Genomic DNA, 121896 nt, shown 5'->3' on the forward strand with positions numbered 1-121896 from the left:
CCGTCTGCTCCTCCGTCCTACTGGGCCGGCTCGCTCTGCACTATGGGAGAGACATCATGACGTCTCTCCCATCACCCACTGCGGGAGCCTGAAGATGGAGCTCATGAGCGAGCTCTAGACTGGCTCCAGCAGTGGGCGCAGCAGTCAATGAGAGATTATGTGACTCTCATTGGCTGCCAAAACAAACACAACGCCGCCGGGTGGTACGAGTGTACTAGCCGGCAGCGGTGTTTGTTACTCTGTAGTGCGGACCGCACTCCGTACAGTCCGCACTACACTGATGATGGCCGGCAGCGACCCCCCCCCCCCCCCGCACCACTGGTCCATTGGTGCCTGGGGCACGAGCCCTGCTCGACCCCCCCTAGATATTTCACAGGACAATGCCTGGCAGCACATAGCATTTGAATTGAATTCCCCCTAAACACTCTCTATTAGCTCAAATGTGTTAACATACGGTGAACACTGGTAATAGACAACGTATAAAGAAACACTACTGCAATGCCAATGTGTTTGGGTCATTGGAACCAATGGCCGGCATTAAAAAAACGAAATGTTCTTTTACTCCAGTGGGTAAATAGGGGCAAAGGTGGTTAAAATCTTGATGCCAGGCAGGTAGAATTGTTTTCTAGACAATATAATGCCTCTGTCTAGCAGACAAGCAGCTGTACCACTTACTGAGCTCTGGTTTTTATTATGGGTTATAATGCTGGGGTTCTCTTAATAGGAAATGTATGCCTCTACTTGGGAGCTGGTGGTTCCTCGCTATATTGTGACATTGTACAATTATTTATTTGCACCCAAAGGATGTTTTGCCAACAGTCTCCAGGATGTTTGGCAGATGCCAGATCCTGTTTTGTTACCTCGCACACCCTTTATTTGGAATGTTACAGTGCATATTATATAGTGAAACTGTCAACATACACGTTATAAATCCTTCCTCCATACTGTAGCTTGCTTTTTCTTTTTTTTGTTTGTTGGTTCCTACTTACTTGCCTGCACGCAGTTTCACAACTAATATTAACCCCTTATTGTTGTGTCAGTGCCGAATGAAACTTTTTTAAAAGGCGAACTCTCCTTATCTTATACCCAGTGATGTTACTGTTACACCTTTGGAGTAGAGATGAGTGAAATGTTCAAAACTGTTCAGCTAAATATTTACCTTATTTCACCTTCGGCCGCCTTTCAAGTGTGAGATTTAGGGGTAAATTTACTAAAGTTAGAGTTTTTAGAAGTGTAGATGTTGCCCATAGCAACCAGTCAGATTCTAGCTCTTATCTTCTAGAAGGTGCTAGTTAAATGTTAAGTAGAATCTGATTGGTTGCTATGGGCAATATCTCCACTTCTAAAAACTCTCGCTTTAGTAAATTTACCCCTTAGCCTTAAGTGTTCCCAGTTATACTGCAAGCACAGCCACCAAAGATTTAGGGATTGATGGAGTACATTCGATAAAATGATTGGTAGGAGCTGACTGGTTGCTATGGGCAACTTCTCCACTGGTCCACTTCTCCACACTTTTCACTGCTTGATACATCAAGCCCTTGGTAGATAGCCTTCGCCTTAGTTCAGTTTGTTGACTATTATGTATCTGGAATGTGAATTTTCTAATATAGGGCTCCATTTACTAACGAGTTTCACTTGCAGTGATAAAACACATGCCTGGTGCGAGTGCTATTGCAGAAAGTATTTCTCAGCGCTCGCTATTTTTCTATTGCAAATAACGCAGACGATTTATTTTTATTTTTTTCAAACCAGTTGTCCTGCGCATGCACATTAGAGGATTAGAATCCAGCGCATGTGCGGTGTCACAGATAGAACGCTGAGGAGCTAGTGTGATGTTGGGGAGTCATTTTGGAGGAAGGACATGCTGAAGGGTCTCCTCCTCCGACAGCATAGGTAACTGTTAGCGAGTGGGGGCTTTACTGTGAGTGGGCAACTGGTGCTATGGGCCGGCTCGAAGCAGAGCGGCTGCGCGCTGTGCGGCCGTCCACGGGACCAGCACAGCACCCAGCGCCGGCAGGAGTGTATTGGGGGTCCCGCTTATGCCATGACGTCACGCGGTACTCGCGCTGTGCTCCTCTGGGAGTGCTGTGATCGGGGATTTATTCAGGCAAAGGGGCCCATCCACGGGCCTCTTGGGGCCCGCCGGGCCCTAGGCGAGCGCCTAGGATGGCCAGCGTGAAATCCGGCCCTGACTAGCCGGCAGCGGTGTTTGTTACGCTGTAGTGTGGACCGCACTCCGTACAGTCAGCACTACACTGATCAGTGTCCTGGACAATGGCCGGCAGCGACCCCCCGCACCACTGGTCCATTGTGCGGCCGGGACCAGCACCCAGCGCCGGTAGGAGTGTATTGGGGGTCCCGCTTATGCCTGCACCAGGGGAGGGGGAGTTGTCCGACGGGTACTGGTGACTGCGGGCTCCATTTACTAACGAAATATAATCCCTTTAGCGCTCGCTAAAGGGGTTGTACCATCTTTCTGTATTTAGTAAACAGCGGTAATCTTACCTCTCGTCATATTTTAGAAACTTTAAAAAATGGAAACCCGCCGGTGCCTTTCCGGCTTCAGCGAAGCCTTCCAGGCACTCGCACTCCGGACCGTCGCGCATGCGCATAACACTGGAGCCCCGTTGCTGGCAGCGTTAGGCTGCCAGCAGCCCATTGGAGGACCTCGCCGAGGGCCTGGACTTCGCTGGACCTTGCCGGAGGGGTGAGTATTGCTAAATACCAGTGGATTTTTCGTTTGTATCACAGTGATACTAAACGAAAATTGCCGCTGGTATTTCGTTCATTTGTAAATGGGGCCCTGTCTTCGCTAACCCGTCAGCATGGAGAAGAAATTTGTGACAGGCAGCCTAGCAGAGAATCAGGCTGACTGTCTTTACAGTGCATAAGCCGAGCGGAGCTGTGAGTAGCGATTGTGAGCGCTGGTTAACTGACACCAATTAATTTTACATATACGAAGGGTAAGTAATCGTTACCGTTCATTATTAAATAAAGGGTGCCATCTGATATCATGGATGTTACACTAGGAAATAGCGCTAATCTAAACTAAGCTAAAACATTCATTACTGAATTTAAACAACTCTTATTTTTCATCACTAACGAGTTTAAACAGCTGAAACTCATTAGTAAATGGAGCCCTTAGGGCCTGATTCAGAGATGGACTCAGGTGCTGCGTCTTTGTACTGTGCTAAAATATGCAAAGGCCGCAGGAGTCGTCTTGAGTTAAATAACGCTCACTGACGGCCTCTGTGATCCTCTGCTGCGTCTGAGGATGCAGGATTAGATCATCTGCTTAGCCATCCGAGTATTTCTCAGGTTGCTCAGGATGTCCGGCAAAACTAACACAGCCAGGGTCAGTGAAGCGGCGTGCGAGGATGCAACCATTGGCTCCGACACGCCCAGAAAACAGGGCTGACAGGCCGCTATTTTCTGTAACGTTCCCTGGCGCCGTCCCCAAACGCCAGCAGCATGGCAGTCATGCTGCGGCATTTGGGGCACTGCGTGCGGCATCACAGCCCCAGATCTGGACATGCGCGGTGTGACCTCTGCGCATGTGCAGATCTAAAAGCATTGGAGATTTGCGTAAACATCGGAATTACGTACAGCTGTGAATTAGGTGCAGATTTACAGTAAGCTGCAATGCTCCAGGGACTAGAGAGGTTACTAAGCGTTTGACCCTAACTCCGCCCTGAATACTCCTCTAGACACTACCTGGGCAGGTGATGGCAAACAAATAAGAGACCCTACAGCGCAGGAAGGCAGTCTGCAAGATGGCGAAGCAGAAGTGGGATTTTAAAATAGCATCACTGGAAATTAGCGCCTGTTCCACCCAAATACAAATCTACATGACATTTCACAGCACTTTAGTTAATCCCACTAATGTTAAAGCTCCTGCAAACCCACTCACTAAACTCCAGCTGGTGACATGAAGCTCTTGGTTGCTGATTCTTCATCTCCTTTATGTTAGTGTTATGCTGGTGTCACAGCCAAGTGCCATACCCCCTGTCTGGGGGGCCTAGGATGCAGACAGCACCTCTCTTTCCTTACCTTTCCAAGCTAGCAGGGTATGGGGGAGGGATTGCCATGAAATACCGCCAGACCTATGTCCGGTGGTTCAAATCCCGACGCCTGAAGACTGGCAGCAGTGAAGATCCTGACAGCTCCAAAGCTAAGTATTTACTAACCCTATTCCCCCCTAACCCTCCTTTAGGGGTGCCTAGCCCTAACCTCCCTCCCTAGTGCCTAACCACCCCCTAAGTGCCTAAACCTAACCCCCCTTCCCTGCAGCCTAAACCTAAGTCTCCCTTGGAGGTGCCTAACCCTAACCTCCCCCCTGGGGGTGCCTAACCCTAACCCCCCCAGGGGGGGTGCCTAACCCTAAGTCCCCCTGGGAGCCCTAAAACCTAACCCTCCCCCCCGCGCGGCTGTCCACGCCCGGCTTACCTTCAGTCGGTATGCCAGGCATCGGGCTCCAGGCGTAGGTCTAATGACAGGCATCGGGATTTTGACGCCTGTCATTGGTACCTTGCCGGGATTTGACAGTTGGGAAGCCAGCGGTCGGTATTTCGACCGTCAGCATACTGACTGCATCCCATGGGGGGTGGGGGGAGACCCTTCAGGGTGGAGATGGGGGCACTTACAAGTGAGGTGGGTGCTGTCTAGGGTACCCTAGTGCTTAAATTGTCCCAGTACAGTATATGATGATGTTATGTTCCATTTGGCTAAGCCGGAATGAGATCTTGTAATGCAAAGACTTTTATCTATTACAAAACTGATTGTTGATTTTCTGCACTGACTCACCCACTATCACAAGCCACTGAGATCTTCATTCATGACAGAAAGAGAAAATAGCGGTAGATTATCTAGGAGTAAATTACAGACACATCCAGAAGCGCACATGAGAAATGTCAGGAAATGGTATTGGCAGCGGACGGTTTATACGCACTCCCATTTTTCATCTCGTCTTAAGGAAGTTTACAGACTTCCCTAGCAAATATGACTGAATGGCTTCTGTAATATGTTCTTCTAATATACATGTTACAGACAGATCTTTGATTGGGTTTGCTGAGGCTGCTGAATTCACCCAAAAAAATCCAGTTTTCACTATGCAAACACATCATGGGCCAAATGCATACTTACCTATTCTCCCGATCTGGTCGGGAGCCACCCGAAAATCAGGGTTCCGCTCCCGACACCCCAGGAAAAGAAGGTAAGCCTCCCGGCCAGCTGCCAGCCTCCGGGGGGGGGGGGGGGCAATGACGCGATTTGTGCTAAATCGCGTCATCCTAACCCTGCCCACTACTTTACAATGCTGATGACCTCGGCACTGTGACGTGGGGGCGGGGCCAAAATGACACGATTTCACAGCCATGCCCCCTGCCCCGCCTCCATTGCAGGGTAGTATCCCTGGCCATGCCCCCTCTGTATGCGTCACTCCTTCTTGCTTGCCCAACCCGGCTGCCCTCTCCCGGAGGGCGCTGCCAGAATGTCGGCAAGCCTGGCCAAATGTAATAGGGTGACAGTTTAGAAAATGTGAGTTATTGAATTGACCCCTTTGTATAGTATAGCTCTGTATAATTGTGTTATATGATGAATATATAACATAGGGAAACACGAAAACATACCTATAGCACATCATAACTGTTGTAATCATGAATGTTAGCTATTGTCATTACTCATTACCCTGTGAAACATACATAGAATATAGAATCTTGCAGAATCTTGTTGAAGAACAAATAACTGAAGGTGTCACAATGTTGTCTAGTCATGAGGACCGTAGTGACTACAGGTGGTCTCCAGAGACAATGCTGAGTCCATTAATCACTGGCATATTGTTACAGAGGAAACAACACACAGCGGGGGGTTAATCTAGTCTATTAAGAGGCTGTCAACTTTGTATCTGTAACCAGGAACAGAGAAACACAGATAATAAGAAACATAAATGCTTTAGGGCTTTTCTTCCATGCTCTCTGCAGATGCTTCAGGTTGTGAAGTCAGGACAGCTGGAGCTAGTACAGATCTCACTGAGGGGATCAATATGAATGACCGCCAGACATATGCCCGGCGGTTCAAATCCCGACAGCAGAAGACCGGCAGGCATCCAAATCCTGATCGGTAAGTAGACTGTCTAACTCTAATCTTAACACTAACCTTCCCTTAGGAGTGCCTAACCCTAACTCCCCCCCCCCCCCCCCGTAGTGCCTTACCCTAACTCCCCTCCAAGTGCCTAAAACTAACCCCCCCCGTTCCCGCAGCCTAAACCCAAGTCTCCCGGGGGGGGGGGTGCCTAACCCTAACCTCCCCCGTGGGTGCCTAGCCCTCACCCCCCATTTCTCTAGCCTAATCCTCCCGGGGAGGTGCCTAACCCTAAGTCCCCCCCGGGAGCTCCTAACCCTCCTCCCCCGCAGCTGTCCGTGTCCGCCACCTGGTTTACCTTCGTTCGTTATGCCGGGCGTCGGGCTCCCGGAGTAGGTAAATGACAGGTGTTGGGATTTAGATGCCTGTCATTAAACAGTCGGGAAGCCGGTGGTCGGCATTTCGACCGTCGGCATCCTGACTGCATCCCTCACTGAGGGATAAGAACATTGGGGTATATTTACTAAAGTGAGGGTTTTTTAGAATTGGAGATGTTGCCCATAGCAACCAATCAGATTCTAGTTATCATTTATTTAGCACCTTCCTAGAAGATAATAGCTAAAATCTGATTGGTTGCTATGGGTAACATCTCCGTTTCTAAAAATCCACACTTTAGTAAATATGCTCCATTGAGTCCAAAGCAGAGAGATAGGCTGGAAGACCCTCTGACCCAACCTACTGGAAATCCTAGCATGGGAGTCAGGATGAAAGGTAGAATTTCGGACGCAGGAGCCAGGTCAGATCATACAGGAGCAGGGGTGGGCTGAGGTGACTAGGCCTATGCTGGATCCATATTACTAGTACATACAGTAATAAAAAGTTGAAACCAGTATGCTTTTAAAGTTGCAATCAACTATAAAAATTAGCCATGTCTCTTTAACATAATCACTCGTAATAAACATGTTTACGTTGGAGTTATTATTCAAGCTTCTATTAATGATTATACAGTTTGCTAAGTGTCACACGGTTACTATGGCAATCACCGTCACTTGATATGTTGTAGGGAGCAGAGAGGGTTTGGACTATTCATTGTGCAAGACCCTCCTCTGCCATCGACTGACTGACGATTTTGACAAAACTGAAATGCCCACTAGCAATGTCTTGAGAGAATGCATTTCCATTGGCAATTTATACATTTCTCCCCCCTGTTACCCCCCTGTTTCTCCCCGCTGTTACCAATACTTGCCAACTCTCCCTGAATGTCAGGGAGACTCCCTGAAATAGTAGCAATCTCCCTGTCTCCCTGAAATAGTAGCAATCTCCCTGACTCCCTGAAATAGTAGCAATCTCCCTGACTCCCTGAAATAGTAGCAATCTCCCTGCCTCCCTGAAATAGTAGCAATCTCCCTGACTCCCTGAAATAGTAGCAATCTCCCTGCCTCCCTGAAATAGTAGCAATCTCCCTGTCTCCCTGAAATAGTAGCAATCTCCCTGCCTCCCTGAAATAGTAGCAATCTTCCTGACTCCCTGAAATAGTAGCAATCTCCCTGACTCCCTGAAATAGTAGCAATCTCCCTGCCTCCCTGAAATAGTAGCAATCTCCCTGACTCCCTGAAATAGTAGCAATCTCCCTGCCTCCCTGAAATAGTAGCAATCTCCCTGACTCCCTGAAATAGTAGCAATCTCCCTGACTCCCTGAAATAGTAGCAATCTCCCTGTCTCCCTGAAATAGTAGCAATCTCCCCGACTCCCTGAAATAATAGCAATCTCCCTGACTCCCTGAAATAGTAGCAATCTCCCTGACTCCCTGAAATAGTAGCAATCTCCCTGTCTCCCTGAAATAGTAGCAATCTCCCCGACTCCCTGAAATAGTAGCAATCTCCCCGTCTCCCTGAAATAGTAGCAATCTCCCCGACTCCCTGAAATAATAGCAATCTCCCCGTCTCCCTGAAATAGTAGCAATCTCCGTCTCCCTGAAATAGTAGCAATCTCCGTCTCCCTGAAATAGTAGCAATCTCCCTGTCTCCCTGAAATAGTAGCAATCTCCCTGACTCCCTGAAGAGTCTAGTAATCTCCCTGATTGCACCTATGAATACCTAATGATCTATGGGCCTGATTCAGACCCACTCGCAAGCGGCTGTCCGCTCGCAAGTGGGTCGATGTTGTGCTCTGCGCATGCGCACGACGGCGGGAGCTCCGTCGTGTGCATGCGCCAGACGCGACGAGCGAAGGACTTTCCTTCGCTCATTGTGTCTGATCAAAGGGGGCATGCTGTCGATGTTGATTGACAGCACGCCCCCTTTGGTGGGCGTGCCGGGGGCGTGCCTCCCTGATGGGGGCGTTCCCACGGGAACGCCTCCCGTCAGAAGCCGGCCCACTGACATCACTAGTGATGTCAGTGGGAGTGATTTTGGCTCTGATAGAGCCAAAATCACTCCGGGGCTTGCGGTTGAAAACCTCAACCGCAGGCTCCGGCTCGCAGTTTCGATGGTCGCGATGGTCACGACCATCGCGGCCATCAAACTGCACGCTCGTATAGGCTGTGGGTGGTGACCCACAGCTATACGAGCGTCCAGGAGGACGCTCCATTTTTATGGAGGGCGGCCCTCATTCAGAGCGTGCGCTCTGCTCAGAGTGTACGGCTCTGAATGAGGGCCTATATACCTGAATGTCGCTATTTAGCGTTGCAAGTCGCACAAGAAATAATTGCTTTCCAGACTTTGAGTGTGGTTCCAAAGCACAAAAAGATATTATTCACATAAAAGCATTTAGTTACACGCCTTGATCTAAATACAATTAGCACAAAAAGATTATACAATCACAAGGTACAGTCGATACATACGCAGGCGCTCTGGATCCAGATTTCCAGGCATCAAAGGTGAAGCCTCTGTCAAAAGAGAGAATATGATGACTGACTACTGGAAATAGAGCACCTGAATATATACCCTTACAGAGAGTAGGCAATACAATAGGAACGAGTTGGCATAATCCCATTGGTTCTTCCTTTTGGTTCTTCTGTTACGATGTAGTTCATAGGTCAGTTTGTACAGTGGTAGTTCAGCTCTCCAACGGCTCTTTGTGTATCTTTTCCTGACGAAGAACAAGTCTAAACTGGCTAATAAACATTACATTACAGAGTACATTTCAATACCTAACTCTCTATAATTCATAACTTGCAGACGCATGTTGCGATCTCCTTGCAGATGGAACCGGAGATCTGCAAATAAACAGTGGTTTAGAATGGCACCAAACACGGTCTGCTTATCATGTACTAAACCCTAGATATCAAATACCTGCATTTCACAACATAATTGATAACAAGTAAAACCTCTAATATTAACATTAATGCTAAGGAACCTTACAGTGTAAGTGAGCACTGTGTAAGTGTGGGGATATTGAGTAAAGACGCTAGTATGCGTTGTGCATCTACGTGTTTGTGGAGTACAGTAGGAAATGTGCTTTGTGGGGTTGCTCATTTTATATGTATTAATAAATGCAGTGCTCGAAGTGGGAATTTAGAGGTGGGGGTATGGCGAATGAATCTCTTCCCCCCCTCTCCTTGGGCCCCTGCTTCCATAACACCCCATTGTAAATCTCACCCCCCCCCCCACTCTCCCTGCCTGCTCCCCTCTCTCACACCCTGCCCTTCTCACTAATTCCCTCTCTGTCACCCCCTACAATACTAACTGCCTGCCTCCCTCTGTCTGCCCCTCTCTCTATTCCCTCTCACATCCTCCCCTCTCTCTATTCCCTCTCACTACTTACCTCTGTCCTGCGCTCAGTGCGCTGCTGGAACGGAGCTGCCAGGGCTCAGGAGCACCAGGTCCCACGTTGCTGGTGCAGTTGTGCGAGCCAATGAGAAGCTGCCACTTGGCAGCTTCTCATTGGCTGGCGGCCACGAGCCCTGTGATTGGCTGGCTGCCGCGAGCCCTGTGATTGGCTGGCGGCTGCGAGCCCCGTAATTGGCTTGCAGCCGCGAGCCTTGCGATTGGCTGGCGGCCAGCGTGTGCTGACTGTAGCCGGGACCAGATGCTTTGTCCCGGCTACATGCCAGCATGTCCACTGCCGCCGATCGAGATGTGTCCCCTGCGGGACACATCTCTACACATTTCCGCCGCTGTTCCAGCGCTGGGATGCCATACTGCATCCCAGCACTGGTGCATTCTTTTCTGCGGCTAAAATGAAGTGGGGTCGGGAAGTGGCGGTATGTCATACCGCCCCACTTCGACCACTGAATAAATGTACATATTTTTATAATGAGGACTTTTAAATGGCGTCGTGAAGATATTATTGTTACAATTTAGGTCTCAGCCAACCATCCGGCTTCGACACACCTCACCCCCATTATGTACTTGTTGAATACTTGTCTAAAAAGAAATAATATCTACCGTATATACGAGTATAAGCCGAGTTTTTCAGCACATTTTTTGTGCTGAAAAAGCACCCCCTCGGCTTATACTCGAGTCATGCCCGCATGGTACGCTGCTGAGTAGCGTACCATGCGGGCCGCGGTACAGACTGTGTCACTGTGACACAGCCTGCACCGCGTGTGTATCGCTGACCGGACGGAGTTCGGTCAGCGCTACACACTGCCAAACACACAGCCGCCGGAGCTGGCAGCTATGTGTTTGGTATAATCAGCAGCCGCTGAGAGTCTGTCAGACTCTCAGCGGCTACTGCTGCTCCCACTGCGGGAGCCATCTTCCGGCTCCCGCAGTGGGTAATGGGAGAGACGTCGTTATGACGACGTCTCTCCCATTATGCAAAGCGGCGGAGGAGCCTGTAGCAGCGTCGGGACCAGGAGCGGGGTTACAGGTAAGTGTTTGTTTTTTTAACATTTCTTTCTACTGGGGGGGGTACTACCGGGGGGTACTACCAGGGGGGGGGATATCGCTACTGGGGGCACTACCAGAGGGGGGGGATTAATAATGGGGGAACTACCAGGGGGGGATGTTGCTACTGGAGGCACTACCAGGGAGGGGGGGAATACTGGGGGCACTACCAGGGGGGATGTTGCTACTGGGGGCACTACCAGGGGGGGTTAATACTGGGGGCACTACCAGGGGGGGATATTGCTACTGGGGGCACTACCAGGGGGGGATTAATACTGGGAGCACTACCAGGGGGGGATGTTGCTACTGGGGGCACTACCAGGGGGGGTTAATACTGGGGGCACTACCAGGGGGGGATATTGCTACTGGGGGCACTACCAGGGGGGGGATTAATACTGGGGGCACTACCAGGGGGGGATATTGCTACTGGGGGCACTACCAGGGGGGGGATTAATACTGGGGGCACTACCAGGGGGGGATATTGCTACTGGGGCACTACCAGGGGGGGATATTACTACTGGGGGCACTACCAGGGGGGGATTACTACTGGGGGCACTACCAGGGCGGGATTACTACTGGGGACACTACCAGGGGGGGATATTGCTACTGGGGCACTACCAGGGGGGGATATTACTACTGGGGGCACTACCAGGGGGGGATTACTACTGGGGGCACTACCAGGGGGGGATTACTACTGGGGACAGTACCAGGGGGGGATTACTACCAGTAGCTGCTGCATTTCCCACCCTAGGCTTATACTCGAGTCAATAAGTTTTCCCAGTTTTTCGTGGTAAAATTAGGTACCTCGGCTTATATTCGGGTCGACTTATACTCGAGTATATACGGTATATACATTCAAATGGGATCATCAGTGCCATTTCCATGCTTTGGTTATATAAGGCACAATGATGTATCAGTGTGTTTTCATCAACATTTAGATCTAACTGAGCGACAATTGCTGCTCTCGGGCTCGTTTACATTTGGATGTAAGTCAACTTTATGACCCGCCTCCCAGGCGTAATAGAATAGTACATGTCTATTTTAATGCCGCGCTCATAGGTGTTGCTTTCACAATCTCCCTGAAATGCTGTAAAGGCAAGTATGCTGTTCCCTCCCAGGTGCGCCTACACCGAGTCTGATTCTGTACTGTGGGTCTTAGGAGAAATGCAGGCGTGCCAGTGCGTTTGAACACCGTTACAGGGGCATTGTGATAGCATAGGCAGCTTGAGTGCTCACTGCATACAGGAAAGTTAGCAATTTATAAGTGAGGTCTGACCTGCAGGAGTGGCTCCGATGTAGTTCGATGTTACCGATGTTTTGGATGGATTGCAAGGTATTACGGATGTGTAAGAGGGGAAGTGGACGTCTGCATGTTGTCCGTGCGAGTGCTTTGCAATTGCAGTTATTAGCATACAGCGATCCTTGCTGAATCAGGCTCTGTGTTTCTTCCCTTCTTCCCACTTTGTCATTCTGTCATTGCTCTCGCTCTCCCTTCTCCTCTGTGCTCCGTCTTGTATGACAGCAGAGGGGCTGTTCCGAGAAGAAAGACTGACATTGGCCCTCTCTCATTGTCTCAGCGTTACACTTGTCCTCAGTGGGTTTATCGCTCGCGTGTCTCTTTCCAGTCTGCGAGCCTGTTTCTCCAGCTACATTCTTGGCAGCTATACAGGAGATCAGACATGGATGGATTCTGGCTCAGCTCCAGCGTCTTCAAATGCTGCACGCCTGGATGTTGGCAACGCATACAAAGAAATGTGGACAGTGCTCCCCAGAATTCTCCTTTTACTGTTGTTACTATGCTATATATGTTTTATTTCACAGAACGCTTGTTTGGACAGCTTAAGAGAAAGCAGACTGCAACCACTTGAGGTTATTTCAGCCATTAGTCTTCGTCCCCTATAGAGAGATAGCAAATGCTGTAAACCTGAAATGTCTCTAATCTTGTGTTACTGGAGAGGCATAAAACCTAAAGGGTATATTTACTAAAGTGCAGGTTTTTAGAAGTGGAGATGTTGCCCTTAGCAACCAATCAGACTCTAGCTATTATCTCCTAGAAGGTGCTAAATAAATGTTAAGTAGAGTCTGATTGGTTGCTATGGGTAACATCTCCACTTCTAATAACTCTTACTTTAGTAAATATACCCCAAGATGCAGGTGCATTTCTAGAGAGGAGGGGACCCATGTGCAGTCTCCGACATGGGCCTCCTCCTCTCTGTCCGGTGGCCGGCTGTGCACTGAGCGGTGTGCGGCCAGCACCACACTTATAGACTCTGGGCACTAGAGTGTGGCCAGAGTCTATAGCGCATGCACCGGTCACCGGGAAAATGGCTGCGGTGGCCATTTTCCCTGTACTGCGCATGCGCGAACGACGGGAAAATGGCCGCAGCGGCCTTTTCCAGCCATTTTTACAGGCACAGACACCGGAGCCGACGTGGAACTCTGGAGAGGTAAGATTTATGGGTGCAGGGTGTGTGATGCGGGCCCCCCCTGGAACCGTGTGCCCCGCACACCCTGCACCCATTATAAATACGCCCTTGCCCAGTTGTTAGACAGTCAATAGGTCGCCAGGAAAGGTTGACACAGTAAAGATCATGGGAGAAGATAGGGTAGACAAATGGTCGACATGGTCAAAATGTCAACACTAAAATGGTCGACACACAAATTGTCAACACTTTTTCTTATTTCTTTTTTTTCTTATTTTAAGGGTTAGGGTTAGGCACTTACCGGAGGTTATAATGTTAGGAACTTACCCAACGGTTAGGGTTAGGCACCAAGGGGAGGGTTAGGGTGTAGATTATGAGACTATGAGCAACATCTCCACTTCTAAAAACCTGCACTTTAGTAAATATACCCCTGATTCTGAGTTGGGTGCATGTCCAAATGCAGATATCTGTAAACAACACATGCGGTGCGTAAAGCAATAGCAGACTGCGCCTACACATGCACACAGACGATTGAAAGTGCAGTTGGATTGATCCATCCAATGACGGATCTTTATTTGCGTTTCTGGCAGGCAACCGTCCGGTTACTGTGAGGACAGACGGAGCAGCTTGGACTCGTGGGAGTGTCATGGGAGTGCAGTGGCCGTCTAGGCCGACTTTCGTGCTCTTTTTGAGCAGATCTTTTGCACCCAGCTGCAGTCGGAAAAACAAAGGGCAGCGCGGGCTTCCGTTTGAAGACAATGCGAATAATCGGCATAGACTGTCGGATACTTGTATGTACATATGGTAGTAAGCAGGCTGACGCGGCTAGTAAGCAGTGATGCCGAGAGGGGGGAGGGGACGGGTACTATTTACCCAGGCTAATTGGAGGTTTTTTTAACCAATGGATTTAAGTCTGTAGCAGAAATAAATGCTGGACCAGCCTGGTAATCATTTCTTTCTGTTGCCGCTTTAAATCCATCTGTCAAAGCTGCCGATCAAAGTATACTCTCTTTGTTGGGACACTCTTGTGTTAGTGTATTTGTGTAGTTATCCCACCAACAGACTTACACCCCACACAACATTATAGGGTGTATCCCTTCTCACGAAGAGACACCTTTGATAAACCACAAGTCAGGATATTTTTTGTTTTGTGAAAAATACTCAGAAAAGTGGGCGGAGAGTATTTGCAGGGACAGAGATTTCTCACAAGCTCTGGGCCTGATTCAGAGCTGAACGCTCTGACCAGAGCGGCCAAAAAGATGGTCGCGATGGTCTTGACCATCGCGACCATCGGACTTGCGACGGAGACCCTGCCGTAGGGTCTCCCTGCCACAAGCCCTGGAGTGATTTTGGCTCTATCAGAGCCAAAATCACTCCCACTGACATCACTAGTGATGTCAGTGGGGCCGGCTTCAGACGGTAGACGTTCCCATGGGAACGCCTCCGTCTGGCAGGCACGCCCCCGGCAATCAACATCGACAGCACGCCCTCTTTGGTGCGAGACCTGCAGCGATGGAAAGCCCGTCGCTCCCCGGGTCTCGCGCATGCGCACGATGGAGCTCCCTCCGTCGTGCGCATGCGCAGTGGGGAACATCGACCTGCTTGCGAGCGTACTGCCGCTCGCGAGCGGGTCTGAATGACTCCCTCTGTCCCTACATGTGATATTTGATACATCCTTACAATGTATTCAAATATGGCATCACGAATCCTGGCAAATTTCGCACATCACATCAAGCTTCTGAGATACGGATTGTGATAAATAGGGCCCTAAGAATTAAATCTAGACCGTCAATCCACACTACGGGGCATATTTAACAAATAACATTTTACTAATCATTTTTTAAAACAGGACGTTTACAGGGAGCCCTTTTCAACTAAAGCCATCGTGAGATGGCGTTAGCAGAGGCTTTCTTCTGTTCGTCGGCTGAGAGAGGGGTCTTTGGATACCCCTCCCCCGTTCTCCTCCTCTGTACTGACGAAATCACAGGCACAACTGAGCTGAGCCAATGTCCTTGGTGAGCTGTACTGAGGTCCGTGCAGCTCACCCATCCATCACGCCGATTGGGACTTTCCAGTACGCTTATTTTACTCTCTGAGCAAAATAAACTGATATGTCCTGGGATACTGATGGGACCAGATAGAGAAAAAAAGACAGAGAGATAAATTAAAACGTAACACTTACCTCTGACGGATAGTGTCACAATGCCGCTATTCTGAGCCCGTCCGGTGCCCTGATGCTGGGGATGCACTGAAATTTACTTACTGCACAGACTCATGAAGGCTTTCGCGATTACGAAAGCCGGATGTTACCATGAACGGGTACAGAAACTTGAGTGCTCCTTATTCACTGGGAGAGAACTTTCTTGCAAGCTCTGTCCCGGGAACTGAATTCTGATAAATTCATGCAATCTTTTTAAATACCACAATGCTAATAGGGGCGATTTTATCCGATCAAAAGCGCATTTCAAATGGGCATTGTGATAAGCAGGGGCCTACAGCTATACATGCATTTATATACCTAAAATCAATCAATTAACAATTTATTGTCACATCCACATTACACCTGTATCAGTGAAATTGCGATGCAAGAAAACTAACAAATAAAAGGACATAAAAAATATGATTAAAAATTTAGGATTTAAACTAACAAACGCAGGAGGGAAAAACCTGTTCCGCAACCTGCTAGTCAGGCACCCAATACACCTAAAACGCTTACCAGGGGGCACTAGAGAGAACAGAGAGTGACGTGGGTGGCTAGGAGCAGCAGCAATCTTATTCGCTATTAATACACACCTTTTAGCATAAATGTCTTCAATCTCGGCAAGTATTGGCCAATGGTTCTTTCATTGTAATGATCCACGGTCCGAACACTTGGAGTTCCCATACCATACAGTGATCAGGGCCGGACTGCCCATCTAGCACTTCTGGCAAATGCCAGAAGGGCCGATCCGTCGTTAAACCCTGGCCTCCCAGCTCTGCCTCCCAGCACTCTGCTCGGCTGGGATACTGACAGATGGGGGCGTGCCACGAGGCCAAGCCCAGGGGCGCCGAGAGGGGGGGGAGCGGGTACTAAGCCTGGGCTTGCTGGAGGGGCCCGGTGGGGTCCCAGGTCCGATGCCCACCTCCTCCTCCCTGTCATCTGAACATACCAGCACACGACTCCTCTGCCTGTGGGGTGGAGCGATCATGCTGATCGCAGCCCCCCGGATATGCGCTAGGCTGAGGGATTCACAGCGCCCCCCTCCCCAGCGTGCAGCGACACAAAATGGCGCTGCAACAATGTTTTTTCTTATTTTTTTTCTTAAGGCAGCGCTGCAGTAATGTTTTTAATTTTTTATTAAGGGGGCGCTGCAAAAAAATTTTTTTTCGTTTGTTTTTCCTTAAGGTGGTGCTGGTGCAACAATTGTTTTTTTTCCCTAAGGTGGCACTGCAACAATGTTTTTTTTTTCTTAAGGCGGCGCTGCAACAATGTTTTTTTTTTTCTTAAGGGGGCGTTGCAACAATGTTTTTTTTTTCCTTAAGGGGGAGCTTCAACAATGTTTTTTTTTCTTAAGGCGGCGCTGCAACAATGTTTTTTTTCTTCCTTTTTAAGGGTCGCTGCAACAATGTCTGTTTTTCTTAAAGACATTGGGTGTGTGGTCACGTCTCTCATAATTAGGCCACGCCCCTTCGTCCGGACCCTGTCTGCCTTTTGGCAGCCCTGGCAAGGTCCCTGCGACTTGCGACACGACCCTGTGAGACATAACCACGCCCTTTTTGAGCGAGGCCACACCCCTTTGGAGGGCACATCAGGGCCGCTCAGCAGACCCAGTCCGTCCCCGACAGTAATGGCTGACAGTGATGGAGTATGTTAAAAGTCTCTCAATTACACAACAATAAAAATGTACACGAAACGGCTTAGGTAAACCAATTGCTCTAGGTTTTCTGAGCCTTCCCAACTACCGATGAGATATGTGAAGACCACGAAAGGTCACCAGAAAAGTTTATTCCCAAGAACTTGAATCCACTAACCCTCTCTACCTCTGAACCATTTAAATATAGCAGTCGGGGGGCAAAAATAATAGTTACTGAAATAGTGATTTCCAGTTCCACCAGCATCAGTTATTCTGCATAGATGTAAACATGCAGGGATCTCTGGTTCTGGGCTGGTCCTCACTCCAGGGGGTGTATTTACTAAAGTGCAGGATTATAGTGGACATGTTGCCTATAGTAACCAGATTCTAGCTATTATCTTCTAGAAGGTTCTAGTTAAATGATAAGTAGAATCTGATTGGTTGCTATGGGCAACATCGCCACTTCTATAAACCCGCACTTTAGTAAATAATATACCCCTAGGTCTCTGGTTAATTACTACTTTCATAGTATTGTGCTTTGCAGGTTATGCCAGGTCAGGTTTCATATATTCTGTTTGAAATGTATTTTTCAGTCTGTCATACAGTAATTCCCTCTACATATTTGTCAGCTTAACACCAAGATTAGTTCATTAATCTTTGTGTTTAGCTGGCAAACATGAACTTCTATCTATGTTACATAATATTTACGTATAGCTGTTTTGGGAGATACTATAGTAATCTTATGGTATGTATGCCTCAGGGTCTATCCGAATACGTTCCCACAAAGAGCCTAGATCTAAATATGCTGCATTCTTAATAGTAGCGCCAAGAGGCCTGGCTGTTTTAATCCGGGTGTAATTAGTGACATGAACGTCAGTATATTTTCACCTACGTTCACACAAGTCACCTTGTTTGTTTCATATAGTACTGTACTGTAAGTCAATTTTTCCAGGTTTCGTTCATATTGTTCCTGTGAATGAGGGCGGCCGCATCTAAAAAATGATCCGGCCTCCCACAGCCTTAACGAGCGACCAGAATGATGGTCAAGACCATCGCGGCTTGCGATGAGACCCTTAAGGTAGGGTCTCGTCTGCCACAAGCCCCAGAGAGCTTTCGGCTCTAATAGAGCCGGAAGCTCTTCCACTGACATCACTGGTGATGTCAGTGGGGCCGCCCACAAACGGCAGGCGTTCGCTTGGGAACGCCTCTGTTTGTGAAGCCACCCCCCTGCCACGCCTACAAAACGGGTCGAGCTGTCGATCAACATCGACAGTCGCCCCTTTTGTAGTGAGCCACGGAGCCAGAGAATTTCACTCTCGCTCCGGGGCTTGCGCATGCGCAGTGCGGCCGCTGTGCGTGCGCACAGCCAAACATCGACCTGCTTGCGAGCGCTGAGGCGATTGTGAGCGGGTCTGAATGAGACCCACAGTGTTTCCAACGCAGTATAGTATAGAAGCTGCACAGTTATATCTGTAAGAAGCATAATTACATAAAGGGGTTTATCAATCAGAAATTTATGTCAATCAGGGACGGGCTAGGGCTGCTCAGCAGCCCTAGCAGACCCCCTAATGCGTGCACCGCAGACGTGCGCCCACCCTCAAAGGGGCCATGGCCTCCCCGCAAATAGAGTGTGGACACACCTCATGGGGACGTGAGACGAGTTACGGGCACGTGGCCTCGCTGCACGCCCCTGTCTTTCAGTGTCCCGGCTGAGCAGAGGGCCAGGAAGCGGAGTTGCTCGGCCGGGGTTTGTAGCCGGACCGGCCCATCTGGCATTTGCCCTGATGTCATTCCATAGTAAACGGCCGTCATTCCGTGTCATTCCGAATTGTGCCAACCAATCAGCTCCTAACTGCCATCTCACAGGCTGTGTTTGAAAAATGGGTTAAAAAATCAAGTGCGCAATATAGTTTGTGTGAGAATTTAGTTGTGCTACTAAGCAGCCACACAAAGTGCGATCTGCAACTCATAGAAAAAAGGAACAAAGTGTAGCGCTGGTAGACAACAATAATAAATTTAATTGACACAATTAAACATACGTGCACATAGAATAGTACATAAAAAGAAATTGACCTGATCAATGTCTATTGTAATTAGCCAAGCTGCTGTAATTAAAAGTTGTTGGGGAGGTTCTTGCAATATGTTTCCTGACACAAATCAGTCCAGGATTAGAAACAATAATGATTAGAAATGTCTCACCCAAATGTAGAGGCTCTGAAATGTCTTATCCACAAGGCACAAAGGAGAGAGGCCCTGATTCAGAGCCGGACGCTCTGACAGAGCGCTCGCTCTGAATCAGGGCCGTCCCTGCTCCTTTTTTGGAGCGGCCTCCTGGCCGCTCGCATAGCTGTGGGTGACCACCCACAGCTATAGCGAGCGGACAAAATGATGGTCGCGATGGTCCATCGGGCTTGCGACGAGACCCTGCAGTAGGGTCTCACTGCCGCAAGCCCAGGAGTGCTTTTGGCTCTATCAGAGCCAAAAGCACTCCCACTGACATCACTAGTGATGTCAGTGGGGCCGGACCCAGACGGCAGGCGTTTCCATGGGAACGCCTCCATCTGGGCAGCCACGCCACCGGCACGCCCACCAAAGGGGGCGTGCTGTCAATCACCATCGACAGCACACCCCCTTTGGTGCGAGACCCTTAACGACGGCTTGGCCGCCGTTATTCGGGTCTCGAGCATGCGCATGACGGAGGCGCCTCCGTCATGCGCATGCGCACTTGGGCACAATCGACCCGCTTGCGAGCACTCAGCGCTCGCGAGCGGGTCAGAATCAGGCCCAGAGTTCCCAATGATCTCTACCTGTACAACACAGGAGTGGGGAGGATAAAAATATGGTATCCGTGTGTAGAGGTGCCGTGGTGTAATTCCCTCTGGGGTCCGTGCGGCTCACCTCAACCAGAGATGATGTCTCCGTGACAATCTCCCAAAACTTCTCCTGCGGTGACAGTGAAATTACTGTGGGTGGCCGCCGGGGCCCGAGGTGATGTCCGCTATGTCCACAGTCTCCCTCGAAATGAGCTGACAGCTGGACTATCTCCAAAGTAAGGCTCCGATATATGCACAGCCAGACGGAGCTGGATGAGGGGCAGGAGCTGGCCGCTAGGTAATCTCCGTATGCGGCCGCTGGATGTCACAGCTGAAATGAGCTTTAAAGTGCCGATATGAAGTGGAAAGGATGGTAAATCATAAGCAGAGCGTCTTGGATGTGGCAGCGAGAATTCAGGATATCCCCTGTGTTTGAAAAATGACAGTTGGGAGCTGATTGGCTGGTACCTTATCACTTTTCACTCTGTCTCCTCCTAACATTGCTTAGTAAATAGACCCCATCCTGTTGTACACACCGACCCGACTAGAAGGAACAGCCAGAAGAGGTTAGTAAGCGGGACTGAGTAGAGAGGGCCGTCTGATCTGCGAGTCACTTGCACGAGCTGGGAAATGAGGCTGGAGGAGGTCGTAGTTTTAGAAAAAAATTCCAGACACTGCCTGTCGCACTGCGCATGTGTTGAGGTACATTACCGTAGTCGCACGCTGCAAGTCGTTATTCACAGTGTGACTGACAGACAGGGAGCGTTTTTGGGAGACAACAGGGAGTGTCGGTTAAAGACTCAGACTTGCCTCATCCGTGTGTCAGATTCTGCATCTGCAATCCTGCCTGCAGCGCCTCAGTTACGGGGGCCATTCTGAGTGACCACAGACTCACTCAAAGAGTCGATGTTTTCCAGATCTAAGGGCCCGATTCAGCAGCGCACGCAATTGCAATTACGTACGCTGATCGATCCATTGTTAGCCACTGCGCATGCGCCGCAATGCACATGCGCCATGATTGCACTATGATTGCGGACGGCCTGCGGAATCTATCGTAGAGTGAGTGACAGGCTGTGAGCATTTGGGGGAGGTGACGGCGGAGTGGTTGGAAAAACACAGGCATGTGTCCATTTGAACGTGCATAAATTAGCCAATGTGATTGCATACACAGCATGAGAGCTCTCTGCGTGCGACGAGACTTGCAGTGTCTGCGGCTGGTCAGACCTGGTGTAAATGCTGCGTGACTGGCATTTTCATGGACACTGGTTGAGCCCACAAAATGGCTGCCCCACTTTGTGCAGGGGAAAGGTAATCTTTGAAACGGGTGTTTTAGGTTTATGGCCCTGATTCAGAGCCGGATGCTCTGACCAGAGCGCTCGCTCTGAATCAGGGCCCACCTCCAAAAATATGGAGCGTCCTCCTGGACGCTCGTATAGCTGTGGGTCACCACCCACAGCATATACGAGCGTGCAGGATGATGGTCGCGATGGTCTTGACCATCGCGACCATCACCACTGCGAGTAGAAGCCTGCGGTTGAGTTTCTCAACCGCAAGGCCCGGAGTGATTTTGGCTCTATCAGAGCCAAAATCACTCCCACTGACATCACTAGTGATGTCAGTGGGGCCGGCTTCTGACGGTAGGCGTTCCCTTGGGTACGCCCTCGGCACGCCCACCAAAGGGCGTTCCCAAGGGAACATCGACATCGACAGCCCGCCCCCTTTGATCAGACACTACGAGCGAAGGAAAGTCCTTCGCTCGTCGTGTCTCGCGCATGCGCACGACGGAGCTCCCTCCGTCGTGCGCATGCGCAGTGCAGACCATCGACCCACTTGCGAGCGGACAGCCGCTCGCGAGTGGGTCTGAATCAGGGCCTATGTAGCTTGGGCACACATTAGAAAGCACCTATTACAAGAACTGTTGGACTTTCAGCTCCGAAATTAGCGATTGTTTGAATTCACTGCTATCCAAATCAAATTTTTAAGCAATAAGGACAATTATATTGATTGTCCATAACAATATCCCCAACGGACCGGCCTTCACATGTTAATAAAGAAAACCCACACAAATCTGGGCTTATTAATCAAACGCCACTTTAGATTGAGCGGCAGTTTCACGTTCCATGTGGATTGAATTTGTAGCATCTTAATGTAACATCTTAATGCACCCGGTGGGTACTAGATAATTTATAAGACTAGTATCGACATCTTAATACCCAGTTGTGATTAAAAGACGGACAGTGAAATCACATTAACAGCAAATTTTATCATTTAATATATCTAATCTCGTGAGAACAGCTTGAGAATCGTTGCCAAATTGGGAAATTAACTCCCTTGATTGTGATATTGATTTTCTGGACCGAGATCTGTATTTTTAACCACGAGAAGAGCTGCGTTTGGCAGTCTCCCTTCTTGGCTTCTGCTTTGAGAGTTTTTGAAATTGTTTTTATTTTCTTGATGCGATTGATAACACATTGGTACTGTCTAGCTCTGATATAGCAATATTTGGGCGATGATTCAGAGGTGGATGCAGAGTCGATGCTGTGCGCAAGTGGACATTTTTTTCATGCTGCGCATCGCAGTGCACGTGTCCCAATGGTTACCGATGGGGGACCCAGAGTGAATTTGGACGCAAAGAGGTGGAATTTCAGTGGGCGTTACTGCATATATGCTTACTCTCCCGGGAATTGCAGGAGGCTCCCGATTTTCGGGTAACCCCCCGCACCCACCGGAAGAGTAGGCAGGATGGGGAGATTTTACCTGGAATTTTCGGGTCCGTAGGGAAGGGGTGGGGCTAAATGGTGCAAATCGTGTCATTTAGCCCTGCCCCCTTCTCACGGACCTGTGAATCGTGGGGGTTTTCTGTAAAGGGGACGGCCTAATGCCGTCTACCATCTGGCCCGGCTCCCCGAAAAGGAGAGCAGCAGGTCCCCTCCTGCTGCTCCCGGAAAGCCACCCAGGAATGTCGGGAAGTATGCGTTACTGGGTGGTTACAGGGGGCTGGATAGCCAGACGTGGGCGTGTCAAGCTTAGCAACTGTGACTTGCCGCACTGCTTTTGGCTGCCACATTCGGGTGGACATTCAGTGCTTTTAAAGGGCTGGTGCAATGTTCGATTGTGCGTCCTTTGTGCGACCAATGGCACGTCTCTTTACTCCAAGGATTACCATCGCAGCCGGTGGCCCTATACAGAGTCGCCCACAGAATAAGGCCCTAGATCTGTCCCAATGACCCTGCAGATGCCACCTGTACCCCCACACTATCAAACTACCCTCCTTCCTTGTTGTTATGGCCACACCACTACAACAGTGACTTAGCAAAGAGCTACGATACGAGGAACATGTGATAAAATCTGTAGGAAACCTTTGTGAGCAAAAAGTTAATCAAAAAGCCTGTGGCATCTACATAATCCATCTACAATTATTAAACATTTAGCTTGTGGGAGAAACAAAGACCCTCTATTGTAAGCATTTTTTAGCAATTTCTCTGGCCATGAATTTGATAGGTCTCTGGTGTATTAGAGAGGTTTTCTGGAAGCTACGTAGAGAAATGCAAGCAAAACAAATTGCTAAAAACATGGATGTAAGTATATGTGATGTACTGTATGTCTTCCATAAACATGCTAAATGTCATCAGCACCATGTGCAACTGGTGCCCGGTGCCAGAATAAGGTCTGCTAAAATGTATGGAGGACCTATTGTGTGCCGCCACAGGAAGGGGGTGTGACTAGTGATGTAATTGGGGTGTGTGTCCATGTTGGGGGCGTGGCCTCTGCCATGAGGGGTGGCTAGCATCATGTCAACAGTCACATGTTTTAATACAGTTACTGGGGGTGTGGAGCCAATAGAGACTGGAATAATAAATGCACTAAGGAGTCCAGAACCAAAACATATATAAAATAAGTTTATTGAAGGCACAACAAGCACTCAACATTAGCCTTCTTAAATAAATACCCCGTAAATCCACCAATTATCTAAAAGCCTCACCATGAATTTAAAAGACAAAAAAATAATCATAAAAGAAAAATCCATAACTGCTGTATTATATATTAAATAAACATACCATAATAAGACCCACTTCATGTATTTAGAGGTTGGATACAACCTATCAGACGGCACACAGATCCCAGCATAGACTGGGTGCCACTGGAAGCAAGACAGAGCAGGGGAGGCAGCCTGGACTAGGGGGGAGGTGGGATGGGAATCGATATTAAATACAGCCGGACATGAGCCCGGCGGACCTAATACCGATGCCGGAAGGTAGAAGATGAAGATCCCGATAAGCTAACCTCCCCCTAGTGCTTAACCCTAACCCCCCCCCTCTAAACACCTAAACCTAACCCCCCTGTCCACGCAGCCTAATCCCAAGTCTCCTGGGGGGTGCCTAACCCTATCCTCCCCCCGGGGGTGCCTAACCCTAAACCCCCCATTCCCCTAGCCTAACCCTAACCCTCCCGGGGGGGTGCATAACCCAAGACCCCCCAGGAGACCCTGACCTAACCCCTCCCCCCCACGGCTGTCCGCACCCGGCTTACCTTTGTTCGGTATGCCAGGCGTCGGGCTCCTGGCATAGGTATGACAGGCATCTGGATTTCGACGCCTGTCAGTAGTCCCCTGCTGGGATTTGAGAGTCGGAAGCCGGGGGTCGGCAATTTGACCGTCGTCTTATTGACTGCATTCCATGGGATAGACCAGGGGGGAGGTGAGACGGACCAGGGGAAAGGCAGAACTGGACAGTCCAAAAGAGAGACTGACGGGCCAGGCTGGCCGATGCTGTGTAATTCAATGTGACAAAGACAACGGCTACTATGGAATGTATGATGTGGATCTGGAAACAGCCAGAGATTGCTGTGTACGTATTGACTGATGACTTGCGCAGAAGTCTCCAGCGGATCCTTGTGGCGTGGGCCCATTTTCATGGAGGGCCTGGAAACGCAGCTCCCCCTGTCCTATTGTTAAGCCGGTGTTACATGTGCCGCTGCAGCTCTCTGCCTGATTGGCTCTCAGTTGCTATCCTAGCTACCTGGACTCTGGTTGCTACGTGCAGCTACTCACCTGTTGGTAGTCTCGTTACCTGACCTCAGCCTGATGGACCAATCACAGGAGACCTCTCCCTTTATTAGAGATTCAAGTCAGTTCCTGCCGGCCGGTGATATTACTAAGTTTCTGCATCTAGTGGATGTTCACGTGGTCGCTGCACGCTGTGCAGTTCCTTGCTCCCTTGTTCCCGTGTCCAGTATCCTGCCATTGTATACCTTTGCTCCCAGACTCAGTCCTACTCCTGTGTCCTGCTGGATTCTGCCCTGTTCCTGTGTCCATCCCAGCTCTGTGCCTGTGTCTTGCCAAGACCCTCCAGCTTACCTTCTGTGTCACCTCCGGTTTGTGTCTAGTCCCAGCGTGTACCTGTGGATTCATCCTGCCTGTTCAGCCATTTCAAGTACTGATTCTGTTACAAACTCCCACCTGCATCCTGAGTTGCTGGCCTGCCACTATCAATTCCATATCCAGCATTACAGGTTTAACAGTATTCCCACCTGCATCCGGAGTAGCTGGCCTGCCACTATCAAGTCCATATCCAGCATTGCAGGTTTAACAGTATTCCCACCTGCATCCGAAGTAGCTGGCCTGCCACAATCAAGTCCATATCCAACATTGCAGGCTCAACACTATTCACACCTGCATCCTGAGTAGCTGGCCTGCCACAATCAAGTCCATATCCAACATTGCAGGTTCAACACTATTCACACCTGCATCCTGAGTAGCTGGCCTGCATAACCAATATGGAAAATAGAGCAATCCCTGAAGAGAGCCTGTCTCCTTTTTATTCTTTCATCAAAATTATTTAAACAACTCATGCCAGCTGCCAGAGGGTTGACTCTAAAGTAGAATAAACAACAAATATAGCCCAGGCGCTGAAGGGATGCTCTATTTTCCATATACATGTTTCTGATTAGTAGGAGTGACTATACCCCACACAACCACATTGAACCTGTTCAGCCTTTATCAACCCTTCAGCGTCTGGGCTATATTTGTTGGCCTGCATAACCAAGTCCACATCCAGCGTAGCTGCTTCAGCATTGTTCCAGCCTGCATCTTGAAAAGTTGGCCTGCTGCTCTCCAAATTTGTCATACATGCCTACACTCATGGTTTTCGTGGGAGGCTCACAATTTTTTGGGTAACCCCCCCCGCACCCCTGGAAGGGTAGGCACTTCTCCTGCATTCTGTCCACTTCCTAGTGAAGTGGGGAGAAATTCCGCAGCGATTGCGGGTCCCCGTGTATGGGGCGGGGCTTTATGAATCACGTCATTTAGCCCCTCCCCCTATGTAAATGTGTGGTAACTTCCCGTGAATGGGGGCGGGGCTTAATGACACAAACCGTAGGCCCCGCCGCCGTCGCAACTCACTTGCTTCTCCTCCCCGGACATCTCCCGGGGAGGAGAAATTAAAGGAAGGCAACTATGGATCTGTTTCCTGCTTGTTTCTGTGCCACCTGTGCCAGTTAATTGCCACTCTTCAGTTTCCAGCAGCAGACTCTAGCACACACCTGCATCTGTTTGCCTCAGCTATTAACTCCTACCTTGCCTTCTGCCATCACTCCAGGTATTCATTCTGTGGATTCCTGCTACTTCATGTGCCCGTCAAATAAACTCTAGGGGGTAAATTTACTAAAGTGAGAGTTTTTAGAAGTGAGTTTTAAAAGTGATGTTGCCCATAGCAACCAATCAGATTCTACTTAGCATTTAACTAGCACCTTCTAGAAGACAATAGCTAGAATCTGATTGGTTGCTATGGGCAACACCACTTTTATAACTCACTTCTAAAAACTCTCACTTTAGTAAACTTACCCCCTAGGGGTTTCATGTCAGTAGTGCGGGTACATTCATAACAGCCGGTCCTGCTGGTGGCAATCTTCACAGATATTGCAATAGTTGCAACTATTCGTATGCACTCAATTGGCACTGTTTCAGTGAAAGCATTTACGCCCGCTACTTGGGGCACGGCTGTGGCCAACTCAGCAGCAGCCCTTTAATTGTCTCTTTGTAATTAGGTAAATTTATAAGAATATAGGAATGATATTGACGTCTTTACCTAATGAGTGCAAAATTGCACATTCATTTTCTTCAGTTTTCATGAATGTACAAAATATAGAGACCAACATTATCAGCCGATTAAACTCTATATAAATGATTAGAACATTACACAGTTCATGTAGCTAATGATTACAGTTCACAGTCTAGGTCAGAATTAATTAGACGATGCACTAAAATAGATTTGCAGTACCACTTATTCTGATTTAATTACTTAAAATGATAGTGTAATCGGCACGATTTCAGGAAGAGGAAAGTCTCCTAATGGGTCCTTTTTTAAGTTAATAAATGAAAAAAATAATAATAATATTTTAACCAAAAGTTCAATGTGACAAGTCCTTTATCAGAATCATGTTATGGAAGCCAAAATAGTTGCTGTCCGATTGCCAGGGCTGTGATACATATGGTTCAATTATATTTCTCAATAAGATAAAGTTTCTTACACACGCATCAGAGAGGGACCGAACTCACCGCCAGCTGCGGATATAATGATTCACGGGGGCCTAATTCAGAGATTTACGTAAATTCGATATTAAGTAAATCCACTGGCGTGACGCACCGTGTGTCACCAGCCGAGGGGTGACCCCAAAGTGCTGGCTCCCCCTGTGGCAGGGGATGGGTGTTGCATTCTGTGCAGCACTCGGCTCCTAGCACAGTGAGGGAGCCGGCACGTCAAACAGGCTGGTCCCCGGGGGGCAGCCTGCACCTCCAGCACCCCCGGTGTAACAAAAAACTGGGGTTCGGCCCGTGGAGCCACGGCCCCACCCGCGAGGCCACGCTCCCTTATTTTCCGGCATTGCGTGCAGTGAAGGGTCCCAGTCCCAGCCCGCACCGGGTGTGATGTCAGGTAAAGACCACACTGAGCGAATCTCCAATGTCTGTAGTCTCTGCGCAGGAGCGCACTGCGCATTTGCAGATGTTTCTGTGACATCGGTTGCAGAGCCCCAAAGTCGCAGCATGATTGGGGGTGGTGAAAGGAAGCGTTTCAGAAAACAGGGGGCGTGTCAGCCTTGTTTTCTGGGTGTGCCGCAGCTGGTCACAGCAGCGTGATTTTGCCAGACATCCTGAGTAACCTGAAGGTTACAGAGATGTCTGATGGCTTCTGCGTAGTTTCGCACAACCGCTGCATCCAAAAACGCATCGGCTGTGCTATAGCGTCTATCTTTGAATCAGGGCCATTGTATCACTACTGTAATATTTGTTAAGCCGGGTACACACTGGAGCGTTGTCAGCACAACATGTATTTTCTGGCCAAATATGCGCGCTCCAGCATCCGGTCGGCCGTGCTGCATGTCCAGCCAGACGATATCGCAACTGGTCCCATTGTAGGTAATGAAGGACTGAACGAGGTATCGTTCCGTTGTTCATTATCTCATTCTGATGTGTACCCATGATCCCATATGTCGGCCCGTTTAACAGAGTAGGGGGCTCGTCTGCAGTCTCCCTGTAGGACCCATCTTCTCTCGCCGGCGCATGTCCCAAGTAAACTCTGGCACTGTGTCAAAATCTACTACGCAGACGCCATTTTCCCGGTGACTTCAGTGCTGTGCATGCGCCAAACTTGGGGAAAATTGCCCCATTTTCCCAGTGCTTTATGCGGTGCTGATTGCGAGGTAAGTATTGTGAATGGGTGCAGGGTGTGTGATGCGGGGCCCCCTGGATCCTGGGGCCCATATGCATACCCTGCCACCATTATTAATGCACCAATGAAGCTGTTATTCCTCTTGTTAGTACATACTGTACATTCTCACACAATTAGCTATTTTTTTGTGGATCCTAATCAACTCCACCTGGCACCATAATAGGCAACATCCCTTCTGTGGAAATACATCCGACTGTAGGTACTAAAATATCAGAAACTAAAATTTGTGTGCAATCAGCGATATTTTTCCAAGAGGAGAAGCGATCACATTACCTTGGAGGACAGAATGCAGAGTTGAATGCCAGACGGCTGTAATCGCTCCCACCAACGGCGGGACTAGCGAGCGGTCAGCCGCAAGTTTAGATTCGACCATATTGCGCACAACTCCTGTAGGTGCATGCGTTCGGCTACAGAGAGGAAACCTGCAGAACCGTTTAACTCATCGGACCCAATGATTTTTTTTTTAGAACAAATATACTTTTCATTGTATTAAACCTTTTTACATTTAAACAACATCATTTCCTGCATTTTAAATATAAAAAATACAGAGATACTGTCATTTGTGGGTCAGAAGATTTTATTTTTAGGCCCGTATTCAATTAGGAGCCGCTTATTCAAGTCCGTTGCCGGACTTTTTGACGTTTTTGCCACTTTCCTGCTCGAAAAAGTATCACGCGCGTCCCCGCGTATCCCCGTATTCAATTCCAAATCGGCAAAGACGGGACGCGGTGAAACTCAAACAGGCGAAAAGTCCTGTCGTTTTTGGGGAAATCAGCCTGACACCCCCAAAAGATGCTCTGACATGGGGGTTCACTATGGGTACGCCCGATTAGCCCTGCTGAAGGTATTTGGAGTCTTTGAATGTTCTCAATACTGTAGGTGCTATTTAGCGTCTGTCAGCAAGTGGTGAAGAAGAGCATTTTGCTACTTTTTGGGGGGAAAATAAGTATTCCCATCAAATTTGGGGTACATGAAAATGGCTGCAAACATATTTTAAAGTTGCTAAAGTCAAGCATTAAAAAGCGCCAAAAACGCACCTTCAGCAATTACCTGAAATCCAAAAAACACCTCCCCCCATACTTCCAGAACCCCTCAAAGGCTATCTCACTAGTTTTTGAATGTGTACCCTCACTTTGATTTTTTTTCACCCCTTTTTTCAAAGTGCTTTTTTGGGGTGTCCTTTGTTGGGTTTTTTTTTATGGTTTTTGATGCAGTTAGCGTCAGGGGGGGTGTGAAAAAGGGTGCAGGCTGGTTCCCGCAACGTTGCACCCCAAAACCCCAATTCTGCACTTTTTTCCGTCGGGTGTTCATAGCCAATACTTTTTCGTCTATTACATTGAATTGCGTTATCGCGCCGGCGAAAAGACGCTGAAATTGAATGCGGGGATAAATGAAATCGGCGAAAATTACGTCCATGGTGAAAAAGTTTTGCCGCAAACGGCTTTTCGCTTCTAACTGAATACGGTCCTTAGACTCATTCTATTTGCTATACATTACAAGATAACAGGGAGTAAGTAACAAAGGCCCTCATTCAGAGCCGTTCGCTATTTGCGTTCGTTCGTTCAAAAACAAGGGGTGGCTATTCAAATGATCCGTTCGCACATTGCAGTCTGTTCACACCTCTAAGTCTGAACGAGCGAGCAAAACATACGCTCGTTTATTTGTTAAAAACGCCCCCTGGCCGCTCGCACCATACGTCATGTCCGCTATTTATTAGATTAATCGAGTACATCGAACAGGATATGAACTACTCGCTATTCTTGTGGTTGGTTTTTTCAACCGCTATTTTGCGAGCAGTTCTGAGTTAAAAAAAAACAAGTGACGTGGTGAATGACGCTGCTGTATTAATTATGCACACCCATAAAACGCCCGTTTTGACCTTTAAGCACGCCTGCGTTCTGATCTCCACTCCCCGTTTTCAAGCACCTTCCCCTGTTACCACCCACATACGCCTCATTCTGTCACTCAAAATAGCAGGCACTCGCTATATTGCGTACAAACGATTTTCAGCCGCACTGACTGGTTCGCGCATGCGTACTAAAAACCGTACGCATGCGCAGATGTGCGAACATCGCTCGGAACGAGCGTACTGCCGCTAGCGAGTGGCTCTGAATGAGGGCCAAAGTACTCTGCAGATAAGTTTTTGTTTTCATACATACATACATGTAAATATTTGATTCAGTACACAATACACATAGTGTTATTTATGTGGTAGCAATGTTTTCTGAAGCTGTCAATGTATTACTTTGTATTAGGTGGTTTATCAGCCTGGGGAATATACTTAAATCAATGAAACAGACCACAGCCCTGGCTGTCCGTAAGGGTTGGATTGAATCTCTTTATATGTCAGAAATAAAAGCCAGCCTCTCAATATTTGTGGTTTTAAGGATAAGCAGGAGAACTGCAGAAAATCGTCTCCCGGGATTTACAGTCAGTAGATTTACTAAGGTTTCATTTTGAGGCTCCAATGCATTTAAAATAAATAAATAATGCAAAATTAACAGTATTTAGTTAGACAATTTGTTAAAATTATGTGAAAATACAATAAAAATAACTTTATTGCAATATTCACAAATACATATTTAAAAGCTGAATAAGGTTGGTGATAGTTAAATGAGCAATACCTTTTTTATTATTATTATTATTATTATTATTATTATTTTCTAACCTTATAGATACTTATTGCTTTCGTTAAACAAAAAGTTAAATACATTTTAAAATTGCATTTGATTGACATTTTCTTAGCTCTTCCTCCTATAGATCATTATCTCTTTTCAAAATTTATCTGGAGGGAAAACAAGTATGGCTGCCAGACACAGACCCAGTCAGTCTGTTGTTAATATTATTATTACCATTTATTTATAGGGCAACACAAAGTTTTAAAGGGTCATACAGAGGAATGATACAAACAGGGTAAATAAACATGACATGGAAACCAGGAAACAACCACATAATTACATGTCCAAACATTGGGCCTGATTCAGAGCCAGACGCTATTTGCGGACGGTCGTTCCAAAAAAGGGGCCGGCTATTTAAATTGAGCGCTCGCTCTTTGCGGTTTGTTGACGCCTCTATGTCTGAACGAGCCTCCGAAAAATGCGCTCGCTATTTTGTAAAGACGCCCCTTTGCCGTTCGCAACACACGTCATCTCCGGTATTTATTAGATTAATCGGGTACATCGAAAAGGCATCTGAACTGCTCGCAGTGCTTGTGGTAGGTTTTTCCTACCGCAATCACTGCGAGCAGTTCAGGCTAAAAGACAACCAAGTGACGTGATCGATGACGCTCCTTTACTAATTATGCACTCCCATTAAACGCCCTTTTGACCGTTAGGCACGCCTGCATTCGGATCTCCACTCCCCCGTTTTCAAGCACCTTCCCCTGTTACCACCCACAAACGGTACATTCTGTCAATCAAATTAGCAGCCCCTCGCTGTTTTGCGAGCGCACGATTTCTGACCGCAATAACTGCTTTGCGCATGCGCATTACGACCCATACGCATGCGCAGTTGTGCGAACATCGCTCATAGCGAATGAGCGGCTGCTTACGAGCGGCTCTGAATCAGGCCCATAGTTACATGCATACATATACAGTACTTAAGTACTTATCGGCTTAGTATGTGAGCGAAGCAGTAGGAATGAGTCAATAGGAGGGGGTGCTTTGTTTATTAGAGCTTACATTCTAAAAGGCAGAGGGAGGAGTGGGAGTACTAGAGAGGTAGTAAAGGGGTAAGGAGTAGGAAGATGGGAAGGCATCAGGCAGTGGCCCGGTAGGCAAGAATGAGTTTTGAAGGAGGATTTAAATCGATGGCGGTTGGGGAGAGTCAGATAGAATGAGGTAAGAGTATTCCATAGATTAGGGGTGGCACGGGAGAAAGCTTAAGCTGGGTACACACGGTACAATGTGTACTTAGCGATGCAATCCACGACCCGACGGCCGACATATCGGGCGGTCTCCAAACATGAAGTGATCCGGTGCCTGATATGCCCTCCCCCCCCCGCATAGCCAGCATGGGATCGTATGCTTCTCCGGATTTCTTGTGCATGCATAAAGCTCTGGAGGAGCGACGGACGACACCACGGGAGCGTGCAGCGGACAATATCATGCCCACACACGGAACGATATAGCTGCGATATCATTCCAATTCGTCAGATCAGCCGCTATATCGCTCTGTGTGCTGGGGCCTTTAGAGGCGGGAGTGAGTTGTGGTTAGAATTGGGAAGAGGAGGCGGCTTTGATCCGCTGACTGCAGAGTGCAGGAAAGAGTGTGAAGGGTAATGCGGTTGTCGTTGGTGGGGGAGGCGAGAATAAGAGCTTTGTTGGTAAATTAAAATTCTGTATCTTTGTGGGTACCTTTGTGGGTATTTTGTGGGTTCTCCATATTAGTAATGATGAGAATGCCCTATTGTATTCTGATAGTAGCCATGCACCCACACCTTGCTGCCTGACCATAATTATGTCACCCTCCTCTGCAAAGCTGGAGCCAATAATTACTCAAAAGAGTGACTGATATGTGAGAAGCATGCAAGCCAAGCTATAGGACAACCCTGCTATTTCATTGAAGTTTGTGGTGCTAGCATCGATAGTTATTACATTTGGAGTATTGTGCTGATGACCAGATGGGTAGAGATGGCAAGAGCAGGAGACCGAGCTGACACAGTATTCATATTGGCATCGTACTTGTCTACTGAGGCCCTGATTCAGAGCCGGACACTCCGACAGAGCGCTCGCTCTGAATCAGGGCCGGTCTTTTTTGTTTTAGAACGGCCTCCTCGCCGCTCGCATGGCTGTGGGTGACCACCCACAGCTATAGCGAGTGGCCAGGAAGATGGTCGCGATGGTCAAGACCATCAGGCTTGCGACGAGACCCTTGTGGTAGGATCTCATTGCCACAAGCCCCAGAGAGATTTCGGCTCTAACAGAGCCAGAATCTCTCCACTGACATCACTTGTGATGTCAGTGGGGCCGGCCCCAAACGGTAGGCGTTCACATGGGAACGCCTCCATTTGGGCAGCCACCCTCCCGGCCTGCCCACCAAAGGGGGCGTGCTGTCACTCAACATCGACAGCACGCCCCATTTGGTGCGAGACCCGGAGCGACGGTTTGCCCATCGCTATCCAGGTCTCGCGCATGCGCACAACGGAGCCGGCTCCGTCGTGCGCATGCTCTGTGAGCTACCATCGACCCGGCTGCGAGCGCTCAGCGCTTGCGACCGGGTCTGAATCCCGTCAGACTGAGGTATAAAGGGTATAACAAATAAAAGCAAAAAGAGCGGCACTTAAAGTGTAGCTAATCAAACCCTATAATATAGACAATAATTGTGTATTTTTTGACACTCGGAAACAAATATAAATAGAGCCATGTGATCATATGTAAAAGGTATTCCTAATATTTCATTTTCACATATTAAAATCACATACATTAAACCTTAATATATAAAAAGCATTTGTAGCTTTCGAAACACTTATATCTTAAAATGTATGTGCCTTCCAGATTCTCTGCACTGCCCTGCAGCATTCTAGATCAGAGCCTCCAATCATCTGTTCTCCCCTGTGCATTCTGGTTTATCAAGTTCCTAGTGTACCTGCACTTTACAGTATAATCTGGACATTTCAGTCACCACTTCAATTTATTAGTCAACCAGGACTTTGTGTATCCATATCCTTCATCCAACATTTGTCCTCCTCATCCTAACTTCTGTTAGTAGTCCCTGCATTATCCTGGACTGTATTATCATTGCATGCCAGCTACTCAGAAATGCCTATGTGAGCATTGTTACCAGTTTGCTTATCTGCCTGCTTTAAATATTGCACCACTCTGTATGACAATAAATCTTCTTACTAATTCACCTTTATCAAAGTAATGTTTCCTGCAAGTATGATCACACAGGGAAACCCCACTTGAATCCTGACAGGTACCTCTAAGCATTTTGATGAACTCTGGTTTGGACCTTTTTGCTTGATTTGCAGCAAGACTATAATCACTATTCATACCGCTGTGAGATATACCGGGATCGGACTGTATCAACTGTGGTAATTATACCAACACTCAAACAGTGTAACAACATGCATCTTTGATCTTTCCTCTACTGCTCAATATGAATTATATGGTTTGATTAGCTACACTTTAAGTGCCGCTGTTTTCGCTTTTATTTGTTATACATGTTTCAGCCAGGAGACTATCTGGTTCCTAAGTGACATACATAGTTCTATATGTCAGCATAATTTGTTTTTTATTTGAGAATATTACTTTGTTTTTGAACTTAGAGTTACCCATTACAGTGCCGTTTTCCTCTTTTTTTTTTCTTTTTGAGGTATAAAGAGACCAATTGTATTAGCCCATAAAATAGGGTGCCCTGGTGGGACATAGCCATAGAAATTCATTAGGTGACATTGGCTCTTCGCTACTACAGGACATTGTCATTATAACTTGTATAACGGTGGGTTTCATTCTGATCGAAATTAAATAGTTACACAGCATAACCAATTGAGTGAGTACAAATTAACATACTTTATTTACAAGTAACAAACAAACAATTAACATACAAAGTATACAGTATACTCAACTTTTGTCTATCTATTCAGGTGACACTGGTGATTCATTATCTTCAACATAAGTCATAGTTCATCTTCATCTGGGGAGCTCTCGTTTCACGACTCCCAGGTCTTTCAATTTACATTGTAGGAACCCTACTGCAGTCTCAAGTCCATACACGAGCCGAAAACCCTTTGTCTAGGTCTTGATTTATATACCATAGTCTGGGTGTTGGCTTTCTGGATATTATGCCCATATTAGTTGCATACTGGGGGGTAAATTTACTAAAGGTCGATTTGCAGGTCGATTTGAGCAGTGATTCACCTCTTCTCAAATCGAATGCAGTGAAAACTGTTTTTTTCACTGCATTTACTATTATTGGATTTATTTTGCGATTTGCAAAACAAATTAGATTTGAGTCGGTTTTGAACACTGATTTGCTGTTCAATTTGGCATGTTCATGTCCAAATCGAACGGCAAATCACACTTCAAAACGAACTGCAAATCCCAGACTGCTTTGTGCTTTCACTTTCAGCATAAGCAGTTCGTTCTCACACAGATACATGCAGACATCAGTGAGATGCCTGCATGTATCTGCCTGGAAAAAGTGACTAAAGAGTTCAAATAAAAAATAAAAAGACGTGAGGTCCCCCTTCAAATCTGAACAAACCCCGGACTGCTGAAACCCAGGTCTGGTTGACTAAGTACAGGGAAAAAATTACGTAGGGTGTCCCTGTACTCAGTACAACCAGCACTGGGCTATGGGAAGCAGGGCTGGTTCTGGATTTACAGGGAAAAATTTGCATAGGGTCTCCCTGTAAATCACAGAACCAGCCCTGGACCCTTTCTAACAAGGAACGGATGCCACAGCCAGGGGAGCCCCTATCACCGGGCCCCCCAGCCGCAGCATCAGCCCAGACTGCTAGGCAGCCCAGGCCAGGGATCCCATGGGAGTTGGAGACCCCTTCAAACAAAGGGGTCTCTCTCTCCAGGGCACCCCTAGCCTGGGCTGATAGCCCGGGGCTATCCCCGCCACCCCTGGGCGGTGGGTTGATTGTGAGAGTGATGTGTAAAAATAGAAGTAATAAAAGATTGTCTTTCCAGTAGAACTGCAGGTCCCAACAAGCCTCCCCCGCATGCTGGTACTTGGAGAACCACAAGTACCAGCATGCGGCCCACTGGGACCTGTAGTTCACCTGTAAATTTTTTTTGAAAAAAACGCACACACCTTACACAGTATGAGTTTAATACATACACACTCGAACATACTCACCTATATTACCTCCAGTGGTCCCCTTGTCCAGTAGGCATCCATGGGTTAAAATAAGAAAACGAGAAACCCGACTATCGCATTAAGGAATAATTATTCTAACCAGAATGATTATTCCTTACCGAATGAAGCGCACAGACGCGGCTTCCTCCTTTTGAAGCTCCGTGTCTCTGTGTTCATTGGCTGAGAGAGGTCAGGTCCCGCCTCTCAGCCAATGAACGGCTCCTCCATTGTACTCAATGGTGGGAGCCACAGGATAAACTTTAGTAACCCTGCGGCTCCCAATAAAACACATAGAGGGTGAGGTAATGGAGAGAGAAACAGAGAGAAGAGTGAGAGGCAATGGAGGCAGAGGAAATGGAGAGGTAATGGAGAGAGAAACAGAGCAGGGGTGCGGTATGTTTGTCTACATTCATAATGTTGAACTTGTCATGGTCATAAGGTCGGCATGTTTGGCATGTTGACATTGAACACTGATGAAATGTTGACATGATTAGAATATCGACAAAATGTCCCCGGTGGTCTAGCGGTCACTTACCTGATCCAGTGGCTCCAGCTGTGTCTTCAGGTGATGAAGACTTCCAGCGGATCCTGCACAGATTCCGGCAGTGAGTATATCGCTAATCCTATCCCATAACCCGCCTCCTTCATGACCCTAAAATCCCCCCCCCTGTAGCCTAACCCTTACCATCCACTGGTGGCCTGTGCAAAATGTTGGCATTCTGCAGGTGCCGACATGTTCAATGTTGACATTTCAACAATTTCGACATCATAACTGTCAACATACCAAATATCAACATTATAACTACATCCCAGAGAACGGAGAAGGAGAGGCGATGGAAAGAGAGACAGAGAGCAGGGACAGACGCAGTATTTGATGTATACATGCTAAATGTTTGTTTGTTTTTCGGAAGGGGGCACTGTTTGTCACACATCCCAGATATGGCCAGCCCCCAGTACCCAGGCCCGTCAGAGTTCTTGATGGCCCTGATATTGCATAGAACACATACACGCATGCACATACATACACACACACACTTACTTGGGAGCCAGAGATGCGGCAGGAGGTAATTTATTGCGCAAGGGCGGCTGTGCTACTTGCATCTCTGGGTTCCTCCCCTCAATATAATGGAGTGATTTGTGCCTCTATGGGAGTGGGTGGGACCAAAATGATGCAATTATCATAGAATGGCATCAAATTGGCTCCCCCCCCTTCTACGTGGACCACATCGGGCTATGATTGTGTGCAAAAACAAATTTAGTCCTTCAGGGAGTGTACCCAGAACCCCCCCCCCCGGCCTGTGTGCACCCTGGAGAGGGCGAGAGAAAGTGAGGAAGATGGGAAGAGACAGAAAGATTAAGGGCTCGAGTCAAGAATGGACGCAAAACCCAATGCGACTGTGATTCCGTACGCAACTGACTTGTGACATCCAGTGTCAGGCATCTGCCGCTCATGGAACTTCTGAGTAAGCCTACACTGTCTCAGGCCGAGCAGCACTCCTCATAATATGCTGGCCCTCACTAGGACACGCCCAAAAAATGGTCCTGACGCCTGCATATTTCTAACACCCCCGCATTACCTCCCCAGACGCTGATTACATGTCACTCACTTTGAGAAGAAATCCCCTCTGCGGAGACAGATCGTGGATTCAAGTAAGTGTACTTTATTTTTTTTTAACTTGTGTGCTTGCACTACGGGGGGGGGATACTACTGGGGGCACTATATAAGGGGCTTACTACTAGGGGCACAGGGGAAACTACTACTGGGGACACTATATAAGGGGCTTGCTACTAGGGGACCACTACTGGGGGCACTAAATACGGAGGACCACTACAGGGGGCACTGTATAAGGGGCACTGGTTAGGGGGGACCACTACTGGGGGCACTGCATGGGGGGAGGACTACTGCTGGGGGCACTATGTAAAGGGCACTGCATAGGGGGTACCACTACTGGGGGCACTGCATAGGGAGGACTACTTCTGGGGGCACTATATAAAGGGCATTGCATAAGGGCGTACCACTACTGGGGGTACTGTTACTGGGGGCACTATGTAAGGGGGACTACTACTGGGAAAACTTCATAGGGGAGACCAGTACATGGGGCACTGCATAAGGGAGAACACTACTGGGGGCACTGAATGAGGGGCTGCATAAGGGGGATGCACATAGGGGGGGGGGCTTCAATTTTAAATTTGCCCTGGGCTCCAAATACCCTAGTTACGCCACTGCAAATCATAGGTCATTACATTCATTTATATGTCAGAGTAATAAAAGGGGAGTGGGATATAGGGACTGATAAATAGTGATTGGGGAATAAACATTCCAGACAGCAAAGACTGATATTTGTAAGTAATATCAATCATTTCATATATAGGGGACTATTCATTAACCGATAAATGGCCCGGTAACCATGCCAGAAACACTAGTTTCTGCATATTTAAGTTACCGGGTTATTCATCATCAGGGGTCCCAAATGGACCCCTTGATATTCAGCAGACTCCGAAAACTGAAAATTTTTGGAGTTTGCTGCTGAGAACAAGCGTCATCTTCAGACGGTGCTTGTTCTCAGATCCCTGCTCCTTCCTACGGGAAGGAGTTCCGGGGATACGAAGAGAGATCCGAGCAGATCCCTCCGCTGCTTCCTCACTACCTCCCCGGTGGCTGTGCGCATGCGTGACCTCCGGTCATGCATTCATAGCCGGGACGACGGGGAGGAGGTAAGTAACACAGCTACAGAAGTTTCCCTGCACCGGAGCAATGATGAATTGCTCCGGTATCACGTTTCCCCCGCTGCAAGTTGGATACTTAAGTATACCTCGCAGTGAGTTCAATACTTCATGTTGATGAATAAGCCCCATAATCTCCACAGATTATACTCAACACAGAATTTTAAAGAATATTTTTCATTTTAGGGTTTAGTTGCACCTTACCAAGAACAGCACTCTAGGGGCGGGATGCACTAAATACAAAATGCGATAAAAACCCTGTTTCTGGGGTTTTACCGCATTTTCAATATGCACTAATGCGTGCCCACCGGGGTTCCGATGTGGAGGGTTGTAATCAGTGGATTAAATAGTTAATTTCTACATAGGCATATAAGTAACAAACACATATACCCCTTGCAAGGCCTCTTGAGGTTTGAAATGAGATTGTCTTATTACAGTTGCAGTCTATGGACAGAATGGTTGGATATAACCTTTTGAGGTCAAAGAAGACATAAATTGAGGCCTAGCTCCTACCTGCCACTGCTTTTAGTAGAAGTATAATGAGCCATTCATAGCTTCTATGTTCTTATCAGTTAGCTACATTCCAATGTAAGATGTGTAGAGATGCTAAGCATTATGGGTAATTAGCAGTGATGTCCAGACTCTACATACAAAGGAGCCTTGAAATAGAGTTCATCTCCATACATACTAGGATACGTCATTACTGTATCTCTTTGAGTATATGCTTACGGAGCATGTGCAAGAGAGATAAGTTTGGTCAATGCTACGCTGGACCAATGAGTGCTTGATACCTAGCACTGTATGTAACTGATATGGGCTTAATATCCAGCAAGCCAACACCCTATACTAAGGTATATAAACCAGAGGTACACAAAGGACCCATTAGCTCGTGGTAGACCTGAGTCTGCAGTAGGGTGCTGCCAATGTAAATTGAATAACCTGGGCATTGTGAAACGAGGGCTCCCCAGAGAAGATAAGATGAAGTACATCTTATGCTGAGGATGATGATTTACCGGTGTCATCTGAATACATAGACAAAAGTTGAGTATACTGTATACATTGCATGTTGTTTGTTTATTACTTGTAAATAAAGTGTGTTCATTTGTACTCACTCATATTGGTCACATGTGTGTGCTATTTCATTTCAATCAGAACGAAACCCACCGCTATGCAAGGGTAATGCCAGCTTTTGCTGGTGTTACCCTATAGAAGCCTATGGGCTTCTACCACATTGCACTGGTATGAGGGATCCGATCAGATCCCTCCCAGCATGCCCCGCGGCCGCCGCGTCACTCTGCGCATACGCAGATGGACTCCCGAGTCATTAACCCGTAAGCTCACGGGGCTGCAAGGTTCACAAAGGACAGCCCTTACCGGAAGAGCTGTCCTTTGAGCTACTGATCGCATATGTTAGTGCATATGCGATCAGTAGGGATGCGGTGTGTGGCGGTAAGTACTGCGAGATGTTAGTGCATCCTGCCCTAGGTCAGAGCTTCCTAAACTCGGTCCCCAAGGTACCCTAACATTCAGGTTTTAAGGGTAACTATGCTTGGACCCAGGTGACTGAATTAGTACCTCAGTCAATTTGATTCAACAATCTCTGGTCAACCGTGGATATCCTTAAAACCTGGACTGTTAGGGTGCCTTGAGGACCGGGTTTGGGAACATCTGCTCTAGGTGAGTTGCAGGCAATATTATACACAGATGATGTAAATTGGAGTTGGAAAAAAAGAGTTTTGTTTTTGCTTTCTGGAATGGGATGTTCCTATGGAAACAAGGTGCCTTTGTAATAATATATCATATTAAGATTGCCAGCCTAGTACAGAGCTTTTCCTCAGAGTATTGGGACGGAACATCTGACTGACTGGACATATCCGAATTTAAATGGTCCAACATTCCAGTGACAGTCGGATTTGAAGCTTTTCTTTAGAAGTCCTTGGTATTGGGCCTGATTCACAGAAATATGCAAACCGATGGCTTTCATACCTCTCCAGTGTTTTCTGCACTGTGCAGAACAGGTCCTGCGTTGTCGGACTAGAGCCCCCTAAACTGCAGCCTGATTGACAGGCTGTGGCTGTTTGGGGGCAGGAAGGGGCGGCAACGGGAAGCATTTCCCAAAACGGAGTTGTTTCGCCAGGGCCGTAGGGAGGGCGGTGGGGCCGGTGCCTCCGCACAGGGCGGAATCTTCCAAGGTCACTGGCCGCAAACTGCCCGGTTCAGGAGGTCTGCATAAAGAGACCTCCTACACTGCTGCTCGGCGCTGGCGTAGCAATGCCGATGAAATCCCCACCCTCCACCCAACCCCTGGCGGTAATGGCGAGGGGGAGCGAGAGGGACGGCAGTGCAGTACAGGGCACTGCTGTCCTGATACGGTGTTGCGATTCGCCTCTGTTATGTTGGAAGGCTCAGGTCAGTGTCTGCGTCTTCTGGGGGTTACTCAGGTGGCCGATGTTTAGGCAGAATGATCCGCTGCTGCATCTTCGGACCCAGCAGCGGATCACACAAGAATGCAGGAGGCATCTATTGACACAAGACGCTTCCTGCGGCGTTAGCATATCTTCGCACAGCAGCTGCGTCCAAAGATGCAGCTACTGTTTGCACTGCTTCCATCTCTGAATCAGGCCCATGGTCCCGGCTTTATTTTAATATTGACCACGGGTGTCACGTCTTCCTTTTTGTATACCAGATACAATCAGTGACGAAACTGGGGATGTGGGAGCGGTTCCTGCCGCCCAGGGCACTGGGCCTAAGAAGTGGCACCCAGGAAGCAGCCATGTCGGCTTAGCAGTGGGGCGGGGCCGGCAGTGAATGGCGCAGCCGGGCACATGACACGGCATTTGGGGGCGGAGTTGTGGACATGGCCACGCATTTTGGCCCCGCATTGTGAAGCAGGGGGCGGGGTCATGATGACGAGACTCAGCGCGAATCGCCTCATCAACCCCCCGCTGCGGCTCTTTGTGGCTGCATTGCGGGGGGGACTGGAGGGGCCGGGAGGGTTGCCTACTTTTCCAGGGGGGCCAGGAGCGGCACCCGATTTTCGGGAGGCTTCTGGCCAAATTGGGAGAGTAGGCATGTATGGCGGCACCGTTGCTGCCCCATGGCACCTGTATTAGGTTTGCTGGTGCCTAGAAAAGCCTGTAGAGCTGCCTGACTCTTCTTCTTGGTCCTGGTATAATCTTCTAGATAATAAACCATAGACGGTGGAGGTCCGATTGGTTTTCTGCCATCGATGACAGGGAGTGTGGCAATGTCCCTGCCCCCCTCCAGTACTCTTTACCTGCTTGACCTGCTCCCCACTCAATTAGAGCCCTGCAGTGATCACCATCGATGGTGTAAACCTGTCAATGGTTTCCTGCCATCATTGTAAACCACTGATGGCACCATGGTTGGTTGACCCATCAATGACCATCTCTATATGAATGTGGAGTTCATGTGGGAGGGTCTCTGACAACAGTACTGCCTGTTTGAGTCAGGTAGTGGGTAGGATGAGGGAGGATAAGAGCACTGGAACTTTGGAGTAACCTTTGGTAGCCTGCCAGCTAAGTAGAACCTTATTAACCTAAGACTAATTTCTGTTGCCCCATAAATCATGCTGTCCTCAGCCACTGCAGCCTAGATTACATATTTGTTCATTTAAAATGCGCCCGACGTTCATTAGATTTTATGTGTGGTGAGTTTTCCACGCGCTACCTTCAGTAAGTGGACGAGTATCGTTCTCCATCATTCACTTCCATTGTTTGCAAATACTTTTATCGTTTTACTAACGAGGACAAGGAGAATTTCTCTACTGAATATGCAGAGAGGCAGCATTAATTAGTCTTGGCCCGATTACAAGAGATTTTGACAAGGATACTGAGAAAGTGCCAGGGAGAGATAGATGTGCAGCTTAGCAGAACACAATAAAGATTTTGTCTCATTTTCACACTTAAATTGTTAACACAATAAAACGACAGGTTTTTAAAACATGTAAAAATTGATTGCAGACTAAGAAAACCATTGTCGCATTGTGTCTGATAGTCCCGTAGCGCAGGAGAGCTATGTACAGCGGATGTGAGCTGTAAATTATACTTTATTTGTTTGTATTTTAATTGGAGTACTATATGTATCGTTCTTTACCTCCAGATGACTCTAAGCTACTAGTTACAGGTCTTCATATAAGTGTGGTACAAAGGGCCTGATTCAGAGATAAACGCAACTGCAATTTGCACGCAGATGGAGCGATCATTTGCCATTGCGCATGCATCGCGATGCGCGTGCACGAAGGCAGCAGTAGTGCATCCGCTGTGCCTTCACGCAAACCACGGAGGCCCGTTGCAGAATGAATGACAGGAAGTGACTGTTTGGGGGTGGAGACGGGATGGTTAGCGAAACGCAGGCGTGCCTGGCCATTTGAACGCCATTACGTGGGCGTGCATAAATTAGCCACGACAATTGCATATGCAGCTCTGCGTGGCAGAAGAGCTCCCTGGCCTGCGTCAGGTCAGACCTGCCGCAAGGATAAAATGGCCACGATGTACTTCGATGGTACCGATGTTTAAGTAGGTATGCATAGTTAGACGCAGATGAGAAGGCAGTAGTGGGCGTCTTTATGCTTGGGTGATCTTTTCTAACATTAGCATGTTTTTGCAATTGCGTTGCGTACGGAGACGGAGTTGCGGTCGCATTAGCGCACATCTCTGCATCAGGCCCAAAATGCAGACAGCCAGAATCCTGGACGTGCACAATGTTTACATATTCATAACGTCGACATAACTATTTTCTACTGTAATAGCCCTAACCCCAAACTTGTAATATCGACATTGAGTTGACATTCACAATGTCAATATAATGACCATGTCAACACAGGGTAGGTCGTCATATTTTGTTCATGTCGACATTCAGACCATGTTGACATTCTGGTGTTGATATAATGATACAACATTTACTAGATCACAGGTTCTCAAACTCGGTCCTCAGGACCCCAAACAGTGCATGTTTTCCAGGTCTCCTCACAGAAATACAAGTGAAATAATTACCTGTGGCTCTTTTAAAATGCGTCAGTGAGTAATGCCTACACCTGTGCACCTACTGGGTGAGCTGGAAAACGTGACTTGTATGGGGTCCTGAGGACCGAGTTTGAGAACCACTGTACTAGATACATGTTTTTCAGCCATGTATCTAGTTTTGCTGCCTTCAGAGCCTTCACCTACGGCCCGAAGTTGCTTCCTGCTAGTTTTGTATTATAGCGTGTGACACTTGTTTATCTTGCAATAAACACCTGCTAGTATGTTATTACAGATAGGTGTCTTCTCTTGATTAAATGCATTGCTATACCGTCATACCCTTTTCAGACATAAATTCCTGGCTTCAACCCGGGTCGTAACCTGGGACACAGTGCACTTCTTGAAGCCAGGCTACTCCTTTCACACAAGGGGGACGACCCAGGTTATTCCCGGGTCATCACCCTTTACACTGGACCTGGGTCTTTCGGTATTCAGTGCGAGCTTGGAGATGATCTCATGTCCAAGCGCCACTCTCCCCGGCCAGTCAGTTTATTTAAGGTACGACCCAGGTCTAAAAGACCCAGGTATCACCTTTCACACTAGACTCGGGCCGTCTACCAGGGTTGCAAGTCCGGGGAAAAACCCTGCTAGCTAGCAGGGAAGCGGACCCGGGACTGTCAACCCAGGTTGCACCTTTCAAACTTACGGCAGACCCGGGTTGATGCACATTCACGCGCGAAAACCCGGATATTTGGCATAAGTCTGAAAGGGGTATTACTGACATTAAGCGGTATATTTACTTAAGTGTGGGGTTTTTTTTAGATGTGGAGATGTTGTCCATAGCAATAATGTTGACATTAAAAAGTTGATGGGTATAATGTCGACAGTTAATTTTAGGCATAGGGTTAGGCTGCGGTTAGAAATTTGGGTTATGCAATAAATATGCAAAAACACTATGTCAACATGCCGACTGTCTACATTCATAACACCGACATTCTATCCATTTTGACATACCGAAATTCAGACCATGTCGGCATTCCATACCACACCTCTATGGAAACATCTATTACTGTGGTATACCTTTGCCGTCGTCTAGGCTGCACCTAGTTCCAGGAGCTACATCTGGATGATGTCTCTAAATACTTCTGTACATATATTCATTTGGACACTTATAAATATTGGGTATTTAAGACAGAGGATAATAAACACAGCACAGCACCCAATTCATTCAATAAATGCATTACACAGATGATATCTGACTTCAAAGTCTATAAATTGAGATTCAATATATATAAAATCAGTTTTCCTCTCTCTCCTTGAGGAAGGGGGCGACATTACCCGATTGTGTCGTTTTCTGACAGCGTGTTAGTAATTTATTAACTGCCTTCTACAATCCCGGGAGCCCATTCTTCAAACATGTCGCTTCTAATTAATTAATCTCGGTGGCGGAGGTTGACTTCGTGTCTCCCGCTGAACAGGACAGGGTGGATGGAGCCTTTGGTGACCCAACCTCTTGTATCTACATAATTATGAACAAGGGGAGGAAAAAAAAAAAAAGAGGGTATCGGATTTGAATGTTAATCTTCTTCGCTGATCAGCGTCACAAAACACAGCAGCTTGCGGCAGCCGGTATAACGTATCGGGAAAAACACAAACCACAGAGAAAGACAGAACAAGTGACGTGGAGGGTACAGCCGGCCCTGGCCAGTAGGGGGTTAACTCTGTGACCTTACAAAATTCCACAGTTATGCAGGGTAAACAGTAGATTTAGGAAGATTAATTAAATTTGGGAGGCTCCGTTATAGGATTTCTATGGACCTAGGCCAAGATCACTCCGTCAGCACAGGTGTCTGCAGAATACAAATGAGAGGGTGTAATGAGGGCGCCTATCGCAGTACTGCGTACGCTGAACAGGAAAATAAGGGGTCAGCTGCATCTGCTCATCATCCAGCAATTGTTCATGGCATTAGCAATAGGAGAACCGGCAAGGCCACTGCACATCTGTAACATATTCACCATTTGTTTTCATTAATGAAAACTATAAATCTCGCAATCGGAAAGCTGATCCGTCCTGGGAAAACTCTCAGCTGCTGTGAGGAAATCCTTCAGTCGTTTAGAGCTCAGGCTTCTGTCAAGCGCAATATCTCATGAGTAGGAATAACCGTCTCCCGCAACGTATCTGGGGGCCATCAGCTGCAGAGGCGAGGGAAACCTCTTGGCGAATTTAGGGCCCGATTCAGAGACGCAATGACGGAGTTTTATGCAGTTGAGCGATTATCGGTGTTCTGCGTCAAGTTTATCAATGTAAATATTTATTCGCAAATTGACAGACAGGGACAGTTTGTGGGCGGGGTGGCGGCTAAAACGCAGGCGCATCGCAACCGCTTTTCGGGGCGAGTCTCTGCCTTCTACTGCGATCCCCAACAGCCGTTCTGCAAGACCATATGGCTACTCAGAAGTCTGATAATCAGTTTGATTTGCCTATTCCCGCGGCTGCATCATTTGCATATTTTCGTACGGCTGTCGCGTACAAATTCGCAGAAGCGGCATTAGTGTCCGTCGCAGGCTCTTGGTGCCTGTATAAAATGCAGCATTTTGCATCCTGGAAATCACTGAGCGCTGGATGGAACAAGGATGGAAACTAACAGGACGTTACTACTTCCATGTCTGTCTGGTGTACGCTCTGAATGTGTGTACCGGCTGCACTCTTTTCATAAGGTTTAATTCTATTTGCAGAGCTGTGTTTGCCAAGCGGATGATGCAGCTCAGAAAGGACATTTATGGGAGCAGGGGAAAGGCAACCAGGTGTATAAGCAATGAAATAATATTTTTAAACAACAAATTCTTTAATTAGAAAAATATATATATATATATGTACTAAAAAACTAAATTAAACCCTTCATACAAAACGATGTTTAAAAAAAATAAATGATGAAGTAGGTGTGCCCCGCTGTAGTTCAGGTCAGCGTTTATAAACACGGCCTCATACTCAGTGGTGCCAACAGTGTCAAAAAGTTATAAAATATGTATGACACATGAGAGCACCGTTACTAACGGTCACGTTCCACCTGCCCTCTGGTTTTAGCCCCACCTCTTGTTCTATCCACACGCATATACCACACTCATTGTGGAAGCTACAAATGTTAGTGACAAACTTTATTTCTAACACAGATGATAATTAATAAGTCTGCCCCCATGGCATTTAGCGCTCTGCATCTAGTCCATTGATAAGGTTCACCATGTGCAGATAGTGTAAGTACCAAGCACTTGTCAAACGAGGGCTCACTCTGTACATGATGATTTACACAACTGATTTACACAATACTACACTCATAGAGCCGGATTCGGTTAACCGCGATCTACAGTTAGCACGGATTTCAGTTTGAGCCTTAGGAGGCCCCGAACAGAAATCCGTGTTAAATACCCTGATTGTGGGTGCCGCAAATGTGTTAATCTTTAGCTCTGGGAACTTATCCCGGATCCTATAGGCTAAAACTGGTCATTTACCATGTGAGAAAAGGTGCTGAAATTGAATAACTCGAGGCTACCACTCTTTTCCCGGGGCGCGGTAAATTAACACATCTAATTGAATCCGGCCCACAGCTGAAAAATTCACACTGATGAAATCTTGACAAAACGTCCCTGGTGGTCTCGTGGTGGCTTACCTGGTACCTGGTACAGCGGGTCTGGTAAGGTGATGATGACTTCCAGTAGATTCAGCTGCTCTTCTGGCAGTGAGTATCGCTAATTCTAACCCCAAAGCCTCCCCCTAGTGCCTAACCCTAAACTCCCCTCCCGCAGTCTAACCCTAACCCTCCGTTGATGATCCATGCAGAATGTCATCATTCTGCAGGTGCCAATATGTTCAACGTTGAATTTTTTTTACAATGTCGACATCATAACGGTCGACATTGTGAGTACATGTCAATTAAATGTTTTGGCAAATGACTTCAAATTTCAGTATTTTGCAACTGCCATAATGGTTCATGGAAGTCATGCTTCAGCTTCCCAAATTTTGTAAAAAAAATAAATAAAAAAATACATTCATTAAAAATTAATGTTGCAATGTGTTTTTAAATAACTTTTTGGTTTAAACCATACATAAAAATTCTGTAATTGATTCGTTGAAAATGAAACAACTGCTTGATTATAATTAGGTATCTGTATGCATAGATATCTACAATAAATATGGTTAAATAAAAACACCTGGTTGTGAAATGTAAAACAATGTCCTGTAAATCACAAGTGTGTGAGTCTTAGCGTTTCTTTGGAAAGAAAGATGAAAGAGGTGTTTGCCCTCCTCATTTTACAGAGCTCTTGATTTTCACACCGCAGTACCATAAATCTCCATTACCTCTCAGTTCACATTGGAGACTGTGAAGCGTGACAAAAAAAGAAAAGTAATTTCCCAACTTTAATAATTTGTAATTTATTTGCTTTATTTCACTAGACTCCCAGCAGCTTAAACATTGTTTTTTGGGTTTTTTTTATAGCTTGGAATTTCATTAACTTATTTAGGATGTTGCCTAATTTTAGAAACACTTCCTGTAGCTGTACACATTGCCTGTTTATTTTTATTTTTCCCCTCTAAAAATAGAAACTTAAATTTGGAAAACATGTCTGGGACATCTAAATAAAAAAAAAATAAAAAAAAAAAATTATAGTAAAATCATCACAACTTCAATGTCCAAGTCCCCAGTCATGTACACCATGGGAGCCAACTTTTTAAAATTTTTGGGGGTGCACACATTATTTCCACCATATGAAACAAAAATGCTCTGTATAGAGTTAACTGTGGAAAGCTCAAATATCAAATTGAGGGTTGCTGGACACGGGTAAAAGCCTTTTGTGTCTATTGAGTCAATCTTCACAAACATGCTGTATTGAATTTGACAACAAACTAGAGTCACTGCTGTGGAACAGTATTTGCACTATGATGATCTCACCGTTTGTTAGTGAATTGATAGCCAATGGTGGCATCTAAAGATGTACCAGGCTGTATTGCAGCGTGTACGGACCCTGACAGTGGGCATCTCAGTCCTTGCATACACATGGATGTACACCAGGGAAGCGGCATTTGCATAAAGTCGCATACAGACAACCGTTAAAAGATGAGGCTGTGTCTGCCTCAAGCTCTGAACCAAGCCTAGTATGTGTGTTTTGTGTAACTGAGATGTAGTTTAAATCTGGCACTCAGAATGATGGGCCCAGGAATCCCAACATCAGTCAGAATCTCAGCGTCGGCATCCCGACGGTACGTAGTGGGGTTACGGTACTTGGGGAAGGATTAGGCACCAGGGAGGGGGAGGTTAGGCTTAAGGTGCGGGTAGGGAGGGCTAAGGGTAGGGTTAGGATACTTACAGACAGAATCGGAATGAGTTACTGCCGGACCTAAGTCCAGTGGTTCAAATCCTGACGCCAGAAGACCGGCACTAGAAGATCCCGACAGTATTAGTACTTTCCCCCCCCCTAACCCTCACCCTCCATTAGGGGTGCCTAACCCTAACCTCCCCCCCGTAAGTGCCTAAACCTAACCACCCCCCTTCCCACACCCTACACCTAACCTTCCCGGGGGGGTGCCTGACCCTAACCCTCCCGGGGGGTGCCTAACCTTAAGTCACCCCCAGGAGCCCCTAACCCTCCCCCCCCAGCGGCTGTCCGCACCCACCTCCCGGCTTACCTTCGTTCGGGATGATAGGCGTCGGGATTTCGACGCCCATCATTAGTCCCTTGTCGGGATATGACAGTCGGGAAGCCGGCAGTCAACATTTCGACCGGCAGCTTCCTGACTACATACCCTGACAGGTGTCGGTATCCTAACCCTGTCGGCGCCAGCTTCCCGTACCCAACTCATAACAAGTGCCTTTCATTGATCAGTTCTTTTTTTATTTTAAGTAAAAACATTGGAATAACATTTTGCACAGGTAGTTTACATTCCATGTTACTTCGCCTATCATAAACCATAAAAGAACAGTATAAACCATAAAAGAACAGTGCCCCCTTTTTGAACATTTAACATGACAATACAGAATGTTTGCTTCACACTATTCAAGATGTAACTTGTGGAAGAAGCTTTAGTCAAAAATGAATATTGTGTACATTAAGATTTTACATACAGATCTCTATTTAAGTAAGGGAGTAAATTAGAGCAGATCCATTTTAGGGTTTGTACATAATGGAAATAGAAGTCAGCACAGTAGAAGCTGAAGGCAAGTGTATTAGCACCATCTACAGGGATGGGTTCAGAGAAGATGATATGGCACTAGGCCGCCAGGTCCAAGATTTGGCCAAGATCCAGTATCTATAAGTAAGTGATATTTTACATAAATCAGTTTTTCATAATCAGCCTATTATATTAATGCCTACAACATGCTTAACACAGGTCCCATAGTAACTAAGGAAGGAAACTAAAATGTTAGACATTCCATGTAAGAGCTTTGTACATAGTCGCTTCTCATAAAGCAGTGGCATGTTACATCTGAGCTACATTTAACGTTTAGGGCGGGAGTCGGACATGTCAAGCCTTGGAGAGAGATCAAGTGAAGCAGTTCCCCAAAGCAACCGATCAGCTTTTAACTGTAAAATTCAAAGACTGTGCCAGGAAAAGTGACAGTCACAAGCCGATTGGTTGCTTTGGCAACTCTCTCTCTCCTCTTTAATGAGCACACTTGAAAACTAAGTTTACGGAACTCAACGAAGAACGTGCAATCAGCATTCAGAGCGAACGGTGGAGAGATCAAATATTCAACCTATCCTATCGTCTTGTGCCCTTAAGCTGTCCAGGGTTCACTATGTACGGTCAAATGGGTTTAGAGTGGTTGCTGAGGCATGAGCACTTAGTAAGCTACATTATTAGCGGTATAAAAGCTATATTTTAGGGGCTACAACATGCTTAACACAGGTCCCATAGTAACTAAAGACGGAAACTAAAACATTACACATTCCATCTTAATTTCTTCAAAATTAAGAAACTGAAGGATAAGTTGAAGAATAGCTATTACCCATCTTACTCCTACATTCAAACAAATGAGGGAGGGATCGAAGTGTCCCCCAGATGGAGTCAGAGATGGAGATTTAACTGGTAAGTACCATAAATATTGTTTTCTCTTCCTACATCTGGGGGACACTTTATATATTTATAGACACATAGGGATGTACACAAGCTGTCCCCTATGGGAGGGTGCGTCCAGATTTATCTGAAATTAAAACTTTTCGTCCAAATTCAGACTCACTGGACACAAAATCATAAAAACTGTAAAATGTGGTGAATGTATGGACTGAGGACCATGTGGCTGCCTTATTTAACTGTTCTTGACCATTCCTTGCTGCCCATGAAGACCCAACTGAGCGGGTGGAATGAGCCAGGTGCCTATCTGGAACCGGATTATAAAACTGCTTAATCCTTTCCCGAATCCAGTGGTTCTCAAACTCGGTCCTCAGGACCCCACACAGGTCACGTTTTCCAGGTCACCCAGCAGGTGCACAGGTGTATTCATTACTCACTGACACATTTTAAAAGATCCACAGGTAGAGCTAATAATTTCACTTGTGATTGTGTGAGGAGTTCTGGAAAACATGAACTGTTGGGGGTCCTTAGGACCGAATTTAAGAACCTATGCCCTAATCCATCTAGCTATAACCTGCTTCAAAGCTGGCCAGCCTATCTACTTAGTGGTCATAAAGAATAAGACTACTTGTCTTTCTGATAGATACAGTCCTGTCCAAATATACTTAATACTCTGACTACATCTAGCATTGATAACCTTTCCTTGCTAATAATCTTGTCTGCTTTGCAAAAAGAAGGAATCACCACTATCTGCTGGTTTACATGGAAGTCAGACACTACCTTACAGAGGTGTCCACATACATCTAAACTCCATGCGCTACACGAAACGCCTGAGTGCCGTGTGATTCAGAAGCTCCAAGTGTCTTTTCGTGCGACTTTTTACCTTCAAATGCATCTTATTCACACAGCGAATGGAACACACAAGCAGTTTCTGCTGATTAAAATGATATGCGGCATGCCTATGTTCTGTGCAACTGCGGTTGTATCTGAATGCAAAATGCTACGTCACAGTATCAGCGGCTGTGACACTGTAACGTAGCATTTCGCATGCAGCTATACCCGCAGTCGCGCACAGAACATTGGCATGCCGCATATCAGTTTAATCAGTGGAAGCTGCTTGTGCGCCCTATTTGCACCGCTGTGCAAATAACACGCATATGAAGGTAAAAAGTCGCATGAAAAGATGTTCCGCGCTACCGAGCGCGACTAGAAGGGCTGTTCAACGCGCAAGAAGGCTAGATGTATGTGGACACATCTGTAGGTAAAAATGAGCAATGAGTACAAAAAAACTGCCCTATCTTTATGGAAAACTCCCAATTCTGCCACTCTCCTAAAGGCTAGGAGAAAAAACTATTTCCAGGTTATCCATTTAAGATCTACTTCCTCCACCGGTTCAAATGGGAGAGCCTGAATTGCTGTCAAAATCAGGGTTAAATCCCAAGGTTCTTTGGAATGTCTGTATGGTGGTTGTATATGTAAAAACCCCTGTAAAATGTTTTTAACCTCCGGAATTACAGCTTCTGAAAGTAAACTGCACGTTTAGCGATCCTAATCTGAGACCTAAGGAAAAACCATCCTTTAAAAATTAAAGGCATTTAGGTAAGGAGAATGAAGAACGAGAAACCTTCTCCTTTAGGCACCAATCTATTTTTTCTAGACCCTATGATCATTTTCTGCCAAAACCCTTTTCCTGGTCCTAATCATAGTCTGAATAACGGAATCTGAAAACCCTCATACCGTCAAATGTAATTTCTGAATGACCTGATATATAATCAGTCTACGCGAGAGTTGCTCCTGATAAAGTGGGAGTCTGTCCCTGGCCCTATAGCCATCATTACTATGTCTGCGTACCACACTCTTTGACCAGTTTGGTGCTACCAGAATCACTGGACTTAATTTCTTATTTTTCTTAATACTGCTGGAAGCATAAAAATTGGTGGAAATATGTACGCCAGTTGAATCCTCCAAGGTATTACCATAAGCATCTATCTGAAATATTAACGGATCCCTGATTCTGCCACAAAATTCGTCAGTCTTTTTTTTTTTTTAGGAGCCTGGATGCCATCAAATCGATCTCTGGATGCCCCCATATCTCCACCACACCCCAAAATACTTCTGGGTGTAGGGACCATTCTCCAGGCAGAATTGTATGATGACTTAGGGAGTTATCAATTCCCGGAATGAAAACTGCTGGTATGGCTGGAACTTTGATTTCTGCCCAAGACAGGATCTGAAAAATTTCCCTCATGGCTAAGGAACTTCTTGTCCCACCTTGGTGATTCAAGTCTGCCACTGCTGTAGCATTATCAACTGAATCATTATTGGTTTTCTCAGCAGTAACTCATCTGCCTCCCTCAATGCATTTAGAACCACTCTTGATTCCAACACATTGATAGGAAGCTTCCATTCCCTCTGGGACCATAGTCCCTGAAAATGGTAATTTACCATTATTGCTCCCCAACCTCTGAGACTGGCATCCGTGATAAACACTATCCAGTCCAGAGAAAGAGGACTTTTGCCCTTGTTTATGTTTTCCACCTGAGTTCACCATCTGAGAGACTATTGTCTCTGTTGAGAGTAATGAATGGATTTGCCAACTGTTGGCTGGAACCTGACCAATCTTTTAATATATTTGACTGGAACATCCTTGAATGAATCCTTGCATACAGAATAGTCTTGAACGAAAACACCATCATACCTAGCAGTTTCATACAAACTAGAACTGACGGACTCCAGAGTCCTAAAATCCTTTTGACTAGCCTCTGTATGTACCTGATCTTTTCCTCTGTCAGGAACACACTGGCCCATTCTGTGTCAAATCTTAGACCCAAAAATTCTATCTGGTGACTAGGCATCAACTTGGATTTTCTCCAATTGATAATTCAGCCATGGAATTATAGTACTTCCAGTACCCTACCGAGAGCTTTCTGAAGTAGCTCTTCTGACTATGCTTTGAAGAGCAGATCGGCTAAGTATGGAAATTATCTTCCCTGATGGGAAATTTTAAAATCTTTTGATGGCCCTCCCAAATGGGTATATGGAGATGGGCATCCTTGATATCTATGCATGCCAATACCTCATCTGTCTCCATCCCATTTATGACTGACCTTATAGACTCCATCCTGAATTTGTCTATCTTTAACTTAAAACTTTTCAAATTTAGGATTGGTCTGCGACTCCAGTCTGGTTTCTGAGCCAGAAAAAGATTGGAATAAAATCCCCTCTTTCTTTGACAACTGAGTACAGGGACAATTACTCCCAAATCCAGAAGACCCTTTATGGCCTGATCTAGGTTAATACATCTGTCTGTCTACTGGCCATCCTTATGTGAAAAACCTTTCTGGAGTAACCCCTAAAATGTTGATGACATACCCTCTTTGTACAATGTTTTTAACATACTTGTCTGTGGAAGATTTTCTCCACCGGTCTCTGAATGACATTAACCGGGCACCTACTCAAGGGATCTCCGGGTGTATGCCTTCCCCATCAAACAGACTTATTTTGAACTCTGAGAAGTATATTTAGTAAAGTGCAGGTTTTTAGAATTGGAGATGTTGTCCATAGCAACCAGATTCTAGCTATTATCTTCTAGAAGGTACTAGATCAGGGGTTCCCAACCACGGTCCTCAAGGCACACTAACAGTCCAGGTTTTAAGGATAGCCATACTTGAGCACAGGCAACTTAATTAGTACCTCAGTTATTTTGATTAAACCATCTGTGCTTTAGCATGGATATCACTAAAACCAGGACTGTTAGTGTGCCTTGAGGACAGAGGTTGGGAATCACTGCACTAGATAAATGACAAGTAGAATCAGATTGGTTGCTATGGGCAACATCTCCACTTCTAAAAACTCTCACTTTAGTAAATATACCCATTGGAGTCTTTTTAGCTTGTTCCTTTTTAACAGAGCCAGTTTGATGAAACATCTGGTTGAGGAAAACTGTCTCTTCCCTCTAAAAGGACTGATTATTCTGTTGTTTGAATGATGGGCGAAAAAATCTATCCTTGGTCTTAAATGATCGTTTCACTGGTAAAAAGGAACTTTTCCACCCGTGGCTTCCGAAATTATTTTATCTATAATAAAAAATGTCATCAATAGGCAAATGCTCCAGAAATCTCTTAGTTTCTGGATCTGCCTCCCATGTTTTTAACCACATTACTCGCCTTGCCACCACTGCGAGTCCTGATATATTTGACTGCATAACTACGGTATCTAAAGCAGCCTCTCTGAAATAGCCATAGATAGTAACTGAGACCCAGATGAATCAGATTGGATCCACCAAGATCTCAATCCACTTCTCAATAGCCTTTGCCACACAAGCAGAAGCCAGAGAAGGCCTGAGGGCCGCACCTGCTGCTGTATAGATTTGAGTTTACTCTCACAGTTACGATCCCCCTGATGTCTAAGAGAAGCACCATCCAGTATAGGGAGAGCAGTGATCTTAGATAATCTAGATATAGGAACATCCACCTTCTGATGTGGTTCTATAAGCCCAATATCCTTAGCCGGGATGGGATACAGAAACTGAAACCTGGAATTTTGTTTATTCATGATTCTGCAATAAATTTCACTCAATTATACGGACGTAGGAAAACACACTGAATTTTTTCTTGGCCTTTTTAGGTCTAAACAATTTTTTAAGCCAACACCATGCTGACCGACTCCATCAGCACTTAATGAAAAACTGGGGGGGTTAGAGGGGAGGAGCTATTATACCGCTAAAAATTTCACTCATTAACGGCTGATGCCTCAACACCACTCTATCCCCATGTGTAATTAAGTGTCCCCCAGATGTATGACGAGAATGCAAGTTAATCTTAGTGATCAAAGTTCATTATTGTAGTGAAATAACCAATGGGGTCTAGCCTTTAAGGCTCATTTAGAATAGCAACCCCCCTCCTCACACACAAAAACATCATTGCAACACATAGCAATGTATTATGGCACGATGCCAGCTGATATGCTTCTCTTTGACTAAAAGAGATCCTACAGTCACCAGAATGGCTGCCTGCTGTGATAAGCTCATACTGCACTGCAGCTAAGTGTATTGATTAAAGGGATTCCCAGCTGTTGCCAGGAGGTTTTGCAAAAGTTATTGAATTAAATGTCTGGTAAGCCTTACCGCATTTGTTCTAAATTTTGGGTGTACAAGAGCTATCGTATTTCACAGCTTGGCACATTAGAGGTGAGATGTAACCAGAGAACACAGTGAAACGACAGCTCTGATCTACAGATTGCCAGGTATAAAATTTCACCCTCATTTCTGTTGTGCTAAAATTACATCACATACATTGGTTACAACCATTATTTATAGTGTGTACCTATTGCCCCACAGAGTGGTAGTTAATATTTAATGGAATGAACCCAATATTCAGAATCTTTCCTAGGAACTGGGGCATGAGATATAAGTGGCACAGTACTCAGCAGTGAAAGAAAAAAATCAGCCCATTCAATTCATCTAGCATACGTGTCATATCAATATATACAATTTTGTGCTAGGTTGCCCTTCAACTGTGGCACCTTGGAACTGCCCGCGCTGTATGGCGCTTTATGGTGCTGTGATCTATGGTCAGCATTTTACTAGTTGCAATGTAATGCAGCGCTATCTACTGGTTGAACTGAATTGTCATAAGACAGCATGATAATACAAGGTCTCTAAACATTGGTAGATAGAAAACACTGCCTAATATTTGCTTACTGTTTTTATAACGTTATACTGTCCTATGCCACTTTATGACACCAGTACGACTTATATGTTAATACAAGGTAAAAGATAAAGCAATTATAAGTGCATTTGTCTTTGGTAAATATAAAAAGTTAATTTAGCCTGTTGCATCGCTACATAATTTACACAAATATACGCATACAGGAAATAATAATGCTACTGTCCTGATCACTGTAGATGGGTTTCACATTAAATATATAAAAAAAAAAAAATACATTTCAAGAAGAGCTTAGATATTAAGTTAATTTTTACTATTTTATTTGTGAAAAAAAACTACAAGCAAGAGGTTCATAAATAGACATTTCTAATTAAAGCAGGAAATAAAAACAAATTAAAAAAAAGAAAAGAAAAAAAAAAAAAAAGAAAGTGGCTTCTAGGACAGCCGTGCACATGCTAGCAACAGGAATATATTAACATCTTTATTTTTGCTAGACAAAAAGCAGTGTTTAATAAAAATTTCCCGAAAACATTTAGAGACCTGTGAATTTCTGACCATTTCACGAAAACCACCAATTCGACACTTTTAGCATGAAAAGAAAAAAAAAAAAAAGAAAATCTTTAACAAAAAAAATTCCTAAAATGCTTCTTAGACTGTACAGCAATAACTGTTAAAAGCAGAGTACAAGCCATTTCTCGGAAATAGGAAAGAAAAAATATTACACAAACAGAAAAAAAATCACAAAGATAATGTTCTGACATGAACAAGCATTCTATAGATGATGTTGGAAAAACAAAATAACTAGACTACAAAACAAAAACTAAAAGACAGAATGTAACCAGCTTTACACAGTAAATAAAGGTTACAAGTCATACGTAACAACAGAATCGATTGTGCATTGAAAACTTCTATGTTTCAATGTCTCTCTCTAAATGTTGCCTCTCAAAAACCATGTTTGGTTATATACACGCAAAAAAAAAATAATATATTTTTATATAGTCAGCAATTATTAAAATTTTCAATAATTTAAGATACAATAAGCTTAAAAAAAAGGGGGGGGGAAGCGTGGGGGCGGATATATAATAAATGGTTGTAAGGCAGGTGATAAGGTTTCTAGAGGTGCTGCCTATAATTTATTGTGTACTTATTTGCCATCGACGCACTGTGGCTGCAGCCATTTTGTGGGCACAAGTATTCAAGAGAACGGCTATCCATTCCCCAGGAACTAGTTACAGGTCAATGACCCTCAGTGTCTGCTATAGTTCTTACCGAGTTGATAGGGTATATAGATATGTTAAACGCATATGTTCAATCAACAAAATGGCTGCCTGCTTAGTAGACGACTGGTACATTAATACACTTCTTCCTAACAAAATATTGACAGGGGTGGGGTGGATCCTTATTTTGAATGTTCTACTTTTGCATGATGCAACTGTTCCAAATTGCACACAATAAGCTTGCTATCTGTGAAACTTGAAAGAGCTAACATGTTTCAGCCCTGTGCAGTGGATGCCTAAAAAACACAATCTGCTACACGCACCTACTAAAGAAGAGTCGTTCTGTGGCTTACCAGCCCTTTGTTGGTAGCGGGACAAAAGAAAAAAAAATTGAAAAGTTTACAAAAAGAATCAAAACGGGTCACTTGGGAAAAACGAATTTTGTATGTTCTACAGCTACAGAATTTACCACACAAGAAACAATTTAGGATATAAATGCATTATTGAATTGTGCACATCAAATATACTGAACATTACATATAAATCACCCTGCTTCAAGGCAATTTTGTTTTTAATCTAATAAGGTTTTCCACCTTTAGATGACTAGTTGGTTTGTACGTTTCCAATTGAAATTTCAAAGATATACATCATATAATTAAAAAAAAAAGTTCTAAAAACGTAAAGGCGAAATATTGCAGTGTATCGTGTTGCCCTAGATTACGAAAACATCTCTCTGCAGAGACCAGAGTAAAACAGTGTCTTATTCTTTGACAAGAAAACCACTCTAAAAATATATAAATAACTTGGCTGAAATACTGTATACAGCAGGCAGCAAACTAGAAGCCAAACAATGGATTTAGTAAGTGGAGAAAGTCATATAAGGTTTGAAACACCATTTTAACTGCCTCAAGCCTTATTTTCATCCGCAAATGTTTACATTTTAGCATTTTTTTGTACCCTTTTGAATCTCAAAATTTCAATGACCTATTCAATTGTAATTCCAATTTTTTTAAACAAACAAAAAGTGGTTGCTCTGAAAAGTCAGCAAAGTAATCAGAATAGAGATAAGAAAATACACGTTTGTGTAATTTCTGAAAGTGCCAAATCGATTTCCTCCTGAATCTTTTTTTTTTTTTTTTAAACAGTCACTTACTTGTAACTTTTAGTGTTCTTTTTTTTTTTTTTTTAATTACTATAATAATGGCTTCCATGACACCTACTATTTTTCTTACTAAAACCACCGTTCTGTTTTCATTTATGTATTTACGTCATTTGTCAGTCAAGTTATAAAAACAGACAAAAAAAACCCAAAATAATTTATTTAGAAAAGAAATTGTCAGGGGGCATGTAAAACGCATTAAATCGCCAGGGGGCATGTAAAACGCAATAAATCAACGTTACCCAAAGGTGAAAAAACGATTTAGGTTTATAAACTGCAGAGAAACTACTTCACCCAATCAAACTAAAAGAAACGAACTTCACCAATCAAAACACCAGAAATAATACTGACTCTGGAAATTTGCTTTTATAGGGAGCAGCACAGTAAATAAAAAAAAATTAATAAAAAAGGCACAGCTATAATCTCAGATAATAATTTGCAGCTTGCACACTGTGGGGGATAAAATGCACTGTGCAGATTGTGCTAAACCAACATGTATTGCCAATAAAAAGTTGTAATAAGACCTTGACACGCAGAAATAGCCAAATTCATTCTAGAGAAACAAGTGAGGGCTTAATACGTAAAGCTATGTAAATGATCGCGCTTACTCCTCTAAGTCACAAATCTGCCTATAAACTTAACTGTGGTTACTTGTACTTTTGCAGTACGGAGACACACCGAGGGCTTTGAGCATAAAATACATGATGTTTGGAGAAGAAAAGGCATCGTGTAACATTCACTAATGCATATGTTAAATCTCCAAAGCACTGGTTTTATGGTTTCTGTTTGTACCTTTACCAGCACAAACAGGCATATGGCATTCATGATGAAGCCTATCTCATATGCAGCAATATCACCAGTGTCCCCAAAACCATCAGCATGCCACACAACTCCTTCCCACCCGCCAAAAAAAAAAAAAAAAAAAAAAACACAAAATGGATTGGATGATTTTTGGACTAACAAGGCCACAGATCATATAATTCCTCTGTTTGAGCTCATTGGATCTGTACAATTTGGAAACTGACAACTGTGGGTAAATTGGAAGCTGGAAAAATGGATGCAGCTAAACATTATGGGATCAATTCAATTAATGGGCGCAATCTGGGAGTACACGTATATATTTGCCTTAGGAAGTACCCCAGGCATCGCGGAAAAATCAGATGTTTGTGCGCACTGCTATGAGGATGAAAGGTTGCATTGTAGGTGCAAAGTGGAAACTCATACTCGAACTGAATCAACCACTGTGATTTGGTCGTCCAGCACCACACGGCTCAATGTTAGTTGATGACATCACGCCAAAGTAGATCACAAACATTGGCTGCTTGTTTTTTTTCATCAGCATTACCAAATGAACTGGGGATTGCAATGCTCAAATTGAGATACGTCTGGACGATTTGTTTGCAAACGGCTGGGTTACAATCTGCACAATTTAATCACTGCAGATCTAGCCGTATTGCTTAGTTTACAGACAGATCTGCATTCACGTGAGGAATGATAAGTATGGCTACACAATGACCGTACACGTGTGCTCACATAGCATTTTTTGAAGAACACTGCTCATATGCTTTCTTTAGAATCCCACTCAAGTGAATATGGAGGTGATTTCAGTCATCTGGAGTGCTGTCCAGCTCCAATTACGCTTGAAAAGAGATCTTTTATTGTTGTCAGACATCATCTGAAGCTTCGCTATTCTGCAACAATTCAGTCTTAACAACCTGAAGCAGGGGTATTCAACACGAGTCCCTCCAGCTGCTGCAGACCTAGATGTTCCAGCATGACCTGCCACGGTTTTGCTATTAGGGCATGCTGGGACATGTAGTTCCACAGCAGCTGGAGGGCCACAGGTTGAATACCCCTGACCTAGAGGGATCAGCAAGTGTGTGGTTGGTTACCACCACGGAAAGCTATCATGGGCATGTGTATGTATGTATATATATATATATATATATACACATACAGTTTGCATACACACTCCCGTATATACATTTTTGAATGTTACAAGAATCCTCTCCCAGATTCACTTCTGTTTTGGCCTGTATAACTCATGCACAAAGTCGAGACAGTAATATTGTGGGCTGAGCCAAAATACATGAGGATACAACTAGTGAATTTATTATAAGCTCATGACATTACCGAAGCATGAGGCACTCTGCACTTCCTGCCTCAATGCCGCCACTGATTTCTACTCAATTCCTATGTTGAAAGATGCAGCTCCCAAAATGGCTTCCGCACCTGTGTGTAGATGGGTTCAGTTGAAAGTCTCGGTTCACAATAATTGCTTAACTTCCATCGCACAGGCAAAAATTTAGGCTATGTGAATAGGTTTAGATGTGTTCCAAATAAAGCAAACTCAAATGAAGGCTAAAGCCTTGTAACACAGGAGCTTATTTCATAACACGGTAACTATGAGAACAAGTGTCCTGTCGCATAGCAACCAATCAGATCATTATTCTAGTGCAGTTTAAAAAAAAAAAAAATGAAAGCCAACGTCTGATTGGTAGGTACAGATTGGAGCACATGTGCATATAAATCCTTGATATTCACTAAGTTCTAAATTAGACCTAAAGGAACATCTGACAAATTGTCCCGATTCAAACGCTAAACAGCATTGTCAATTAGGTTACTTTGGGTTACAATGCTCTTGCAGTTAATAGGGCCGTTAAATGTGCAAGCTGGTCTTATATAAAAAAGGCATTTTGCAATATTCACAAACATATGTAAATGTGTCTATAAAATGACAGGATTTGAAGCGATGCTACACTGCAGTCCAGGTTGTAAGTATATCCATGTTTGAGCACAGATGGTTAAATCAAAAGAACTGTGGTACTAATTAAGTCACCTGTGCTCAAGTATGGTTAGCCTTAAAACCTGGACTGTTAGCGTGCCTTGAGGACCGAGGTTCGGAAACACTGGATTAATGTATTGGAGCAATGTCCCGGCTGAGTTTAAGGCTCCCCGTTACAGCCAGGAAGTCTAATGTGCATAGTTACAGCCTATAGCAGTTATTTTCATTTTAAAGTAAATTTGTGAAACTCTGACATATATATTTGTGAATATTTCTAGCCAGTGATTTTATATATAAAGGATCTTGCATTTCCTGTTTATCGGATTTAAATCAAATTATTTATTAGGTATTATTCCCATTTACATATAAATATCGTGGCTGACTGAAACGTCAGTCATTCTAAGCTAATTGAGGATTTCACTGGTTGTTATCCTAACTGGATTACAAGGAAAACACAAGTGCAGACTGAAACAGAGAAGCCACTATCTGTTTGCACACTTATCTCTCCTAAAACCGAGCAACAGAAGCTCCTGCCACCAAACAGGTTGTCCGGTCATTGGGGAAGTGTTCAAAGTTTTCGCTTCACAGTGTATCAAGCACCAGTGATTTTTTAAATTTTTTTTTAATTATTATTATTTTTTTTTTTTATGTATTGGGTTTAAATAACCATTTATTTATATATATTTATATATATTTTATGTATATATTGATGTATAAAAATTGATAATATGCTGTATTACAGGAATGGGGCTGGCAAAACATAAGCAAGGGATATGAGCAAAAAGCCAATAAGGTTGTGAATGTAATAAATAAAGTTAAAATTAAAAGAAAAAAAATTAAAACCCAGTAGATTTGTGCGCGCATGTGTGAATATATATATATATATATATATATATATATATATAATAAATTAAGTAGATTTAGGCGTACATCCAATTATAAGTGATCTCTAGGGAAATTATAACAAAGTAATGGAATAATGCAAGTATCAAGGGTCATTGTTGAGGGTACAAAGTTTATGGTCGCCAAAATCCGAAGCGGAGGAGAAACGTCCTGGGAGAGAATGCAACAGGTTGGTATCCAGAAAAGGGGAAAAACAAACAAACAAAAAAAAAAAGATTCAGTCTGAACAAATAATAAAAAAAAAATATATATAATATTATAATAATAATAATCCAAGAATATAAACAGACAGAGGCAGTTGGGGGTCTGGGTACTCCTTGCCCCTATTCGGAGTCTCTTCTGCCAAATGTATGTGCAATATTTTTTATTTATTTATTTTTCTTCAGAAAGACTCATCATTCACAACAGACAGGTCACCCTTCGGGGTTGAGGAACGGGAGGAACCCTTGTCTGTGCATTCTGATCCGGAACCGCTTTGGTTCTGCTGTTCCGAGCCTGCACTGGAGGTGACTGTGGATGAAGAGGTGGAGGAAGAACGAGTCTTTTCTTTAAAGTCTGTGATTATTACGGTCACGTTGCCCACCGTTACTGCGAGCTGTTGCGCAGTACTTCTGTCCACGTTCTTCAGCCTGGGTCTGCGGGGAGATAAAACAGCGCTTACAGCAGGAACAGATTCATCTCCTAAAAACTCGGAAAAGCTGAAACTATAAAACATGCGAGTGTGATATAGGGGGAGAGAGGTATCAAGCCTTGGAGAGAGATAAAGTGGACAGGTTGCCCAAAGCAGCTTCTGTCATTTCATAGTGTGCTAGACAAATGACGGTTACAAGCCAATTGGTTGCCTTGAGCAACTGCTCCACTTTCTCTCTCTCCAAGGCTTGATACATCTCACTTATAATGTGTAATATATGAGATACTGCACCACCTACTGAGAAATACAGTATAAACATTATTATAACTGTAGGGGTTTTGTGCCTCTATAACAGCTGACACCATTGGCTCGGACACTTATTTAGGTTATACAACATCCAAAACAACTTCTAGAATGTTAAAGTAGGAGGTGTATTATTCCATATAACACGAGAAGCACATTTTCAAATTTGAAAGCTCAGTTTATTATATGATGTTTCGACACAATTAATTATTATTGACTAGGGCTTTGGGCTGCTACAGACTTTCATGGAAATACAGTATGGTTTACTGTGCCAGGAAAAACTTCTGAATGAAGGAGGCCGGGCTGCTTCTTAAAGTCAACTTTAAAGGAAACTAAACAAGGTAAAAAAAATAAAATTATATATATATATATATATATATATATATGTATATATATATCTATATATTCTGTTAAGTAAAACAAGATTAATCCAAGTGCCAGTTATTGCAGTGTAATGTTTTTCAGTCTCTCTTGCTAGATGGCACTGTTGCTACATTGATTAACACTAGATAATCCATTAACAGAGAGCAACACCGCAATTGCCGTAACAGACAACTCAAATACAAGTAATGGTAAAGGAAATGGATTTAACCTTCCATAAAACAAGGCGATATCATTCAAGGAGAGTAATGAACACCTTTCATCATATTATGATTCTACTAAATACCCTCCCAAACTTTATTCAGAATACATCTCCCATATTGATGAGCTCTAATAAGACTGGAACATGCGAGTCTGTAGGTTACGTTAACTGCAGCTCATCTCTCACAAGCAAAAGAAAAGAAAAGGCAATCATTGCATATCTGCACCCACAATTCCATGAAAACTCCTTTAACCCTGTGGAATCTGGTTCTATATAGAAATATTTTTTTTACTGGCTGGATGTCATGGGAAAACTTATTAGGATACTCAATGCATCATGGGAGATTTCTTTTTAAATTACATTTTTTTCATCAATAAATATTTGAGATTTATCTTTGATTTAGAAACAATTAGGTTCAAAAATAAAATAAATATTAAATTTTTTATTTTAAAAAAACTGAATTAAAAAGGAACATTATTGCTTCATGAAAAAGTAATTCCGAACAAATATCCAGAACTTCTATTTTACTGTTCTGCAGCACTGTCCTGCGGTTTTCTTTTTTCATAAGGCACAGCAGGAGGCCGTTTGGCCCTCCTAACTTTACAAGGCAAAATAAAAAAAAAAGATTTAAGTCAAACTACATCTTGAGAATTGGGGGACACGATAAAAGGACGACATTCCTTTAATCAGCCATTAAGGGCAGTTTACACAACGGGGGGGAAAAAAAAAAAAAAAATCTTTTTTGTTTCTCACTCACCTTGAAGTGTGGTTAAAGTTGCTGATCTTTGTTGTAGCATTTGCAGACTGAATGCTGTTCACTTCATTCTGTGGGTCTCTATGAATATCCAGCTTTGGTCTGTGGGACACACAATCAACCACAACACATTATGTTTAGCTTACGTTCCTGCCAATATTGCTGCATATGCCAAGTTATTCGTCTGTCTGGCTAACTTCTGTGGTAAGCAGCGACGGTAATCGCCGTTTAAAGGTCGTTTTAGCCTGTACCGTCATTTGTACAGGAAACTTGGGGCACCTGCCAGCCGGTTATTTGGACAGCCAACCAAGCCAGCGAAATTTGGACATGGACCTGATTGTTCAGGCCGAGCAATCAGATCGCAACGTGTGCAGCCACACACTGAATAAGCAGCACGGCAGTTCCAGCTATTATTGCATAGACACCAGGTCATCATGTTTCTGACCTCTATAATCTTCTCTTAACATGGGGTATAAATATTAGAATCAGGGGAGGACGGGAACCTTATTAGTGAAAATAGCTTTGTGCAGCGAGTTCCTAATTAAAAGGGTCCAATACATCAGGCGACTCTTTCCCTGATCCGACCGGAAGCGCTGGTCAGAAACACTGATCGATTATCTCCGATCCGTCGGGGTGATAAGTAATTTCTTCACGTTAAAAATCCCCGATACGCAGATCCCGATCATATTTTGGTTGGGATCGGCAAAACAGGTAAATTCAACATATTGGATTTCACCGATGTACCGAGTCGGGCGTCTGGGGATCAGGGGATTGCCCCAGTACATTGCAGATGAAAGGGGGCCTTTACCTTACTTCGCATACATAAACTGTACATTATCCGTAGCGCACATAAAACCATTGGGCTCACAACTTCAATGAAAGCCGTGCAATTAGCTGCAATACAAAAACACCTGACTGAGACAGTTATTCAGCTCCTTTAAGTGTTTACTTCATCTTTCCCTTTGAACACTTCCTAGTAATAATCCCTAATTAGGCCGACACTCTATCATTTTTGCAATAATGCCTCAGAGGCCTGTGAAACGGGACTCTGGAGCAAAGCACAGTGTGTTTCGTCAACACACTGAGTGGCCAATATATCCCAGAATTCCACTGTCCCTTTGTTGTGCGATGTAAATTAGCTATTAAATACAGTGGCAACAAGTATACCTGCTTAGCTGGGGTGGGGAGTTTGTTTAGAGATATTACACCTATTGAATAATGAAAGCTTGTCACCAGAATTATAAAGCCGGACTTCAATGTTGTAGTAACACGTGTTTAAACACATACAATTTTACTGATTTGCTGCCTCCAATTAGCAAGGCCCGATATCTGCGCACAAAGGGAACGATTCAACTAAGTGTGAGGTGTGGCTGCAGCGTTTTGTTCCTGCCGGCATTAACCTGCGTTGTACATGACATCTTCCTGACAAGCTGGACAGGGGAAAAAAATAGTTAATCTAAATCAGTGGTTCACAACTCCAACCCTCAAGTACCACAAACAGGTCATGTTTTAAGGATTTCTGACTGTGGAAGCAGGTCGGATAATTCCTGATGCAGCAAAATCGAGCAACTCACGTGTGCATGATTAAGGTGATCCCCAAAACGTGACCTGTTGGCGGTTACTTGAGGGTTGGGGTTGAGAAACCCTGATCTAAACGCACAGCAATTACTCAAGTGACAATGGTGATCTTTTTCTGAAAAGCATCAGAAATTGCTAAACCACAGACAAGAGCAAATGAAGTGGCGAAGGTTTTGCAGAAGCCAAACTCAAGCACTTTAGGTGTTATAACCGTCCTTCCCCCATTATCGTCTCAACGTGGCACTGTCACACCCTCAGGTGTAATATAGGGCACTTACCTGGTCTTTTTATTAGTGGTCTTTTTGACAACACTTGAAGTAATATTAAGTTCTGTCTTTTCATGTCGCTCTCTTTCCACTTTATGTTCTTTTTCTGGTTTCTCTTTATCAATTTTATCTTTTTCTGGTTTTGCCTTGTCCAGCTTTTCTCGGTCCTTCTTGTCCTTGTCCAGCCTTTCCCGATCGTGCCTCTCGCGGTCATTTTTCTCCCTGTCCATCTTCTCGCGGTCCAGCCTCTCTCGGTCCATCTTTTCACGATCCAGCCTCTCTCGGTCCAGCTTCTCGCGATCCAGTCTCTCCCGATCTATCTTTTCGCGATCTAGTCGCTCTCGGTCCAGCTTTTCGCGATCTAATAGCTCACGGTCCAACTTCTCGCGATCTAGTCGCTCTCGGTCCAACTTCTCGCGATCTAGTCGCTCTCGGTCAATCTTGTCCTGGTCCAACTTGTCCTGGTCCAGTTTGTCCCGGTCCAACTTGTCTTTCTCAGGCCTGTCTTTTTCTACTTTGTCTCGGTCGGTTTTCTCACGCTCAGGTTTTTCCACCTTTTCTTTTTTTTCCTTCTTCGGAGGCGGTGGCGTGGCATACTGCTGGGCAACTTGCTGGGCGACTAACTGCGAGTTTATCCTAGGCTTCCTAGAGAAATATATATAAAAAAAAGGAGAGATCAAAAAATGTACAGCCAACCATGCGAAAACATTAAATCAAATGGAGCCAGAAGGTAATGGATACGAAGTTAAAAGAACATGCATTAGCTAGAGATTTCCTGCAGAATAGCCCAGGGAACTGATCACAAAAAAAAAAAACCTCACACAATTTCCTCAAAAAGCAAGTTAGTCCTCGGGGTGGGAAGAGGGCTGCCTCGGAGCAGGTGGCTACTTCAAATACAGCAGACAATCCGTTAAAAAGTGGAAATAGAAAAATTGCTCTATGCAGGGATATAAAAACTACTCCCCCAAATGTTTGTGGTCTGTCGAGATACACAATTATTTTAAAATGATATCCTAAATAAGTGCATTTTTTGACTAGAGACTTAATTCACTGGAGTAATTTATACCAAATTCACAGATTAATTTCTCTTGCTTTGACCAACAAATTCCATCAAAGCCTTTAAATCTTCATCTAGGCAAAGTAAACAAAAGACAACGTTAAACTAAAAATGCAATCATAACAAAACACAACGAAACGAAAACAAAAAAACAAATACAAACCAGCAAAAACACAGAAAGGTCTAGTCTAGCTTTGAACCAACAAAAGGCATTGAAATCATAGCAGAACAGTTTACATGTCCGCTCGTACAAGAACGCTCTTATGTTACACGTTCTACCACAAAGGTTTACAAGACTTCCTCAAACAGGTTATTTTTGCCAATAAAATGGATTAGACATTTTTTTCAGTTCCCGTGAGAGGAAATAGCACGATTGCAAAAAGAACAAGATTTCTATAGATTGGAAGACGTGAAAATACGACCACATTTTGTCATAATGAAACTCTTGTATAATGTTCTCTCTTTGCAAACCAATACAGGATAGACACCCATTGTATACAAAAATTGTATTGAATAAAAAGAAGAAAAAAAACACAACAAAAACTATACTCAAGTAAGCGATACGCAAGGTGGCTCCACATTAAAAGGTCTCCTAGATAGTCTGCACAAGTTTATGTCGTACTACTTTACAGCGACGGAACAATCTAAACGAAATCCTTTCTGTCTGAGGATGTGAAGACATAAATGGCTCATCTACAATTCAAAGCACGTCTGATCCACTGAATGCCTTCATCGCCGCGCGGCATTGCTCTACACCACAATAGCTTCTGTGCGTCTCCAAGGAATTGGGGATGATTATTTTGTCTGGAGAATGACAGTTTCACACTTATTGACTGAAATTGTGAGAATGGAGAGAGGGTGGATTGGCGTATCCACTATGGGACTTTGATTAGGGAGAGATGAATAAAATAAAAAAAATAGAAAAAAACCCAGCGCCGTTCATTCACTTAAAACCCCAGGTACAATAATTAGCATGAGGAAAACACAAACGACAGACTTGTTTTCACAACGCAGTGAAAAGCTGGTTTCTGGTTTATTTTAGGATATAGGTCATGTAGAATTTTACAATGTTTTTTTTTGCTTTCATTGGTTTTATTTGGATTTCTGCAAGTCGTACGGCCACAAGGCAACTTTGAAAATAGAAACTTTTTCGCTCACAAGACTTTTGCAAACAAAAACTGTCAGTTGGGGCAAAAAAAAAAAATAAAAAAAATATTTTTAAATAAGTAAAAATGTGAGCTAAAAAGCTTATGCTGGACATTTTCTTGGCTGTATATACACTGACCAGTTTAAGAGACACTCCGGTCAGAAATTAAAGGAAAAAAAAAGTTTCATCTCAAGAAGAGTTTTTATCCCAGGGGATGTTGAATGAATTAATTAGCCTCAGGTTTCAGGAGAGTGGAGGACAGTGAAAAATAGGCTCAAATAATCTCCAGAAGTCATTTTAAATGCCTGTAAAAGGGAACATATGTACAGCTGCAAGAGCCAAAAGAATTTACCCAACATGCCGACGCTGAAATCTCCTTCCCTTGCCTCTCTTGAAGTGTACACACACCACCATACAGTATGTATAGTAAAGAAACATGTTATGGGATAACCACTACCCTATAGACCAGTGATTTTCAACCTTTTTTAACTCGAAACACACTACGCAAGATATTAAAATTTCCAAGGCGAAGCGGCGTGTGCAATCTATGGAAAACATACATATTGACACCCACATAAAAAAAACAAAAACACACATATTAGCCGCCACAGGAATAAAACGCACATACATTGGCCTCCACATGAATAAAACACACATACATTGGCCCAAGAGAAATAAAACACACATACATTGGCCCCACAGGAATAAAACACATACATTGGCTGACCCCCACAGAAAAGGCAGGCTGGCTGGGGGTGCTGTTGGCCGCGGGGCTGGCTGTGCTGGTGGCCAAGGGCTTGCTTTGCTGGCTGTGCTGGTGGGGCGGGCTGTCTGGCTGATGAGGCAGGCAGGCAGGCTGACTGTGTTGATGGAGCTGGTGGCCGCGGGGCTGGCTGGTGAGACAGGCAGGCTGGCTGGTGGTGCTGGTGGCCGGGGGGCTGGCTGTGGAGGCAAGCTGGCTGACTGGGGGTGCTGGTGGCCTTCATGCAGGGCATCTCTAGTCTGTAAAGGTTCAAATAGGGAAGACTGGAGAAAAGAGAGCACCAAATCCAAATCCCATGGGGCCATTGGAGGTTGTAACCTGACAACCCTATGTAGAAATGTCTGGAAATCCGGCAATAATGCTAGTTTCTTCTGAAAGAAAATCGACAGAGCCGTTATTTGAACCTTCAAAGATCCCAGACAAAGACCTGCTGATAAACCAGCCTGTATAAAAAGCAGCAGGCTGGCTAAGTTGAATTCTGACAGTGGCGCACCCTTGCGTTCACACCAAGAGACATACGCCTTCCATATACGATGATAGTGCTTTGAGGTAACGTCCTTCCTAGCCCTTAACATAGTAGGAATCACCCTGGAAGGGATACCCTTTCTTCTTAAGATAGCCCTTTCAACAACCACACCGTCAAATGAAGCCGCTTTAAGCCCTGATAGATAAACGGACCCTGTTACTGCAGAGGAAGAGGCTACGGGTCGTCTATCAGTAGAAGACGTAGGTTGGAATACCACGCCCATCTGGGCCAGTCTGGAGCCACCAACAGAACCTTTACCCTTTCTCGTTTGATTCTTTGAAGCAGACGAGGAAGAAGTGGGAGCGATGGAAACAGGTAAACAAACTGAAACGGCCAAGGAGGAGTTAGAGCATCCACTGCCACCGCCTGTGGATTTCTTGCCCGTGAGCAGTAAAGTGGCAGTTGATGGTTCAACCTTGACGCCATGAGATCTACCTGAGGGAGACCCCAATGCTGAATCAGTTGCTGAAAGACCTGTGGATTGAGCATCCATTCTCCCGGATGAATGTCTTGTCGACTGAGGTAGTCGGCCTCCCAATTTTCTACTCCTGGGATGAAAATTGCGGATATCGCTACAGCAAATGCCTCTGCCTAGAGAGGAATGCGGCTTACCTACGACTCTTGGTGCCGCCTTGTCTGTTGATGTACACCACAGCCGTGGCGTTGTCGGACTGCACTCTGATGGCACGGCCCTTCAACAGAGGATGTGCTACCTGAAGAGCATAGAACACGGCCCTTAGCTCCAGAATGTTTATGGGCAGTACCGCCTCCAGTCGAGTCCAGCGGCCCTGAAAGTGTCTTCCTTGAGTCACTGTCCCCCATCCTCTCAGACTGGCGTCTGTGGTGAGGAGAATCCATTCCCACATTGCAAACCGCTTGTCTGCCAATAGGTAAGAGGAATTCAGCCACCAAAGGAGAGATGTTCGAGTCCAGGGTGACAGTCGAACTCGCTGGTGAAGAAAAAGGTGGGACCCTGACCACTGAGAGAGGAGGTCCAGTTGGAATGGACAGGCATGGAACCTCCCGTATTGGATGGACTCGAAGGTCGCAACCATCCTCCCCAGAAGGCAAATACACAGGTGTACTGACACCCTGCGATGACGCAGTATCAATCGCACCATGTGTTGGATGTAGGTGACCTTTTTCTGCTGAAGACATACCTTCTGCTCCACCGTGTCCAAAATCATCCCTAGGAAAGGCAGACGCTGAGTAGGCTGTAGATGAGATTTTTGGTAATTTAGGATCCATCCATCTTGTAACAGAAGACTCTGTGTTACCCGGATGTCCTGCAGTAATTGAGTGACTGACGGAGCCTTGAGAAGCAGGTCGTCCAAGTACGGGACAATAGTCACCCCTTGAATCCAAGGAAGGGCCATCATTACTGCCATGACCTTCGTGAACACTCTTGGTGCTGATGAAAGACCGAAAGGCAAGGCATGAAATTGAAAATGAGAGGCCCGCACTGCGAACCAAAGGAATGCCTGATGAGGCCAAATGGGAATGTGGAGATAGGCATCCTTTATGTCCAAGGATACGAGAAACTCGTCCCTCTCGAGCCCTTGCAGGGACTCCATTTTGAACTTGAAGGTCCGCAAATAAGGATTGAGATGTTTCAAGTTCAGAATGGATCTCACTGAGCCGTCCGACTTGGGAACTACAAACAAGCTGGAATAAAAGCCTTGACCCTGCTGAAGGATAGGGACAAGCACTCGAGAAGACAGTAGCTTTTCTTTTGCTTCCTGTACTACAACCCGTTGTCCGCTGATGCCGGCAAACCAGTTGTGGAAAAACGAGGAGGTGGTTGGATCTGAAAATCCAACTTCAACCCCTGAATAATGATGTCCCAGACCCACGCGTCCTGGCAAGACTTGATCCAAACTTCTTTGAAATTGCGAAGGAGAGCTCCCACCCTGAGGTCCCCCAGGAGAGAAGGGAGTGCGTCATGCCGGATCCTTAACAGAAGACTTATCCTGCTGGGAGGAGGATGCAGTGGCACTACCCCTGCGCCTCTGGATCCACGGGAGATAGCGGGAGCTCCTCTGCCACGACCCCTGAATCTCCCTGGGATACGAAAGGACCAAAAAGGACGGTCCAGCAAAGGGTTTCCTAGGAGGAGGAGCAAGAGATGGGAGATAAGTGGACTTACCACCTGTGGCTTGAGATATCCACTTATCCAGTTCCGTTCCAAACAGAGCTTCTCCTGTGAATGGAAGCGCTTCCACATCCACCTGCCATTGTCTCAGCCACAGGGCTCTGCGGGCTGAGACAGCCAAAGCCGAGGATCTAGAGGAAAGACTACAAATATCTTTTGAAGCCTCGCCAAGAAAAGAAGCAAACTCTGCAATCTGTTCCGCTAGAGGAACCAGATCCTCTGCCGGAACACCAGTCTTAAGGCCCTCAGCAAGCTGCGTAGCCCATGCTTCTACCGCCTTGTTGACCCAACAGCTGACTATTGCAGGTCGAATGGACACCCCCGCTACAGTGTAAATAGACTTTGAGGTAGTTTCTAATGTCATGTCAGAAGACTCCTTTAAAGAAACTGCTCCTGGAACAGGGAGCACCGTCTTTTTAGACAGACGTGACACTGAAGGGTCCACTGAAGGAGGTGTCTTGCATAATTTCCTGCTCTCTGCAGGAAAGAGATAGTAGCATAAAAGTTTACGTGAGATCTGAAACTTTTTATCTGGGTGTTTCCACGCTGAGATAAGGATCTCGTCCAATTCCTCAGACACTGGAAAGGAGGCATCTAGTCTTTGTTTATTATTAAAGATAGACGGCCTAACTTCCACAGGGTCCATGTCCTCAACATGTAACACCTGGCGTATAGCTGCAATCAGCGCCTCTACAGCCTGAGATACAGGCTCCGCTTCCTCTGGCGCCTGTTCCTCTATAGGGTCCTGTACCTCCCCTTCCTCTGTATCAGGCATGTCGTCCTCTTTCGGATCATCCCACATAAGGGGATTCGGTATTAGTCTCCTAGCAGGGACACTAGAGGATGATGTCACAGGAGGAACCTGGGCTGACATAATCCTGGTGTGCCCTTCTACAGACCTGGCAAAAGACCGCGCCCAGTCTGGTTCAGAGAAGGCAGACCTCTGAGAACTTTCAACCTCTCTCTCCCTGCGAGAAGCTTCCAGCTCTGCAGACATTTGAGACATGACTGATGTAATTTGATCAGCCCAAATAGGGTGTTGTGGGGATGCTGCAGTCTGTGTTTCTGAAACACACTTCTCACACAACAGGGAACTGGATGATAGTCCCTGTGTAAACTTCTCTCCACAATTCTTACAGGAGAAAGCTTTTTGTGCAGCTTTAGACCCCTTTGAAGTCATGTTACCAATTCACTGTTCACACACAGAAAAGGTAGTGATACACACTAACACACAGAGAGACTGTTTAGAAAGAAGAGATTAAGGGCATAGAGGGAGATTATGCTATTAACCCAGCCCAACCAGCACTGATGCAGAGACCAGCGCTGTGTAACACAATAGAATGTGCTGTAATCGCTGTGTAAACACAGTCTAACCTGCTCTTCACAAGTCTAGCCCCACTGTGCAGTCACAATCTGGGCAGACAGGTCTCTCTTCTGCGTGTCAGCAGCCTGTGTCTTCTAAAATGGCCACCAGCCTCCTTCTGGTAGCACTGGGGCAGCTGGGAGGCAGGAGCAGAACTGTTTGTTAGGCTCCACAATTGCTGCTTTTTAATGCCCGCCTGTCATTTTCTCCTGGCCAGCCTGCTACTCAGGGTGCCAGGAGTCACTAACCTTCTTGCTGCCAAATGCTGCTGGCGGCGGGCTGAGCTAATGGGGGACCGTGACGAGCGCCACACCCAGTGCGTCTCGGTACCCCCCACAGACAGTGGTCACTGTAGCTGAAGACCCCAGCGCACGCCGCAAGCAGCGGCGGTGGGGTCTCCCCGGCAGCTCTGATGAAGGAGACAGGTAGGGGCAGTGAGCTACCTGTCTGATCCTCTTGCTGATCGAGGATCCTTGATTTTTAGCAGAGAGCTCTTAGTATGTGACCAGCTCCCTTGGCACAAAATGAAGACTGACCTGTAGGGGGGTATAGAGGGCGAGGAGCTAGCTACTATTCAGATTTATTAAAGTGCCAGCTCCCGGTTATCCCACTGTACTGAGACTCCAGTGTCCCCTAGTGGATGAAGGTGAAATTAGGCTGAGAGGTGTTAAATATTAAACAAAAACAAAGAGACTGGGTGTACGAGTTCATTTGCTTACATTAACATTCGGACTAACAGCGTTGAAGCATATTTACCACAGTTTATAGACTATTTACAGAAATGTTTTTAACTTTGTCGACGCACTTTTTGAGATAATCATGATCAAAAATTTCAGTTTGAATTTGGAAAAAGTTTTTCCTCACAAAGGCTCTTGTGTTATATATCATAGGAAAGGGCATAAAAAAACATAGTAAAATGACACCACCCTAGCTTAATTTGGAGAGCTGCTATGGCGATTTGAAAATATGCTGGTTGTGCATTTTTGACAGATTTTTGGAAACGGCATGATATATTTAAATAATATTTAGTATTTTTCTTAGCCTACATATATACTCTCCATATACCAGATTTAGGACGGAGTGCATTTCATATGCAAGGAGTTAAAGTAAACACCTGAGCCTGTGGGTGTCGGCCTCTAGACAAGAAGTGGCTAGTTGTTTAGTGAGGTAGTGTTGTTGGGTTGGGTTAGGTTTGGTTAGCCTATAGGATTGGCAGAGGGTGGGTCAGTGCTATTTCAGAGTTGCTGCTTGGCAGCCATTTTATAGAAATTTCTCTGGTCGGCTGTTTCCCGCCCTCCCTCCCTTATTCATGGAGTTGTTTGGTGTCAGCTTTTCTTGTGGCGGGAAAGAACGGTAGCAGTCGCCATCTGTCTTTGGAGCTTGAGGTGCTCTCCCTTCCAATACATGGCTTAGGCTGATTTTACCCTACTGGGGTCAGCGGCAACCACCTAACCAGGTGGGCCTCACGTCGTGTCATTGGGGTGGGAGGTGGATACCTTGGGCGTGGTAATGGGCTGGCTGCTCGCCTCCCATTTAGATGATCGATGTGAGTATGCAGTTGGTGATCTTGCATTGTGGGGCCATTCTTTCTGCGCCACCATACTTTGTCTGTCTTTCTTTCTTATTCTATTAGTTAGTTCAGTTATACATTAAATAGTTTAATTAGTTTAAAATTAAATAAAGCTGACCTTCCTTTCCCCTTATATATGTCTCTGTGTCATTATTTCATTATGACTATGGTTGATGATTTACCCTGCACTGTTAGGAGAGACCACTCATCAGGCGATGGGGAGTTTATTGATCAAAATCAATCAAAATGTGACACTGAATGACCCTATAGTGTTCACTCTAGTCTAGACGCGTCCCCTTTTCATCACTCTTGGGGGCATGCGTGGCACTTACGGACATGCTGGGCTGCCCCCATGCTCTCCTCCCTCTGTGAACAGATGCACTCTGCATCTATTCACCAGTGGTGATCCCTGCACCATTGTTTTTCCCACCCGCGGGACACTGCGGTCCGCGGGTGTGGAAGGCACCCTCCATGTTATTTTAGTGGTGCACTGACAAAAGGGCGGGGCACATTCTTTGAAAATCGGGCAGGGCGCGGCACTCCCCTAAAACAGCCTAGCGGGAGCGCTATGTTAATTCTAGCACCCTGCACCTGTCGCAACCCATGCAGTTTATCGCTTGCTCTATGCTCTGGTGCTTCTAGCACACTCACCTAATGCAACAAATTGCTGAGATACATGCCAGAGTGTGCTAGAAGCTCCAGAGCAGGGCACAACACCCCAGGCAGGGAAGAGGAACTGCATGCGTTGTGACAGGTGCAGGGTGCTAGAATGAACACTAGAATCCACACCATGTATCATCCGATATATTACCCAGTGCTCGAAGTGGGAATTTAGAGGTGGGGGTAGGGAAATTAGAATCACATTTCATTCTCTGTTTTTCCTACTTTTCCTCTTTAGTTTTTCCTTTTCAAAATACATTTTTGTTAACTCCCAACCCCCCCCTCCCCCCTACACACTCTGGTTAACCCCCCTCACCACCTCATGCTTCATTTATAGTTTAATAAATTAATTTATATTTTAATTGTACCCACTGTACTTCCCTATTTTCTATGTCCTGTCCAAAGCATTCAGCTCCTTCCCCCCGCCGGCTGGCTGAAGCTGTCTACTCACTGGTGTCGACGTCGGCATATGCCAACTTTCAATTGAGGAGCTGTCCCTGGCTCAACCAAGTCATTTCTGAATCCTTGGACTACAGGCAACAGCAACTGCTTCATGGCGTTCAGTGCGGCTCGCGTCTTCCCACAAACCACAAGTTAACCTGACAGGCCGGGGAACACAGATAGTTGATGCGGACGCTAGGGCCTGGGGGCCTGGGCATTCCTGGCAGCATCAGACTCTGTCTCAATAAAACCATTGTTACAGGGTGCTGTGTGCGGAAAATGCCCGCGAGCCAAATGAGAAGCTGCCACTTGGCAGCTTTTCATTGGCTGGTGGTTCCCGGCGCTAACTTTTAACTGATGTGCAGCTGGGAAATGATGCTCGTTGCTCCCAGCGCTGCCTGCTGCCTATAGAGATGTGTCCCCAGCGGGACACGTCTCCACTCAGTGTGGCTACTGTTCCAGCATTGGGATCGAGAATGGGATCCCAGCGCTGGAACAGCAGCGGCGCTGATACATTCTCCACTGCAGCAAAAGTTAAGTGGCGGCGGGAAGTGGCGGTATATCATACCGCCCCACTTCGAGCACTGATATCGCCCTTATGCGGATCGGAACGATATATTGCACACATCGTATTGTGTAGTGTTCCCACTAGGCTGTTTTAGCGGGGGGCGATGCGTACTGTCCTATTTTAAAAGGGCATAATGTGCCCTGCCCTTTTAGTGGCGGCCCTCTAAAATATACTACCCTGAGTCATCGCCACCCGCGAGCAGAGTTGCAGTGACTGATCACCACCGGGTGAATAAACGCATTGCGTACCTGCACCGCACCTGAATCCATTACCCTACCTGTAAGTCTGCGCCCTGCCCTCTCCGCTTTCTAGACAGAACACTATAGTTTAGGCCCGATCTGTTGTTCCCGGCCGCTGTTTATTGAATCATCCCACTGGAATGGTTCAATGAATGATACGGGGGTAGCATGTAAATATACATTGAACCACCATACGGCAGATTGTGCAGTATGCATATCGCAGTCAATATCTTGTTACATTGCTGGTTACATCGCTGGGTTGCATGGCGTGTACCCAGCTTAAGTGTGTAAGTGGCAGGAAAAAGTTACATAGCAAATAACTGAATGATGAGATTACAAAGAATTGCTCACAATGCACATTTGCCTGAAAAGCACCAACGTAAATGACAAGGGTCCTTAATATTAAACAAATACGAATGATAATAATCAGATACAGAGAGAAAATTCAGGAACTTGCCAAAACTGAAGATAAAGCATTAAGTGTTCAGTGTCACTTTATTGGAGTTTAATACATTTTACCAACTGTACTTTATATAAGGTACTATGAGCAGTGCTTCTCAAACTAGGTCCTCGTGGAACCCTAACAGTGCGTTTTTTCAAGGTGGAATACCTAGTACCACCTGTGGATCTATTGTCATAGGCAATAAACACACCTGTGCTTCAGTCAGATAATCTGGTAAACATGCACTGTTATCATGAAGTGTTAAAATCTCTTTTGACACCTGGAAAATAGGTTTACAGATTCTGACCGTCGCTGGGATTTGTAGTCCAACCATAACTGGGGAGCCACTAATTTCTGACTGCTGGCTTATAGTATAAAACATGCTGCAACACGGGGGCTAGACCATTCACTGCTGACGGATAGGAAACATGGAGATCAGGGTAATTGTGAGTGCGCCTAGCAACTCTCTGCACAAGAATCTGCTTATAACGGCCTATGCTCTTGACCCTACATTTTTAATTAGAGCAGTCCCATAGTCGCAGATAAGGACTGGGGACAAAGAACGTTCCCCGGAGACAAAACTACTTCTGTGACATTGTTCCTGGAGCAAAGTGCATCCTTACAAAGCCGGGGAACACAATGGTAACTTGTCAACAGAAACCGTAAAACCTCTGATTAGCAGCAGAATTCCTGTGTCTGCCTACTGGAAGTGCCAGCGGAAACGCCGCATCGGTGACAATCTAGCTGAGAACAGAATAAGTATATAGATGATGGCAAACAGATTTTCACGGCGCCCTAGTCTCCGCAAAACAGAAGTGCATCAGTTCGTGCAATTCAAGAAATATTATTAAAGATCTGTAGTCATGGGGGAATCCCCTCTCATACATTCCCAATTTATACTCCTTTTCCACCTACTTGAAAATCTGGGTTATTGCACATGAATGCACAAACACCCCGGGATTTTTGTCAGTGGAAACTGCTCTAGTCGGGTCCAGTCACCCAGGAATCCTTTCCGAGTATCAAGCAGGGTTTTACACAGGAAGGACCCAGGTGAGCTGCAGTGTAAACTGGAAACCCGGGTCGACCGGCCCGGGTTCTGTTTACAGCACGGAGCCGTATTGTGGCACAAGGAGATGATGTCATCTCCAAGATCCGGCACTGCACCAATGTGCAGTGTGAACGGTGCCAATTCGGAAATAACCCGGATTGGTGCCGCGATGGAAAAGGGGTCTAGCCCAGGTCTGACCCGGGAATTTGGTGGAAAAGTGGTATCACAGTCACCATTGGAACGCCCCAGAGCATGAGAAGATGCTGCTGTCCCACTATATGAGCGAAGCGATTATCGTATCGGTGTGCGCACGCAGCTATATTTAGTGCAGTGTCTGCTTTACACAGGGGATCTAGAGGTAGTCTTTATTCTAGCACTCTGCACCTATCACAGCCCGTGCAGTTCCTCTTTCCTGCCCCGGATGTTGCTCCCTGCTCTGGTGCTTCTAGCGCACACTGATCAGTATATCAGTAGATTGTTGCGTCAGCTGAGAGTGTGCTAGAAGCACCAGAGCAGTGAGAGACACCCCAGGCAGGAAAGAGGAATTGCACAGGTTGTGACAGGTGAGGGTGCTAGAATGAACACTAGGTCAGGGATCGCAATTTTGAAGCAGGACTAAAAAAAAAAAAATCCAACCTTCAGCACTGGCCCAATGCTGCAGAGTTTGAAGCCGTTTGTCAGCAGACGCTCCTGCATTCACACCTATGCAATTATTGGGCCGAAAAGCCCAATAACTGCTTCGGTGTGTACCCAGCTTTAGGCATGGGGAGTAGAGTTATGTCAGAGTAGGGAAACACATATTTATACAATGGCCAAGTGCTGCGGAAGCACTGATTTTTGATTTACCAGCAAATAATAATAATAAAATAATTTCAATGGAGGCGATTCGTTCTTTTAGGGTCATTAACACCACTGCAGTATGAAGTGTTAACAATGGATTTAAAGTTACAGTGTACCTTGCTCTTACGCATTAATACGTACTAACGAAGCAATAGATTCTGATGGCAAAAGAACAGCACATAGGGTTGGGTTGGATTCAAGCAGCATTAAGCACATTACTGACAATTCCGGTAATAAAAAAAATCACTCATTGGTCCTTGCACCCGTAAGCGTCGTGAGAAAAAACGAGCGAAGATCATTACCCAAGTCTCACGCTGAAACATAATGCGCGATGTGGCTATTGGGACCTAATTGAATCCGCTCCATAAACTGCACAACCCCAAAGAAATCTGAAGCCTGTGTTAGGTTTCATGCATTTTTACAATCAGCATGTGTGCGAGAGCGGGTCCTGAAGGTTTCTGGGACAAAGTAATCCGAGGTTTATGTTCTCAGGTAATAAAATGCTAAAGCCTGACGCTTAGAAGACAGGTGTGCTGCCAAATAGTCCCTCACCTGGAGAGACCACAGACACTGGAACCTCACACCACCACTGCTGCCACAATAAATCAGTGGGCATTACTTTGGCAGAGCCAACAAGCTGCAGTTTTTATGGTTCCTGAACTTTGTCACCAGCACGCCAGTAAAAAAAAAAAAAAAAACATTGACAGTGCTATACAAACAGTACAGACACAACAAGCCATGAACGAAAGAAATGCACAGTCATTAATGCACAATGTAAGCCTGTTTTTGAATCCTAAAACATGTCCAGTGTAGTTGGAATAATAACTGATACAGCCACAAGCGTTAAGTCGGGAGATGCAGGTTACGGCTCCTGATGTCGGGTATTTAGTCGCGGTAACCTGTATTCTCCGACTTAAGTGCCGGCTGCGATGTGTTAGCGCACACGCTAAGCCCCTAAACCAGCATCGCGTCTCTAGTTTTGTCACATTTTCACTCTCACCTCCGGTAGGGTGCAAGCACAAATCATCTAGTTCACGGGTTAACAGCGCAGCCAATTGAATAGCTCCGGGAACTCTTTCCCGGCGCTATTCAACATCTGAATTGAAATCGCCCCCATGGAACAGGGCGGGGGAAAAAATACATAAAATCAAAAAGATATTTGCTAGCTACATTCTCTTACAGAGTATCTACAACTCAGGCCACCTACAAACATTTTTGTGGGTGGGGGTCAGCGATGGGGTATTTGTGATGAACACGAGTGGAACGACAAGATTATTAAGCTTACCGTTCCGTGTAGCTAACCAACTTCGCAAGAGAGGGCCCAAATCAAAAGTTCCAGGCGATGTAAAATTTTCTCGGCTCTCTCATTTTGACGGTGAATTTATGGAATGAAACATTAGAAGATTGCACTCTATGGGAAAGTTTAATTTAATGAGATCCATATTTCCTCTGAACTTAGATAGCTAGTAAACTATTTAAAATATGTGCTAGATGCTCTTTAAAACAAAAACATCTCTCCAAATTTAAACTGCATCCACATTTCACTCTGTCCCCAGCAGGATCGTAAAAAGGCAACGGTTATTTTAATCTTTTTAAGCAAGGCTGGGGAATTACGGACAACGCGACTTGCAGAGCTACTTCTAGCTAACAACACAAAAACTGCTTTTATGAACAGTAACCGCATGTTCCATAAACTAAACATATGCAAGTTTTGTTTTTTTTTCCCGTTAATTCAACTGCACTTCTAGATCACTGTGTGGACTCCTTGGGGCACACCCATTACAAAAGATGAGGAAGAGGCAGTCATGTTATGGGCTGTCCCAAAGAATAGCACACAGTCTATGAATTCCGTAGAAGCAGCCATTTTGCAAGCAGAACCATTGCTCATGGGATTGATGCTCATCAACCCCACGAGGATATATTGACAAATGAATAAGAAATTATAAAGTCAGGCAAAAGTTTTTTGTGGTGACTCGGACATTTGGCCCAATTGCACGGTTACTGTATTTTAATCCAGTTTGGTCACAGACTGGTCAGAGACAGCGGAGGAAACCGTGCAGTCGGTAATGCTATCATGACAATAGCAACAAATCACACACAGACAGCAGCTGATGCGTGCTTGGGAAAAGAGGACCCCAGGATATTATTCCTTCATACACATCCAGGTCAGCATAGGTCAGGAGACTTTCCGTGATGATACTACGGAACGAACGTCCTGCAATTTTACACATTGCTGCCAGTAATGTCCGACATACATGGACAATCCTACCTAAGGCGTTTTCCTGGGTATATATGCCTCTTATTTTCTTTTATACTGACCAGATACCTATTACCATTATCACTGTATATACTGTACAGTAATGTCAGAATCTGTCGTTACTAGGGAGGGAGAGATTAATCAAACATGGGGGAGATAAAGTACCAACCAGTCAGCTACTGCCATTTTTCAAACACAGGGTGGGATGTACTAAAGGCCCCTACACACTAGACGATGTTTTGCACGATTTGGCCGATTCCGACGCATCTGAAACGACAAATGGTTAAAATCTTCCATTGTGTACGGGCTATGTGCGTTCCCGCAGAGCCGTTAGTCGCATCTTCAGCTCTTTTGTTACATGCTGGAAGATCTGTTAATCTCGTTAACGATTCCCCTCAAATCGTGCATTGTGTACACGACCAGGCGATAAGTTATTATATAGTTGACGATCTAACCACCAAACGATGCAAGATATATAATTTGGTCGTTTATTAGATTGCATAGTGTGTGTGTGCACTGTATCGTTGGCCCGGGAGTTCAAGAGACATCGTTGATGACAACACATCGTTTGCGAGTCGTCTGGTGTGCACCTGGCATAGCACTAAAATGCAGTCAGATCTCCAAAAACGTCCATTTTTCGCTGACCGCATTCCTCGCGTGTATCAAGCTCCAGAAATGCATAACATCCCAGAGCTTGCACCCAACAGGGAATGAGATCTACAGAAGGACTCCCGGGTCATTAACCTGGAACTCCTCACACTGAAAACAGCTACAGGCATGCAGCGTTAATAAACTCGCTATGCATGCGGTAAGTGGCGGGATGTATAGCATTTAAAATGCGGTGCTTGATGGATCCCGCCCACAGTCTGTAAAATGGCATAAGTTGATTGGTTGGTTACTCTCTCCAAGGTTTGCTACGTCTCCCTCTATTAGAATTCATAACCGAAAGGTACAACTTCTCGGGGCAGATTCAATTATCCGCAAGTTCTGTACCTTTAATTTTCAGTGCATACTGCAAGATATTTTTGGCAATGAGAAATAAATTGGAAGCTTGCACTCAATTGAAAGTCTAGTCACGGTCAACAGAATGTAAGCTCTTACGAGCAGGGCCTCTACCCTCTAGTGCTTCTCCTTACTTTACTTTCACCTACTTCTTACCCCCCACCAGGGCACCTAACACTTGGCTGCTTACGCTCTGTTGCATATCTAGGTGTTATCGTCACGTATGTATCAATGTATATTATCCATGTCCTTGTCCTATTTTGTACTGTGAGTCAGTTGTCAAATTATTTCTTTATGTACTTGGTAAGGGGCTGCGGAACACTGTGGCGCCATATAAATAAAGGATAATAATAATAATCACGCCAAAGTCGCACGTTAATTTTGCAGTGTGTGAAACTATGAAGTGCATGAAAGAGTGGGGAGGTCATGCTGACCCCCCTCCCCAAAAATTGTAGCAGAACAGTGAAGGGGGCCGCTAGTGGCCATTAGTAGCATTTAGGAGGCAGTTAAATGGTGTCGGGGGGTTGATTTTTACAGGTTTTAATAATGAATGAAAAACGATAGCCAGCATTGTACAGACTGCTGGAGCAAATAAAAATGTTTATAGTATTTCGGAGTACATTTAAAATGTCTCTATTGTGATTTATAAGTGTGTAGATACAAGTAGTAAAATATTGGGAATAAACACTTGCAACTCCCGTCTGCTAGGTAAAAAAAACAAACACAAACCCTTTCCCGTCAATGTAAAGTAAAACAGTACATGTCCTACAACTTTACTATTTGTACACTTCTAAACATGGGGAGGGGTGTGCCGGACATACAGAATAGTCATCACCTAGGGGTGGATTCATTTAGACCTGCTCTGCGAGTCCGTGCGAGTAAACGCAGCCATATTCTGCACTTACGTCATCTCCGTACATGCCGAATTTTGCATGGGGCTGCGCACAAAAATCTGCAAGTCTGCGGCATGACCGGACCTTGAGAGGGTGGGGGGGATAAGGTGCCTTTGTCAACGTTTCTTCAAACAGTGCAACAGAAACTCCCCCCTCTCCTGTTCTTAATTGCATCGACTCCCTCATCTGGCGCAGAGGAATTGGTATGAGATAACGTCGGCCGCATGGCCGGCGGTTCGATTCCCATCAGCGGCAGCCCGGCAGAAGCAGAGTGCGACGCAGCGGAAGCCCGACAGCGCTGGAAATCCCGATCGTGGATAGGTAAGTATCCACTAACCTAACCCCCCTAACCCTAACTTCCCCCCCAAGTGCCTAACCCTAATCCCCCCTCTAAGTGCCTAACCCTAACCACCCCCATTAACCGCTGCCTAAACCTAAGTCCCCCGGGGGGGGTGCCTAATCCTAAGTCCCCCCCGGGTGTGCCTAACCCTAACCCTCCCTCCCCCTAGCCTAACCCTCCCGGGGGGGTGCCTAACCCTAAGTCCCCCCCGGGAGCCCTAAATCTAACCCTCCCCCCTCACGGCGCCCGGCATCACTACGATCGTGATGCCGGGCGCCGGTCTCCCGGCGTCGGGGAAATGCGGGCGTCTACATCTAGACGCCCAGCATTTCACCCTTGCCGGGATAAGACAGTCTGGAAGCCGGCTGACGGTATTTAGGCAGTCGGCTTCCCGATTGCCTCCCGGCGCAGAGGACCAAGGGAAGAATTCAATGGTTTACTGGTACCCATCACTAGTGAGCGCCCGACAGCAATATTCAATTGTTTTGCAGATGAGCGCGAGTGCCCGTTACTTATAGCGAAGAAATGTACAGGGTTTAGACGGGTAAATTGGCTAAACCTGTGCAAAGTACTGGGCACAATACCCCAAGGATCAGACACACAAAAGCTGCAATCCTCCACACTCCAACCCTCATCACCTCCTAGTTTTGACCAGGTCTGTCAGAGACACAGAGGAACCCTGGAGAACACAAGCAGTAAGGAGTAGCCCTTCTGGGGTTGAGTACGGGACGCTGGCGGTCAATCCTAACTGGTGTCGGGATTCTGAGTGCCGGTATCCCGACAGCGGGCATTTCAACTACCCCCCCCCTTCAGGTCCCAGCTAGGGAGGGCAATATTTTCCAGGGCAGCATTGCAGCTTTAAGAGGGCTATGCATCTGCATCTGAGCCGTCAGGGTGAATAACAGGAGTGCAGATGTGCTCTGCAAAACAATGTGACCTATTGAGATACGGTCATAAAAAATAGAGTTGTGTCTTCAACTGTCTGCAATGGAACAGGTAGGTAAGATTAAATAAAACAGCATACATAGGTCAGAGCTAATTTGTATTAGTACAATACGCTAGTATACAGCCTCACAGACAGGTACTAAATGATAGAACAAAAAAGGGGGCTGGGCATGTATACAGTGCTAGATCACTGGCTGACCTAGGCTGGGCATGTATACCGTGCTAGGTCACTGGCTGACCCAGGCTGGGCATGTATACCGTGCTAGGTCACTGGCTGACCCAGGCTGGGCATGTATACCGTGCTAGGTCACTGGCTGACCCAGGCTGGGCATGTATACCGTGCTAGGTCACTGGCTGACCCAGGCTGGGCATGTATACCGTGCTAGGTCACTGGCTGACCCAGGCTGGGCATGTATACCGTGCTAGGTCACTGGCTGACCCAGGCTGGGCATGTATACCGTGTTAGGTCACTGGCTGACCCAGGCTGGGCATGTATACCGTGCTAGGTCACTGGCTGACCCAGGCTGGGCATGTATACCGTGCTAGGTCACTGGCTGACCCAGGCTGGGCATGTATACCGTGCTAGGTCACTGGCTGACCCAGGCTGGGCATGTATACAGTGCTAGACCACTGGCTGACCCAGGCTGGGCATGTATACAGTGCTAGACCACTGGCTGACCCAGGCTGGGCATGTATACAGTGCTAGACCACTGGCTGACCCAGGCTGGGCATGTATACAGTGCTAGACCACTGGCTGACCCAGGCTGGGCATGTATACAGTGCTAGACCACTGGCTGACCCAGGCTGGGCATGTATACAGTGCTAGACCACTGGCTGACCCAGGCTGGGCATGTATACAGTGCTAGACCACTGGCTGACCCAGGCTGGGCATGTATACAGTGCTAGATCACTGGCTGACCCAGGCTGGGCATGTATACAGTGCTAGATCACTGGCTGACCCAGGCTGGGCATGTATACAGTGCTAGATCACTGGCTGACCCAGGCTGGGCATGTATACAGTGCTAGATCACTGGCTGACCCAGGCTGGGCATGTATACCGTGCTAGATCACTGGCTGACCCAGGCTGGGCATGTATACATTGCTAGATCACTGGCTGACCCAGGCTGGGCACGTATACAGTGCTAGATCACTGGCTGGCCCAGGCTGGGCAGGCTAGTATTGCAATTAGCCGGCTACCCGTCTCAGTACACTTTTCCAAAATTTCTTCCCATATGTTCACTACTAAACTAGCAATTAGGGGGAGAGGGCCTTTAAATCAGGGCTAAACTCCAGAAGCAAGTCAGCCAAAGCGGAATCAGTATGATTTAAATCCCGACAGCAGAAGCCCGGCAGTGAAGATCCCGACAGGTGAGTATTTTTTCTACTTACCAACCCAACCTCTCCCCCCTAACCCTCCCTTAGGGGTGCCTAACCCCCCCCCCCCCTTCCCCACAGCCTAACACTAAGTCTCCCGGGGGTGGGTGCCTAATACTAACCCTCCCCCTTCCCCTAACCTAACCTCCAGGGGGGGGTGCCTAACCCTAACCTCCCCCCAGGGGTGCCCACTCTATAATTTTTTTTAATAATATATATATATATATATACACACACACACATATATATATATATACACACACATACATATACACACACACACACATATATATATACACACACACACAGTCAGGTGCATAAATATTGGGACATTGACAGAATTTTCATATTTTGGCCTCTATTCACCACCACAATGGCTTTGAAATGAAACAAACAAGATGTGCTTTAACTGCAGACTTTCAGATTTCATTTGAGGGTAATTACATCGAAATCAGGTGAACGTTGTAGGAATTACAACGGTTTCTATATGTGCCTCCCACTTTTTAAGGGGCCAAAAGTAATGGGACTATCAACTCAAAAGCTCTTTCATGGACGGGTGTGGGCTATTCCCTCGTTATTTCATTATCAATTAAGCAGGTAAAAGGTCTGGAGTTGATTCTAGGTGTGACATTTGCATTTGGAATCAGTTGCTGTCGACTCTCAATATGAGATCCAAAGAGTTGTCACTATCAGTGAAGCAAGCCATCATTAGGCTGAAAAATCAAAACAAACCCATCAGAGAGATAGAAAAAACATTTGGTGTGGCCAAATCAACTGTTTGGAACATTCTTAAAAAGAAAGAACGCATCGGAGAGCGCAGCAACACCAAAAGACCGGGAAGACCACGGAAAACAACTGTGGAGGATGACAGAAGAATTATTTCCCTGGTGAAGAAAAACCCCTTCACAATAGTTCACCAAATCAAGAACACTCTCCAGGAGGTAGGTGTATATGTGTCAAAGTCAACAATCAAGAGAAGACTTCACAAGAGTGAATATAGAGGGTTCACCACAAGATGTAAACCATTGGTGAGCCTCAAAAACAGGAAGACCAGATTAGAGTTTGCCAAACAACATCTAAAAAAAGCCATTACAGTTCTGGAACAACATCCTATGGACAGATGAAACAAAGATCAACTTGTACTAGAGTGATGGGAAGAGAAGAGTATGGAGAAGGAAAGGAACTGCTCATGATCCAAAACATACCAAACTGCTCATGATCCAAAACATACCACCTCATCAGTGAAGCATGGTGGTGGTAGTGTCATGGTGTGGGCATGTGTGGCTGCCAATGGAACTGGTTCCCTTGTATTTATTAATGATGTGACTGCTGACAAAAGAAGCAGAATGAATTCTGAAGTGTTTCGGGCAATATTATATGCTCATATTCAGTCAAATGCTTCAGAACTCATTGGATGGAGCTTCACAGTGCAGATGGACAATTGCCCCTTAAAAAGTGGGAGGCACATATAGAAACCGTTGTAATTTCTACTCCGTTCACCTGATTTGGATGTAAGTACCCTCAAATTAAATCTGAAAGTCTGCAGTTAAAGCACATCTTGTTTGTTTCATTTCAAAGCCATTGTGGTGGTGAATAGAGGCCAAAATATGAAAATTCTGTCAATGCCCCAATATTTATGCACCTGACTGTGTGTGTGTGTGGTGTGTGGTGTGTGGTGTGTGTGTGTGTGTGTGTGTGTATACACACACACACACACACATTTATTGAGAGGTGCTACCTGTGGAGACTATTGTTGCATACACAAAAAGAAGAATTACAAGTGCACAACTTCAACATTACTAATTATATATAATATAATACATTTTGCAATGGAATTTTGCAATAAATGAATACAAGTTTTGGCATACTCATGGTTATGGGCCTATCCACTGTGCCCAGGTAACGTCTGAGGGTACTGGGGTTGAAATCCAGTACTGGGGTTGAAATACCTGCGCCCAGGTAACATACTGGGGTTGAAATCCAGAGCGCAGAACACCCCCAAACAGGCCCAGCTGAGCCACCCCAGAGCATCACTCTAATGAGGAAAGGTGAAGTGTAAAAAGGTGTTAGATAGCTAAGAGCAGCTACTGCTGCATATAGTAAGGTGAAAAATAAAGATGTGAAAATAATACATATATAGTAAACAAACAATAGAGGTGCTAAAAGTGCAAGAACGGAAAAATGGGTTTATAATGTGATGCCCACAAGCAGCCCAACCAAAGCAATCCAGGGGACCCACGCCCCAAATATCAACCCATAACCATGGCCATGATTATGCCAAAACCTCTATTCATTTATTGCTAAATTCGATTGCAAAATATATTATATATATATATATATATATATATATATATATATATTAGTAATGTTGGAGTTTGTGCACTTGTAATTCTTCTTTTTGTGCATGAGGCAGATGATCAAGATTTGTGAAAATGCCACTTAAATGGGAGGTTTTTATCTTTTGCCTTAATTTTGATAGTTACCATTCCTCATTCACTTGTTTTGTGGGGCTGCTACAGTATTAAAAACCCACTGTCAGATCCATCTGCATTGTGACATCCTTCACCCCTCTGCCAGCGTCTGTGCAGCAGACTGACTATCTGGCAGCCATGCTTGTTTGACCCTCCAGAGAGAATTTGAAAGGAATTGAAGAATGCAGAGAGCCAAGCAAAAAGATGCATGCATAAAATGACTAAACAGCTTTTTAAAAGAAAAACAACCTATGTGCTGTTTTATACGGTCTTTCAGTTACTCCTCAAATACCATGCATGACATTATTACCAAACATCAAAATCCCCCAACCCCCCCCCCCCCCCCAAAAAGAAAAAACTCCACTCCCTATTTTTTTTTCTTCTTCTTAAGAATGTTCTGTAAGCTGAGCTCCTATACGTGTATTGCAGACTGCGTGCTGTAATTTAGAGTACAGGCTATAGAAGTCCTCTGGCACTTCAGGAGGGCGCCCGGGGGGGGGGGGGGGCTATTACCATTTTATGAACAATAGGAGCAGTGAAAGAATGCAGGCCATCTACATTGAATGGGCCCATGCTTTTATTTTATTTTTTATTACTGCAGTCTGCAACTCAGGGAGTCTGGGTGTGAAACTTCTTACTAGCCTCTCCTGTCCTCGCCTGACCCTAACCCAGAGAGAGAGAGAGTTTCCTGTTACGTGATCTGCTTTCTGGCTTATTAGATAAATAGAGCACCATAGCCGAGGGGACGCTGCTTAATCATTCAGAACTTCTGGAATTAATGGACAAAAGATCAGGGGCTGCGATGTAACAACAACGAGCCCCATTGAACTTTCCCATTATTTCCTATCGATATCTTTATCTTTGGTCTATAAATAGGAGTAGACAATTTCGAACAAAGCTGAAAACAAACATACGCTAATTAGATAGCAGTCATTAATGAACAAAACAAAACTAAAAAAAACACAATTAGCAGATGACAGCTTAAGAGTTTATAGCGGAGGCAAATGAGGCCTGTGACCGCATCTGGTGTGGAACTACAAGTCCAAGCAAGCACACTTGAAGTCTCCTGGCAGCTATAGAATCACCGGTTGCATTCCCTTGTTTGATAGAGCAACCACAATTATCAGAATATTATAACCATCTAAATCCTGCTCTTCAATTCTCTATCACCGACCCGAAACAAAATGTTTCGTCTTCAGAGAGGGCACTGGAGAACACACTGGTGATTAGCGGAATTTAAGACTAAATTATGATGATGTAATGGCTGATTAACCCCTACTTGTCCATAACTAAACACTAGCGGAATAGCATAATGCTTTAATTTTATGCACAATTTAGTTGCATACTCTGTGCATATAATTAGATGGAAAGATATAAAATAAGCCATTTTCCTTTCAATTTTCTCCTTCTGTAGTTGGCAGAGGGCTGGTTATTACCCCTATCTCTAGAGTGCATACATGCCCTGCTCATTACAGGGGCCCATATAGAAAAGCAAGTGTAGCCTCTTCTGAATGGAACCCGCAGCATTACAACCAGCGTTCACAGGCAATCCTACTTGCTTAGTTCAGACACAAACAAAGGGGGAGATTTAATTAAGATCAGGTTACTAAAATTGCTATATATATATATATATATATATATATATATATATATATATATATATATATATATATATATATATATATATATATATATATATATATATAGCATTCCCATGCCACCCAACTGTCCAGTTTTTCTCAACTGTCGAGCGGTTGAGGGGGAAGTTGGGGGAAGCATACACCGCTGCTGTGCGCATAGCATCTATTCACAGCACGGGGGGAAGCCCAGCACCTCGGAGATGCTGGGCATGCCCCTTAGTGATATAAATGGGGGCGTGTCACAAGGACACACCCCCTTTTACATTCACGTCACGCCCCCTTTTCCGGCGTGCGCCAGAGGTATGCGTTCCCGCTAGGCTGTTTTAGTGGGGCACTGCGACCTGCCCAATTTTAAAAGGGCAGAAAGAACCCTGCCCTTTAGGCGGCACCCCACTAACACAACATGGCGGATGCCATCCCCAGCCACAGGTGGGAAAAATAGAGGTACGGCAATCATCGCCGGTGAACAGATGCCGTGCTCAAGCATGGATCGCTTTAAAACCTGGACTGTTAAGTGTGTCTTGAGGACAGAGGACCTCATTCAGACCCGCTTGCTAGATGCGTTCGCTCGCACGACGCGTATGCAAATTCGGCAAGGCAGGCGATCGCACGGGAAGGCATAAGCACGCCCACTATGTCTTGGTGTGCAATCGCTTTGTGTATGCAGATGCCCACCAGCCAGTCTTAAGGCGCCCACTTGCGCACGTCATCTCCAGGAAGTGTATGCAACCCATTATGAACCATCGGATGCATACGCAGCGCATGTGATTGACTATACCCTACCGCAAGCACTTCAGTGTAAAATACAACCAAGTGACGTGTACTATGACGCTGCCTGTTAATTATGCACGCCTCTGAAATGGTGTTGACGCTCGGGCACGCCTGCGCTCGCACCTCCACTCCCCCGTCTCTAGTGGCCAGCCCCTGTCACCACCCACAAACGGCTTCTCCTGTCACTCATTGTGCAGGACAGTCTATGCGCCGTGAGCGTACGATTCCCGATCACTCGCACTGGTACGCACATTGTGATGCGTACGCAGAATGCATACAATCGGCTGGCTGTGTGCGAACGCATCCTAGCGAGCGGGTCTGAATGAGATCCACAGTTAGAGAAGCACAGATTATAGAGTGCCTCCATAGTACGAGAATATGCAATCGTTCAAGCCAATCCCTACAGCAGTGGGATTTGCCATCTATACTCCTAACCACATGGATGCAGGGAAAATTCTCAGATCTAATGAGTACTTTTTTGGACTGTGAATGGAAACTTCAGCTCCAGAAGGAAACCCACCCAAATATGGGGAGAGATAGGACCCTGGCCCGTGCTGTGAGGCAGCAATACTAGCCACTATGTTACTGTGCCACCAAATGCAATTGAAGAAAAATTTAAGAAAAAAAACCCCATAAAACTATTTTAACAAATAAGTAAATAAAATTCTAGGACACTTGCACTTTTTTCCTCATTTACATTAAATCTCAATGTTATTTAGGCATTACTAGTGCATTCACTAATCTAATAATCACAACACTGCAATCTCCCACGGGAACAAGATATAGGACCTTGCGATTACCGTACATGTGGATGACAACAGAAATCCCACTGATACCAGCATTTAACGTGATTTTCCCTTTTTTTTAAAAAAAATGCCACACTGACGGCAAGCAAGCCTTTCATTACCCAGCCCACTTAATACCGGCAATCTCCCCACAGTTCACTTGCTCAGACGGCTCTGACCGAGAGGCACGCGCTGACGGATGCCAGGCTTACTGGGAATCCTAATGCTTATTTTTTTCCTGCTGGCTCAATTCGGAACGCCTGGCTGTTTGCCTGACCCAGAACATGTGTGGAATTGTACATTTAGCACCAAGCGTCATCGGGAGAGAATATAGATACTGAAGTCCCTTTCACAGCCCTGGGGTTGGAGATTATGAGCTGCATTTAGTGACTGCACAGAGGAATAAATCTCTGAATCTTATTAGGGAAGGTGGATGGAATTTAAATGACAATTTGAGTGTCAACATAAGGGACTGTTTAAAGGGCTGGTCAACCTTCAAGTGGGAGGGGGCTTAAACTCAAGACATCAACAAAATGTGCAGTTCTAGGACAGCGCAATGCATCCCACCGTCATCACAAGTTTCCCTCATCCACCATAGAGGTACGAGGGAAAACTTGCCATGTCGGCACTACAGTAATTGCCGATGTGCCCAGCCGGGCATCGCCGCGGCACATCTCCTTTTTCCGCACGCTTGCTGTGTTTATTGCACACATTAATCTTTCTAGCTTCCGTTTTGTGCTTTATACTCATGTATTTATACCAGCAATTAGGAGGCATAAACAGTAGCTTTAACAACTCAACAGTTCTGAGTAGGTAATGCTATACCAACCACCTATGTAAGGGACGGTGGAGGATCCAGGGCGATATGGGCGCACTTCGGACTTGTAGCTACAAACAATTGAATTGCCTCCAACGAGCATCACTGAGGCACCGGGGAGGAGAGGTAGGTCGTCCGAAGTGCTAATTGTGTGTGTGTTGGTCAGCGGTTGCCCTGATCGCACACCCTGGATCCACCACTGGTAAGAGATTTTACGATAATGCCCATCAACAGAGTCTTGGGGCAAACAAACTTGAAATGGTGGCTTGTGATTGGTCCCCAGCTCACCCTCCCGCACCTGAATGATTTGTAACTGGGGGAGCTCCTGGGGCTCAGTATGTGGGTAGGGACACTCTTAAAATATGTTACAAGCTGCATACCACACGAAGCAGAGATGGGCAACGCTGAGCCAACGCCTTCCGGGCCTTCACCTTCTGGGTTTACTACCAGATTTATTATAGCTTCTCAAAATGCCCGCTGATATGCTGTTACAGGTGTCTCAGTCTATGAATAAATGCATTATTTTAATGTATTAGAGTTTTAAAGGTATGGGGTAAAGTGCGGCCCTTTTGAAGGTTAGTGGCCCACCCATGCAGCCCTTGAAGAGCATCAAAGTTGCCCAACACGAACATGAGGTTTAAAAGGAAATGATACCTTTGTGAAAACATTCCATGGAACAATCTGTTACTTCTTTCCCCATTTTGTGATACCAGTAAAAGACGACAGAGGGAATGTAGACGGGTTAGCAGCTTTACGCGTCTAAAGGCGGTGCACTTGGGCGCGATGAGTAGTGGGCGTACGCGGCACTCGCTGGAACAACAATTGAGTAGCTTTGTCGGACGCACAATAAAAACAATTGATTCCCCCCCCCCCCCTTTCCCCCATAATGCTTCACAAGACTGCAAAACACTGGCCCGTCAAGCGCGTCCATGTCTACTTCAGACAACCAAACAGGATATCAATGACAAGTTATGGTTGGGGGCTCCATTAATGGTTTATTACCTCTGCTGACCATGTTATTATGAGCATTCAGTCACATCCTGTGGAAGAACTCTCAGTACTGGTTATAAAGACATCTGTGAGCGGTTACTTATACTATGCTATGCAGTGGCAGATAGGACTGTAGCTTCTCTGCTTTTAGGATTCAGATCTGCAGATCGGTATGGAAAGTGACAGACGGCTGTCAGGATAAGCCCCCAGTGACCCCTTACAAGTCCGCTATTCAAGCGAAGATCAGAAGGAGGCAGACAGAAGGATTTCCCTGTTCGACTCCTATTGCACATTCATCCAGGGAAGGATACATATTCATTTATTGCTTTACTGACCGCCTGGAGGAATCTATTCTATCATGAAGTCGATGTTTACAGCCGTCAGCCAAAAGGCCCAAGGGTGTCCGTGTTATTGCGTCCGATTCCATAAACGTCACACGCTGTGTGTGATCTGCTATCATACAGAGCCGAGCTGCCAGCATCAAATTAATTCAAGACAACCGCATACTGGAGGTTATTACAGACATACAGAAATGCTAGGCAATAAAGCTTCACCCTAAATGCCACTCCGCTGCGTATTCCGAGAGCGATGCCCAAGAAAATGCTGCTTTACTGAGCATTTCTTTTTCCCAAACCAGTGTCTTGGACAATGGCCTTTCCCAGAATTGTGGCAAGGTGCAACAAGCAACTTGTGAATTATACTGTGAAAAAAGTGCTGTTCTGACACTCATTGAAAGGCTTCGACCTATTCATCTTTGTCTAAGGTTTGATGTAAAGCAAAGTAGACATCTGTACAATGGAGGCAATTATTTAGCCAGCTGTACCAATTCTAAATAGCATATTGATTCGTTAGGAACTTGTGGTGTTCAAAAACGCTGTGCCATGTACTCCAGAGATGTGCGTAATTCCTTGTGACCGAAAGCTGCATAAAAGGTAGTTCAGCAAACAAAATGGCTGCCAACAGTGGGGGAGATGCACTCAAAAGGACCAATGACCCCAACACCTGCTCTATTTTCAGAGGGATGTGCACACGGTCAGACCATGCACTGCCGCTCATCATGCATGAAGAAGCCTCAAACTGAAGGAATTCAGCGAAAAGGAGAAATACTTTGCTTCCAAAGAAATGGACAGATGCCTCTTCAATGCAGTGTTTTAGGAGTCTATTTACTAAGCAGTGTTAGGAGACAGAGTGAAAAGTGATAAGGTGCCAGCCAATCAGCTTCCAACTGTCATCTCACAAGCTGTGTTTGAAAAATGACAGTTGGGAGTTGATTGGCTGGTACCTTGTCACTTTTCACTCTGTCTCCTAACACTGCTTAGTAAATAGACCCCTTAATTTCTTATTAAAAGTAGTAAACAAACCAACAAAATCTAGAAATGAAGTATAAGTAGTCATACAAATCGGTGCTATCCCAAAGACACTAATACAGCAAGAGGTATTGCTCCTAACAATGATATTCAAGTGGTGTACTGTATAAATATTATCTGGCAGTTATACAAAGTCACTGCAACATCACCAAAGCTAAAAATGTTGTCACACAAACACACGCCTTACTCCAAGCACGGTTCCAAACGTCATATATCATGTATGTATAATTTTATATAGCTCAACACATGGAATTCTTAGGTTTAAGGGGTCTATTTACTAAGCAGTGTTAGGAGACAGAGTGAAAAGTGATAAGGTGCCAGCCAATCAGCTCTCAACTGTCATTTTTCAAACACAGCCTGTGAGATGACAGTTGGGAGTTGATTGGCTGGCACATTATCACTTTTTACTGTCTCCTAACACTGCTTAGTAAATAGACCCCTTAACCTTCAATAGATTGGGGGGGGGGGATGAAAAAGACAGTAAGCTTAATCAGTCAGATTAGCAGTTAGCAATTTGCTGTACAAAGGTCCCACTTTACTGACACATGTAGAAATGTATCTTCATCCCTGTCCACACTCACCAGACGGACACTTGCCTTTCAGCCATGCTATAGAGTGGAACCAACTACACCATATACTCGACCTTAGCCATCACTGAGTATATTGTGGACAGTATTGTGGTACAGTGGTTAGCACTACTGCCTCACAGCGCTGGGATCGTGGCTTCGAGTCCCACAAGGGCCCTGAATCATTTGTATGTTCTCCCTGTGTTTGCGTGGGTTTCCAACGGCTGCTCCAGTTTGCTCCCATAGGGCGGGATGTATTTAAGCATCGCATCCGCGATAATATAGTCAGAATATACTATACAAATAACTGTTAAAATAAATGGGACGGGATGTACTAAACAGAAAAATGCGATAACTCCCCCGAAAATGCAGTTTTCAGGGGGTTTACAGCATTTTCCATATGTACTAAGCAGCTCCGGGCTTCTTATCGGGACACCCTCTGAGAGGGATCCAATCAGATCCCTCCCAGCTCCCCCTTGGCGAGTGTGTCCTTCAGCGCATGGGACATTAGGGTGTTAAACCCGGAAGTACCTCTATCCGACAGTATCGCAAAGGTCCGCTCTTATCGGGAGAGCTGTCCTTTGCCATTTTAATTGCATTTCATAGTACATACCAGGGTAATTAACCCTGGTATGTACCCGATATGAGGCGGGATGTACCGGCGGGATGTACCTCATTGCGGATGCGATGCTTAGTACATCCCGTCCATGGTCTGTTATCTGCTAACCATTTTACCCACCAATGGTTGCTAGGGGTTACGGCATATTTGCACCAATAAAAATCCTTGTATATCAGCATTAATGTTGCTCTTGGCATCCTCACATCTTAGTCTGACTACTTTCCCTATAAAGCCACAATTTTTTTGATTACTATACGTTTTTCTTTGCCTACAGTATATTGAGCTCATTATTGCATGCAAGGGGCCAAAACATACATTAATCAGAAAGTAACAGGAGAAAGGAGAAGGCTATGTATTAGAGTACAGTGACAGCTGTCACCTCAGCCACTACCTGCTACCACTGATAGACAGAGGTGTGAGGATTACCAGCAGCAGTATCAGCAGATAACTGCAGTGACATACACACCAGAGAAAGGAGTATACACTTACCACACAGGAGAAACTGCAATACTAGTATAATGCGAGAATGTACGGCCTGTGCGGGTTTCCTCAAACACCTTATATAGATGTATGCCGAGCACAAAACAGGGTACATTACAGTCAGTAGCCAAAGGCCACGCCAAATAATATTATACAGAGCTGACAGGGCCAACGAGAATTATAGCTGTAAACCTCACAACATGTTACCCACAAAATCCTGAAAGCTAGAAATTGCAGTCTTATACACTATCACCAAACATTCGCTGCAGGCACTGCGAGGAGCACTGCTAAACAATTCTATGATAAAGCGAATTATGAGGTAAGTTTGGGGCCAAAGGTAAATTATTGTGGCGTATTTTGGGATGTTTTAGTCATGGCATTATGCAAATACCCCTTATCCAGACAAAAGGATAATAAATCCCATACAGAACAAGTATATAACAGGGGAGCGGAATGTGTGCAGGATGTGGGGTCCTGATCTATAGAGCTTACGGTTTACATCACATCCAATCACAATTGCGCTCACCGAGGCATCAAGGGACGTAAGCTGCGTGAGCGTGCCAATCTCCAGCTCTCACTGCACACATCATAGACAGTTTTGTAGGAATATAATATATATATTTTTTTTTTTTGTAGAAGAATTTCTTTCTTGAGTGGAGAGCCTGGAATTAGTCTAACAATCCCACTTATTTGATTCCCTGAGGCCCGTGGAATGTAAATGTTTAGTTATGCAGAGCGTTCGCCACATTGCAGCAATAAGCCACATCGCAGCGCCCCCTAACTACTGTTGCTTACTGGTCTGAGCACCGTAGGACAATCAGTTTATGTGGAATAAAAGGGGGGTGCTGGGGTGGAAGGAAGAAGAACAGAAATATTATATTTTCCATGTCACTTCTGATCTTGTCAGGCGCTGCCCCTTCCTAATAAAAATCAAAGCGTATTTCATTTCATGGTTTGACTTTACACCTAAATTGTACGGTACCCTGTGGGGAAAACTAACCACTAATAATTAACTGGCTTTTGGAAAAGTACTCTAGAAATTATTATTATTTCCCCCCCCCCCCCCTTTAGCACATAAAATATATAGCCACCACACTAACCGTGCAACGGAAAGGCATTATATGAATGATATTCTAATTTGGTTGATCTATGCGCTTGGCCGGTAATTTAACAGATCGTGCCACTAATGTAATGGTTTAAGAGCGGCGAGATCGCCTCTTAGTAATATCCGACATGAGCCAAATGGAATTATCTTGCTATGGCAGATGAGAAGCAGAATACAGGCCTCTAGAAGCACTGCGCGGTGAGAACTGCACTTTACAGAGTAATAACACGCTCCGTGGAGAGGGGGAGAAATGACTCAGGCGGCAGATTAACTCCCTCATCACACAACAACCAGCCATCCGTAGTAATCATGTACATCCCTAAAAAGAGCACGATGCCTGGAGTCCTTTATGGGGGGGGGGGAAAAAAATAGAAGAAGCAAGGTTTGACACAGTAAGAGCACGGAATTAAGATCGATAGGAGTCATCTTTATATAATCCGCAACCTTAATGAACTACTCCTTTAAATAAAAAACAAAAAACAAAATCCTAAACAGATTTTATCTTCTAAAAAACAAAAACAAAAATATCAAAAATCGGAATCCACCTTTAGACCTCTTCTCTGCATGCCTGTTCACCCCCGCCCTAGGATAAACGGTACTTCTGACATGGGCTTGGAGACGGACAATTTTGCATTCGAAAGGAATGATTGTGAATGTGAAACACGTGTTGGGGGAGGAGAAGGTGGGAATGTACAACAAGACAAACAGTCTCATTAAAGAGTTCCTATCCCACGTACACAGTAAAAGCACCCATTTTGATAGGCCGCATATTCAGCCTATCAGTTCACTATAGTTCCATAGCTAGTGTAGCCAAAGCCACCTAATTGATGGCTTAAATATTGGTTCAGATCCCCTTCAGGCATAACTACATACCATAACCGTCAGCACACTGCCAATCAAATACCCATCCAAAACATGTCCCAGCAACATACACCCCGATCAGCCATAACTTTAAGACCACCTGTCTAATATTGTGTAAATCCCTTTCTTGTCACCAAAACATCTATGACTCGTCGAGGCATGGACGCCACAAGACCTGAAGGTTTCCTGTGGTATCTGGCACCAAGACGTTAGCAGTAAATTCTTTAAGTTCTAGGTTGCCAGGAGAGGTCTCCAGCACATCCCGCTGATGTTTGATTGGGTTGAGAGCTGGGAAATTTGGAGGCCAAGTCAACACCTTGAACTCTGTCATGTTCCTCAAACCATTCCTGAACAATGTTTGCAGTGTGGCAGGGGGGGCATTATCCTGCTGAAAGAGGCCACCGCCCAGAGCCGTAACTAGACTTTTTGGTGCCCTGTGCCAGAAAGAGAATTGGCGCCCCCCTCATTTTTCAAAGTGTCATAATGCACCCAAAAAAGGGACATGGTTTCATGGGGAAGGGCCAGGGAAGAGATAGGAGAGGCCAGGAGATGCTGGGGATGAAATAAGAGGAAGCTACAAGCAAGAATGATAATAAACAGAAATTTGACAGGCCCAAACAGCGCCCCCTGACCTGTGGTGCCCTGTGCGATGGCACCGGCCGCACTACCCTAGCTACGGCCCTGCCACCGCCATCAGGGAATGCTGTTGCCATGAAGGGTGTACTTGGTCTGCAACAATGTTTAGGTAGGCGGTACGTGTCAAAGTAATATCCACATGGATGCCAGGACCCAAGGTTTGCCAGGAGAACATTGTCCAGAGCATGACACAGCCTCCGCCGGGTTGCCTTCTTCCCATAGTGCATCCTAGTGCAATCTCTTCCCCAGGTAAACACACACAAACACTTGGCCGTCCACATGATGTAAAAGAAAACGTGATTTATCAGACCAGGCCAGCTTCTTCCATTGCTCCATGGTCCAGTTCTGAGGCTTCTTTGGATAACTTTTGGTATGTACTAACCTCTGCATACTGGGAACAGCCCACAAGACCAGACATCTAGCCATCACAATTTGGCCCTTGCGAAAGTCGCTCGGATCCTTATGCTTGCCCATTTTCCCTGCTTCCAACACATCAACTTAAAAAACCAGACTGTTCACTTGCTGCCTAAACATCCCACCCCTTGACAGGTGCCGTTGTAAAGAGATAATCAATGTTATTAACTTCACCTGTCATTGGTTTTAATGTTATGGCTGACACACATTATTCTATTAAGAAATAAAAAACAGGTTCTAGGAAAGAAGTCACAAAGTAGAGTAGATATCCACAATTAGTCAACATAGAAGCTCATTCAGACCCGCTCGCTACGATGCATACCCTCGCTGCTGCCGACGGTATGCAGTGTGTATGCATTGTGCGAATGCATCGCAGTGCGCATACCTTAGCGAAAGTTCACAATGCATTCGCTCGCTGCGCATAGACAGCCCAGCGGAGTGAGTGACAGGGGAAGCCGTTTGTAGGTGGTAACAGGGGCTGGCCATTGGGGGAGTGGAGGTGGAAACGCAGGCGTGCCTGAGCATCTCAATGGCGGTTTAGAGGTGTGCATAATTATAAGACAGCATCATAGTACACGTCACCTGGCTGTTTCTTACACTGAGGTGCTCACAGTGCTTGCGGCAGGGTATGGTCAACCTCAAGCGCTGCCAGAGCATCCGATGTTACCCGATGGTTACATACACTACCTGGATATGATGTGCACAAGTGGGCGTCTTAAAACAGGCTGGTGGGTGTCTGCATACACTATGTGATCGCTCTCTAAGAAATACTGGGTGTGCTAATGCATTGCTGGGCGGCAGCACTATCTACACAATTTGCATACACATTGTGCGAGCGGCTCTGAATCAGGCCCATAATTCACGGGAACTAAAGAAACATTTGTTCCATCAGTGGAGCTAAATGAAGTCAGACAACGGGAGAGTTCAAGCACCACATCGTTATTGTGCGAACGTGCCCGGTTTGGTACGGCCATTCCCCAGCTGGGCTCAGCCCACATCAAGGCTAATTTACAGTTCACCACGGGAGTCGCCGACTGCTGTGCCTATAGGCGCAAAGCGAATCCAAATAAATAGGACAAACAGAAACTAATCAACTGGCTTTGTTTGTGCAGCACTAAATACAGAACGCTACCTTATGTCTAAATATAGGCTGTGTAAATAGGTGCTGAAAATTTGCGCATTGAAGAAAAGGTGATTTGACCTCACTGTATGGGAGCTTTGAGAGCCAGTCATTAGGCAATCCCATTCATATTTCACAGCGTTTTGCTGATTGTAAACAAAGTCATACTAGTGTTCATTCTAGCACCCTGCACCTGTCATAACCCATGTAGTTCCTCTTTCCTGCCTGGGGTGTCGCTCTCTGCTCTGGTGCTTCTAGCACACTCAGCTGATGCAACAAACTTTTGAGATACAGACCAGAGTGTGCTAGCATCACCAGAGCAGAGATCGACACCCCAGGCAGGAAAGAGGAACTTGCCGGGTTATGACAGGTGCAGGGTGCTAGAATGGACACTAGATGCAACCACTCAAAGTAAATGCAGATCAGAAGACGTACACATGTCCATTAGTTTGCGTTATTTTTAAAGCCTTTGCATCAAGCAGCGTCTACTAGGATTTGATATGTATTATGTGCTTGATTTTGCCGCCCAAATATGTACTGTATCCGTGCTTAATGCATAAATGTACAGGAAAATCTGTCCCTTTAAATGTTTATCAACCAATCATTAAGGAGGAGAACACATAGGGGGGAATCAATTTTTTGCGCTGGATGGCTGTCAGTGATGGGCGCCGGATGGAACAATACAATTGTTGCTCCTTTCTGGGCAAGACAGTTGCAGACATTGGCATTTCTGCTCACAACCTCCTGTGATGGCGAGCAAAAATGTGTGACAAGTTCGTGGTTTGGGCGCCCTTACCAGGACTTAAAACGGGATGCGCTTTAAATACAGACGGAGGGGATTCCGGCGGTCTGAATGCTGGCGGCGGAAACCCGACACCTGTTAGAATCCTGGAGGTCGGAATCCAGAAGGTAAGTACCGGATTTAGGATTAGCATTAGAGTTAGGTTTAGAGTGCGGGAAGGGGGAGGTTAGGGCTAGGCACCGGTGAGGGTGGGAGGACTAGCATACCGACCGACCAAGTGTCGTTATTCTAACCCTGCCGGGATCCCGAACGCCTGCATCCAATACCCATCCCCTTAAAATGGGTCTAGTCATATTACGTGGCTAAGTCTGGTCTAAATAGGCATGGCAAGAGCGATAATTAATGGGCGCCCAAAAACAATTGAATTGCTACATAGGTGACCCATTAATTAGCACGGCTAAAAAGAAAACAATTGAACCGCCCCATAATGTAACATATGGCTTTGCTGTTACATTTGCACACAAGACAATGCATTAATTACATCAACATGTCCACACAACGAATAGAAAACAGGTTTTCCATTATTTAAAGGTGCATACAACTCCCTACATCATACAGCAAGTTACGTGCATCTAGCAAGCATGGACCATTTGTGGATGTTTATTGATGCTTCAAGCGGCATTTCCCAAGTTGTGTATACATGTCAGCCTAATCCAGATGAAATATCAGAAAATTGCATGATGTGTAATATACCGTCCATTGGAGATTACAAACACATTCACAGATAAATGAGATGAAAACACTGTGGGAGTATATTTGCCATTACAATAATTGTCACATACAAACGTTATGCTATGAGCTGCTTACACCAAAATCAACTTCATGCATCAACACCCAGCGTACTATAGACATGTTTATTAGGAAAGATTAAACAAGTTCATTAAGAATTGAACGAAAAAACAAAACACAATACACTGTATTTTACCATCAACAGTGCATACAGATGTGATGAAAGTCAGTATTGTATTATGCTTAATAACTTTTGCAGGAACGATCAACGCCTACTATGCAATATTCTCATCGTTTACTTTTTAAAAGTTGTCCGCTTTTGAAAACCTTCCTATAACTCCACCAAAGAGGCAACAGGGAAGGTTTTCGAGTACTCTCCCCTCCTTATCAGACATAAGACACCTACATTTTACAAAAATGATCAGTTGTACCTATTTATTACCAGTTACTTATATAGCGCGCACGTATTCCGCAGACCCTTTACAGAGAATATTTGGCCATGCACATACGTTCCTGCCCGAGTGGAACAATGTTAGGGGGCTCCCGAGCGGGACTTAGGGTTAGGCACCCCTCGGGAGGTTAGGGTTCAGGTTAGGCACCCCCGGGGGGGAGGGTAGGGTTAGGCACCCCCCTGGGAGACTTCGGTTTAGGCAGCGGGGAAGGGGGGGGGGGGATTAGGTTTAGGCACTGGTGGGGAGGTTAGGTTTAGGCACCCTTAAGGGAGGGTTGGGGTGGGAGGTTAGGTTAGTAAATCATATCAATCTTAATCAGGCACACCACCAATATAATTGAAGTCTTATGCACAATTTCTCCTTAAGTAGGCTTGGATGATCTTAAGTAATTATATATATATTTTAATTCATCTCCGCTTGATCAATACATTTTTGGCTTTGAATACATTCACAAGGCAATTAGAGGAGTACAAGCAGTGTAATCTAAGGTTTTTTTGGCAAGGATCAGCATTTTTATGTGCCAGCTGGGGAGACATTAGGTAGACAGGTGTAACAGGCAAAATTAAATGAAAGCTGGTAAAAGGATTTTATAGCAGTGGGTAGTAGACCGTTTGCAATTATAAACACTTGGGGGCAGCCGCAAAGAGCGAAGAAATAGCCGCAATACAGTAGTTAAGAGGCTTTAGACCCGATGGGGGACTGGCAGCCGATAGAGAGGAAAAAAAAAAATGTGAGGCACAAAAATAAACATATCTAAAATAATAATAACACAAGCACATGACCACAACAGGAAGCAGAGGCAGCCATTTTCCATGCTCGAATAATATTAATGTGAATGGAGGCTACTATTCATTTGAAAGCAGTGCTGCCTCATGAAGTACCTCACAAATGTCTTGATTTTTTAGTCAACGGTCTGCAACCTCATTCACTGTATCCACGGATTACAGCGGCCAGGGGTACGGCACAGGAGTGACCGGTCAACCTTAACTTCTGCAGTTTAGGCTGATGTCATACAATATGATTCCCGCTCCGACACTAACAGACAGACATCAATGGAATTCCAGAATTAGCATTTATATAGTATAGAAGGGAGTCTCGAAACCCCATTCATTACTATATGTAACTGTGGAAGCAATTAAGAGGCACAGTGCACGGCTCGCATTAGCCTTAGAGAATAGTGGCTCAGGTTGTTAAAAGGCATTTTGCCCTCCAGCTTTTATGCTCCGTGGTCCATTCCCTCTTGATCCGTTTTCCATTTCCTTGATCTTATCTAAGCTTCTCCCCTGACCTCCCAGCCCGACCTGGAAGACAGTCAATTCCCCTGGGTGAGGGAATGGCCATCTAAGCAGAACACCATAAATCTTCAGGTCATGAGAGAGGTGGAGATGGTCTCTCAGATAATGAGCTATATATTCCCTCAGCTTATCGCACTGCATTGTTACTGCAACAAGTCTGAGAACCAGGACTTTACACCTCTGATAAAGTCACATGCTGGAATGTGTCCCAAGTCCTGGCTCCCTCCATTGTCGGTCTAGCCTCTTGACCCCTGGTTCAAGGACGGTGAAGGTTAACCATTTTGTATTATTTAAATGTCATAATTTATTGGTATCCTGGCTTCATGTCTTCTCCTACAACTGCTCCAGAAGCGATTTTAGGCTTTTTATCAGGCTTATAGGTCCCTAAAGGCAGAGCAGCTACTCTGGATACATTCCCGATAGCTGGAAAGGGAAAAAGTGACGTATCCTTAGTAGAGAAAGGCTTTTGGGATTTGCATGACGGCCTTCGGCTATTCTCCAGTAGTCGTGGATGCAATCGTTTAGAACGGAGGAGCCAGTTTGTGAAATCTAGAGGCCGGCCGGGTTTTTCAAAGCTAGGGAAGATGTGTGCAGACGTTGACATCAAAAAGATATTACTCCCAGACCTTCGGTGCCAGCAGCAGTAATATATTAGGAGCATTTGCTACGTGCCTTCTGCCTCTAGACACTAAAATGAAACATCCTAATTATTTAGCTTACATGAGTATAAATATTTAAAAAAGGAACCTCAGCATTCTAGGTTGAGCCTATTCATGGCGAAGACATTTACAAGACAAATCCTAAATGTAAAAGGCTCCGGCCATAATTTATTTCCTACTCCGAGTTTATGCATTGAGGGGTCTATTTACTAAGACTTGGATGGAGATGAACAAAGTACCAGCCAACCAGCTCCTAACTGACATTTTTCAACCGCAGTTCGTGACATGGCAGCTAGGAGCTGATTGGCTGGCACCTTACATCCATGCAAAGCTTATTAAATAGACCCCTCTGTCCCCATACTCAAAACTCGGGTTTGCTATGTCCCGCCCCTAGTGGTCTAGTGTTCTGTTACCCGATCCTGGTGGCAGTGTCGTCTTCCGGGTCCTGTGAGGATCAGTTCGGACAAAGACGTCTGAGGAGGGGGGTTCCCGTGAGTTTTCTTCCCCCTATCCCTAACCCCTCCCCCTAGTGCCTAAGACTAACCCGTCGCAGCCTAACTAACCTCTCCCTGGCACCTAACCCTAACTGCCGGCATTCTGAGAATGTCAACATTACACATTGTGACATTACAGATTTCAATACTGTGCACATCTTGTCATGGTGCCTGTCAACATGTGTAACCATGTCGGCATTGTGACCAGATCCCTCAAAACCACTCATACCGCAGCAATTAGTGAGTATTTACAGAAAAGAGCCAACATCCTCCATGAGCTGTAGAATAATCGGGAGGATGACGTATAAGTACATTACAAAACCATTGCATACCCAAACGAGAGTTGTACAAGTCCAGGCCCAAACCAGTTTGTAATCTAAATAAGAGAACATGGGAGACTTGGGGGCTGATTCATAGTTGAACGGAAGTCGGCCGTATTGCTTACAAGGAAATAGATGTGGACGCTCGCCTGTATGCATGTATGTATCAGAACCGCAAACATATATCCATTTGCTGAAGAAGCCGCCATTCCTATCGGCAGCATACATTTGCATCAGCCGTTACCTAGGTGCAAGAAATCACACTGATGTTTGTGTACACTCATAATTCCTCCTCTACGTTGCCCAAGACTCACTATTAGCTGTACAGGACTCTGAATCGCCCATGTTTGCTCAGTTACGTCTGCAAGGCCATGCGCAGTGGTAAAAATTGCAAGATCCCTCAGCAATACGGAGTTGCAGGAAGGGGGGGATTCAAGGCCCTGACCGCGTCGCTGTGTGCCATCATAGAACGGCACCAGATTTGGTCAATATCCCGGCAAAGGGGATGCCGGCGCTTAAAATACTGATACCGGAATCCTGACACCTGTCAAAATCCTGGCGCTGGCATCCCAAAGGTAAGTAGCGGGGTTAGGGTTAGGCACCAGAGGGGGGAGGATTAGGTTTAGATTGCGGGGAGGGGGAGGCTAAGTTTAGGCACTAGCAAGGAAGGTTAGGGTAAGGGGTAGGAGAAGGGATTTTGACTGCAGGCATTCCCTACCCAACCCAAACAGCACATTGCGCCGAAGAGCGATGTACAGGCTGCCGTAATTAGCCGATATTATACAAACGCAGCCGGAAATCCTCAGGAAAGGAATCCCACCTATGTATGCTGCACAGTAGTTACTATTGCTGCCTCGCAACCCTGGGTTCATTATCTTGATTCCAAACAGAGCCATCTCTGTGTGGAGTTTGTATGTGCTCTCCGCGTTTGTCCACGTTTCCTGCCACAGTCCAGAAAAATACCGGTAGGTTAAAGGCTTCTGACAAAATAAATCCAATTTTGTGTCCCTGTGTGCACCTCTTACATCTGTCTACAAGTTAAATAATAGGGGTAGGATCTAAGGAAAAATCAAACAAAAAAGAAAAAAAACAAATAGACGGAAACTAACTGATCCTCCTTTACTTTTAGCAACAAAGGAGGCAACACAGAACTAAAACATGTAGCTGAGAATTAAATGTACAAATTTCAACCACGTTGCACAGAAACATAGGCAGCTACTGTACAGTAATCACACTCAGATACTAAACACATAAAAAGAAACAAAACCACGTCTTAGCTTCCATTAGTCAATAAACCTGATCAGAAGTACATATTGCAGCACGGAACATGACCACCAGTAACATGCCTTACAAATGCAGAGCACAAAGAATAAATAGCAATAAGTGGATGGAGAGGATAAATGCTGCAATCAGAGATCAATTAACAGCAGAGCCCTCCACTGCGGGAAACCAAAGCCGCTTTGATAAGAATGGTCTATGAATTTCATCCAATGCATCCACATTCATCACCTCGTTTGCCCTTGTCGGCTAATGTTCCCTGCCAGTGCCTCTGGCAGCGTGAAGCCAATAAGGGCGGCCGGTAAATAGTCAACGCATGTCTAAGGGCTAAGGGTAACGCGAAAACAACAATCTAAAAAAGAAAAGCGGAAAACTGAACAACGCCGGCTTTATATGCAGAAAAGAAAGAGACCACGTTTCACAGGTAACCACTGCGATTTAGTACACGGGTCACCTGAAATTTAAAGAATAAAAAAATACTTTTCTTGCCCGTTCACTCCCTGTAAACATCATTTAAAATAGATACATATAAACGCCTAAAAATAATCAGATAAACCTCGAGAGAGCGCCGCAAAATAGGCAACATGTTGGCCAAAACGCTCCGACAGCCCGATGAGCGGCTATGGATGGCGATTTGCGGAATGCATCTGGCACCTTATCTATCTATCACCTTACAGTATGAAGACAAGCAGACTAACGGATTCCAGCAAATGTGACATGCAAATTGCAGGCAATATAAATTTTGTCTATAAACTGATAAAATCGTTTTTAGACTATACGGGGGCGATTCAAATATTTTAGCCGGCAGCCAGTGGTGTAACCAAGGGGGTGCGTGTGGAGCATCTTGACCTGGGCGCCCCGGCAGAGGGGGCACGTGGGGGCGATGTCGGGCCGATATGCCGTTTCGTAACGGCATATCGCCTACATCGCTCAGTGTGTACGCACGATTGCGTGCTGCACATCAAACCTAGCGATATCGCAGGCGGCCAGTGTATTGTTACTGAATGCCACAAAGGCGATTGTTCCGTCATCCATTAAAGTCGTCCAGTGTGGACGCAAAGTCACTGTTCACGGGCATTCATTTCCGATGTCAGAACGAATACCCGTCACTCCAGTGTACACCCAGCCTTAGGCTGGCCATATACCTTAAAATTATCTGTTCAATCATCCGACTAGTTGGCCGGTTGGAAGGAAAATCTGGTAACGAATAGGAGAAAATGACAATTGATCAGTTGCTCCAAAACATCAGAAACTGGACGTTCAGACATATTGAATCAAACGGATTTACCAATTTGTCTGAACGACCATATTTGTCCATTTTCCAGTATTTGGGAGCAAACGGTTGAATGTCATTTGCTCCCATAGATTACCGCAATCTCTCTCAGATAATCTTAAAGTGTATTGCCAGCTTAAGCTGAAAGCAGTTTTGCAAGCAGTTAATTAATCTTGTAATTAAAATATAATTAGCATAGCTTTTTTTTTTTTCTTCTTTTATACCACGCAGCTTTCTAATATACGCTGAGGGCCTGATTCAAAGGTGCAAGCTATGGCGGCAGCGGCAACATCTTTTGCCGCATTGCGATTGCGTCTTTATGCTCAGGCCGATTGGATTCATACAGAGATGCCTACTATCGGCAGCACCACTGAACATTGCACCAGGTCTAAACATGGCCGCCAGAATCAGCGCCACTGCGACAAAAGATGGCTAGCCAGCCCCATTAATACCCCTTTTCTGCATTTAAATTGTTCTGTGGCTTTCGGCAGTAACCATCGGTACGTACGCGCAGATTTAATACATCAGCCGCTGCCCTGCAGTACTGAAATAGTGTGAACCTCACAATCAGGCAAAGTGATTCTTTCAACTATAGTCTAAAAAGAAAAGAGAAAAAAACATTTTTTTCAGATAAAATTGTATGTTCTCCAGAAAGTTAAACCAAAAAAAGACTAGAGCTCATAAATCAGGAGACAGGGCACCCTCTGCACCTCCAGCTGCTGGGTATTAGTACGCACACGCTGGGACTTTTAGTACCAAAACGAGCAGAGTGCGACAGGTTTCCCTACCTATGCTTAGACCTCTGCCCAAGTCTGTCTACAGAATGTGTTACCATACACTCCGTGTCCTTAGGAACTAAGGCAAAGCCCTCGAGGCAAACTGTGAGTGAAATCAGATTAACTCTATAAGGAGATCCAGAAAACATGTATGGTTAAAACAGGAATGTTTTAAACCAATTTACTTGGCAAGTGCAGCGCCAGCCGTTTTTACAGGTGAGCCTAAATCCCTCAGAATTCACAAGAATCCATGTATATTTATAGGGGGCGATTCAATTAAGAGCGTGGTGAACAGCGCCGGGAAGTTGGTTCTGGGAGTTAATCAATTCACCTCGCTGTTGAGTCTGTCTATTTAACAACTTAAGGCGGAGTATGCTGGTTCTCGCGACTTAACTGGGTGTTTAGTCACAAGAACCTGCAATTTCCAACGAGAGTGCTAGCCGCGAGGCTAACGCCACGCTAAGCTGGCAAACAGCCTCGTGGCTAACATTGAATCCTTTATTAGGCCTAACAGCGCACTGAATTGAATCGACCCCATAGAGACTTAAAAAGGGGGATCAATGTCTGACATCGACACGATGTGCCGTTACGGAAGTTTTCCCTTGCTCCTCTATACTTGACTGAAGAGTCTGAACTTGGCGATCTCAAGTTCAGTGACTTCATATCACCCCATCTGTGGGATAGCGAGTTAAGACTCTTCAGTCAAGTATAGAGGTCATAGATATGTGCGGGACTATATAGCCTGTACTTACATATGCTCAGTTCCGGAGTGCCACGTAAACATATGTACATTCAATTACGTATCAGGCCCCTAATGAGCAATATTCACAAGGCGTCAGTACCTACTGAATGTATACGCTGAATTCTGAGGAGTATAGGTTCGGCACACAAAATGGCCGCTTCCACTTTGTGTCAGTGCAGGCGCATTATAAAACACAAGTCTCGTATGAGGCGATATTCCTATCTAGGGACATTTTGCTCTTGACAACTTCATTCAATCACAACAATCTTTGAAAGTGTGTATAATCCGCTTCCTGAATCCAGCTGGAGTCAGAGCTGGTGCCGCTACAGGAACCAATCTGCTGAGTCGTGTACGGATTGTATAACACAGTTTGAAGCTGAAGAGTTGTTTGTACAATGGAAGGGGCAACAGATGTGTCCTCCTACACCCAACGTCTATACACCATAAAGCGTGGGACTCCCGTCGCGACCGAGCCGCTCAGAAAGGTGTAGCACACCGTCTATTTCCTTAAATTTTGCATTTTACTCGCATCGCAAGAGAGAAACCACCAACAGTGTACTAGAGACGCTGGGCCGCAATTTTAACTGCACAGGAATTCGTTTTAAATACGTGCAAAGTCGCAGATGAACCACAAGGGAACTTGGCTTGAGAAAAAGCCGCTGCATTGTGCAGCTTCGTATACGGATTCAGACTCATTCGCGCAGAGATGTACAAATGTCGCACACCAAATTCATCAGTGCAATCTAGCAAAGTAGTTTTGTCGCTTCCAGTGGCTTTATTTATGCGAATAAGGGCGTATTTTGAGCGACAAAAAAGAAAAAAGTTGCTGGAACGAGTCGCCCGGGACCTGGCACGCCGAGTGCGGCTGTTTGGTGAGACTGAAGACACAGTGCATGATAGTGTACCTATTAGGCTGTTTTAGTGGGGCCCTGCTAAAACAGCCAACCCTGAGCCTTCCTCACCCGCTAGCCGCAGTGTCCCGCAGGTGGGAAAAGTGACCTCATTAAGTGCTGGGCATGCGCCCAACTGTGACAAGTTGGAGGCGTGTCACAAGGACACGCCTCCTCCCCGGCTGACCACGTGCGTGCAGAGACTACCTGCTGATACCCCCAGGGCCCTGTGTGCAGTATAGCAGGAACATTATATGAGGACACCTGTATGGGCGGTGACAAAAGGCTGTCCACAGCCAAGTAACAACCATACTAAGGTAAGTTACTAAGCATGGTCCACTCAGGGACCAAATAGCATAACCATAAAACAAAGCATTGCAGCATCAACTACACTAGCATCAACATAAAGATAATAATTTAGCAGTCCTCTTCTGATCCAAGCACAATCCATGTGTGATGCACTGCAGAAGACAGTTCCCAAAAGGCAAGTTTCACTCAATGGTGCCCTATGCCTGTAACATAATTCCAATTTCATACTCCTCCTCCACTTCCAGTACATCAACTGCAGCCTGTTGAAGGGGCTCATCATTGCAGGATAGGGTCTTTTGTGGAACATGTAAAGCATAGTAGACATAACCGCACTGAAGAGGCTAAAAAGCTTAGCACCCCTCCCCTAATGAGTATATACAAATGAGTTTCTCCACTGGAGAGACACACCTCCTTATTTGCATACAGTCACTTGGAAGAAACTCCAAAGTCCCTCAAGTTTTTTTTTTTTTTTGCCTTCAGCCGACAACATCCGGGTTGAAAACAGAACAAATCATTAATTTGAGGCGGCAACGAGCTCACGGTAAGTCTGCAAAACTCAATAGTTAAGAGCGCCTATAACAAATAAACAATACGTAACACCGTCTTCAACAACTGCAAGTGCCAAGCCAGCTCTGATGATGAAAGCAGAAACTGCGCACATGAAATGTTTACAACTCCTTATTCTCAGGATCCTTACTGTAAGTCACACACAGAGAAGCACCTTGTTTATTATTAACTGTCAATCACGTGCTGGAAACACTGGCAAACTGCAACATAACAAGAATTCCTGCCCTCAAACTAGTTTCACATAGTGATGAATCATCTGTTTTGTACTCTTCTACGTAAATTCCTCATTTACAGGCCAAGTCGCCGTGTAGACGCATTTCAGATTATGCATGGAAACATTAGAAGTTAGTGTTTAAGTAATACAAACACCTTAAAAGAAGGAGAACCATAAGTTGATCTGACATTGCTGTGGTGTAGATGATCTGCAAAACTGTTGCCCGATAGAGTAATTCGGACGGACTTTAAAGCTGGCCACACACTAGACCAACTTGCATCCAACCAGCCAACTTGTTGATTGGTTGGAATGAAAATCTGGTAAGGGATGAAAGCAAATGACAATCAGCAATTTGCTCCCAAACGCCGGAAAATGGACAAAAACTGTTGTTTGAACAAATAGTTTAGATCAAACATTTAACAAACTTGTCTGACGACCATTTTCATCTGTTTTCTTGCATTTAGGAGCAAATTACTGATCATCAGTTACTCCCATATGTTACCAGATTTTCATTCCAACCAATCAACAAGTTGGCTGGTTGGATGTAAGTTGGTCTAGTGTGTGGCCAGCTTTAGAGAGTTTCAACAACTGAGGACATCCAAACCCCAAGCGAACATTTCACATACAATCCTGTATTACATAGAGCACTGTCCAATTAATAGTCATCCAATGTGCAGCAAGTTCAACGGCAGACAAGAATGGGTTAATATCACGAACACAAAGTATAAATGAGACAAGAGTAGCAATGCAATCCCTAAATACACAGGAGTTTCACTTAAGCTGGGTACACACTAGATTGTGTGCACCCAGCAAAGGCACGATATATCGAACTGTCCGTACTTGCGGGAAGATCTGTTGTACGACCATCCGATTAAATCGTTCCCCCACTGCATCAAGAAGCATGGTGTAGTCCGCCGGATCTTCAGATTTGCCTGCACAGCTGGCTGATCTGAAGGTACCACGACCGACGCACGGGAGTGCGCAATAGTGCATAAACACTAGACGATTTGTCATTCCGATTCTCCTCAAAATGACAAATCACCCCATCTATCGTCTAGTGTGTACCCAGCTTGAAACCACACAAAATAAAAAGTTTTATTTTTTAAGCTGCTATATTAGACAATACTATACCTAAATTTGTTAAGACACCTGTAAATGTCATTTTGTTGTAAATCCGTCAGACAGAAGGTCTGTAGGACGTTAATTTAACTGTCTAGACAAGTCACCTACTTCTCACCTATGGTATTTTAACTCTACTCTTGACACTTTCATATCAACTGCAATGGATACAGTGTAATCACTCTCATATTCGACAAACAATACAACAGAAACCACAACAGAGCACAAGATAAACCTTAAACAGAACAACAACGTTGTTACATATCAGGCTTATGTTTAAAAGCAATGTATTCGTATCTCACAAAACACTCTGACACCTGCAGATATCTTGAGGTGCATAAACAAAGTAATATCAGTATATAATAGAGCTCCACTATGTACTCTCTTCCAGGACCAAAAACAACAGAGCACAAATGGCAAAATAAAATAATAAACGCATAATATAAACGTGTCGCTACAGAAAAGCCAGCAATCCGAAAGGGCGAACATTTCCACCGCCATCACGGTCCAGGCACGGACCCGCCTTTCCATTTAGCAGACAGTAACGTACCTAGTAGAAGTTCCTTTCCGGACATCGCAGATACTGCATTTAAACGCTTCAGCACTGTTCTTAAAAGTGCACACGCTACAATCCCAATATCCCTCGTCGGCTGAAGGCTTAGCTTGCCGTTTTGGCCTGAAAAGAATATTAAAAAGGAATTAGGACACGTTCCCACTTTTCAGACCCCCGATATGCAGCCTAACACTTATTGCAGTGCCTCTCATATAGAGCAAGCCCTTTACCAAACATGTGGAGGGGTATAAAATCACCAGACTGAACTGCTAAAGTGTCAGCGTATTCCGGTAGTCAACGTGAAAAGCACAATGAGTATCTGTGCAGGTTGTCAATTCAATGACTGCAGGGGGGCACCAAGAAACACCACTACAAATACAATTCCCCAAATTAACCTAAGACGGCCGGGGGAGGACGTGTCTCAGGGAGAGAAGGGGTTACGTAGCTCTAACGACTCCATCCATCTACCCCTATCCAGCCCAGCCTTCTGCCCTGCCCTCACATCACCCACCTCCTACCCACCACTTTCCTTGTGTCAGTGCCCTGTCAGATTGAGCAGAAGACACCCCCAGCGTCACACCGAGTGCCCCCGCTATGACACACACAGCCATTCCAACAACAACAACCCCCCCCCCCTATTTTTTTTCTCTCACTTTAGCAGCCCCACCACCGCCACGATTAACCCTTTACTGCCCTGCAGGCTACTATTGGAAGACATAGAGGAGAGGGAGGAGGAGGAAGGAGGAAGAAGGGGGGGGGGGGAGTAAAAAGAAGACGGCATTAGGAAGAAAAAAAAATAAAAGATAAAAACACCACAACACACCCCACTGTGAGAAATAACACACAAAAGACAAAGCAGCCATAGCCAACATCTGCCACCCGCTGTCTCCCATTCCAACAGGAGCCCCCCCCTCCCCTCTCACCACCATTTACCTATCAATAAAGGGATAATGCTAAGACAGGAGGGGTGCTGCTGGGTGCAATTATTTATTTAGGTTTTAAGGTTGGCGGAGGCGTCTCTCTCCCCCCTCTCTCTCTCTCTCTCCCTTTGTCTGAGGCACTGTGCAGGGAGTGTGTGCTGTGTGTCTGGGAGGATCAGCAGCCGCCATAGCACAGCCTGTGCCCTGGCGCACTTCCTCCCCAGCAGCAGCAGAGATATATATATATATATATATATATATATATATATTCACATACATTAGCAGCAGTAGATAATGGGCAGAGGGTGCAGGGTGGGCACTGCAGCCTCCACTGACAAGGACAGGATGGGGATTGGAAGGGGGCAGAGGAGTGCAGGGGGGGGGGGATTATGTCTCCATCTGTCTGCATGTGATGGGGGTATATAAATAACCCAACCCCCCCCACCCATTTCCCCTCCCCCACCCCTCTGCACTGTACCTGGTCGGGCTCTTCTTGTCACCCATAATCATGAATGTGAGAGAATCCACGCCTGATGCACCCTCCCCCCTCTCGCGTCCTGCAGGGACCCCCCCACACCTATAGATAGGGATTGGAGGGAGGGGGGCTCCGGGGGGAGGTGTAGCTGTGTGGGGTGTATAAGGGGTGCCGGTGGAGTGATGGGGGGCGACCGGGAGCAGCCCCAGCCGTGCTCTCCTCCTCCTCCGCCGCCGCTGCCGCTGCCGCTGCCAGACTGCCGCACACACAGACCAGTCACTCGGGGACGGAAGGAAGGGCGGGGCACCGTCGCCGTGACGTCACGGGCCCGGCCAGCCAATCGCAGCCAGCGGGGGCTTTAAAAGTCCAGCAGCGAGTGGGGAAGGTGAGAGTTGTGATCCTTAGGAGCACCACTCCCAGTAGGGATCGCCCTGAGTGAAGCTGCTACAGAACCTCTTAGGGGTGAGAGGAGGGTGATCCTGGATCTGTGTGACTGAAAACTACAGATGTGTGGCTCTAGGATGGGGGTGCTGCAGGTGTGACATATAGAACTGGGGGTCTTATTCAGGCTGGATCGCACAGCTGCATTCGCACGCAGTCGGTCGATGTTTGTGCTCCGCGCATGTGAGATCGCAGTGAGCAGGCAGTCTAATCGCATAGTGATTGACTTGAAGTGACCGTTTGGGGGTGGTCGGCGGAACGCAGGCATGCCTGTGCGTTTGAACGCCGTTACAGGGGCGTGCATAATTAAGCCCCTGCGATTGTATACGCTAGCAGAGGTCAAGATGGCGACAGGAAGTTTAGCAGTTTGTGAGGTAGGGTCAGGTCAACCACAACTGTGCGGATGGTTGCGATGTTACCGATGTTTCCGCTGACTTGTGGATGCATGTCATGGCAAGTGGGCGATTTTATACAGTGATGGGCGTCTTGGTATAGTGCTGCGATTGCATTCATTAGTATAATTTTGCAGCTAGCGGGTGCGTGCGAACCGCGCTGAACGCATCATCATAGCCACGCACCCCACTTTACAATGTCAGTAATCTCGCCCACTTTGCCATGCACCCTTCCCGGAGGTAAGGATGGTCTTCGGTGGGTTAACCATCGATGGTTACAATTGATGGTTAACCTCGATGGCTTGCAACCATCAGTATGAAATCATATATAGTTTTGCCCGCCAATGGTCTGCCCTGCTCTTTTGGGCAGTGGGCCAATCAGATTTGGGGGCGGGACTTTGAGGGTCGTGCCAAGATGCAGAGCTATGCTCCATGTCCCAGCGCCAGGGAGGGAAAAAAAACGTTGTGGGGCTCTGTGACATTGATTGCCGAGAGCCATTAGGTCTCTGCCATAGATGGCAACACCATCGGCCATCGATAGTTGGTAATCATGGATGGTCAATGGCCATCCCTACCCGGGGTGGGAGGGAAGGAGGAGGGGCAGTCAGAAAGTCGACAACTATGGTGCAGTGCCTGCCTCTAACTCATACTTGCCTACTCTCCCAGAAAGGCTAGGAGGCTCCTGAAAATCTCGGGTGGGGCTCCCAGCCACAAGCAAGATAGGACAAGTCCCACCCGCCTTCTTCTCCGCAGCCACCCTGGGCAGGTCTGGAGGGGCGATGATGCGATCGTGCCACTACACCCATGCACCGCCCACTATTGTCACCGCCACTCTCCCTGCAGCGCCGACCTGGCTGCCCGCTCCCAGAGGCAGAAAGTTGGCAAGTATGCTCTAACCACAAGGTTTCCCAACAGTTTGAGAGTCACAGGTTATACCTGGCTGGCAGGGCATGCTCAGACTTGTATTTTCACAGCAGATTAAGAGTAGCCAGGGGACTGCACTGCCTTCCCTGCTAGGACAGTTGTGTTGAGGGAAGTAAAAGTTCGATATGGGGGTGAAAAAGGGGATGCAGTCAGGAAGCCAATGGTCGCAATGCCGACCGCCGGCTTCCCGCCTGTCAAATCCCGGCAAGGTACAAATGACAGGTGTTGAAATCCCGATGCCTGTCATTAGACCTACTCCGGGAGCCCGACACCCGGCATACCGATCGAAGGTAAGCCGGGTGCGGACAGCCGCGGGGGAAGGGTTAGGTTAGGGGCTCCCGTGGGGGCCAGGGTAAGACAGCCCCCTGGGAAGGTTAGGCTAGGGAAGTGTGGGTTAGGGTTAGGCACCCACCCGGTAGACTTAGGTTTAGGCTGCGGGGAAGGGTTAGGTTTAGGCACATACATGCCTTCTCTCCCGGCGGTCGTGGGAGGCTCCCGATTTTTCGGGTAACCCCTGCAACCCCGAAAGACTAGGCATTTCTCCCGTGTCCCGCCCACTTCCTAGTGAAGTGGGCAGGATGAGGGAGATTTTAGGACAAATTTTTGGGTCCGTGTGCAGGGGGTGGGGTTAAACTACGTGAATCGTGTAATTTAGCTCCGCCCCCTTCTCGCAGACCCGCGAATCACAGGCTTTCTTGCAAAGGGGATGTGGCCTAATGACAGCAGAAGCCTGGCCCCACCTCCCGAAACTGAGATGACCGGGCTGCTCCTGGAAAAGTAGTAAGAAAAGTCGGTAAGTATGGTTTAGGCACTTAGGGGGGATTGAGTTAGGCACCCCTAAAGGAGGGTTAGGGGGTAGAATAGGGGTAGTTTTACTTAACTTTGGATCTTCAGCCCTGCCAGGCTTCCGCTGTCGGGGCGGCCAGTGGTATAACATACTGATTCCGTGATAAAGAGGGTTATTAACATACAGCTGGGAGAAGAGATGGGGAGGATGATCAGGAGAGATGGTGATAGGGACAGATATGAGGGAATATTTAGGAACGCCCATGTTTCTGCCTCACCATTTCAAATGCCAGTGGGCCTGTACATAACAGCGCAATTGTGCGTTCACAGTGTAATGCCGGCACCGTAGGGGTTTTCAGGACTTTTCGCGCATGCAGATGAGCCGAGAGGGGGGGGAATGGTACTAGGTGCCTGGGCTTGTTGGAGCGAAGCAGCAGTTTGTTCTCCTCTACCTGTAGGGGGGAGTGATCACACTGATCGCGCCCCACCCCTCATGGATTTGCGCTGAGCAGAGGGGCCCACAGCGCTTCCCCAATGCGGGTTTTTATCTAAGGGGACGTGGCCACACCTCCCACGATTATCCCACGCTCCCGGGCCGGCTCTCTATGGCCCATGGCGCATGTGCAGTAGCAAATAATCGCTTAACTGTGAACATCGGTATTGTCCTTATCTCTGAATCAGGTTCTCTGTGTCCCACACATCCCTCCTCACCAGCCTGTGTCCCACACATCCCTCCTCACCAGCCTGTGTCCCACACACCTCACTAGTCTGTGTCCCACAACCCTCCTCACCAGCCTGTGTCCCAAACATCCCTCCTCAAGAGCCTGTGTCCCACACATCCCTCCTCACCAGCCTGTCCCACACACCCCTCCCCACTAGTCTGTGTCCCACACATCCCTCCCCACTAGTCTGTGTCCCACACATCCCTCCCCACTAGTCTGTGTCCCACCCCCCCTCCCCACTAGTCTGTGTCCCACCCCCCCTCCCCACTAGTCTGTGTCCCACCCCCCCTCCCCACTAGTCTGTGTCCCACCCCCCCTCCCCACTAGTCTGTGTCCCACCCCCCCTCCCCACTAGTCTGTGTCCCACACCCCCTCCCCACTAGTCTGTCTCCCACACCCCCTCCCCACTAGTCTGTGTCCCACACACCCCTCCTCACCAGCCTTTGTCCCACCCCCTCCTCACCAGCCTGTGTCCCACCCCCTCCTCACCAGCCTGTGTCCCAAACACCCCTCCCCACTAGTCTGTGTTCCACACACCTCTCTCCACTAGTCTGTGTCCCACACACCTCTCCTCACTAGTCTGTGTCCCACACACCTCTCCTCACTAGTCTGTGTCCCACACACCTCTCCTCACTAGACTGTGTTCCACACACCTCTCCTCACTGTGTTCCACACACCTCTCCTCACCAGCCTGTGTCCCACACACCCCTCCTCACCAGCCTGTGTCCCACACACCCCTCCTCACTAGTCTGTGGAGCTCATTCAGACCTGCTCGCAAGCTGCGGCCGCTCGCTGGCAATAAGGAGCCGGATATTTAAATTAAATGCTCGCACTGCGCGGTGTAAGGACGCCCTCTATGTGTTAGCGAGCTATGGCACTGAGCGCTCGCAAGTGTATTAAGACGCCCCTTTTCACCTCGGAACACACGTCATCTCCTGGACTTGTTTGATTAATCGGTAACATCGAGAGGCATCGGAGCTGCTCGCAGCCCTTGAGGTAGCCTTACTCCGCCACAAGCACTGCGATCAGTACTGTCTGAAATACATGCCGGTGACGTGGACAATGACGCCACTTTGCTAATTATACATGCCCTTTAAATGGCATTTTGTGGGCCTGACACGTCTGTGTTCGCACACCTCACTAGTCTGTGTCCCACACCCCTCCTCACCAGCCTGTGTCCCACACCCCTCACTAGTCTGTGTCCCACACACCCCTCCTCACCAGCCTGTGTCCCACACCCCTCACTAGTCTGTGTCCCACACACCTCTCCTCACTAGTCTGTGTCCCACACACCTCTCTGCACTAGTCTGTGTCCCACACACCCCTTCCCACTAGTCTGTGTCCCACACACCCCTCCCTACTAGTCTGTGTCCCACACACCTCACTAGTCTGTGTCCCACACCCCTCCTCACCAGCCTGTGTCCCATACACCCATCCTCACTAGACTGTGTCCCACACACCTCTCCTCACTAGACTGTGTCCCACACACCCCTCCTCACCAGCCTGTGTCCCACACACCCCTCCTCACCAGCCTGTGTCCCACACACCCCTCCTCACCAGCCTGTGTCCCACACACCCCTCCTCACCAGCCTGTGTCCCACACACCCCTCCTCACCAGCCTGTGTCCCACACACCCCTCCTCACCAGCCTGTGTCCCACACACCCCTCCTCACCAGCCTGTGTCCCACACACCCCTCCTCACCAGCCTGTGTCCCACACTCCCCTCCTCACCAGCCTGTGTCCCACACTCCCCTCCTCACCAGCCTGTGTCCCACACACCCCTCCTCACCAGCCTGTGTCCCACACCCCCTCCTCACCAGCCTGTGTCCCACACCCCCTCCTCACCAGCCTGTGTCCCACACCCCCTCCTCACCAGCCTGTGTCCCACACACCTCTCTCCACTAGTCTGTGTCCCACACACCTCTCCCCACTAGTCTGTGTCCCACACACCTCTCCCCACTAGTCTGTATCCCACACAGCCCTCCTCACTAGTCTGTGTCCCACACACCCCTCCCCACTAGTCTGTGTCCCACACACCTCACTAGTCTGTGTCCCACACCCCTCCTCACCAGCCTGTGTCCCACACACCTCACTAGTCTGTGTCCCACACACCCCTCCACACCAGCCTGTGTCCCAAATACCCCTCCTCACCAGCCTCTGTCCCACACCCTCTCCCCACTAGTCTGTGTCCCACACCCTCTCCCCACTAGTCTGTGTCCCACACACCCCTCCTCCCTAGTCTGTGTCCCACACACCCCTCCTCACCAGCCTGTGTCCCACCCCCTCCTCACCAGCCTGTGTCCCACCCCCTCCTCACCAGCCTGTCCCAAACACCCCTCCCCACCAGTCTGTGTCCCACACACCTCTCCCCACTAGCACACACCCCTCCTCACCAGCCTGTGTCCCACATCCCCTTCTCACCAGCCTGTGTCCCACACACCTCTCTCCACTAATCTGTGTCCCACTCACCTCTCCCCGCTAGTCTGTGTCCCACACACCTCTCCCCACTAGTCTGTGTCCCACACAGCCCTCCTCACTAGTCTGTGTCCCACACACCCCTCCCTACTAGTCTGTGTCCCACACACCTCACTAGTCTGTGTCCCACACCCCTCCTCACCAGCCTGTGTCCCACACACCTCACTAGTCTGTGTCCCACACACCCCTCCTCACCAGTCTGTGTCCCAAACACCCCTCCTCACCAGTCTGTGTCCCAAACACCCCTCCTCACCAGTCTGTGTCCCACACACCCCTCCTCACCAGTCTGTGTCCCAAACACCCCTCCTCCCTAGTCTGTGTCCCACACACCCCTCCCCGCTAGTCTGTGTCCCACACACCCCTCCCCGCTAGTCTGTGTCCCACACACCCCTCCCCGCTAGTCTGTGTCCCACACACCCCTCCCCGCTAGTCTGTGTCCCACACACCCCTCCCCGCTAGTCTGTGTCCCACACACCCCTCCCCGCTAGTCTGTGTCCCACACACCCCTCCTCGCCAGCCTGTGTCCCACACACCCCTCCTCGCCAGCCTGTGTCCCACACACCCCTCCTCGCCAGCCTGTGTCCCACACACCCCTCCTCGCCAGCCTGTGTCCCACACCCCCTCACTAGCCTGTGTCCCACACACCTCTCCTCACTAGCCTGTGTCCCACACACCTCTCCTCACTAGCCTGTGTCCCACACACCTCTCCTCACTAGCCTGTGTCCCACACACCTCTCCTCACTAGCCTGTGTCCCACACACCTCTCCTCACTAGTCTGTGTCCCACACACCTCTCCTCACTAGTCTGTGTCCCACACACCTCTCCTCACTAGTCTGTGTTCCACACACCTCTCCTCACTAGTCTGTGTTCCACACACCTCTCCTCACTA

At 46.0% G+C, this 121896-nt stretch overlaps 1 protein-coding gene across 1 annotated transcript; it reads right to left on the minus strand.

The window, feature by feature from the left end:
- Positions 1-57255: 57255 nt before the first annotated feature.
- On the minus strand, positions 57256-115586 carry RYBP (RING1 and YY1 binding protein). Its single transcript, XM_088459756.1, has 5 exons — positions 115271-115586; positions 113870-113995; positions 67144-67776; positions 65291-65389; positions 57256-63651 (listed from the first exon to the last, which is right to left on the minus strand). Exons 1-5 carry the CDS (start codon positions 115300-115302, stop codon positions 63399-63401), a joined length of 1143 nt encoding a protein of 380 aa, XP_088315882.1. The 5' UTR covers positions 115303-115586; the 3' UTR covers positions 57256-63398.
- Between the last annotated feature and the right edge of the window lie 6310 nt (positions 115587-121896).

The sequence above is a fragment of the Taudactylus pleione genome, unplaced genomic scaffold (genome assembly GCF_031769625.1).
Source record: "Taudactylus pleione unplaced genomic scaffold, aTauple2 ptg000934l, whole genome shotgun sequence".
Taxonomy (NCBI): domain Eukaryota; kingdom Metazoa; phylum Chordata; class Amphibia; order Anura; family Myobatrachidae; genus Taudactylus; species Taudactylus pleione.

Excerpts from the sequence above, each read along its gene's own strand:
- RYBP (XM_088459756.1), bottom strand. The coding sequence starts at position 115,302 with ATGATTATGGGTGACAAGAAGAGCCCGACCAG. Across the intron at positions 67,777-113,869 it reads CGGAAAGGAACTTCTACTAG|GAAGCCTAGGATAAACTCGC; the intron begins GTACGTTACTGT and ends ATATTTCTCTAG. Across the intron at positions 65,390-67,143 it reads ACCACTAATAAAAAGACCAG|ACCAAAGCTGGATATTCATA; the intron begins GTAAGTGCCCTA and ends TGTGTCCCACAG.